This window comes from Dreissena polymorpha, chromosome 3, assembly GCF_020536995.1.
Source record: "Dreissena polymorpha isolate Duluth1 chromosome 3, UMN_Dpol_1.0, whole genome shotgun sequence".
Taxonomy (NCBI): Eukaryota; Metazoa; Mollusca; class Bivalvia; order Myida; family Dreissenidae; genus Dreissena; species Dreissena polymorpha.
This window is the reverse complement of record NC_068357.1, coordinates 42,452,975-42,581,565: the sequence shown is the minus strand read 5'-3', so window position 1 is coordinate 42,581,565 and position 128,591 is coordinate 42,452,975. Positions and strand designations below refer to the sequence as shown.

The 128,591-nt window shown below is 36.1% G+C and overlaps 2 protein-coding genes across 4 annotated transcripts; both read right to left on the bottom strand.

Annotated features, from left to right (window-relative positions):
- Window positions 1-7,278: 7,278 nt before the first annotated feature.
- On the bottom strand, window positions 7,279-15,628 carry LOC127873843 (NF-kappa-B inhibitor alpha-like). The gene is made up of 5 exons (XM_052417899.1): window positions 14,993-15,628; window positions 9,909-10,261; window positions 9,584-9,672; window positions 8,274-8,501; window positions 7,279-7,874 (listed from the first exon to the last, which is right to left on the bottom strand). Exons 1-5 carry the CDS (start codon window positions 15,442-15,444, stop codon window positions 7,830-7,832), a joined length of 1,167 nt encoding a protein of 388 aa, XP_052273859.1. The 5' UTR covers window positions 15,445-15,628; the 3' UTR covers window positions 7,279-7,829.
- Window positions 15,629-18,440: 2,812 nt separating this feature from the next.
- On the bottom strand, window positions 18,441-101,697 carry LOC127873842 (cysteine-rich motor neuron 1 protein-like). Of its 3 annotated transcripts, XM_052417897.1 has the most exons (9): window positions 101,068-101,220; window positions 86,764-86,821; window positions 76,658-76,906; window positions 56,459-56,626; window positions 31,209-31,331; window positions 30,215-30,469; window positions 29,183-29,374; window positions 28,903-28,956; window positions 18,441-27,158 (listed from the first exon to the last, which is right to left on the bottom strand). In XM_052417897.1, exons 1-9 carry the CDS (start codon window positions 101,086-101,088, stop codon window positions 26,710-26,712), a joined length of 1,569 nt encoding a protein of 522 aa, XP_052273857.1. In that variant the 5' UTR covers window positions 101,089-101,220; the 3' UTR covers window positions 18,441-26,709. The 3 variants fall into 3 exon arrangements, with proteins under 3 accessions (XP_052273857.1, XP_052273855.1, XP_052273858.1); XM_052417895.1 differs by lacking the exon at window positions 86,764-86,821 and having other exon boundaries at window positions 101,068-101,697; XM_052417898.1 differs by lacking the exons at window positions 86,764-86,821; window positions 101,068-101,220 and adding an exon at window positions 100,824-100,923.
- Window positions 101,698-128,591: the final 26,894 nt, after the last annotated feature.

The window sequence follows — 128,591 nt, the reverse complement described above, 5'->3', positions numbered from 1 at the left end:
TCTTGTTTTCATGATGTCGTTTGTGTATGGCCGTAACATTCAATCTTCAAACGGAATGACGTTGTTTTAATTAATCGGTACCCGCTAAATACGTTTAATGATTATATGTACATTTACCAATTATTAAATACGTTTTGTTATAAATTACCGGTAAACAGGCTAGTATCTTCACAGCGTACATTTTCTGTTAATATATACTGGACACATTACTTTATTTTTTTTTTCCAATATGTAGCATATCTAATTGAACAGTTGAACTTTGGCGGTATATTACTCAATCCAAATAACTGCTCAATACTACTAGAAAGAGAAGACATGGTGGTATCATCAATTGTGTTTAATGACCAGACTTTCATATACCACCTGCGGTCAGGGACCTATTGTTTGTATAGGTCCCTGCTGTAGTTTATGACACTTTGCTGTTAGTTAAGTAGGGACAATATCTGATCAAAACGAGATAATCGGCTTGTGCCGAACAAAGGGGGCAATTAAACACAGGAATACAAAGGCTAACACGATTTTAAGATTGGTGCAAAAAATCAAATCAAACCAATTAAATTAAATTAATTTATTTAATGTGTCAAAGTGTTAGTTTTCCTAGACAGACAGACAAGACTTTTTTTAGTAATTTCCTTTTTTATTCCCATCGTCAACATAATATATTTTGTATATAACATATTATGTTTAAAAATACACAAAAGTAGTATATATGTTGTCTTTTTTCCCGATATTAGTTAGGGTACATAGCATCTATAAAGACTATGGATGGTGTGAAAAATATGTTTAAAACAGTGTCAATTTCGATATATGTTATATTATATATATATATATATATATATATATATATATATATATATATATATATATATATATATAAATATATATATATATATATATTGATATGCATACAAGGGGAAAAGTGTATATATGTTGCTTTAAAGGGATCTTTTCACGCTTTGGTAAATTGACAAAATTGAAAAAAGTTGTTTCAGATTCGCAAATTTTCGTTTTAGTTATGATATTTGTGAGGAAACAGTAATACTGAACATTTACCATGGTCTAATAGAGCCATTATATGCATCTTTTGACGATTTTAAAACCTAAAAATTATAAAGCGTTGCAACGCGAAACGATTGAATAATTTGGAGAGTTCTGTTTTTGTCGTTAAATTTTGTGAAACTACGAAGATTGCTTATATAAGGTATAAAATACGTTCAGAATGTGTACTCGGCGGAATAGCTCAGTAGGTTAAAGCGTTTTTACTTCAGGACTCTGGCAGGACTCCAGGGGTCACGGGTTCGAAACCTGGTCCGGGCAATGTTCTTTTCCTATTTTTAATTTTATTCTTGATTTTTTACTGGAGCTTTTACGATCCAATGTTTACATTTATCGATATAAAGCATTTAATGAATAAGTTAAAAAATGCCAAAATCTGTGAAAAGGCCCCTTTAAGGTAGGTGAAACTATGTCACACAGTATATTTACATTTTTTTAGGGTAGGTGTACCCATTGAGCATAAAAGCGCACAACGAATATACAATATATGTAATTTATTTTGTGTAGTCGCGATTAATTCCTCTTGTTAAATTATATTATTAAAAGGACACAAGAAAATCTATTTATTATGGTGTTGTTTTTTTCCTGTTTGCATTAAAAAACAAAATATTTTGCCAATATTACAACCGAGTTTATAATGTGTGCATTGATGTAATCAGCTATGGTCAGATTGCAGAACGATATAATTGCAAAATTTAGTTCAATGTTTTGGAAGACTTTTTTTAGTTGACTTGCACAATGTACCTCGTCAACATCACAGTCATGTGGTTGATATTGATACGCGCCAGAAAACACATTTCAACAAACACGACTATAAATAAATCAAATGTATATTGGGGTACATATGATGAACAATGGGTAAATTACGTTATACGATTTAACAAATTTGATCTGATACTCAAAGATTCCTTAACACATAAACAAAGTGTTATTAGTTCAGACCCTGTTCTTTAGTTGCAGCAATTGTACATACTTAATAACAGATGGATTATGTATTATCATAGTGGTAAGTTAATATATGCTGTGTGCATGGAATCGATCTATTTATTGGTTGTTTTCATTCTTATTTGTTTGAGTACAGTACAACAACTTATGGGATGTTTAAATCTAAAAATGATTGTATACGTATCAAAATATATTAAATAATGTATTTAATATAGATATAGAGCGTGACAATAAACATCATGCTCGATATCTCCCCTTTGATCGTGTCTTTCTTTTGCCTACCAGAGTAGCACGGATCAAAACACGCAGGTGCGCGTGACGTCACGCGTGAATTGGTCTATAGGTTACGCATGCGCAATTAATTTCCTTCTATATTACATATAAAATAGTTGAAGTTCGAAATCAATTTTTACCATGATCAAGCATTGACCCACTATATCACCATACATCATTGGAAAGATAAATGCATAATCTTTCGAAAAAATGGATGTCATTAAATTCTATACATTGTAACTAAAAATATTCACCTTAGAATAGGCAAACCGGTTTTGACAGCTGTGCAGGCGACCAATTTTGGCTCAAATAGTATGACCTACTTTCAAAGCCGGGAACCATCAACAGAAAACAGGGCCGGTTCAGAGAGGACCCAGTTGGGGGGGGGGGGGCACAAGATTTGTTGCGCACATCTAGGGGGGTCCGGCATGCCCCCCCCCCGGAAAATTTTTGGTTCTTATATCGTCTGTGGTGCGTTTTTGGGCTATTTCCTGTGCAAAATAAAGACTATTTTTTATACTTTATAATGGTGCTTTCAACATAAAGAAGTAAAAGAAAATGCTGTGTATAGATAATGTTAATTTTTTATTTCCAATTGTGATTGGCATTCAATTGTTCAACAAGTAACAAATACAAACAAACAAACAAATCACAATTTTCAATCTGTCATCAGGAAAATGTACAAGCTATCACTCTCTTTAAGTTAAGACAAGTCATTGTCATCATTGCTTAAATCAGACTCCAAAATACAAGGCAGTTTCATTTTTCTTGGATTCTGTATTGCAAATTGCTTGACAATGTCTCTAACATTCACATGAATGTCCCTGTGCACTGACATCAGACCAGTGAGTCTTTCTTCCCCCATTGTTGAACGACAGCTTGTTTTCACATTCCCTAACATTGAAATGCTCCTGTCGCATTCACAGCTTGTCACTGGAAATGTTGCTGCAATTTTTAATATCGTATAAATGTTTGGGAAAATCTGTCTATTGCATGCTTTTAATGCAGCACTTAATGTTGAAGGGGGGTTGGGATCATTTACCCACTTACACCTCCAGCACTCAATGTCTGCCTGAAGTGTTCCTGGTAAAGGGATGTCATCAAAGTAGTACTCCAGACTGGTGTTGTCCAGGTCCTGTCTAACTGATGGAATAACCACTGTTTATATTAAGCGTGATAAAATATGTTTGTTATTATTTGAAAATTCAAATGCTGAAAAAAGTGCATAAAATATTCAATAAAGTTCAATTACTGTCATTAAATTAATTTCTACAATGCTTATATAGAGCAGAACATGCATATTTAATTGAATTGTCTTATTTATCATACTATCAGTATAAAGAAAGTTGTTAATAAATTTCAAATCAATCTTTTTGTTCTTTCATTGCAATATTTTAGAGTTAAAAATTTAACAAACTGAATAAACTTAACGAAATTAACGGATTATAATACCAAAATATTTATTAATAAATTCTCACCTTAGGCTCAATAACTTTGGCTCCAAGTCTGTCTCTGTGTTTTTTGGTGTTTTGGATGGACCAAAAAATCGATCCAGCGTTGTTGCCTTTCGCTTCATTGTGATGAAGAAAATGCTGTGAAACGCTGTATTATATACCGCAAGAAACGTCTCCATATATAACGTCCCCATGGTTATGACAATACACTGTTAATTGGTATACTTGCCTTCAAAACAACGTTTAAGATCAACCAGACGCTTATTGAATGTAAATGACAGACGCTCACTGTTATCTAGACGCTTTAAACCTACGGCCGCAAAGAGTTTTTGCTACGGTGATAATTGAGTGTTAACGTCTAAAAGGTGCCCTCTGTGGATAGTAGACGGTAAGGTTGTTAAGATAAAAAGCAGGGAGGGGAGGCACTTCCTTTGTCGGAAATCGGGGAAATCTGAACATCTGGCCAAGTTGGTTTCACAAACACACACAAATAAATTTTTTGTCTTCAGCCGCTGGGGGGGGGGGGGGGGGGCACGTGCCCCTCGTGCCCCCCCCGGTAAATCCGTGCCTGGAAAAAGTAGAGCACAAAAATGGCTTTTTTTATTGCTTACAAAAAAAAAAGGTATATTTGTAAGCAATAAGAAAATAAGCCATTTTTGTGCTCTACTTTTTGTGTTGATGGTTCCCGGCTTTGAAAGTAGGTCATACTATTTGAGCCCAAAATGGTTGTCTGCACAGCTGTCAAAACCGGTTTGCCTATTCTAAGGGAAATATTTTGAGTTTGCGCGTATAGAATTTAATGACATGCATTTTTTTTCAAAGATTATGCATTAATCTTTCCAATGATGTATGATGATATAGTGGGTATGCGCTTGATCATGGTAAAAATTGATATCGAACTTCAAGTATTTTATATGTAATATAGAAGGAAATTAATTGCGCATGCGTAACCTTTAAGCACATCCGACCAAGTTAGTCGTCTGCCAGAATTTTGACATTTGACCATCAAAAACTCTCTGTTTTGCAAAACGTAACTGCCAGATGTCATTTTGACCCAAATTAGGGCTGTTTGCAATTGGGCTGTTGCACTTGGGGTCATAAGGGGGGTAAATGCTGGAAAATCACACCGAAACCTGTTCCGGAGACATATTCTAAGACTACTTAAACACCCGGTATTGTTTTTCAGTGCCATTTTGACATTAATTTCCATCAATCTCAATAATGAACCTAATGCATGTCTTTATTTCATCTGTATTTATTATTATTTTTTACTGTTTGAGCCTTTTACTGTTAAAAATGCCCGCAAATTTTGGACCGACACTTATATCTGCCTTCGCCTTCAACCCATTCAGGCAGATCTACTCAGAATAACACTACTTTGCCTTATTTTACCTGTTTGGCTATCTTGCTGAGTTCAAGTAAAATCAAGTATTCAGCTGAAAACACAAAAATGATAATAATATTATGCTTTCTTTCCTGGAAGAATGTTGTTGCGATAGACCCTGCATGAAAAACACCAGGGAATCTGTATTTAAGTGACCTTAATATTATGCGTAAACCTAAGTGTGCATTTGTAGGCGGTGTCGAAATGGGTCTATAGCTCTGCCTGAACTGTCGTCCAGTTGGTTTACAAGTCCGGCTGAAGTGACAGGCCATCAAAAACTGTACAGCGTGACTGATTCGGAGACGGCCCTCAACACTCGCCCAGTCGTGTCGAGAGGATCGGTGTCTTTGCAGGTTAGTACGCCGTTATTTTCATTTAAATCTATTGTAAAATGATTTCTTTGATATTCTGGCACAATTTTGTCACCAAAATTAGGAAAATTGGGTGTTTTACATTGACTGCAGCTCTGAAACCAAATTTTGTGGCGATGACTTTGCCGGTGTGCCCGACAATGTGATGCCGGCGTGGTGAATTAACCATTTGCAGCAAATAAAGCAAGAAAGACTATTGAAAGCTTACTCTAATTGTATCTAACTAACATTAGTTGGCACCCTAATGGGTAAATGCGCACAAAAAACCTTTTTGTTTTCTCAGATTACACGGAATTGAGCACCCGGGCCAGACTGACACTTTCCGGAGCCTGCCCGAGACGGAACTCGAGCCGAGGAATCATAGGTCCAGGTGTGACAAAAGACTTAAAGCTCATGTCTGACGATGACTTTTTTTAGTCAGGAAGTCAAGTGTGTTGTTTTTCCATGCAAGCGAGCCCTTTTGTTGGGTCGAATGACATCAGAATTGCTGCTTCTACATGGATTTTACCTAAAATGTGCAAAAAAAATAAAAAAAGTTTGTTCGAATCCAGTTCAAAACCTGCTTTGATGCACAAATATTGCCATTGATGATTTTTTTCACTTATTAAGCCATATGTAAGATCAGCTTTGCCTATTAGAATCGAAAGACATGCATTGTATGGAGTCTAAGTGCTGCATGTATGATGTAACCAAGTTTGGCTTTTCTACCTTAATTCTTGACGCGAAACGCTGTTACGCATGGCGCTTTCAACGGCAACTTTTATGAATTAATCTGTGTGTCATTGTACCGGAACTTTGTGATCTTTCTCAAAACAGATTATACCTGTGGGAAAAGTGCCTTTAATTTAAATTTGAAGGGGTTGGGTTCTCTTGAAGGTCACATAACCCCAAACCGGAACTCCTGTTTTTAGGGTTACATGCAGTCAGTTTGATACTTAGCACACATTGTTGAGTGCATGCTGCCTAGGATTTGTAAAATACATTGCAAATGGTTGGTTTTGGTATCAACTTGAAGGTATATTTGTAAGCAATAAGAAAATAAGCCATTTTTGTGCTCTACTTTTTGTGTTGATGGTTCCCGGCTTTGAAAGTGGGTCATACTATTTGAGCCCAAAATGGTTGTCTGCACAGCTGTCAAAACCGGTTTGCCTATTCTAAGGGAAATATTTTGAGTTTGCGCGTATAGAATTTAATGACATGCATTTTTTTCAAAAGATTATGCATTAATCTTTCCAATGATGTATGATGATATAGTGGGTATGCGCTTGATCATGGTAAAAATTGATATCGAACTTCAAGTATTTTATATGTAATATAGAAGGAAATTTATTGCGCATGCGTAACCAGAAGCACGATTACCTGAGTGACCTACTTTCGCTTTCACTCGTAAAAGAAGTGCTACCCATAATTCCTTTCGCGTTAGTACACAGGTCAGTAAGACCGGTGTGTACACAATGGTCGAAGGGGAGAAGATACTGCGCTTATTCTATATTCAATAATAATAATAAAAATTGACTCGCATGTTACATAAACATTTTTGAGTAGTGTGATAACAAGTTTTTTCTTTAGACTAACTTTTGACCTATTTTTTGAACGCATGTGACCCAGATTCGCACTCGGCTGGATATTGTCAAGTTTAATTGAGATTGGATGGAAAAAGTAGCCCTTAGAGTGAAACCGAGCTCAAAGTTTACCACGCAACACACTCACCGCACAAAATAGGACAAAGGGTATCACAACTGCTCAACCTCAGCACTGCATGCTTAGGTGAGATCTAAAAAAAATGACAGAAAAGAACAGAGCAAAATTTTATTTTCACCCAAGTATATAAAATGTTAAGTACAATTTTGTGACTTCCGAGAATTTTTACAACAACACATATTATACAGTGAGAGTGGGGGTATTTGCTTTAGAATGCATATATACATATGAATGAATATAAAGTTAACATAAATATATGATTCAAACTGACGACGGAGGTCAAAAGTCAAAGAACATTTACGTAATATGAATGAGTAATTGATAATTATTAACATTGTCAATAATAATTATGGATCACATGTGAGGCAAACAACACCCTCTGACATTTGTTTATCACCGTCATACTTTAATATACTTTAAAATTGAAGTTAGGTGATCACATAGTAATCTTCATGCACTCTTCACTACATATAGATATAGACAAGTAGTTCAGTCGCCAATCACAGTTCCGTGTTCATTCCACCCCTGGGCCGGGACTTCATTCCCTCTCCCTGAGGGTGCCAGGAACAAGGGCGGGCCCTGGGACCATGTGGGTCACTGGCGGATGAGTTCCTTCATTGACGACGAGATGTAAGCAGCCGCACCTCATACTGGATTGCCGTTGAACTTATAGTCAACAGGTTCGTCATCCTGATAGAAAACAAGTTTTACCGGACAGTGAAACAAAGACCTGCATTCTGCTAATTTCAAATATGATTGTGGTCAAAACTAAACCAAACAACATACATTTTACACTAGTTGTGATACAGCTGAAATTTTTGGTTACGTTTAGATACGTAAAAATAACAAATAGTGTACACTATTTTAAGTCAAGGGCTTTTTGATTGATGGGATAACATGTTTGACAGTTGGAAATTATCTTATTAGATACGATTGATAACACATCAAAATTAAAAACACCATACACGTCTCACCCACTACTTATATGAATAAAATTCATAACCAGTCAATACTGAGAGCCACATATAAATACAAGTACACACAGATAACACGTGGTATATGTAAGGTGTATACAGCATCAGTTCTTACCATGGACTCCTCCTCGGATTCGCCTGACTCCTCATACAGGGCCCCAGCATCCCTCAAGATGCGCACAACGTCAGAGTGGCCCCGCCCCTTAGCGAGCATTACCGGTGTCTGGCGGCTGTAGGTAAGCGCGTTCACATCAATGCCCCGGCACGCAATCAGGAATGCAAGCAGGCTCATGTTGCCGGACTCCGCGGCGTAGTGCAGCACGGTGCGTCCACTCTTCCCGTCCTATAACAGGGTGACATGAGCGGACTACGAAACGCATGCGTACAGCAAAATGAGATTCAAGTATGTGTTGCAGAAGGGCTACATCTTCAAAATAATTGATATTTGATGACTTACATCTCCATAAACATTACTTGGGGGTATTTGTTCAAAAGTAACTTACGGCACATACTGTTCGTTTGAAACAACGTAGGTCCTCCACAAACCAAACAAATACACGGTTATCTACGACAACACATTTTAACATGTTTTCAAACATATGGCATGCTTTATTTTCTAAAAATTGTTTAGCCTCTTTACTTTACTGGTTACCCTACCTCTCCCCCCAAAAACACAACAACAAACAACAACAACAAACAACAACAACAAACAACATATATCATATTACAAGTACTGCCTGCGTTTCATTTAAAAACCAGCTCAAATACCAGTTTCACAGTATGTAATATTGTTAAGAACATGCCGAAACTTTAAAATGAAATTTTATACGGTCTTCATAAAATTGTGTGATAAACTATCTACGTACGTTCTTTAGTTCAAAATACGGACATAGGCGGGCTAACTCACCGAGTATAAACGACCAAGATGTTGATTGCAATAATAGTTAATATACATAAAAACTCGTGCTTCAGGAAATCGCAAGATTTCATAATAAATAACAAACACCAATTTACATATTAACAACACTTGTATTGTTGAAAAAATCGTCCTTTTATCAACAGTAGATTTTTAAAACTATATGGACATGTTTCAGCAAGAATGTCATATTATCAGTCACATGTCAATTACGGAAAATCAGGACAAATTTGTAATACAATTTTTTTTTCATAACTTTTTAAGGGCAAAACATTTCAAATTATACCACTCTGGTATGTTAACTTCACATGTGTACACAAAACATGCACATTTTACTATACAAATGTAGTTTACGCTCGAAATGCAACCAGTGTGAATCAAAATATTGTACGACCTACTGGAGATCATTAAAGGACTTCTGTGCTTGCTTATAAAGTTTGTGTACGACATATTGCAATAGGTTTTCAAATCGTTTATAGGCTGTGCCATTATTGCCTACAAGTACTGACCCTGGCGTTTATGTCCGCCTCGTTGCGCAACAGCAAGTCGAGCACGTGCACATGCCCTTCCTCCACTGCCACGTGTACGAACGTCTGACCTGAAACAACAGCGTCACGTATGAACATGGGGAAAAACAAAATGCAGGGTGACCAGATTTAATACCGGTGTACATATTGTAACACCAGTAACAGATCACATATTGGTAACTGTTAAAATGGTTACAAATAAGCATTAAATCGATTAACTTATATGATCATGTAAAAAAATATTAATGTTAACATTAATTAATAAGCGTCGAAAAAAGCTATACACGTATAAGAAGGTTAAGGTTACCATCGTAATTCCGCACATCCAAGTCTTGTGGGATTTTCTGGTAGGCGATGGGTTCTATGTTCCTTGCTATCTCTGAATGTTGGATAGGCTGCAGTAAATATGAGGCAATGTCATCGTAACCGAGCTTGCATGCGATATGGAGAGGCGTGTTACCCCGGCAGTCCCGGGGGTCCACCTGTGCCCCGGCCGTCATTAAGCGCCGTGCCACCGCCGCCTGCCGCGTAATCACCGCAAGGTGCAGGGCCGTCTGACCGTGGTCATTCTTGATGTTGAGAACGTGAGTATTCGGTGCCCAATCTATGATGTTTATCGACGGCTCACTGAGCAAGAAGATAATGAACTTGTGTAGTCGCCTGAAAGAGAAAGTTGGTATTGTAAACGTTGAAAAACTCTTTACTATGTTTTTTAAGACTTACAGTTACTTTGTTATATGCAACTTAATTTTAAGATGACAACATACATATTAAATACGCTTTATTTGTAATATCAGTTGGCTGTCTAGTTAGTGCAATAGTTGACACACGCGCTTTTTGTCCAGGCGACCCGGGTTCAATCCCCGCTCTCGGCGAATGTGAGCCTGGTTGGTGGTCACCATATCGGATAGGGTTTCCTCCGGTACTTTGGCTACCCCCACCCCCAAACACACACATAACAAGACCAAAATTGAATATTTTGAAGTACACACTTAATCAATTGAAATTGCAACAGTCGACAGTCTAGGCAACTAATTGAGCGAGAGTGCTGGGACACACAAAAATTTCGAAGTACTCATGCATCTAAATTCATCTAAATCACAGGAGGTAATCCCGTATTTTATTTTTATTTTTTATATATATGCTATAATATATTCTTTTATAGCATATATAAAACAAGAAACCGTCGGAGACGGGTGATGCTCCCCAAAGTTTTTTTTTGTCACAATATTGCACTATATATTCAGATAAAAGGAAACGTCTTGAGGGACATAACTTTGGACAAAATAATACGATGGATGGTTTAGCAACTTAAAATATCAAAGGGCCATAACTCTCTAAATAAATCATCTTACCAGAACCCACTTATAACATGCGCATCTCCTCAAGGTAGTTAAGCTTCCCATAAAGCTTCATTGAAGTCCAGTCAGTAGTTGGGGAGAAATAGCCCGGACAAGAATTGCACTATATGTACAGTTTATAGAAAATTTCAAAGGGCCATAACTCTGTGAAAAATCATCCGACCATAACCGGCTGATAATATGCCCATCTCCTGTTGGTAGTGAAGCTTCCCATAAAGTTTCATTGAATTCCCGTGATAAGTTGCTGAGAAATAGCTCAGACAAGAATTGCACTATATGTACTATGGAAAATTTCAAAGGGCCATAACTCTGTGAAAAATCATCCGACCATAACCGGCTGATTATATGCACATCTCCTGTTGGTAGTGAAGCTTCCCATAAAGTTTCATTGAATTCCCGTAATAAGTTGCTGAGAAATAGCTCGGACAAGAATTGCACTATATGTACAATGGAAAATTTCAAAGGGCCATAACTCTGTGAAAAATCATCCGACCAGAACCCGCTGATAATATGCACATCTCCTCTTGGTAGTGTAGCTTCCCATAAAGTTTCATTGAATTCCGGTCATTAGTTGCTGAGAAATAGCCCGGACAAGAATTGCACTATATGTACAGTTAATGGAAAATTTCAAAGGGCCATAACTCTGTGAAAAATCATCCGACCAGAACCGGCTAATAATATGCACATCTCCTCTTGGTAGTGAAGCTTCCCATAAAGTTTCATTGAATTCCGGAAATTAGTTGCTCAGAAATAGCCCGGACAAAAATTGTGCACGGACGGACGGACGGACACACGGACGGACAGACGAACGGCGACTATATCCCCCCCCATTTTTTTTTTGGGGGGGGGGGGGGGGGCATAAAAAAAATTAAAAAAAACAGGATTCCCTCCTGTGATCTAAAGAGCCACTTCTGTGCAAAAGTTTTGATTACAAATGCACCAGGACTTGCATCAGTATGTGCAACTGATAATATTGAAATAAAAACATATTAATTACAACGTCCTAATCAAATGCCTATACACAGATATTTTAGAAGTAAGAATACACAGTTCTCAAATTTCCATTATAATTTTTTTTATGAATTTTGTTCTTTAAGTTGTATGAGCTTACCGGTTCGGTCATCTGTTGCGTACTGAACAAAAACCAATATAAATCATTGACAAAGCTTATAATCGGGGAACATACATGATCATCGTGGACGGATTATTGATGTTCCCCGAACATAGACTTTGTCAATGTATGGGCTTAATTCCTGGTAATAGTGGTCATTCGGATCTCCGTGAAAACTGGTTTTACCTCTTATTAACATGCGTCTGGTTTGACCTCTTATTAACATGCGTTAAAAATGACCTTAATCAATGGGGTTTATATGTCACCAGTGCCTTTTAAGCCAAAATTGGGAAAACGCTCTTAATTTTCTATGTCTTGAAAAATTAGCGCCTCAAATATGAAATAAGGAAGAATATACGCGTAAAATATTGCAATTAGGTTATAGCTTTGTTTTTAAGTAAAACACATTGATAATGTAGTTTACGAAAGTTTGTATTGATTGACTTAATACATGTATACTTTTTTAAATTATCCAATAATTACAAAGGTTATATTTATTGATTTGGCAAATTGGCCATTCCTTTAGCATGTTTACTCATGTCACTCTACATAATTAAATGTGTGTCATAGCCTTTCAAAACATTAATGTTCATCTTATTTGAAAACCAATATTATATTAATGCTAACCTAGAAATTCTACTCCAAATATTTCATAAAATATGCATAGATTGCATTCTGCTTCGCGTCACCTCTTTACGCTCTTTTCGAAAAGGAGCGAAAATTCCTTACCATAATAAACGACTTCCTTGGACATAAGTAAAAACGTTGCAAGTCTTTATTTTAAATAACATTGCTGTAAAACTTTCTTGTAAAACTACATCGTTTATGTCGTTTGACTGTTTAAAAAAACTGTCGAAATGCATATTCTTAAAAAGTTGTCATTCTTGTATTTACCATCCTATGTATTGAAACATAGCCTACATATAGACAGTACTTGAAACCCCCCGTGAAACCCACTTCAAAATGCATTTGATCGGTGTTATTGAAAACACACTTTGTTTGATTTTGTTGGCACGTATTTCAATGATGGTAAAACACATATCTGTGTAATTTATAAACTGGATACTTAATTCTACATAACATGCTAAAAGATCACACCATGTCACTCGAGTCGTGTTCTACGAAGTTATGTACGAAAGTCAAAAATATCAAACCAGTTTGAACCGGCTCAAGGAAGTTTATGCATTTCAAAATGCAAATACTCACTAAACACAATTATTGTGGAGATGATAATGTTCACATACCAATGGTGTGCGGCATTATTTAAGAACATTCAATTGGGACAATAAAATGTGTCAGTAACGCTCGATTGGTCAATGTCGGCTTGGGTACTACTTACATGTACCCCGGGTACTCTTAAGTATACTTACATGTACCCCAGGCACAGTAAATATGCTTGAACGTATCCGGTCGAGATTAGACAGTACCCGAGTATTATTCCCGCCTAAAATCCGATGTCGAAAAACGCGCTACTGATTACCGTTAAACGATATTGTTTATCTTTAACAAACTTCTCTTAAAAAAAATGCATCAACATGCTTTTTGAGTATGAGTTTCGATTATATAGAGGCCATTTAACAGAAAATTGACATAAATGTGAACATAATAAATTAACAAAAATAGCCGACAACTACCGATTTAGCGTAAAAATACCCGGGTACGCTTTAGTATATTACCGTACCCGGGGTACATGTAAGTGTACTTAAGAGTACCCGGGGTACATGTAAGTGATACCCAAGCCGACAATGACCAATCGAGTACCCGGGATACATGTAAGTAGTACCCGAGACGACAATGACAAATCTTGATTGGTCATTGTCGGCTCACCCGGGTTACATGTAAGTAGTACCCGAGACAAAAATGACCAATGCTCGATTGGCCATTGTCGGCTCGGGTACTACTTACATGTACCCCGGGTACTCTTAATTATACTTACATATGTACCCGGGTAGGGTAAATATACATAAACGTACCCAGGACATTTAACGCTTAATCGGTCGTTGTCGGCTTTAAAAAAAATTAATTTACATTTCTGTTTTTCTGTAAAACGGCCTTTATGTTATTGAAACTCGTACCCAAAAAGAATTTTGATGCAGTTTTTTTAAACAGAAGTTTGTTTAAAATAATCGGTAGCGCTCTAACGACATCGGATTTTGTACGGAAATACAACTCGGGTACAGTCTAAAATCGATCGGATACGATTAAGTATATTTATCGTACTCGGGGTACATATATGTAGAACCCGAGCCGACAATGACCACTCGAGCGTCAGTAACCACTTAAAGATCAACGGAGCGGAACGAGTCGAACTGTTTTTTCTTCTTCTTAAATTCCGGTTACTCTTGCTTTTTCTGACATCAGCATATTGATACAAATATTACAATTACATATCTTTAAAGTCCCCTGTTCACCACGCAGTGATCTAATAAGCTATACACGTTATCAGTACGTGCGCAAGCACCGCGTTCATTGTCGGCAAGTAAACACTACCAGTTTTATCTGCGCCGCTATTGGATAAACACATGATTACAAAGCACATTGAAACCTGTTCGTCAACGGAATTCCCCTTATAAGCGTACCGACAAATGTACACGTAATTCTCACATAATAACTAATATTAAACAGTTCGACATCACAGCGAAACAAGAGCCCATCGATTCTTAAACTAATAATGCTCCGTACTTTATATATATATATGGGGCTAAATTCGCTGGGTAAAGAATAGGCCTATTGTCCGTTCAAAAAGCGGCTCAAAATTGTCGACCAGAGCTCTAGCTACTATACAGTTAAAGGCACAGAAAAATACTCTAAATACTATAAATATATATTTATAGTATGTAGACTATGTTTCCTACAGGTCCCTGTCATATGTCTAAATATCAGTATTGTACAGGAGAAATGTCACAAATTGTTTCCTACGTGTCGCCATCTTCATCCTGATTAAAAGTATCCTCCACAAACGCTAAGTACTGCTGTATGCTCTCGGACTCAGCCTTGTCTGCTTCCGGGTCCCGTGGGGGGTCGGGGGACTTCGATAACCGCAGCGACCCTATGCCGTCATCAACAGCCTCAAATTTTGGTTCATCTGACAGTGTCAATGACTTTAGAGACTTCAGTGTTTCTGCACTGTGAACTTCGTCTGAAGACTGCGAAGGGATAAAATCACTGTGTATTCCAGAGTCATATATTTCGTTTTGGTTACTATATGCATGTTCTGTCGTAACTTTCAAGCCACGATTTTGCCTAGATTTGTCCAACACATCACTCTGATCTTTGAATGGCACGCAGTCATTTCTCTTTCTAGCTGTTACATGCAAATTGCGGGTCGGTAACTCCCCGTCCACTTCTACGTCGTCCGAATCTAAGTTCATGTTTATTGTTCAAAATCCTTAACTGAAAGAAATTCAAACACTGTAAATTATTTCCTTTATAATTTGGTGCACATATGTTATCAATAATTTAACTTTTAGTAATTGTAAAGCTTTCTAGAATGTCGTGTTGGAAATAACAACGGAATTTCCTATGCGCTTACTGCGCATGACATGGGGATTTCCAATTTTATCGTGACCACCGCCAGCAATCGTGATACACCGGCTATCTCGGATTCCTCCGTAAGATAAGATTGTTTTATGAAATAACAATCGGGACACCTCGGACAATTCCGCCATATCGGCGATCGGTGTGGTGTAGCCCACAATCGGGACTCCTCGGACAATTCCGCCATATCGGCGATCGTGTAGCCCACTGTCCGATGCGTTCAGATTGGTGTAGCCCACTGTCCGATGCCAATCGTGATACATCGGCTATCTCGGATTCCTCCGTATGAAATAAATCGTCTGCTGATCCAGAGTGTGTCCGATGCATTCAGATTGATGAAATAAATCGAGTGCACCGCCAGTTGTCCTTCGTTATACATCGACTCTCACCGGATTCTTCCGTAATATAGATTGAGAAGAGTTGTTGTTTCTTTGCTTTAAAAATACAATGAGGAAACCGTTGTCCAAAAGAGATTGTAGTTTGAGATCAATCTGATGCAACGTTTACCGGAATTTAGACGAAAATTGCACTTTCAAAGTTTATTTGCTGTGAAATTTTCATATATTTTACAAATAGCTTACTTGTCCAATAGTATTTCACAATAACATTGAGCACGTTTGAAAATGAATTAACGGCGGTTACAAAATTATCCAAAACGAAAGTGAAAGTAGATCCATAACATTTCGCGATGTTAAACAGTGGATATGTGTTCAGCTTGAGGGAGAGAATCGAACAATGTCAATGGAATATTTATAAAATACACAAAATCAATACCGATGGCAGTACTGGCTTAAAAGACCTTAGTTGACAGGAAAACAAATAAAATGTTTTACTCAAATAAATGATTTGGTTGATAATTAATTTATTTTTATGTTAAAAATTCGGTGTATTTATATCTAAATATCACGAACATTTTCCATCTTAAAAGTTTGTCATAAATTAACATTTTGTGTATTATACTCATCAATTACTATAACTAGTCTATAATTATTATAAGTATTATAATTTATTTATAAGTATTTTTTATATTAATGATTTTCCTTTCAATGCTGAAGCATTATATAATATTTTGTTGCTTCAACAATGAAGATTTGTCAAATGATTCTAGTGCAGTTCTTGTTAAGTCTTAATAAAAAAAAGCATTTATCAAAAGTACTTGCACAAAAGTAGGACCTATTGTTAATTTGATCTTGCTAGGTTCTGACCTTTTGAATAAGTACTACTGTAAAATTAATTTTTGACTGCCATTGTCGTGACTCACCTGAAAGCATAGATCTATAAATCTTACTTACATTGATTGGTCAAAATATATAATGAGATAACAAGGGCTGTTTGTAAAACATGCATGCCCCCCATATGGGCTGTCAATTGTAGTGAATACGTTTTTTGTCACTGTGACCTTGACCTTTGGCCTAGTGACCTGAAAATATAGAGGTCATCTGCCAGTCATGATCAATGTACTTATGAAGTTTCATGATCCTAAGCCTAATTATTATTGGGTTATCATCAGGGAACCATTTTACTGTTTCGAGTCACTGTGACCTTGACCTAGTGACATGAAAATCAATAGGGGTCAACTGCCAGTCATGATCAATGTACTTATGAAGTTTCATGATCCTAGGCTTAAGCATTCTTGAGTTATCACCTGGAAACCATTTTACTATTTCGAGTCACTGTGACCTTGACCTTTGACCTAGTGACCTGCAAATCAATAGGGGTCATCTGCCAGTCATGATCAATGTACCTATGAAGTTTCATGATCCTAGGCCTAATCGTTCTTGAGTTTAATATAATCCGGAAACCATCTGGTGGACGGACCGACGGACTGATCGACATGTGCAAAACAATAATGTGCCTTCAAAGGGGGCATAATAATAATGTGTATCTTTGTACTGCATCATTTATGATTTTAATATAAGCCACAGAAGACTTATAAGCTAAAAATAGTGTGAAATAATCACAGTCCATATAGTGAAGATTCACCTTTATTGTATATGTTAAGTCTGTGAATTTAAATCTTTATTTTAGCTTGATTGAAATGAAAGCTTAAGGCTTATTGAAACGCTCTCCAGTCCATTTCCTGGTTGAACCATTACTTGATGTCTTTGTGAATAATCTAAAGAATGTTTGCATAGTGGGGATCAAATCCATGACCTTCAGGTGGCTTGGCGGACAACATATCCAATTGGCAATGGCAACCGTAATTCCAAATGTCAGAAATTAGCAAGATAGTACAATTACAATTCTGTTGCACAAGTCCTTAAGAAATCAGGGATTTCAGCCTAAATGATAATTTTATTAATGTGAAAACAATCATGTTACATGTTCATAATTCTATTTAAGATGAACCAAGATTTTCATCATAAATGTATACATTAATAAAGAGTCAATAACAATGAAAAACTTTGTAACTAATTTTAGATTTGCATGAGGTGATTTAAAGTGTCCTTTGTGTTTTATATTTTCATAGATCATGTGATCCATAATTGTGTAATTATATAGTCAAATGTAATAGTGTCCCTCTCCCTACCTCCCTCCTTCACTCTCTCTCCCTCCCGCCCACCACTCCTCTCCCTTTATCTCTACCTCAATCCCTCCTCATCTCTCTTATCCCTTCCTCTCTATCTCGTCTTACTCCAGTCCCTCCCTATCCCCCCCTAAATCACCTTTCCCTGTATTTATCTCTATGTATCTCTCCCTCTCAGCCTCACTCACATTCTCCTCTCTCTCTCTCTCCCTCACTCTTTCTCACTCCCTCCCTGTTCCTAATTCTGACAATCTCTCCCTCCCTCTGTCTCTCATTTTTGTTAAAAATAACTCCAGTCATGAGTAACAACAACAACATTTATTTACTTTGATATTATGATTGATATATACAATGTTTGTCCAGTGTACATTAATTATTAATCAGTTTAAAGTATAATTACAAAAAGCATGACAAACAAAGTGTTTTTGATTTATAGTATGTTTGATTTCGTAAAATTATGTCCCAAAATTTGCAAACTTGTATAACTTGAAAATATTCCATGTGCCTAAAAAACAACAAGAAACCGTGAGAGACAGGTGATGCTCCCCAAATTTTTTTTGTCACAATATTGCACTATTTATTCAGATAAAACGAAACATCTTGATGGGCATAACTTTGGACAAAAATACGATGGATGGTTTAGCAACTTAAAAATTTCAAAGGGCCATAACTCTCTTAATAAATCATCTAATCAGAACCCACAAATAACATGCGCATCTCCTCAAGGTAGTTAAGCTTCCCATAAAGCTTCATTGAATTCCAGTCAGTAGTTTGGGGAACAAGAGTTGCACTATATGTACAGTTTATAGAAAATTTCAAAGGGCCATTACTCTGTGAAAAATCATCCGACCATAACTGGCTTATAATATGCACATCTCCTGTTGGTAGTGAAGCTTCCCATAAAGTTTCATTGAATTCCCGTCATTAATTGCTGAAATATGTCCCGAAAAAAAAATTTGCACGGACGGACGGACACACGGACAGACAAAGCGGCGACTATATGCTCCCCCCCAAAAATTTGGGGCAGCATAAAAATCAAGTACTACATTAGAACATCAGCAATCAACATCATTTACCAGGGTATATTGTAAATCAGAACAACATCATTCATATTGTGAATCAGAGGCACATCAGTGTACATGACAGTAATAGTAACTAGAATTTTATAGTATCTGACCTAGTAACATGTTTTTTTTTGAAACCAAATTGACCCAGATTCAAACCTGGCCTAGATATTGTCAAGATGAACATTCTTACCAATTTGTGTTTAATATTAAGCCAAAACTGAGGTCTCTACTGTGGTAATGAGCTCAGGAAAGTTATGCTTATAGTATAAAGAACCTAAATCTTAATACAGCTCTAACAAATTAAATGATGATTTCCTTAAAATTAAGCCACCTAAGGACACACTTACAGGTCATATTTTCACATTTTTGTATTTAATCTTTCAATAACACATTTCCATAGACTAATTTCAGACCTTTTCAAATATTCTGACTGATAGAAGAAAACAACACCCATCAAGACATAAGAAATAATCATCAGGTGTTCAATTATTTGCCATTCACTTTGTACTGTCCATGTATTCAATTCTCCATTCAAGTATTAAGTTTGGTGTTTTATTCTTTAGCTAATGCTGCATTACCTCGAGAATCATTAATGTGTAAACAAATAAAGTATTATAATTCTCTTTGAACTCAACAAATGGAGAAAATTCATAATAATTACATGCTTGTTAGTCATTCTAACCTAACTACTTGCATGCAGTTTAAAGCTTCTTGTTATTTTTATATATCTGTAATCAGTTTTCAGTTTTGCAGTACGGAGAAAAGTTTTACATTCAACTTGTCGTATTAAGATGGATTGTATATGTGCCAAGTTATTATAACAAGAAACCGTCGGAGACTGGTGATGCTCCCCAAAGGTTTTTTGTCACAATATTGCACTATATATTCAGATAAAAGGTAACATCTTGAGGGCACAGTAGTTTGGGGGGACAAGAACTTTTTTTATAGAAAATTTCAAAGGGCAGTAACTCTGTGAACAATCATCCGACCAGAACCCGCTGATAATATGCACATCTCCTTTTGGTAGTGAAGCTTCCCATAAAATTTCATTGAATTCCAGTCCTTAGTTGCTGAGAAATAGCCCGTACATGAATTGCACTATATGTACAGTTAATGGAAAATTTCAAAAATTTCAAAGGGCCATAACTCTGTGAAAAATCAAACGACCAGAAACTGCTGATAATATGCATATCTCCTCTTGGTAGTGAAGCTTCCCATAAAGTTTCATTTAATGTCTGTCATTAGTTGCTGAGAAATAGCCCGGACAAAAATTGTGCATGGACGGACAGACGCACACATGGACAGACGAAGCGGCGACTATATGCTCCTTTATTTTTGGGGGAGCATAAAACCATCAAGATATGGCAAAGTGATGACGGAGACAGGAATTTTAAATCTGTTTTATATGACTTTTGACCTCTTCAGGTTACCTTAACCTTTGAGGAAGGGAGACAGTTGTTGCTTGAGACTAGTAATCTTATAATGATTTCCTTTTGTGCAAAGTTATTTAAAATTCCCTAAATATATATGAAAGTTATGGCTGAGACAGGGTTCCAAGCTGTTGACCGTAGAGCCAAATGATGGTGAACATTTGTGCAAAGTTATCTAAAAATCCATCAATATATATCTGGCAAAGTTATGGTTGAGACAGGAAACTTTGCACAGACATACAGACTTACACTTAATGCCATCTTCTTTGAAAGATGGCACAACAATAACCTAACCTTGAACAAATATAGCACACAGATGAAACGCAGGGAGTTTTAAATTCAAATAAGGCTTGCCTCATATGCTACATCAGCTTTTTGTATGACTCGTGTTTTAACAAGCTCTTTCAAAGGGTTGACTTATTTATCTAGTTTTTGAACGAACGTGACCCAGATTCAAATTCTGCCTAAGTATTTTGACAAAATTTCATTAAAATTGAGACATAACTATGTCTTAAGGTTTTTCTAAGAATCGACTTGATGACCTAGGATAACTTCAATGTGCCTGGTGATATTTGGGTAGTTAATGAAGTTTGTCTTTACTTTATGCTAATAAACATTTTCCTTTCAGTTTGGTGATGACATGATAAAAACTGGTTGGGTTATCATTAAAAAGGAACAATTAAGTGCTGACGCACAGACCCCGTGACGGAATTACAGACAGTTTATGAAACTTTAGCCGCATAAAAATAATTCCAGTTACAAGAGGGCCTAAAGTCCCTAGGTCGCTTACCTGAGACACGAAAAAAATAACCTTTTATGTGTAAATTTTGTTATGTTGCTGTATCAACTGTGTTTTTGTATTTTTATCCCCATAAACATTTAAAATCAATGAATACTTTGAACAAGAGCTGTCACCATAGGATGACTTATGCGACCTATAAACGCTTGATAGAAGTTATGAGCTTTTTTAAAAACCTAAACGCAGATTTCGAAACCTAAACGCGGACCCTAAGTTCAAAGTCAAGGTCACAGGGGTCAAAGTTTGTGTGCGTATGGAAAGGCCTTGTCCGAATACACATGCATACCAAATATGAAGGTTATATCTCAAGGGATATAGAAGTTGTGAGCATTTTTCGAAACCTAAATGCAGATTTCCAAACCTAAACGCGGAACCTAAGTTCAAGGTCAAGGTCACAGGGCTAAAATTGTTTGTGTGTATGGGAAGGCCTTGTCCATATACACATGCATACCAAATATGAAGGTTATATCTCAAGGGACATAGAAGTAATGAGCTTTTTTCGAAACAAAGCAGATTTCGAAACCTAAACATGGACCCTAAGTTAAAGGTCAAGGTCACAGGGGTAAAAAAATTTGTGCGTATGGAAAGGCCTTGTCCATATACACATGCATACCAAATATGAAGGTTATATCTCAAGGGACATAGAAGTTAGTCATTTTTCAAACCTAAACGCAAAGTGTGACGGAAAGACAGACGGACAGTCCGATCACTATATGCAATCTTTTCTTCGAAAAGGGGGCATAAAAATCATAAAAAATCAGTGTTCCTTATGGTAATAGCCTATAAGCTAGATGTGGTATGGTAACAGATTTAACAATACAAAATGCCTGTTTTTATTTTTTCTGTGACAATATATTCCATGTGAATTTTCAGCGTTGAGATACTAACATTTTCGATCAAGCCAACACTACATTGACTTAGGGCAGTGTCCGAAGCACAACGTAATTCTCATCATGCTTCTGACCCTGCTGGAAGCCAACTTTGTTTATCTTGAGTGTCTTGAGTATCTTGTATTAAACATTTAACCATTGCTGTTTAATTGAAGAATATTTTTGAAGCTCATAAGCAATGGCAAACAACATACAACACCGTATCATAAAAGCTACCCACTAGCACCAAGTGCCCAGATGAGCTGCAACAAATAACAATGACATATTTTATCAAAAACAAGATATGTGTTAAAAACAAATTTATAAAAGCCAAATAAACGAGAGGGAATTATTTTCATGATTTGGCTTATATAAAAATAAAATATGACAAAAAATATTGAATTTGTACGGGCATTTTTGTTTTTGAATTCGGCTGAAATACCATTATAACAAATGAACTGACCAAGTTTCATGAAGATTTGACCAGAAACATTCCTTCAAGAGTGATATCAAGCTTTTTCTTCAATTTGACCCTAAGTTAATACTTCACATGACAAAGTTTCAATTTGCAGACCAAGTTTATTGAAGAATGGACTTATAATGTGACTTCTAGAGTATTTAGTATTTTAAAAGTCTTCACTACAGCCATCAAAGGAAAACATTCCCACCCTCTGGCTGTCATATTTCTTTTTAAAAGGCCAGAACCATTTTCAAACTTGGCTGAGATATCATTAGAACAAATGTTATAACCAAGTATCAAAAAGATTGGACAAAAAAGGGACTTGTAGAATGTTTAGAAGCCTTTTTTTTATTTGAACTTCGGAATAAACTTTTTACAGTATGCAGCCCAGTTTTAAATTCAGTACAGATTTTGGTTGGGAAATATGTTTTAAACAAGCTTAATTAAGAATGTGGCCAATACAGACATGTTTTTGAACGAAATAGAACCATCTTTAAACTCTGCCAAGATATTATTTGAACAAATGTTCTGAACAAGTTTAATAAAAATTGGACTTACAATGTGGCTTCTAGAGTGTTTACAGTGTTTTGCTCTAATTATATATGGAAATCTGCCCCGACTAATGGCAACAATGTTTTCAATGAACCACAACCATTTTTTTAACTTTGCCTAGCTATCATTAGAACAAATGTTTTGACAAAGTTTCATGAAAATTGGTCTTTCCTTTTCACTTCTTAAGTATTGACAAGTTTTCACTAAGGTCAAAGAAGGAAAACTATGCCGCCCCCTGGCAGCCATGTTTTTTCAAAGAACAAACATTTTTCAAAATAATCCAAGCTATTATTGGAACATTATGTTCTGAACAAGTTTTATGTAGATTGGACTCGAAATGTTACTTCTAGCGATGAACATTTTTAACAATAGCTATAGATAAAAATCTGTCCTGTCCCCTGTTGGCAATGTCTTTTAAAGAAAAAAAAACATTTTCAAACACAGCTCATACATCATTTTACAAAATGTTCTGACCAAATTTCATGAAGATTCTACTATAAATTTGACTTAAGAAGTAACACTAGCTTTTTCTTTAATTAGTGACCTTATTTTTTGTATCTCGCATGACCCAGTTTCACTATGAAACTTTATTTTCTGACCAAGTTTTTATGAAAATTTGACAATAAATGTGTCCTCTAGAGTGTTAACAAGGTACATGTTTAAGAAGCACAAAAGGACAGAAAAAGGTGATCCCAAAAACTCATCATGAGCATGTTGTTCTCAGGTGAGCTAAAAATGTCATTGATTTAAGCCAACATCGCACCATAAAAGCAGTTTTATACACTTAGAAGTCATGAATAGATTTGGTATTGTTTGAAGAAAATTTTAAAATGTGTAACACACCCATTTATGAAATAAAAAATGTATCCATCCATTCTTTGAGATACCAGGATTAGAAAAAAATGTATTTGTCCAGAACACTCCTGGGACTTGTTGTGCTGTATTACTCAATGTCACCGATGGACATAAATATGGTCCACTGGCTGGGACTTATTGTGAAGTAGTACCCACTGTCATTGAGGACATAAATATGGTCCACTGGCTGGGGCTTGATGTGATGTAGTATTCACTGTTACTGAGGACATAACTATGGTCCACTTTCTGGGATTTGATGTGATATAGTACTCAATGTCACTGAGGACATAAATATGGTCCACTGGCAGGGACTTGATGTGATGTAGTATTCAATGTCACCGAGGACATAAATATGGTCCACTGGCAGGGACTTGATGTGATGTAGTATTCAATGTCGCAGAGGACATAAATATGGTCCACTGGCTGGGACTTGATGTGATGTATTTCTCACTGTTACCAAGGACATAACTATGGTCCACTGGCTGGGATTTGATGTGATTTAAAACTCATTGTTACTGAGGGCATAAGTATGGTCCACTGGCTGGGATTTGATGTGATTTAGAACTCACTGTAACTGAGGACATACATATGGGCCACTGGCTGGGACTTGTGATGTATTTCTCACAGTTACTGAGGACATAAATATGGTCAATTTTCTAGGACTTGTTGTATTCTAGTACTCACTATCACTCAGGACATAAAAATGGTCCACTTTTTGGGACTTGGTGTGATGAAGTCCTCACTGTCATTGAGCACATTAATATGGTCCACTGGCTAAGACTTGTGATGTAGTACTCACTGTTACTGAGGGCATAAATATGGTCCACTGGCTGGGACTTGTTGTGAAGTAGTACTCACTGTTACTGAGGACATACATATGGTCCACTAGCTGGGACTTGATGTGATGTAGTTCTCACTGTTACTGTGGACATAAATATGGTCCACTGGCTTAGACTTGTTGTGATGTAATACCCACTGTCATTGAAGACATAAATATGGTCCACTGGCTGGGACTTGATGTGATGTAGTACCCACTGTCATTGAAGACATAAATATGGTCCACTGGCTGGGACTTGTTGTGAAGTTGTACCAACTCTCATTGAGGACATGAATATGGCCCTCTGACTGGGACTTGATGTGATGTAGTACTAACTGTTACTGAGGGCATAAATATGGTCCACTGGCTGGGACTTGATGTGATATAGTACTCACTGTTACTGAGGGCATAAATATGGTCCACTGGCTGGGACTTGTTGTGAAGTAGTACTCACTGTTACTGAGGACATCTATATGGTCCACTGGCTGGGACTTGATGTGATGTAGTACTCACTGTTACTGAGGACAAATATATGGTCCACTGGCTGGGACTTGATGTGATGTATTACTCAATGTCATTTAGGACATAAATATGGTCAACTGGCTGGGACTTGATGTGATGTAGTACCCACTGTCATTTAGCACATAAATATGGTCCACTGGCTGGGACTTGATGTGATGTAGTACCCACTGTCATTTAGGACATAAATATGGTCCACTGGCTGGGACTTGTTGTGTTCTAGTACTCACTGTCATTGAGTACATAAATATGGTCCACTGGCTGGGGCTTGTTGTGATGTAGTACTCACTGTTACTGAGGACATAAATATGGTCCACTGGCTGGGACTTGATGTGATGTAGTACCCACTGTCATTGAGGACATACCTATGGTCCACTTTCTTTTCAAGTGACATATTTACACAATCAAGATTCTATACAACAATTTATAAGCAAAAGTCATGGAAATCATAAATACAGTTGAAAGCAATATGTACACAAAACTGACATTCAATCATTGAAAAAAAATATTTATAAGAGAACACTATTTGCTAAAGTATTATGCATGTCAGTAAATTGAACATTTGCTAGGAATGTTGTTATTTAAGTAGATTTATTTGAGCTTGATTGGTCATTGTAGGATCGGGTACTTCTTAAATGTACCCCAGATACTGTTAAGTAAACTAAAATGTACCCTGGGTACACAAAATATACTAAAACCTACCCGACCAATTTATACTGTACCCAAGTTTTATTCCTGCCCAAAATCCGATGTCGTAAAACGCTCTAAGCAATATGAAACGCAATTCACTTTGAATAAAACCTTCCTCAACATTCTTTTTTGACTAAGAGTTTCAATAATATAAAAGCCACTTTACAAAATATTGACATAAATTTGAATATAATTAATTTGAAAAAAAGCTAACAACAACCAATTTAGCGTTATTATGTCCACAAACGTTTTAGTATATTTTTCCGTACCGGGGGTACATTTAAGTAGTACCTGAGCCAACAATGACCAGTCAAGCTTTATTTGATTAAAAATAGGTTTTAACATATGGAAAATAACAAGGTGAAATAAAATAAATGTTTGTTCATAAAGTTTTATTTTAAAACGCTCATTGCTTTTAAAGCTAAGTTTTATAGCTACCAGTAAATACTTCAGTCAACACTACTTGAGATTGCTAGCACAATGTTTTACTTTGCTTGTAAATATTGTTGCATGTTTAAGCACTCTGCCATACTTTGAATTTACAGTTTGACTCTATTTCTGTCTGATTAGTTTCATTTAAGAGATCTTTTAATGTATCATCCTCGTTCTCTTTGTCAATGAAGATCTTGCGCTCGTCAGAGTCTGATTTAGGAGAAGCTTCCAGGAAATGCGGTTGATATTTCTGCACAAGTATTGGCCCATACGCCAGTTTATCTGGTAGATCAGGTTTGATGGTGTAGGTATGTTGCATGGATGACTGGCCCATGAAAGTGGGACACCTGCAGAAGGGCTCGTGTGTGTGGGCCAGGCTCCAGCTGGCACGATGCTTCAGCTTGCAGTAGAGCAGCAAGAATACAAGCAAGAGCAGCACTATGAGCATAGAGCCCACGACCGCCAGCGAGACGACATACTTTCTCTCCAGCTCTACCAGCTCTGACTTTCTCACCATAACACCAACTGTACCTGAAAACAACAGAAAGTGTGTACCAGAGACTGAACTTCAAACTGCATCCCCACCCTTCACCTTAAAGGATTGTTTAGCAAATTTACACAATGACCTTGAACATACAAGAAGTTTCCATTGAATAACTATAGAAGAAACAGTGAAAGAGCGATGTTGCATGTTTACTTGAACCAAAGAATTACGCAAAAGCTGACATAGAAATTTGGCAAGTAAAACGTAGTAGCATAGTTCGGATTAAACAGTGAATAATTCAGCAAAAAAGGTATCAGTTCAAAGGCACATAACTCTCCACTTCATAATGACAATACATTTCAATTTTCAAGTAAATAAAGAAAGCAATCTTGAAGCAGCTCACTCCACAAACTTAGAACACCAATTGCATAAAAACTGCTATGTTCAAGGTCAAATATTACTCAGGTACCCTTGGATTACTGCTATGTTCAAGGTCATATATTACTCAGGAACCTGTGGATTACTGCTATGTTCAAGGTGAGATAAATCATAACCTGTGGATTACTGCTATGTTCAAGGTCACATAGCTCATAACCTGTGGATAACTATTATGTTCAAGGTCACATGACTCGGGGAACCTGTGGATTACTGCTATGTTTAAGGTCAGATAACTCATAACCTTTGGATAACTGTTATGTTTAAGGTCAGATTACTCGTAATCCGGTGGATTACTGCTATGTTCAAGGTCACATCACTAAAGAACCTGTGGATTACTGCTATGTTCAAGGTCACAGCACTAAAGAACCTGTGGATTACTGCTGTGTTCAAGGTCATATAACTCATAACCCTTTGATTACTGCTATGTTCAAGGTCACATAACTCAGGAACCTGTGGATTACTGCTGTGTTCAAGGTCACATAACTCAGGAACCTGTGGATTACTGCTGTGTTCAAGGTCATATAACTCATGAACCCTTGGACTACTGCTATGCTCAAGGTAACTGAGGAACCTTTGATATCTGCTGTTTTCAAGGTCACATAACTCAGGAACCTGTGGATTACTGCTGTGTTCAAGGTCATATAACTCAGGAACCTGTGGATTACTGCTATGTTCAAGGTCACATAACTCATGAACCCTTGGATTACTGCTGTGTTCAAGGTAACATAACTAAGGAACCCTTTGATTACTGCAGTGTTCAAGGCCATATAACTCAGAAACCCTTGGATTACTGCTGTGTTCAAGGTCACATAACTCAGAAACCCTTGGATAACTGGCCATTAAAGAGGAGTCTTACATGTCTACTCTTCATGATATGAAATATTTCAAGTTTCAATTCATTTTGAAGGACCTAGAATTAGCTTGTTCCAAAAACTAAGAATGTTTTATGCAAACAAATGCTTACTTTATGTATCAATTCAATTGCTTGACAAATGTACAAGAAGTTCACTGCACAAACTTATAACATTATATTCTTTCTGAAAACCAACAGACGTAGAAAAGTACTTACCAACAGTGTGACTTCTATATACCGCTGTGAAACTTTGTTAGCAGGTGATATTTTGTAAGACTTTCTAAGATTACTTAACATAAATAGTTAAAATGTTGCTTTGTTACATTTGATTTGTACCAGGGGAGGTAAATTTCTTCTTTAAACTTTTGAATGTGTTGAATTATGTCCCTTGGATTACCAGTCATATACTTAGTAGTATTTGTTCTTACAAATATACAAACCAAGTCAACTTTGCAAAAATAGAAATGAAACAAATTTTTAAGCAAAGGTTGCTGACTTACTGGTTTCTGTAACATCGATTTTTAATGCACCATCCTTTGGGATTAAAGACATATCTGTAATGTGTAAAGAGAGCATTTCAGATACATGGTGGGTGTTCTATATAAATGTGAATATTGGCTAACAGTAATGGAGAAAAATTATCATTTACAGAACACATTTTTTTGCAAGAAATCATTCAAAGTAATAAATTAAGTATAATTTGAAAAGCAACTTTGCTCAAAATTTAACAAAGTGATACAATGCTTCTTATACTTCGGCAGACCGGTATGAGGAACATACTGAGGCAGACAGGGCAGCACTCCCCAGGTTTGTTGACAAGTACCAGACAATGTTGCACGGGGCAGTTGATGGCATGACACGCCACTGATCCATCAGTCTGACACACACACATCCGACAATCAGCAGTGGTCCACGACTGGCCAGGATGGAACTCAGACATGTTCACAGTACAGTTTTTCTCCCAAAGTATATCTACAAATTATCTAGCAATCATGAACATCATAGCTATATTATCAATTTTCTGCTAGCTAATTATCAACCCTTTACCGCATAGATACGTATTTTGACAAATTTGTAGTTCCTCAGAAAGTTAATTTTAATTGAAGGCCTTTCTTACTAGATTCAAGTTTTAAAGGCTTCAATTCCAACCCTTAGTTACTGATGAGCAGCAAACAGCACAAAACCTGAACAGACTGCGAGCTACTCGCAGGCTGTTCTGGTTTTATGCTGTTTGCACAAAGCAATTTTCAACTTGCTTCTGATTGGAAAAGGGTTATTATGCAATCTGGTGAGCAATTACCAAGCAATATTTTGGGAGTCTGGCATTGTCAAGAGCTTTAGTTTGCAAAGTAAAGCCATAAAAAGACAAAAAAAATTGTGACATCATCTGTAGGAATTTTTCAGACTTTTGGTTTCTCCACAATATATTAAAAGCAAATGATTAATTACTGCATTCACATCTCAATCTGGCTTATTATTTCAGCCATTCTTGGCAGATGTTTGGCCTTTCCTGAATATTCTGACATTCTTGTTAATGTTTGGCACTTCTTGAATACTTAAAGAAATTAGGACATTTATAGTTAGTATAGTGTGTATGTTTTAACAATTCCAATGTTGTCCTACTGTTTTTACTTAAAGAAGGTTCTTTTGTATGGTAACTCGTATCCTCTCGCCAATAAATACCAGGAACCACAGCAACATAACGATATGATCAAGTGGTCCATACAATTTATGGTGCACTGGTGTAGGCCATCATAGCCAAATTGTAACAGTTTGAATTCTATATGCAGAAAAAAACAATCATAAAATTACCTTGACATTCACAGACTTGACAGCCCAACCTGTCTGTGTGGTAACCAAGGTGACAACCCTTCTCACAGGTCAACACAGGGCACTTGTTGCAGCGACACTTGGGGCAGCCACCCTTGCTAATCCGATAACCATGACTACAGTGTTTAGGGCAGTTGTTGAGGGTGGGGCAGTGGTCTGGCGGTATATTACACTCACAGACCTCCTGTCCTAGCTCATCATACATGTACCCATACGGACAGTCCGTGACACAGGTACCTGAAGGTTGGAAGTGGGAAATGTCAGCTATTCAGAGGGTACATTTTGGGTAAAAATAGTTGATTTAAGATGGTTGTTTTTGAAAGGTGTTATTAAAATGCTAATCTGAATATTTTTCTGTCATTTGTGTATGCATATTAATTGCAAACATTTCATTATGCTGATAGTCTTGAACATGCAATTTGGAGTAAGTTGTGCAATAGTTGGATATTCTATCAACATTATTATAGTATTTAATAAAACACACTAAGTTGTTTAAAGTGATATTGTGATATTGGAAGCAAAACCTATGTGTCATACACCAGTTTGTACAGTAGAATTATTTGGAAGTAAACTGACCAGTTTACTTGAACCATTTCACATATATCAAGGAACAATGCCTGTAAACAGTTTCACACAGTATAAACTACAGTTTCCAAACCAGTAAAATACAATAAAACCTCATACCATTAATTAGACTGTGTTAAATACATCAAACTGCAATTGCAGTGCCTTAGAACGTTAAATTTAATTAAAGACCTTTCTTACTTTATTCAAGTTTTAAATGCTTCATTTTCAACCCTTAGATATGGATGAGCAGCAAACAGCATAAAACCTGAACAGACTGTGAGTTACTCACAGGCTGTTCTGGTTTTATGCTCTTTGAACATTGAGCCATTTTCTTTTTGCATCTGAGTGGGAAAGGGTTAAATATAGCATGTGTGATATACATCAAACTGCAATATAGTCTGATACGTACTCGGCTTGCATTTGCAGACACGGCATCCATCAGGTGTCTTCCTTAGCCCAGTCTGACATGACACTTTGCATCCTGCGAGGCTTGGGCACTGGCTGCTGGACTGATCTGGGTACACGCTTGGCGCTGAAATGGGTACCAAGTTTGTAATTAATTAAGCCTTGTTTCTAACATATTTCAACATTCAAACATGTTTTTAGAACATTAATTACAAAATTATTTTTTTACACCTTAAGAAACAACTGCATTTATGTTTTTTACAATTCTGTAATCAGTAACTGTAAAACATCTTATTTAACTTTTTTTTTCAAATGAATTTACCAGGTCATAATTGTTAAAATATGTATGGCTTTAAAATAATTTCTACTTCTCAGAGGAATATGTGCATCTTAGTGTCTGAAGTTCCAAATCTATCATATTTATGTTGAATGTATGCGGGATGTTTGTCGTCATGTAGATACATGTTCAGACTTATAATAATTGAGAATGTTGGACATGGTGGAATTCAACCTTAAGATCAAACTCAAGAGAGAGTATTTGTGTCAATGCCGTGAACACTCATGTAGCGCTCCTTCACAAGCCAGCTACCAATTGTTTCATGCCATGATCATGTCTTGGGACAGACCCTAATTTTCAAAGTCAGATAATATGCCCTTGGTGCAAAAAGGTACCATGTGACATTGAAATTAGAAGGCACATGGTACCTTTTTGCATCAATGGGGCAATATATAACAATTTCTGGTAGAGTGTGCTGTTTATTCAACATGGGTACCATCATATGACTGCAGTTGGGAAACAGACAAATACTGCTGTCTTAACATTGCTTGAGATGCCTTACATTTGCTGGCACACCCCCAGTTCACAGGTGCAGCAGCCACTAGGAAATAGCTCTGTCAGTGAAGAATGCAGAACAACACTTGCAATATTGTTAAGTGCACATTTATCAAGCTTAGAAGAACAAAAACATAGTGATAGTATAATTGGCTGACTATTGAGTTACACGCACAATTAACAATGTTAACATAAAATTTACAAATTAAAGCATTCTTCTCATAAACCAAAAGCTTAAAAATACAAACTGCTTAAGGTGAATGACAGACAAATATAAATGAGCCATTCTCTATGAAAAAGGGGTTTAATGCATGTGCGTAGAGTGGGATACTAGATTAGCCTGTGCAGTCTGCACAGACTAATCAGGGACGACACTTTCTGCCTTAACTGAATTTTTGCTTAGAAGAGACCTTCTTTAAACAAAAGATATCATAAAATCGGAAAGTGTCATCCCTGATAAGCCTGTGTGTACTTCAGAGGCTAATCTGGGACGGCACTTTTACGTACATGCATTATACCCCTTTTCAGCACAGCCCACATAGATCAGGCACAATTTTCACAATCTGTCAAACCATGTTAAAGCTGCATGTAAGGAATATCCTGCTTTCAATCAGCTCATTATTGCCTGATAAATGTAACCACCTCCTGAACCAGTGCTTTTTTTTGCTTCATATTTACAGCCTGTGCCTTTTGGATTGGGAAAATATAGCCATAAAACCATGCCGTTGGGAAAAATACAACATTATTAATATGATTATAAATAACAGTTTTCCAATGGTTTATAAGTGAATGTTTAACTGCATTTTAAAATTTATGTTATAAAGTGTTACAGAATTATATCACTGTATAACAAACTCAAAAAACCAATTATTAAGTTTTTTGGAAAAGTTGAGACTGCATCTTTATGGGGAAATGTTAGTCAGATTTCTTAGTAAAAGATGTAACTTTTTGCAATTGGGAAGGAGCCCGTAAGAGGCTATAATTTTGGGCAAACAAAATCACTGAGGACACATTCATCAGAGGGTGAATAGTAAGTGTTCAACACTTATGTTTTTCTGATGGACATTGGCAACAACATTTTAAACAATTAATGTCTTAAAAGATATTCGGTGTAAATCCTTAGTTTGAAATAAAGATAGAACATTTACGTTTCTAAAAAATTAAATTGAAAACAAAGGTTAAATTAATGTTGTTGTTTTTTTCGCTTGGTAGTTGTATATCCACTACATGAAATGTTTGTTCTCCAGTGCAGCTATATTCAAACTACACAAAAGTGTTTGAAAATTTTAAAAAAGTGTACTTTGTGAGATCACATCATACTTTTCCTCACATGTTTTTTATCAATAATTTATTTCTTTGCCATCAAAATATATGGTATGTTAATATTTGATTAATATTTGACCCAGTTTACTTGCCAAACATTCAAAACACAGCTTTCAAGCCACGTCATGCAAAAACGGGTCTACTGCATATGCGGCCAGCTTAGCTCAAGGCCAGCATGTGCAAGTGCATAGTCTGGCCAGGCGCTACTCTGTCCACTATAAAATTCCACAAGGTCGTGTGGTCTCATTCGTTATCTCCTCACCAGATTGTGCAAATGTGCAGGCTAGGCTGAAGCTACGGCATAAGACCCACTTTTCCATGAAGCAAGTTTTTCCCTCTTTGCATGACACTATACTATATAGGTATTTTTTTCTTACAATTCAAAAATGGCATTTTACCATGAGGTTTTTTAATATGTTTCTTTTAAACCTAAAAGTCTTGTTATTATGTCTTGACAGCAGTACTTCGTTATCAACATATGCAGCAAATATTATGATGGAGGTTCAATAGTGGATTAATTTGTACATGCCAGTGAAACTTATTGAACTTTGTTAACGATCACATCTTAATTTAGATCCATTTTCTTTGAGAAGACAACTGAGAGCCATGGTATTGATGGGCCACTGCTGTATATAAGTTCCTATTGATGGGCCACTGCTGTATATAAATTCCTATTGATGGGCCACTGCTGTATATAAGATGGTATTGATGGGCCACTGCTGTATATAAGTTCCTATTGATGGGCCACTGCTGTATATAAATTCCTATTGATGGGCCACTGCTGTATATAAGTTCCTATTGATGGGCCACTGCTGTATATAAGTTCCTATTGATGGGCCACTGCTGTATATAAATTCCTATTGATGGGCCACTGCTGTATATAAGATGGTATTGATGGGCCACTGCTGTATATAAGTTCCTATTGATGGGCCACTGCTGTATATAAATTCCTATTGATGGGCCACTGCTGTATATAAATTCCTATTGATGGGCCACTGCTGTATATAAATTCCTATTGATGGGCCACTGCTGTATATAAGTTCCTATTGATGGGCCACTGCTGTATATAAGATGGTATTGATGGGCCACTGCTGTATATAAGTTCCTATTGATGGGCCACTGCTGTATATAAGTTCCTATTGATGGGCCACTGCTGTATATAAATTCCTATTGATGGGCCACTGCTGTATATAAATTCCTATTGATGGGCCACTGCTGTATATAAGTTCCTATTGATGGGCCACTGCTGTATATAAGTTCCTATTGATGGGCCACTGCTGTATATAAGTTCCTATTGATGGGCCACTGCTGTATATAAGTTCCTATTGATGGGCCACTGCTGTATATAAGTTCCTATTGATGGGCCACTGCTGTATATAAGTTCCTATTGATGGGCCACTGCTGTATATAAATTCCTATTGATGGGCCACTGCTGTATATAAGTTCCTATTGATGGGCCACTGCTGTATATAAGTTCCTATTGATGGGCCACTGCTGTATATAAGTTCCTATTGATGGGCCACTGCTGTATATAAGTTCCTATTGATGGGCCACTGCTGTATATAAATTCCTATTGATGGGCCACTGCTGTATATAAGTTCCTATTGATGGGCCACTGCTGTATATAAGTTCCTATTGATGGGCCACTGCTGTATATAAATTCCTATTAATGGGCCACTGCTGTATATAAGTTCCTATTGATGGGCCACTGCTGTATATAAGTTCCTATTGATGGGCCACTGCTGTATATAAGTTCCTATTGATGGGCCACTGCTGTATATAAATTCCTATTGATGGGCCACTGCTGTATATAAGTTCCTATTGATGGGCCACTGCTGTATATAAATTCCTATTGATGGGCCACTGCTGTATATAAGTTCCTATTAATGGGCCACTGCTGTATATAAGTTCCTATTGATGGGCCACTGCTGTATATAAGTTCCTATTCTTACAGACACTGTGAGGCACGTACAAGATGATCAATAACGAAATGTTGATTCACACAGCCAGTGAGCCGGCGTTTTTTTATGATGAGTGGACGTTTTTAGGGTGCTATTTGACTGTCAAATTCTGTATATACAGATCAAGTGCGGAGTGATTTTGTGAAAATTGTGTCGATTAGATAGACCGATGGGGTGATGGGAATGTTCATTTTGGGCTGAAAATAAAACAAACACACAATAGAAAACAGAGCGAGTAGTTCTAGGTGGCAATGTTATAGCTCAATCCTACATTATATAAACATGTTGCAGCCCGTGTGTGTCCCATTTTCAAGGCATCAATTCCCACGTGAAAGTGGGACTTCTCAGCAAGACAATTCACTTGCTCATCAATCTCCCCAGAGGAGAACAGTTCTCCCAGCAAGCAATATACAAACAAATTGAAACAATGGAATGGCCATGTTGAGCATTGAATTGACATCAAGTAAGTGCACATTCATTCAGGTCTCACGCTAGGCCCTTAACCCTTTACTACTTAGATACATTTTTAACCATTAATCACTTTTATAGTTAGTAACGTATTTAACCCTGCACATAGCCATTTCCACTTATCTTCTGAGCGGGAAAGGGTTAAGGGAGAAAGCAACAGAATGCCACAACAATATATTTCCAACATAGGGCATCTAGGAGGCACAGATACACCAAATTTACACAAATGATGTGTATATATGATTGCTATTGTATAAAAAGTTGTGTTAAATTATTTTATTAAAACCCTTAGGTGTAAAAACAAAAACCAAATGTTAAAAAAAATCTAAGGAGAAAAAGGAAATAACTTTTTTATTTTTTAACCAAATTATTTTATCAAAATCCTTAGGTGTTACAAAAACAAAAATAAATTTTCAGAAAATCTAAGGGGAAAAGGACAAAACTTGTGTAATTTTAAACACAGGGCGATAAAAATAGCACATGCACAACCTCAAATCCTAAGGAGCAATCACATCAAGTATTAATGTTGTATGATGAAAAGTGTCTATAGACAGACAGAAAGACATACAAATAGACAGACTGACATCCATGGTGACTCTATTTTATCCCCTTTATGTTTTATTGGGGGTTATAACAAGAGATGTGATTGTCAGAAACACTTTGCCCCCTTCTGCGCCACTTTGATTTATTTCATATTTCTTTTATCATTTGACAGGTTCAGATAATTATTACAAGGGAAGTAATATTTTTTTAAGGGATATATTAAAAACATTACTTCCCTTGTACAAATTATCTGTACCTGCCTAATGATTGATACAAATTATCTCCCTTTAAAGCTTGTTATTCCATTGGCTTTGTTTTTTTTACCTTTGACATTTAAGGATGACCTTGACCTTTCACCACTAAAAAAGTGCAGCCCCATGAGATACACATGCATGCCAAATATCAAGTTGTTATCTTCAATATTGCAAAAGTTATGGCCTATGTTAAAGTTTTCAGACAGATGGACAGACAGACAGACGGACGGACTGACAGACAGTTCAACTGCTATATGCCACCCTACCGGGCACATAAAAACTGATATAAGGTGCATATTATTGCATAATACAGATTTTAACAGCCAGAAAGATGGCTAGACCAATATTTTGGGTTTACAAGTCTTCAGACAGAACAGACTGACATGCAAACAGACAGATCACTGCTAAACCTTTAGTCCACTCTGGTGAAACAAGTAGGGGACTAATATGCCGAGATCGCCGTGGCTAATAGATATGGTGTCCGCCTAGCAACAGAGAGGTCACAGGTTTGATTGCCACTGTGAGAGCGTTTTTTAGATCTTCCCTATTGACACCAAGTATTTTCAGTCCAAGGAAAACGGACAAGAGAGAGTTTCAAAGAAGCCTTAGGCTTTCTATGCAATCAAGCTAAAATATAAAATAGGTTTAAACTAATATGCATGTGTGGACTTTACCCAGTTCTTCTTAGGTATCAGTCTGTTTCAGGAAAACTTATCATCGTTGTGAGGGTAATTTTTGATAGACATGAAGACTGAAATGTGTTATTCACTAAAACATATAAATTTGCCAGTCTGAGAATATTGTTTCATAGTTATTTTTCAGTGGTTTCAGACAGCCATTAACATTCAAACAGGTTGGATCCAACCACACATTTAAATATTTTGGTGCTATGAATTTATCTATAAAGCAAACTTAGCTACATTCATCAGGCAAAAGTGGTTAGTGTGGAATGTTATAGTTGGCATTTCCTGTGCAATATTTATTCCATAGCCAATTAATCTTCATCAATCTATTTCCCTCAGCAATACATCAGAGACACACGCCTGTTAGATCAATGATGGTACAGCGGTATGCAGACAGTAAGATGCATTGGCTGTAAAGATGAACTCAGTATAGCACTGATGTTGCATCATACCAAAATGCAAATAACATTATTCTGAGAAGTCAAAACATAATTGATGAATTGCATTATTTGTTTGATAACCACACCAGCTTAATAATTTATGACACTTATAACATATTAAGTGTTATAATATCATACATAATATTTATTTCATACAATAAAATTTACTTGTGAGTGATTGATTTTTCAAGAACTGTTCACAGTGTTAAAAACATAAATACATGTCAGTGCATTTTTCTTTATGTTCACACATTATTGAAGCTAAGTCTTCAACATATGTTTATGCATTTGTTTAAGATATTGTTGAACACTAAATAACCCCCTCTGAATTTTATCTTTACTCTCTTGACATGAACATTGAGTCAAACAAGTATATTATTGAATTGCTATGATTGTGAGATTAAAAATGCTCTAGATAATGTGTTAAAACTATTATCATGTAACATGTGCCCTTCACCTTTGACTTGTTGTCCTCAAATCCGAAAAGCTTCCTCATCTCATGAAGAAGAACCAGCATATAAATAAATAAATAAATATATGTATATATATAAAATTATATATATAAAATTAGTTACTAAGATCTTAGATGGAAACAAACAATTTATTGGATTTTTGGGGCTATAAACAAAAGGGCAAAAACTACCTGAATAATCATTTGCATTGACAATGTCCAGTGAAAAAAAGAATTGATTCAAAATTGACACATTCATGATCAAAGGGCAATAACTCTCTAAAACAAGAAACCGTGGAAGACGGGTGATGCTCCCCAAAGGTTTTTTTGGCACTATATATTCAGATAAAAGGAAACGTCTTGAGGGGCATAACTTTGGACAAAATAATACGATGGATGGTTTAGCAACTTAAAAATTTCAAAGGGCCATAACTCTCTAAATAAATCCTCTAACCAGAACCCACAAATAACATGTGCATCTCCTCAAGGTAGTTAAGCTTCCCATAAAGCTTCATTGAATTCCAGTCAATAGTTGGGGAGAAATAGCCCGGACAAGAATTGCACTATATGTACAGTTTATAGAAAATGTCAAAGGGCCATAACTCTGTGAAAAATCATCTGACTAGAACCCGCTGATAATATGCACATGTCCTCTTGGTAGTGAAGCTTCCCATAAAGTTTCATTGAATTCCGGTCATTAGTTGCTGAGAAATAGCCTGGACAAGAATTGCACTATATGTACAGCTAATTAAAAATATTTCAAAGGGCCATAACTCTGTGAAAAATCATTCGACCAGAACCTGCTGATCATATGCACATCTCCTCTTGGTAGTGAAGCTTCCCATAAAGTTTAATTGAATTCCGGTCATTAATTGCTGTGAAATAGCCCGGACAAAAATTGTGCACGGACGGACGGACACACGCACAGACAGAGGAAGTGGCGACTATATGCTCCCCCCAAAATTTTGGGGGAGCATCAAAACACTGGCCCTTAAAGCCACATAAATAATAAAAACCAACAAATATTTTTTGTAAAATAAAGTAAACCAATACAAATTCAGTGTTTCTTATAGCAATAGATTAAATTTAAACGCTAGATGTGGTATGGTAACATGCTCAGATTTAACGAGATACAAAATGCTAGTTGTTTTTTTTTGTGCCACAATATATTCCATGTGAATTTCCCTCGATGATATCCAAACATTTACTAGAAAATGTTTGGATATCCCCGCGGGAAATCCCATGGAATATATAGTGTCACATCTAACAACATTGTGCATGTCCATCCTCAACAGTGATTGCAAATCAAGTTTCATCTGATGCAGATCATTAGTGTTTGAGATATCATGCAGACACAAAATATGTAACGGACAGAAGAATTGAAGGACCAATTTGCAACAAACAAGACAGAAATGTTTATAAAGAAATTTTCCAGGACAGATATGTTTATCAGGAAATATTCCAGGACAGAAATGTTTATCAGGAAATATTCCAAGACAGAAATGTTTATCAGGAAATATTCCAGTCTCAATTCCATCAAAATTAGAATTTGTATGGATGGACTGGCAAAGTGGGGACTATATGCTCCCTCGTTTCAAAAAAACCCATAAGAAGTCCAAAACATGGCAACAAGTTCCTTAGAATTGCAGAGGAACAATAAGAGAATGAGTGACAGTTAATGATATTCTAGTAAACACCTGTCTTCATATAGCAATCAACACCAGGTGTGTCCAATAAATGGTTATTAAAGCATGCCATTGTTATCAGACGAACTACCTCAGGTGCAAGGGAAATGTGAGCTGGGAATGCATAGGTACCTTACAAACTACATTCAAGGCTATTTCTGTTTTGATGTTCTTTATAATTCAATTACCTGTTAGTGCTATCTTTTCTGGAGAACAAACAAATTTGCTAATGGTGTCTGAGGAATGTTTAAATTAAGCGAGAAATGCATTTACATGTTCAGGTGATGCTTAAAAGATTTAAATGAATTCAGGTTACTGAAAAATATTGGCAATACATATGACTAGATTGTTAACAATTAGTTTACAACAAGAACATGTAAACTTGAATAACCATGTAAGGTTTATACATGAAGGTATGCTGATTTAAAAAAATAAATAGTTAAAACGTACAATAATTATGATGTAACAAGAGTTCCAAACTGTCACAAGATACGCCCGTTTGATGTTTTTGGACAACTTGATAACTTTACCATTAGAGTGGCAAAATGATATATTTTTGAAAATTAAGCAGCACATATTTGAACTTGACCTAGATATCATTTAGACACAACTTCTGACCAAATTTGGTGAAGATCAGATGAAAACTACTTCAATTAGAGAGCGGACACCATGCTAAATGCTTGAAATACACTAGGTGACCTCGTGACCTAGTTTTTGACCTGGCATGACCCATATTTGAACTTGACCTAGATATCATTTAGACACAACTTCTGTCCAAATTTGGTGAAGATCCGATGAAAAGTACTTCAATTAGAGAGAAGACACCATGCTAAATCCTTGAAATGCACTAAGTGACCCCCTGACCTTGTTTTTGACCCGGCATTACCCATATTATAACTTGACCAAGATATTGTCTAGTTAAAACTTCTGACCAAATTTGGTGAAGATCAGATGAAACTACTTCAATTAGAGAGCAGACACCATGCTAAATGCTTGAAATGCACTAAAGTGACCATGTTTTTTACCCACCATGACCCATATTTGAACTTGACCTAGATATCATTTAGACACAACTTCTGACCGAATTTGGTGAAGAGCGGATTAAAACTACTTCAATTAGACAGTGAACACCATGCTAAATGCTTGAAATGCACTAAGTGACCTCGTGACCTAGTTTTTGACCCGGTATGACCCATATTTCAAGTTGACTTAGATATCATTTAGACACAACTTCTGACCAAATTTGGTGAAGATCCGATGACAAGTACTTCAATTAGAGAACAGAGCCACCATGCTAACTCCTTGAAATGCACTAAGTGACCTTGTGACCTAGTTTTTGATCTGGCATTACCCATATTATAACTTGACCAAGATATTGTCTAGTTAAAACTTCTGACCAAATTTGGTGAAGATCAGATGAAACTACTTCAATTAGAGAGCAGACACCATGCTAAATGCTTGAAATGCACTAAAGTGACCATGTTTTTTACCCACCATGACCCATATTTGAACTTGACCTAGATATCATTTAGATACAACTTCTGACCGAATTTGGTGAAGAGCGGATTAAAACTACTTCAATTAGACAGTGAACACCATGCTAAATGCTTGAAATGCACTAAGTGACCTCGTGACCTAGTTTTTGACCTGGTATGACCCATATTTCAAGTTGACTTAGATATCATTTAGACACAACTTCTGACCAAATTTGGTGAAGATCCGATGACAAGTACTTCAATTAGAGAACAGAGCCACCATGCTAACTCCTTGAAATGCACTAAGTGACCTTGTGACCTAGTTTTTGATCTGGCATTACCCATATTAGAACTTGACCTAGATATTGTCTAGATACAACTTCTGACCAAGTTTGGTGAAGATGGGATGAAATCTACTTCAATTAGAGAGCAGACACCATGCTTAATGCTTGAAATGCACTAAGTGACCTTGTTTTTGACCTGGCATGACCAATATTTGAACTTGACCTAGATATAATTTAAACACAACTTCTGACCAAATTTGGTGAAGATCGGATGAAAACTACTTCACTTAGAGAGCGGACACCATGCTAAAAACTTGAAAAGCACTAAGTGACCCCGTGACCTAGTTTTTGACCCGTCATGACCCATATTCAAACTTGACCTAGATATTGTCTAGATACACGTTCTGACCAAGTTTGGTGAAGATTGAATGAAAACTACATCAAACAGAGAGTGGACTCCATACTAAATCCTTGAAATGCACTAAGTGACCCCGTGACCTAGTTTATGACCCAGCATGACCCATATTTGAACCTGACCTAGATATTGTCTAGATACAACTTCTGACGAAGTTTGGTGAAGACTGGATGAAACTATTTGAATTAGAGAGCTGACACTGCTGTGGACGCGACCACCCACCGTCCGCCCACCCGCAAAGGGTGAAACTATAATACATCCCGTTTTGAAAAACGGGCGTACAAAAATGCTTTTAGTCAATTAGTGCCACTTAGTTTCAGTCGAAAGAATCATTTATTTAACAAATCAAACAGTTTTTAACTTAAAGGGACGGTCTACCAGATTGCTATAGTTTGCGTCTCGACTCCCTTGGTGTGGCATGCAGTCAGTTGGCCAAAGGCTCATGATTTACTGGCACTTAATTAGAGTACCAGCATACTGTGTTAAATGAAAAATAAAGCACACATGAACCATATTGTTTCAGAATGTACATTTTAAAATACACGCATATCTTTGTGACGAAATTGCAAAACACTCAAATGCTGTTAGTAACAAACAGTTGATCATTACTATTTTATAACCAATTGTCAATCATACTCTATCTTTACAGAGTTATCAATCAGTGACTCAAAAACCCTTACAATTATCAATATCTGGTTAACAAAAAGTCTTATTAGAATGAATCTTCTGTGTTCTATTCATCAGCCCATATCAGACTAGAAGTTAGGATTCAATTTTGGGTATGGGTACATGACTTTTTCATCATTTAATCCTTCAACTCAATGCAACAGCTGTGAAGGACCTAGTCATTAATCTTTTAACACTGAAAATTGTGAATGGAATTTAATACTTGCTATTCCATTCCGGTGTCACATTCCAACTTAACAGTTATATAAATCTTTGTCAGTTTAAACACAAAATGCAATTGTATCATTATAACGTAACAATTACATAACAAACAACAACTGTTACAAATCAAGACTGTTAAAAAATCCAGAAACAAAATATCATTGCATTATTTTAAAACTTATTAGTAAATGAAAATAAATAATAGATGTTTATAAAAACATTCCCCCATTTCTTGATTTGTAAATAATAACGGGTGATCATTCATCAAGAATAATGAGAATATTAATTTATAAATACCAATTCTCTAGATATCCAGTAAAAACCAATGCATGATACAAACCCTCTGCTGTGCCATTGATCTTAATGACCTGATGAAATCATCAGTTACTAACTTTTCACCCAAGCAACCATTATACAATTTTGCAATATTACAGGTCAAAGCATTCACAAGGTATAGTCCAACTTGTTGACGCTCTCAAATATTAAGTTTCTTTTTATATTGGTAATATTTGGAGCGTTCAACCGGGCTGGCATTTAAAATGTGTTGGACTTTTTTCCTTCTTTGTCTTTATTGTTGCGCACGGATTTGTGCGCAACATTCAAGCCCCGATATAAGACACTTAATATCAACGGATTGCAATAATATTTACATACCTGTGTAGATAATTCATTTCTCGATAATGTTCCGTAAAAATTATGTAATGACACTTTGAATTTTGCACGCCTGAGCAATATAAATCCAACCACTATTCAATTTTTCAATATCTCTCGATTCGCTCGCTGTTTAGATATAAATCGTTAACACGACCTCGATGTAAAGCATCTGGTTTAAAGTGGAAGAATAAACAGCGTAAAATACAGTTTGTGTTCGTCTCTTGTGGTGCAGAGCGTTACATAGTAAACCGATGTTATACTTTTCTGGATTAATTTAGCATTGTTTTTTTTCTAAATTGACAATAAAAAAGTTCTGAAATGAATTACATCTTTTATTTTTATACTGCACATAAATAATATTGATACAGATCGTACAGTATACCGTCCTATGTAACGTAGAATGTAAGTACATAAAACAACACAGACAGAGGTGCGAAAAAGACATGCATAAAAACTTGCTGAAACTTCCCTTGTCAAAAAATAACCCACTTTCATACCAAAACACACTTAAACCAACATAAAACTGTGTTTTTTCTGAGTTTCTCTAAGTGGAAGTTGGTTTTTGCTAATAAAAGTGAGTTTTATGTGCGCTAAACTGTGCTTAACTGAGTTTAAGGTTGGTTATTTTAAGAAGATGTGTGTTTAAGCGAGTTTTTATCTGTAAGAAGTCGGTTTTTTGTGTGTCAAAAGTGAGCCTTTTTATTTATGAGTTGGTTTATGTTTGTTTAAGTGTGTCTTTTTGTTTTATAATCGAGTCTTTTACAACAGAAGTTGGTCTTTTTTTAAACAGAAGTGGGTTAAAGCGAGTTTAAATTGGTCTTTTTGTTAATAAGTTGAGAGCTGCAACGAGGCTTAAAGACTCACTTTAACACACTTTTCAACAAGTTGGTCTTTTGTTTATTAATATAACTCATCAATGAAACAATAATTATTCAACTGGGTCTTTGTTTGATGTTTATAGCCATAAATAATACAAGTTAATTGTAAAGGGGCTTTTTTTACAGCTTGTTTGCCATTGTCCCTATTGTACATTTGTGTGCTCCCCATAATTTTTAGGGAATATTGGATGAAAATGGGTCTTTCAGAACATCACAGGTTCACAGATGGACAACAAGTATCACTGACAAAAACTATAATAATGGTCAAGCTTAGTTTTATACATGAAAATGAAAGAGTTTGTGTTTCACTTTGATTTTTTCTTTATGTTTGTTTTTATTATAAACAATATCTTATGATTGTTTTATGTCTTAATTTTTTTTTTAAACAATCTTATATGATTGTTAATATTTGTTTAAAACAGTATTTACTTATTAAATCTGCATATTTAAATAATTATGGTATTGAAAACATTATTTTGGAAATCATCTATTTATTTTTGTACATAAGTTATGCAAGATTTTGATATTTTCATATGATACCATCATATCCATTTTCTTAATTTGCAATAAAATAATAAAATGCCAAACATGACCTGTGTTACATAAACTGTCAACAAAATAACAAGACAATACCTAAAAACACCCTTATTTCACACCACTAACAATAAACAGATAACAATCTGTCAGGCATTCAGAGCTAAACAGGGTACTGATTATCCGTAGTGCGTTCAGCGAACGTTCGCCAATGATGGTTCGTTTGCGATTCGGTCTTATTGAACGATAAATTCGGCGCGAACGTTTCAAGATGGCGGCTCCCAGAAAATTGATTGCGATGTTGATGGCGGAAATCGCTAATAACACAGAAAGTACTTAACTAACAGATATTTCAAAAATAATAAAACCTATAATAATTTGATTATAATTATAAGTGGTGTGGATGCGATAGTGTTATTTTTCATTAGCGATCGAAATTTAGTGAAAGAGGTGCATTGAATCAGTTATAAAACAAAGCCCTAAAATAGCGCAATACATTACAATCTTCAAATGTAGTTGTAATTTTTTTTTACATTGAATGAATTTTCGTTTCGTTTACATTTAATGAAAATATGAATAAATTTTAGCATTCAAATGGAAAAAAACACCTGCACATTTTGCGAATTGAACTGTCTTTGAATGCACATCTATATTGAAAACTCTTTTGTAGTGATAATGAGGGATACAAATCTGGCATTTTATTATACCATAATCTATACATTTATTTTACCCAAGTATTTTATATCCGTATTATGATCAAACGCGATTGCTTGTTTTCACGATGATGTTTCGAACACTGCAAAAACGCACGATCTTTACACGTTATTACATCGGAGTTTACATTTGCAGGTACCCGTTAAATACGATAATTGTGTAGCAGTAAATTTCTACAATATTTTAAATGTATTTCATTATAAAACACTTAAGTGTTATGTTTAAAATGGTTCATATACATACTTAATAGTTCCTGTTAATCCATTTCGGACAAATGTACGCCTATTTTTTAAATATGTTGAAATGTTTTATTAAAGCAACTGTTAAGTGTTTGGCTTAATATGCCAAGAGATGACACGGAGGTATCATAAATTGTGTTTAATGACCACCCAGACACATGTGGTTAATGACCCCATACTGAGTCATACAAATATAGGTCCCTGGGTTTATGACACCCTGTTTTCTTAGTAATTGTCTGGACAGTATCCGATCATATCGAGATAATCGGTTTGTGATGAAGGGGCAATTAAACAATGGGTGGTTAAAAATGCTGAAATAAGGAGTGTCAAAATTGGTGTGACAATTAAATAAAAACATTTACATGTATCAAGAGGATTTAGTTAATGTGCAACAAGGTAAGTTTTTACGGACATATAGGTTCAAATAGTTTCTTTATGTTGATTACATAAAATCAATCAATTTGTTGTTTGTTTTCGTCCTTATTTGTGTTCATTCATTGGATTCTATTTAATCTGAAAGAATTTCAATTTCTGAGTATTTTGTTGTTCTTAAAAAGGGTCGCGAATATGATTGAAATCTTATCACGATGCGGATCATCAAACGCAAACAATAGCAGAATGACCGCAGTGTTGACGGCCAAAATTTGAGGATGCGCAAACGTGACGTTATTATCGGAATCCCCAAAATCTCCTATACACTTTGTTTATTGTTCAATTCATTTTTTTACTACAAAAAAAGGAAACAATATCGAAGTTACACTGAACAAATACAACATATTTATTTGTCCGCCATCTTGGTTTCGCTAGCGAACTATAGCGAACTACCTCCCAAGAGGGTTTGCTTCGGTTCGCGAACGTTCGCGGCGAACCGAGCGTTCAGTAGCGAACGTTCGCGACCGTTCGCGAACTATAGCGAACGTTCGCTGTAACTGAACGCACTACCGGGGTAGATAAGGCTACTGATTGGGGTTTGCCTAGAGATAGGACTGTGTGGAATGAGATATGAGGCTTTTGATTGGCTAGGAAGAAAACAACAACTTTTGAAAAACAAGCTGGTGTCAGCAATTTAATATTGAGCTAAATTTAATTCAACAACATTAATATAAAGAAGTGAAAGACTTATAATGGTGAAATTCTGTCAGCATGAAGTATTGTGTGATGAAAACAATGTGTTTTTTACTGCAATGTGGAAATCAACAATAAGTTGGTTGGAAAGGAGGTTGAACTGCCTGTTGTTGTTTTTTTGGAATACTGAAGAACAGTTTTAACAGGTTTGTATTGTCATTTCTTCATCCCTTTTTTATTTAGTTTATTGAATTAATTATGATCATTATCATATTTATGTATTGTCACTAGAAAATGTAAATGGATAAGTACTTGTATTGCAATTTAAAGGAAAAACAACACATTTTGAAGCAAAAATAGATAAACTTACACATGAAAAAGTGTAAATGTTGTGTACAGTGAATAATTATGGTTGTGTTTCATGGTTATTGTCATCTTAAATTTTATTTATAGCTATTTCTGGTTATTACTGAACGGATTTCTTTCCCTGATACTTAATTAGAACTTATATATTTTTATTTTGAAGGTTAAACTCTTGCCACAAGGCAAAATTGACATTGATGGGAAGATCCTTTGGAAAGAATGTGCATCATCGCCTGCCTGATGTATGGACTTTTATACCTGGTTTTTACCCTGCACGAGCTGGCAAACTTGAGGGGAACAAGAGTGGGAAAACCTCGCCCTGTCCTTGACCAAGAAAGATCGATTTGTTGAGAGGTAAACTATACAGGTTATTGCATTTACAATGCCACCAGACCACACAGCCAAATGAAACCACGCATCTTGGTACATTTTCAAACTGCATTTTCTACCAAACGCAATTTCTTTAATAATTGATGAAAAGTGCTAAGTCACATGTGATGACGGGATTAAAATTTCAAAAATAAACAAACAAAAACAACAGGCAAATAACTTAAATTAATTATTATTAAAGCAACAAGATTACCATAACAGCAATATTTCATAGTTAAGTGGAACGAAAACATAACCAATCAACATGTTTGAAGAATGCCTTGCCCTTTTGAAAGTGATATGGTATTAATCCTTTGCAGATCAACTGGCATAAGAGATGCTCAAGAGGAGAAGGACACAAGCAGCATCAATGGTACATGTCGCTCCAGCGCCTGCTTTCCATGTCTCTCTACTAGCTGCTTTCCAGGTCCCTCCACCCGCCAAGATCAGGTCTAGATCCCTGCACTGGCTGCTGTCCAGGTCCCCTAGCAGTCGAGGTCTCTCCAGTGGCTGCTGTGCAGGTCCTAACACCGTATGCCTTCAAGGTCCCTCCATACGCTGAAATCCAGGTTCCTCATTCCACTGCGGTTCAGGTACCTCCAACAGCTGAGATCCAGGTCTCTGCAGCAGCTGCGGTCTAAATACTCCACCCGCAGTGGTCCACTGCGGTCAACCTTTTCCTTTAAAATCTTCCATAAATGTCTATTATTGTATAATGTATTGTAAAAATAATCTGTTTGTATTAATTGGCGGTGTATTATTTTTGTCATATAAACATAAATTTTGTACATATTGTGTTTTTTTCCCTTTTAACCACATGGGGCTTATAATGAACTGTTGTAATTGCTTCACAAAAACCATTTTTTCTAGAACATATCAGTCCAAAATTATTTTTTTTTCACACTGCAAAATCCCACCTAAGGCTCACAAAAAACCTACTTTCTTAAAAAAAAACTCACTAAAACACTGTTAAAACTCACAAAAATAAACTTACCCAAACCCACAAATTGCTTTTGTTTTCTTCACAGATAAAATACTGTTAATAACTAGGTTTAAAGCATGTTTTCACTGTGAAAAAAACTAAGAAAGGCATGCTTTCAGCTCACTTTTCGCTCACTTAAAAACCGTGTTTAGCCTGCTTATAGCTCACATAAAAAACACACTTTTTACCCACTTAAAACCAACTCCACAGACAGAAGTTGGTCTAAGCATGTTTAAAAAACCTCAAAAAACCAACTTGTAGAAAATCATACTCACTTTAAACCCACTTAAGATGATTAAAAAACCCACTATGTTGGTTTAAAGCGAGTTAAACCAAGATTTAACTCAGAAAAAACCAAGTCGGTAAGCTAAAAAACCCAGTCGGTAAGCTAAAAGCGTGTCTGAAAAACCCGCTTTTAGCAGAGTGCAAATACCGCAGAGTTAAACACAGCTGCCTGAAGAAAACTCACTTTAAACCCACTTAAGACGGTTAAAAAACCCACTATGTTGGCTTTAAGCGAGTTAAACCAAGATTCAACTCAGATAAAACCAAGTTGGTAAGCAAAAAGTGTGTTTAAAAGACTCGCTTTTAGCTCGGTGCCAATACCGCAGGGTTAAACCCAGTTTTAAACTGGGTTACAACCGGATTTTGCTCACTTTTTTGACAAGGGTTAGAACAGTGAATAGAAACTGCACCATATCTGTTTGGAACATATGCTTATTAAATCAACAAAGATTAGCATACTAGATCTAGTTAGATAAAAGTCGGTGTTAAAAGCTTATGTTAAATAAAATTACGCGTACACGTTTCACCGTAATGCCTTCTTCTGATTGGTTCATATTTTAAATCAGTTTCATGACATGGCTACAGGTCAGTGATTGTTTTGCGATTTAAGCAGAAGTTTAACTGAAGAATGTATGCCTTTCTAACTTCGAATCGACAATATTTGAGGTAAAAATGGACTTCTGAATTAAAACTGAATGAGTTGGTAATGTTATTTTGCATTTTTACGCAAATTGATGAAAATTTAAACTTTCTAGTTCCAACACATAAAAGGTCCTTCAACGATGAGATGTTCCAAAGAATTTAGCCAATATAAAAAGTATCTCTACATTCTTTGCGCGTCTTATAAATGAGACTATCACAAGGTATTGCTTACAAGAAAAACACTTCATTTAATTTAAGCCAAAATGTTATTTTGACCTGTTGATTCAAAATTAATAGATGTCATTTCTTTCTCAACGTAAGCAGCATACCGTAGGTTTCCACGTATAGCGCGCAGTGTTTTACCACCAAAATTCAAATTAAAAAGCTGGTGCGCGCTATACATTGATACAACGCTATCCTGGCTGCTAAATTGGTAAAAAATATGTTGTGTAATCGTAAATAATCAAAATGGCCGCCATGTTTTTTTCCAGAAAACTACCACCCTATAATCGTACAGACTGAGAGGCCATTGTCGAAACAACAAGAAGTCGCTACTGGTAGATATGAATGCGGTAGAAGAAGTTTTGGTCAAAAATAAATATGTTTGAATGAACTTGCGGACATTTCTTTGTTTGTGTTTTTACACTTCTTTATTGATGAATTCCGATGGGGATTGTTGTCGACATTCCGGAGAGCAGGCAAGGGTAGGTGCGAATGAGGTCTTTTTTGCGGGTACTGGTAGGTGTGAAAGGGGGTCATTTTGCACTTCGTAATTGGCAAATGTTATCGAGTAATATGTGCCACGACTTGTTCAGACGCTAATTGACATTTGAGACACTAATTGACACTTGAGAACATGAAGATATGCAATTGCATTATGTGTGTATAAATATTGAACGTTCAACAGTGGTGTACCTCAACAACTGTATCCCTGTCTCACATGTGACATTCAAATTTACCGGTAATGCCCATGCTTTCCCCGAGGAAAAATCACACGATGTACACTAATTCTTATTTTCTCACGTTTTTCACGAAATGCACGTGGACTGTTAATCTTTTGCTAGAAAATTACAAAACGGTCAGAAAAGTATTGTGCTATGCAACCCATGCTCCTAATCATAATGACGCTTCCTATTTTGAAGCTTTCCAATGCCCCGGATTATTGGATTGTGCAATAGTAAAATGGCGGCCATGTTTGGTCTGATTTGATGGTTTTACTGTCTTTAAATATTTTTGTCTCCATTTTTGCATTTAAAAATCAGCCTGGGGAGCGCGCTATACGTGGAAACCTACGGTACATATTAGATGATTTTCAGTCAAAGTATTCTGTAGATATCATTATGAAACACATTTCTAAATACAATGTAATGTTGTCTTGACCTTGGACCTGGTGACCCCACAATCGAAATGTGTTTTTTTTCCTTCAATGTAACAACTACACAAATTGCATGATCTTAAGTAAAAGCATTCTAAAATATCATGCAGTATTGAATTTACGGTTGCAACCCTCTGTGACTTTGACCTTTTATATCTTTTGACCAGGTGTCTTTCTTTCTTCGAGGTTACCAACATACTAATTTGTATGGTTGTAAGTCAAAATGTTCTCTACATATTGAGTGAAAAACAAAAGGTTAACAGACCAACCAACCTACTGATCAATCTTAATGGCCATCATGGTCCTCTTGTTTTGCTCCATACCCCTGTTAAATTTACCATGTTTTTACAATCAGTACACAGCGATCATCTATCCCAAATATAAAGATTAAACATTTTTTTAAGCATAATATGGTGCCATAAGCACTGCATTATTGCATCATAGCTGCAGCGTTAAATCACTGATTTTTATATCAAATCGAACACTTACAAGACTGTACACATATAGAACATATATGAATTCTTATGCACAGAGCTCCAGATAAAATTTGGGTCTAATTCTTATTTACTCCCTATTTTAAAACTTAATTCTTATTTTACGTGTATTTATAAAATTAATTCTTAACAATATATTACAAAATAATTGTTTATTCATTGTTTTTGACACATCAAAAAATTGAGTCATTTACGCAAGAGCTTATAAATTCATCAATTATTGACGAAACCATGCTTTGGGTATTTGAATCTAATTGAAAGAATGCATGCAGCGTGGACTTTTGACACTGAAATGGCTTTTTTGCCTTCCACGCTTCGGTCGGCCATTTTGATTTCTATGTCAAACGGTCACTGACCATTGTGTACACACCGGTCTTACTGACCTGTGTACTAACGCGCAAGGAATTGTGGGTAGCACTTCCTTTACAAGTGAAAAGTAAAAGCGAAAGTAAGTCAAGTAATCGTGCTTCTGAAAATCGCTAGCAGTCTTAATTGAGATACAAAATCGCATTTAAACATACTAAATAACATTTCTTTAAACAAAATTCCATTTTAAACACATATTTAACACCGTTTTTCTTATTATAGAAAAATATTCATTCCTACGCAGAACTTTTTTGGCGTGAGCACAAATCCCCAAATCAGGGGAATGTGATGCGTCTTAGCATAGAGGTGACAATAACGAAGTGACGTCACCATCTATGTATAGAATGGGTCACTGACACTTCGGCTAAGGTCATAATGGCCTTTTAGTCGCCATTAAAGTCATGTCAAAAACTATATTTAACATTTAATTTTAATGACATTTTGGATAGGTATACAGTATATTACTTGTGTATAAAAATTACGATAAGGGAAATTAAAAAGGTACAATAAACAGTAATGACTCGCCTGCAATACTAGGAGAACAGAATCGAGACCGTTTGGCCTTTTGACCGTTCTTAGGTGTGGCTCTTCCTCAAAAGCTTGAGTGACGTTAACTTATAGTTGTAGTTTTAATTGAGCGCCTAGACGAGTCAGAACCGGGATGAAATGTTTACCGTATATAATTTGCTACTGGAAGTTTTACGCACGTTCTAAAATTTTGAATTCGTGTTTTATTTTTTCAATGCGTAATTTAACGCAAAGATTTTAAATCTAAATCATTATTTAAGAAATTTAATTCCTTTTTACGCCTTTACGCATGTTATCTGGAGCACTGCTTATGCACATGTAAAGACAGGGAGCATATTATGGCAGCTTTGTCTGTCAGATTTAACCCTTTCCCCATAAGAAGCAAAATGAAAATGGCTTTTGCAACCAGCATAAAACCAGTACAGCCGGCAAGGAACTCGCAGTCTGTTCAGGTTTTATGCTGTTTACTGCTTATCAGTATCTAATGGTTGGAAGTGAAGCCTTGAAAACTTGAAAAGTAGGAGAGGTCTTAAATTAAATTAATTTTCTAACCGACTACAAATGCATGCAAATATGTATCTAAGTGGTATAGAGTTAATGTTGTCACAAATAAATCAGTATTTTATATGTTTATTATGGCTGTCACACATTGCAATGTGTCATGGTTAATAGCTGCCACTTATATAAATAATTAAAAAATGACATTCACTTACTTAAATCTGACAAACAAATCACTCTGCATGCATTTAGCTTCTGTAAACAAACATAATGGCCGTGCTCTGTGAAAAGGGGTTTAATGCATGTGGGTGAAGTGTTGTCCCTGATTAGCCCGTGCAGTCCGCACAGGCTAATTAGGGACCACACTTTCCATCTAAACTGCTTTTTTTGTTAAGAAGAGACTTTCTTTAAACGAAAAATATCATAAAAACGGAGTGTTGTCCCTGATAAACCTGTGCGGACTGCACAGGCTAATCTGGGACAACCCTTTACACACATGCATTAAACCCCCTTTTCACAGAGCACAGCCCATATGAAATATAACATTATAAATTGGTATGTATTGGGCCAGCAAGAATCAAATGTTTATAGCTCAGAGGCAATAGCATTTGTATATACTTGCGTACAGACAAAAGGTGCAACTGCTATCTGCACCCTTTTGCAAAAAGGGGGAATACAATAAATTACATATTGAGTAACAATAACTCACAAATTAGACACACAAGTAAGCTTAACCCTTTCCCACTCAAAAGCAAAGTGAAAATGGTTATGTGCAAACAGCATAAAACCAGCTAGAACAGCCTGCGAGTAACTCGCAGTCTGTTCAGGTTTTATGCTGTTTGCTGTTCATCAGTATCTAAGAGTTCAAAATGAAGCCTTAAAAACTAAAATCTAGTAAGAAAGGCCTTTAATTAAATTGAACTTTCTAAGGGACCACAAATGCATCAAAATATGTATCTAAGTGGGAAAGGGGTAACTCATGAATAACATTGTAGTAATAGGTCAGTAATGGCACAAATCCTATATTCAATATTAACAAGAGTTGACTTTAACGAGGTTTCAAGGATTTTCTAAGATTAAACCGGCAATTCATTTTTGAACACACCTGACCCAGATTTGCAGTTTGCTTAAAAAATGTCAACACACACCATACACCACACAACCACGGATACTGGACATAGGGTGCTCACAATGGCTCACCTTAAGCACAACCTCGGATACTGGACGTAGGTGATCACAATCGCTCACCTTGAGCACAACCTCGGCTACTGGACGTAGGGTGATCACAATCGCTCACCTTGAGCACAACCACGGATACTGGACATAGGGTGATAACAATGGCTCACCTTGAGCACAACCTCGGATACTGGACGTAGGGTGATCACAATGGCTCATCTTGAGCACAACCTGGGATACTGGACATAGGGTGATCACAATGGCTCACCTTGAGCACAACCTCGGATACTGAGTGATCACAAGAGGTGGCCTTGACCTTTCATGCTCAGGTGAGCTAAACAGGAAAGAAACCAACTTTTTCTTATGCTAAAATTATTTTTGCGTGTTTTGCTGTCCGCACAGTATCTCATTGTAACTTCTGCTTGCACAAAATCTTCCCTTGAGCTACATTTTGTTTACAATGTTAGAAACTTGACAGGGTCAATTTTCTGTAATTTCCTTAGGTAAAAAAGAAACTATATATATATATAACATTCATATTTATACTAACAAATACTGTTAAATATGTCTACACATTAAAAATATTATATTTAGAATCTTTCGCTAGGTTTAAAACATTTGTTGGGAATTTGGCCCGACGTCATGTGACGTCGCTGCATAAGTTCATAACATGAAGGTAATTTTGCTATTATTGTTTATATATTTATAGGATCTGGCACGAGTTGTCATGAAATGACAACGAGTTTCATCTTTTTTATCACATGCTTGTAAATGAGCAAATTAAATAAATATTTACGCAAACATAATGATAAATCCCGAATGTTGTTTACATTTCGTGACGTCATTTGACGCTGCAACGTCATTTCAGCAAAATAACAAAATGCGATTGGTCAATAAATGAAAACTACTAGCCAATGAAAACGCTTAAAAATGTTGTATTACAAATGTGTTATAAAAAAATATGTAATGGTTGTATTACATGGGAAACAGGGTATAGAATGTGATAAATATTGTTATGCTTGGAGAAAGGACGCGTAAAAAACGTTAAATGCAATGCAAGCATTACTTATCAAGTAGACAACATGTACACATGCACAATTTCATTCAAACCTGTTCTTTTAATATGGCACAATAAACAGTAGTTATCTATTAAATACTAACCAAATAATTATACTGTACATTCTATTGCTTGGAAAATAATGGCACTAATAAATGTGTATTAACCGTTTCATCTTAAGGAACTTGTATCTGGCTTGTGGTTAAACAAGATGCGTTTGTGAAACACAATGTCCCCCTATATGACGTTTGACTTTGAAGGATGACCTTGACCTTGTGAAGGACGACCTTGATTGACCTTTCACCACTCAAAATGTGCAGCTCCATGAGATGCACATGCATGCCAAATATCAAGTTGCTATCTTCAATGTTGCAAAAGTATTTATAAAATAAGCGATTTGGGCCACATATATTTGACCTCTGACCTTGAAGGATGACCTTGACCTTTCACCACTCAAAATGTGCAGCTCCATGAGATACACATGCATGCAAAACATCAAGTTGCTATCTTCAATATTGCATAAGTATTCATAAAATGAGCGATTTTGGCCATATATATTTGACCTCTGACCTTGAAGGATGACCTTGACCTTGACCTTTCACCACTCAAAATGTGCAGCTTAATGAGATACACATGCATGCCAAATATGAAGTTGCTATCTTCAATATAGCAAAAGTTATTGCAAAATGTTAAATTTAGAGCAAACAGACCAACAGACCAACAGACAGACCAACAGACAGGGCAAAAACAATATGTCCCCCACTACTATAGTGGGGGACATAAAAAATGAGACCAACATGCAGAAGCTATGGAATACATTAAAGAGACTTTTTCACGTTTTGGGAAATAGACAAAATTGAACAAAAAATGTTTCAGATTCACACATTTTCGTTGAAGTTGTGATATTTGCACGGAAACAGCAATAATGAACATATTATCATGCTCTTAAATATCAGTTACATGTATCTTTTGATGATTAAAAAACCTGAAAATTATCGAGCATAACAAATGCGAAAAAATTGAATAATTTGGAGAGTTCTGTTGTTATCGTTATATTTTGTGGCACTACGAGGATTGCTTATATAAAGTATAAAATACATCACTCGTTGTATGTGCACAGATTGCCCAGTGATTAAAGTGTTATACTATTACTCCATGGGACAGTGGTTCTTGCCCAGTAGACTAGGGTTACTTTTTTTCTTTCTATTATTTTAATCTTGTTTTTCACTGTAGCTATTTAGGGCTAATGTATACATTTATCAATATAGCTTTGATGACAAACTACAATACATTCCAAAATCTGTGAAAACGTCTCTTTAAAGTATGCCTTTACCTTCACAGATGGGACAACATCTTCCTGGTACATATCTGGGGCTGTGGCATGTGGTGACACACATCTCTGCCTGACATTGCTTGCTGCCGTTGACACACTGGCACATGACACAGTCGCCCTCCCGCCACGTCTCACTGTTCTTGTACACCTGGCCCTCAGACAGGCAACCTGAAACAAAGAAAGACAGATAGGTACAATCTTCTGGCAACCTGAAACACAGGAACACAAATAGGTACAATCTTCTGGCAACCTGTAACACAGGAACACAAATAGGTACAATCTTCTGGCACCCTGTAACACAGGAACACAAATAGGTACAATCTTCTGGCAACCTGTAACACAGGAACACAAATAGGTAATATCTTCTGGCAACCTGTAACAAAGGAACACACATAGGTACATTCTTCTGGCAACCTGTAACACAGGAACACAAATAGGTAAATCTTCTGGCACCCTGTAACACAGGAACACACATAGGTACAATCTTCTGGCAACCTGTAACACAGGAACACAAATAGGTACAATCTTCTGGCAACCTGTAACACAGGAACACAAATAGGTACAATCTTCTGGCAACCTGTTACTTGTGAACATAAATTGAATGCATGTAAAATAATCAGCAGAAATAATGTGACATCATCAGCATGTGACATCTTCAGCAGAAATAATGTGACATCATCAGCATGTGACATCATCAGCAGAAATCATGTGACATCCTCAGCATGTGACATCATCAGCAGAAATCATGTGACATCCTCAGCATGTGACATCATCAGCAGAAATCATGTGACATCATCAGCATGTGACATCATCAGCAAAAATTATATGACATCATCGCAAAGTGAAATCATCAGCAGAAATCCATACAAATAAAGTAGACATTAGTACATGCTCAAGTTTGGTCCTGATTATTACCTTCCATAAAAAAGAGTTTCAACACAGATAAGCATCTTTGTGCTATTAAAAAAAACAAAAAAAAACATTTAATTGTTTCACTTTAACTTATGCATGTTGAATCTTTAAACAAATGTTGATGTGGAATCAATAACTGCAGTGTTACTGCATTCTTTTCTACATGTTGTGGACATAAAGCTAAACTGCTTGTCTGAGACAGAGATTGCCATTAATCTTTTTTTTTTACTGGAGAACATCTTGATTGAACATTTTTTCTAACAAAAGAAGTACAAACATAAATTATAAAGCGCTGAACAGTTTACCATGCACATGATTGTATTTCATATATGTGTTCAAAAACACATGCATGAATGAAATTTGTTCAATCAATCTGTTCATGAACAAGTCTATGAACAGTTATTGAACAAGTCTATGAACAGTTATTGAACAAGTCTATGAACAGTTATTGAACAAGTCTATGAACAGTTATTGAACAAGTCTATGAACAGTTATTGAACAAGTCTATGAACAGTTATTGAACAAGTCTATGAACAGTTATTGAACAAGTCTATGAACAGTTATTGAATAAGCTCATTAACAGTTATTGAACAAGTCTATGAACAGTTATTGAACAAGTCTATGAACAGTTATTGAACAAGTCTATGAACAGTTATTGAACAAGTCTATGAACAGTTATTGAATAAGTTCATGAACAGTTATTGAACAAGTCTATGAACAGTTATTGAATAAGCTCATTAACAGTTATTGAACAAGTCTATGAACAGTTATTGAATAAGTTCATGAACAGTTATTTAGCAAGTTCGTGAACAGTTATTTAACACGTAAATTGACAGTTATTGAACACGATCAAGAACTGCAATGTGTTAATGAACAGTCTTTTGTCATTCAAGGTTTTTCTTGAACTAAGTTCTTGAGCTTGTTCATGAAAAGTTCTTGTATTGTTTTGCAGAGAGTTAACTATCATGGAAACCATTGTTTAACACTATATTTGCAGGGGATTGGCTACCATGGCAACCAAGTTACCTAAATTTTACCACTACTTTGTTTATACATTTGGAACATTATATCAACTCAAACTAGAAATGGCGCGGCAGAGGTCGACGCGTTTCCCCACGCCGTATGTTTGACCCAGGGGCGACCCAGGGTTGGTAATGGGGCCATGCATAGTTGAGATTGACCGTATTGTCATAAGAGCAGTTCAGTATCAATTAGAAGTGAATCGGTGTAGACATGAAGAAATTATAGTAAAAGGCAATTTTGGGTGGGCGTGGCCTAAGTGGGCGGGCGCCCCAGGGTTGGTAATGGGGCCAAACATAGTTGAGATTGACCGTATTGTCATAAGAGAGGTTCAGTATCAATTTGAAGTAAATTGGTGTAGAAATGAAGAAATTATAGTAAAAGGCAATTTTGGGTGGTAGTGGCCTATGTGGGCGGGGCACCCCAGGGTTGGTAATGGGGCCATGCATAGTTGAAATTGACTGTACTGTCATAAGAGAGGTTCAGTATCAATTTGAAGTAAATCAGTGTAGAAATGAAGAAATTATAGTAAAAGGCAGTTTTGTGTGGGCGTGGCCTATGTGGGCGTGGCCTACGTGGGCGGGGCCTATGTGGGCGGGGCGCCCCAGGGTTGGTAATGGGGCCATGCATAGCTGAGATTGACCGTATTGTCATAAGAGAGGTTCAGTATCAATTTGAAGTGAATCGGTGTAGAAATTATAGTAAAAGGCAATTTTGGGTGGGCGTGGCCTATGTGGGCGGGGCGCATAGTTGAGATTCACCGTATTGTCATAAGGCAGGTTCAGTATCAATTTAAAGACAATCAGTGTAGAAATGAAGAAATTATAGTAAAATAACCTAAAAAAATGAGAAATCTCTGACCCGGCCCCGCCCCAACCCCATAACTTTTGACCAAGGGGTCAGATCAAAATTCCAAATAGTTCACCGTTGCACATATGCTCATAGCTACCATGTGTGTAAGTTTCAAGGTTCTAGTGCTAATAGTGTAGGAGCAGCAGGTGGCCAGGACGGACGGACAGACGGACATAACCACAATATCCCCACTTTTTCTCAAAAAGCGTGGGGATAAATATCCAAATGAATGTTTTTGTCAACAATGACACGAATTATAAAACAAAATAAATATTAATAAAGAGTTTGTTTACTTTATACTTAATTAAACTTTTTTGCAAAAAGTGTGGACATTGTGTTTATTCATCAATATATCAAAAATTGGTTTGGATTTGAAATTAAAAAAACTATGATAAACACTATTTTCATATATTCCTTTAAAATAATGCCAACTAGAAATGGCGCGGCAGAGGCCGACCCATATCCCCACGCTGCATGTTTGACCCAGAGGCGCCCCTAGGTTGGTAATGGGGCCATGCATAGTTGAGATTGACCGTATTGTCATAAGAGATGTTCAGTATCAATTTGAAGTAAATCTGTGTAGAAATGAAGAAATTATAGTAAAAGACAATTTTGGGTGGGTGTGGCCTATTATGGGCGGGGGGCCCCAGGGTTGGTAATGGGGCCATACATAGTTGAGATTGACTGTATTGTCATAAAAGAGGTTCAGTATCAATTTGAAGTGAATATGTGTAGAAATGAAGAAATTATAGTAAAAGGCAATTTTGGGTGGGCGTGGCCTATGTGGCCGGGGCGCCCCAGGGTTGGTAATGGGGCCATGCATAGTTGAGATTAACTGTATTGTCATAAGAGAGGTTCAGTATCAATTTGAAGTGAATCAGTGTAGAAATGAAGAAATTATAGTAAAAGGCAAATTTGGGTGGGCGTGTCCTATGTGGGCGGGGCGTCCCAGGGTTGATAATGGGGCCATGCATAGCTGAGATTGACCGTATTGTCATAAGAGAGGTTCAGTATCAATTCGAAGTGAATCGGTGTAGAAATGAAGAAATTATAGTAAAAGGCAATTTTGGGTGGGCGTGGCCTATGTGGCCGGGGCGCCCCAGGGTTGGTTATGGGGCCATGCATAGTTGAGATTAACTGTATTGTCATAAGAGAGGTTCAGTATCAATTTGAAGTGAATCAGTGTAGAAATGAAGAAATTATAGTAAAAGGCAATTTTGGGTGGGCGTGGCCTATGTGGGCGGGGTGCCCCAGGGTTGGTAATGGGGCCTTGCATAGTTGAGATTGACCGTATTGTCATAAGAGAGGCACAGTATCAATTTGAAGTAAATCGGTGCTGAAATGAAGAAGTTAAGGTAAAATAACATAAAAAAATGAGTGAAAATCTCTGATCCGGCCCCGCCTGCAACCCCCATAACTTTTGACCCAGGGGTCAGATCAAAATTCCGTCACTGTCACCGTCGCACATATGCTCATAGCTACCATGTATGTAAGTTTCAAGGTTCTAGTGCTAATAGTGTAGGAGGAGCAGGTGGCCAGGACGGACGGACAGACGCACATCACAACAATGAAAATGTGATTTTTGCACTGATTTCTCCGCTTCCCATGGATTTTTATAAGGAATATGGAACATCTCACTGGCTTCAGCCTTCCCACCAGGTGCATAGCAATATAGCATGTATAACTTGTCTGAAAAGGTGCATAATTAACTCTTTACCACTTAGATACGTTTTTTGACGCATTTGTGGTCCCTTAGAAAGTTAAATTTAATTAAAGAACTTTCTTACTAGATTTAAGTTTTAAAGGCTTCATTTTCCAACCCTTAGATACTGATGAGCAGCAAACAGCATATAACCTAAACAAACTACAAGTTATCCGCAGGCTGTTCTGGTTTTATGCTGTTTGCACGTAGAAATTTTCACTTTCTGAGTGGGAAAGGATTACACGTTTTAACATACACTCATCACATTCACTGTAATCATTTTGCATAATTTGGCACTATATCATAATGAAATAATTTACTTATTTATATATTTTTTAATTTACAAAAAACAAAACCAAATGACTGATCATTTTTGTCATGCCCACATAATTACTGAAAATAATACATTTATAAATCATCCAAATTTGAGGACATTTATCATCCTGACAAATCGCATTCAGGTGTCTTGCAACACTTAAAATTTATCATACTCATTTTTGCATTTATAATAAATTTCTAAATTCATGTCAGCAGTAATACATTATATAACTAGAAATGGCGCGGCAGAGGCCGACGCGTATCCCCACCCCGCATGTTTGACCCAGGGGCGCCCCGTGGTTGGTAATGGGTCCATGCATAGTTGAGATTGACCGTATTGTCATAATAAAAGTTCAGTATCAATAAGAAGTGAATCGGTGTAGAAATGAAGAAATTATAGTAAAAGACAATTTTGGGTGGGTGTGGCCTATTATGGGCTGGGCGCCCCAGGGTTGGTAAAGGGGCCATACATAGTTGAGATTGACCGCATTGTCATAAGAGATGTTCAGTATCAATTTGAAGTAAATCAGTGTAGAAATGAAGAAATTATAGTAAATGGCAATTTTGGATGGGCGTGGCCTGTGGGCATGGCCTATGTGGGCGGGGCGCCCTAGGGTTGGTAATGGCACCATGCATAGTTGAGATGGACTGTATTGTCATAATAGAGGTTCAGTATCAATTTGAAGTGAATCGGTGTACAAATGAAGAAATTATAGTAACAGGCAATTTTGGGTGAGCGTGGCCTATGTGGGTGTGCCCTATTATGGGCGGGGCACCCCAGGGTTGGTAATGGGGCCATACATAGTTGAGATTGACCGTATTGTCAGAAGAGAAGTTCAGTATCAATTAGAAGTGAATCGGTGTAGAAATGAAGAAATTATAGTAAAAGACAATTTTGGGTGGGTGTGGCCTATTATGGGCGGTGCCCCAGGGTTGGTAATGGGGCCTTACATAGATGAGATTGACCGCATTGTCATAAGAGATGTTCAGTATCAATTTGAAGTAAATCGGTGTAGAAATGAATAAATTATAGTGAAAGGCAATTTTGGGCGGGCGTGGCCTATGTGGGCGGGGCGCCCCAGGGTTGGTTATGGCGCCATGCATAGTTGAGATTGACTGTCTTGTCATAAAAGAGTGTCAGTATCAATTTGAAGTGAATCGGTGTAGAAATGAAGAAATTATGGTAAAAGGCAATTTTGGGTGGGCGTGGCCTATGTGGAAAGGGGGCCCCAGGGTTGGTAATGGGGCCATGCATAGTTGAGATTAACTGTATTGTCATAAGAGAGGTTCAGTATGAATTTGAAGTGAATCGGTGTAGAAATGAAGAAATTATAGTAAAAGGCAATTTTGGGTGGGCGTGGCCTATGTGGGCGGGGCGCCCCAGGGTTGGTAATGGGGCCATGCATAGCTGAGATTGACCATATTGTCATAAGAGAGGTTTAGTATCAATTTGAAGTGAATCGGTGTAGAAATGAAGAAATTATAGTAACTGACAATTTTGGGTGGGCGTGGCCTATGTGCGCGGGATGCCCTAGGGTTAGTAATGCGGCCATGCATAGCTGAGATTGACCGTATTGTCATAAGAGAGGTTCAGTATCAATTTGAAGTGAATTGGTGTAGAAATGAAGAAATTATAGTAAAAGGCAATTTTGGGTGGGCGTGGCCTATGTGGCCCAGGCGCCCCAGCGTTGGTAATTGGGCTATGCATAGTTGAGATTGACCGTATTGTCATAAGAGAGGCTCAGTATCAATTTGAAGTAAATCGGTGCAGAAATGAAAAAGTTAATGTAAAATAACATTAAACAAGAGCACCGCCTTGCGGGTGCAGACCGCTCATCTATTTTCTTTTTAAAGGTGAAGGGACTCTCATTTTCAATCACAAAGGAGGGAGGAGTGGAGTGAAGAAGGGTGTATAGTGTGGGGTTGTGGACATTTATTACATTATCTTCCAAAAAAGCGAAAAAAAAAAAAAAAAAAAATCGGGGGGGGGGGGGGGGGGGGGGTTTGGGTGCGATGGTTGGACGATATTTCAAACATAACCGTTTTAAAAAAAAAATGGGGGGGGGTATAGTGTGAGGGTGTGGTGATAATTTGTGAGATGATCTTAAAAAAAAAAAAAAAAAAAAAAAAAAAAAAATTGGGGTGGGGGGGGGTGGGGGGGGGTGGGGGGGGTATAGTGTGAGGGTGTGGTGGTCATTTGTGAGATGATCTTAAAAAAAAAAAAAAAAAAAAAATAGGGGGGGGGAGGGGGAGGGGGGGAGGGCACGGGGGATGGTTTGGGTGAAGTCTATTGTGGTATGTCAGGTAAGAGTAGTTTCATCAAAGTATCAATCAAATCTAATCATAAATAAAGAAGTTATGGCAATTTTAGCAAAATTTAATAATTTGACCTTGAGAGTCAAGGTCATTCAAAGGTCAAAGTAAAATTCAAGTTGCCAGGTACAGTAACCTCATGATAGCATGTAAGTATTTGAAGTTTGAAAGCAATAGCCTTGATACTTCGAGTGGATCGAAACACAAAATTTAACCATATATTAAAAGTTACTAAGTCAAAAAAGGGCCATAATTCCATAACAATGACAACCAGAGTTATGCAACTTGTCCTTTTACTGTACCCTTATGATAGTTTGTGAGTGTTCCAAGTATGAAAGCAATATCTATGATACTTTAGGGGTAAAGTGGACCAAAACATAAATCTTAACCAAATTTTAAATTTTCTAAGTATAAAGGGCCCATAATTCCGTCCAAATGCCAGTCAGAGCTACATAACTTTGCCTGCACCGTCCCCTTATGATAGTTCATAAATCTTGCAAGTATGAAAGCAATAGCTTTGATACTGTAGGAATAAAGTGGACCTAAACACAAAACTTAATCAAATTTTCAATTTTCTAAGTATAAAAAGGGCACATAATTCTGTCAAAATGCCAGTCAGAGTTACATTACTTTGCCTGCACAGTCCCCTTATGATAGTTAGTAAGTGTTGCAAGTATGAAAGCAATAGCTTTGATGCTTAAGGAATAAAATGGACCTAAACACAAAACTTAACCAAAATTGTCAATTTTCTAAGTATAAAAAGGGCACATAATTCTGTCAAAATGCATGCCAGAGTTATCTAACTTTGCCTGCCCAGTCCCCTCATGATAGTAAGTAAGTGTACCAAGTTTGAATGCAATAGCATTGATACTCACTGAGAAAAGTGGAACTAAACGCAAAACTTAACCAAAATTTTCAATTTTTTAAGTATAAAAAGGGCACATAATTGTGTCAAAATGCACGCCAGAGTTATCTAACTTTGCCTGCCCAGTCCCCTCATGATAGTAAGTAAGTGTACCAAGTTTGAATGCAATAGCATTGATACTTTCTGAGAAAAGTGGACCTAAACGCAAAACTTAACCGGACGCCGACGCCAACGCCAACGCCAACGCCGACGCCGACGCCAAGGTGATGACAATAGCTCATAATTTTTTTTCAAAAAATAGATGAGCTAAAAATGAGTGAAAATCTCTGACCCGGCCCGCCCCAACCCCCATAACTTTTGACCCAGGGGTCAGATAAAAATTCTGTTACTGTCACCGTCACACATATGCTCATAGCTACCATGTATGTTAGTTTCAAGGTTCTAGTGCTAACAGTGTAGGAGGAGCAGGGGGCCAGGACGGACAGACGCACATCAATACAATATCCCCACTTTTTCTAAGAAAAACGTGGGGATAAATATTACATGTCGGGCAGGGTGACAGTAAATTTGTCAACTTGAGGAAATACTGTCAACCAAGGAGAAGCCAAGATTGACAGTATTTTTCCGAAAGTTTACAAATTTACTGTCATCCTGTCAGACATGTAATATTTATTTTATTATACGGAACAAACTATTCAAACATGAACAATTTATATGAACCATGAGATTTTTGGGCCGAGCAAAATGAACTACGCTTTATTCGGAACCGACCTAGTAATCGATTTATCCCATCAATTTTCTTAGTCGTCAATTTAAAAAAAAATATAATACAGAACCAGCTTTCCGTATTTTATTTTCATCAATTGATCACGCAATTAATGACGAACTCATGTGACGTCATTGCGGTGACGAAACATTTTGGGACAACAATATGGAGGTGGTGGTTTTTTAACAGTAAAATATTTGTTTAAAGCATCGAACAAATCCAAAGCGTATTTTGGATTGCGTGTTTGTCATGCATAACACCTTAAGAACAGACACTGGAAGTGTATATCATTGTAACCTTATTGTTATTATCATTGGATTTAAGTTGCCATTGAGGTAAGCGGGTCGTTTATACTAATTTGATTTTTGTTTGACTCCTGTCAAAGTTTAAATAATGGCATTAATCTATTCTACAGCACAGTTTCAGCTGCAATCGATATTTTAATTATCCAAATACAACAGAAATGCAAAACTGCGTACAGCGCATGCGCGAATTGGACAGTATAATTTTTTACCATTCCGCACATGATTTCTAAGGTAACGGGCAACAGTATTTTTTAGACAGTAAATATTTTCCAGCTGGTGGCACGTGAATGCTAAGGTAGCGGGCGACAGTATTTTTTAGACAGTAAATTTTTTCCCGCTGGGTATGACAGTATTTCTATGACACGATGACCTATGGGAGTTTAGCATTGTGAATAAAAGTGTGGTATAATAAACAGGATTGTAAGTTGCAACAGTAAAATAACAAGGGAGACCACAAGCTATGCTTTTTGGGCATCGCAATCCCTCAAATAGTGAAATACAAAATATTTGAGCCCTGCTCTGTGATAAGGGGGTTTAATGCATGTGCGTAAAGTGTCATCCCAGATTAGCTTGTGCAGTCTGCACAGGCTTATCAGGGACAACTAACTTTCCGTCTAAACTGGATTTAAGCTAAGATGAGACTTTCTTTAAACAAAAAATATCATAAAAGCCGAAAGTGTCTTACCTACAGGCTAGCACAAGCTAATCTGGAAAGACACTTTACACACATGCATTGTTACATGACTTGTGATACTTGATCTTGGAATTTTACAATGATGCACCCAGATGAAACAGCAATGTAACATAAACCAGTCTGCCAGCTGTAAAATGCTCATTCACTCTGTACAAAATAGGATGTAAATTGTCCACAGTCTGAAACAAAATATGTGGGAAACATACTTGTTGACAACCGATTGGAATGTCATTTCAAAATAATACCCACCATTTAATCGGTTAAATTGACTTATGAATTCAAAAATACATTTCCAATGGCATATGAAGGAAATTGCAATTCAATACCGATACTATAAATAACAAGTCTTCCATACATTACTAAATCGCATTTCTACGGAATCCAGATAGTGCTATCTATAATCTCGCCCTTCTTTCATCAAGGGCGACACTAGACACACGAAGCGATACACAATATTTTGCGCAACAGTCGTGGCGCCGCACGATATTTTGCGCAACAGTCGTGACTTTGCACGATATATTTAACACTATATATCGCCCTGGTGTAGGTAGCCCAAAAGGCGATATATCGTGTTATATATATTGTGCGTGTCTTGCGTTCAAAAGGCGAAGCATGAAACAAGAAGCGATGCACAATATTTTGCCCGACAGTCGCGGTGACGCACGATATTTTATTATTCAAATATGGCCCTTATTATCTGAATCTTGTGTATCGCGATCTAATATCAGACCGCGATATCGCGGTCTAATTTCAGACCGCGACACACGACGCAAGAAGTGATACTCCATATTTTGCGCAACAGTCGCGGCGACACGCGATATTTGTACTGTTCAAATATCGCTGTAATAATATCACCTATACAAGGGCGACGGTCGCGTTCATAAAGGGCAACGGTCGCATTCGTAAAGTGCAATGGTTGTGTTCAAAGGTTCAGATATCGCATATGAAAGGAGGTTTGTCGCATTCTAATTTTTTGAAAACATGACAGGCGATATTATATCAGCAATATTTGAACACTAACCTTGAAGAAAGCCACATGACTGTTACTTGCAATACACAAGGGGGATTGTCGCATTCTAATTTTTTGAAAACATGACAGGCAATTTTATATCAGCAATATTTGAACACTAACCTTGAAGAAAGCCACATGACTGTTACTTGCAATACACTGTCCCATATTTGTTAATTTATTAAAACCAAAATATACTCTCTAATGTCTGCAATTCCTCAACAAAATAACACCTGGAAGGAATATGGTAATCAGATATAACAATTTTTAATAATTTGCAATAATTAATAATTGTGTTTCAATAAAATATCCAAAAATAGAGATAGGCACAGCATGGAAAAAAGACCTTTTATACATTGTTTCCTTCTCCTAACAAGAAGGTTTGTGAACCTCTCATAGGATTGCAATGAGACATTGTGCATGACTGCTGTCAACTGATGTCCCACTGTGCATGGTCCCAATGTAAACAATTTCAACTAAGCTCACTAATCAAATCATAAAACCCAATGAGCCCCTAATGACAGCTGTCAACATTAAGGATTGGTTTTAAAACAAATAATCAGCAATTTGTTTTTGCAAGTGATAAGTCAGCACAATGTGTCATGTTTTCAAAATTTTGTTGTTTACACAATGATTATGTCAATGACCCCACTGACTACAACTGACAATGCTGATTGACCACAAAGACTAAACTGGTTTCTGTTTGATATACATGTTAACTTAAGAGCGATTGCCAGTCAAGCTTATAATACTTAAGTAATTACCATAATATATCATGGCTATCATCAATTCATTTTACAAGAAAAGTTTTAATAATCTGAGGTCAAAAGCACTGGTAAAGCTATATACCAGGAAAATCACAGCCTGCACAAAGAATATTTACCAGGACATTTATAGCCATTACACATGCTATATACCAGAAGACTTACAGCAATTACAAATGCTTTTTACCACAAGATTTACAGCCACTACAAATGCTTTTTACAAGTAGATTCACAGACATCACAAATGCTATATACCAAGAGATTTACAGCAATTACAAATGCTTTTTACCGAAAAATTTACAGCCATTACAAATACTCTATACCAGGAAAGTCAAAGCCATCACAAATTCTATACACCAGTTCAAGATACACAGCCATCACAATGCAATATACCAGGAGATTAACAGCCATCACAAATGCTACATACCCACAGATTCATAGCCATCACAAATGCTATATACCAGTAGGTTCACAGCCATCACAAATGCTTTATACCAAAAGATTCACAGCCATCACAAATGCTTATAATACAGTCTAACCTTTCAATAAAGACCACTCAATGGATTTGGTCATTGTGGTCTTTGTTCACAGGTGGTCTATATTTGCAGGGTCGATTGAAACTTTTCAAAATATGCTAGTAGTTTTTTAACAGGGACTTTATGTATGTATGTGCTCTATTGTTTAAATGTTTACAGGTATAATGAAATAAAGGATTGAAAACACAGTTTTGTTTTTATATTTATTATTTCCATTCCCTTATGTTTTTATTATTTATATCATTAATCATATACATGAATAAATAACTATTGACATACATGTATATGTACATGTAATTTTACAAAGAACAAAGTACAAAATACACATAACATAGCAAACATTTATACATGAAATATATATAATCTATGCACGTCTTATCACGGAGAAATTTAAGAAGGGAATGAATATCAAAATGTTTGTGTTTACGGCAACTTTATTGATATGAAAGTGTTAATTTCCTTAATGAGTTGATGAAAGCCCCAAACTTGTCTTAGATATTTCCAGCAATAAGTACATTAATCAGGAGTCACTTAAATACAAAGGCATATTTTTACACTTTTGACAAACTGTCAAATGCATAAAAGAAGCAGGTGACTTCTAACAACTGCTATTGAGTGCGATAAACTGTCACTTGCCAATATCTCCATAGCCACTGACGAGTCCACTGGTAAGATGTGTATCACATGACTTAACAGCGTCATGGCTGACATTTCGGGAGGAAATCGGTGTGGTCGTTATTGACTGTAGGTCGCTATTAAAAGGTGGTCGAAGGTACAGGTTGGACTGTATACCAAAAGAATATACGACTTCACAAATGCTATATACCATAAGATTTACAACAATCACAAAAATGCTATTTACAAGCAGATTCAGCGCCATGACAAAAGCTATATATCATAAGTTTCACCACCATTACAAATGCTATATACCAGAAGATTTACAGCCATCAAAAATGCTATTAAGAAGCAGATTCACAGCAAATGCTTTATACCACGAGATTCACAGCCATCACAAATGCTATATACTGGGAGATTCACAGCCATCACAAATGCAATATACCAGGAAATTCACCACCATCACAAATGCTATTTACAAGGAGATTCACAGCCATTACAAATGCTATATACCAGGAGATTCACATCCTGTACAAATGCTATATACCAGGGGATTTACAGCCATTACAAATGCTATATACCGGAAGATTCACCAACATAACAAATGCTATATACCATAAAATGTACAGCCCTTAAAAACGCTATTTACAAGCAGATTCACAGCTATCACAAATGTTATATACCAGGAGATTCACAGCCATTTTAAAAGCTATTTACCAGTAGATTCACAGCCATGAAAATGCTTTATACCAGGAGATTTACAACCATCAAAAATGCTATTTACAAGCAGATTCAGCGCCATAACAAATGCTATACACCATGAGTTTCACCACCATCACAAATGCTATATACCAGAAGATTTACACCCGTCACAAATGCTATTTATAAGCAGATTCACAGCCAAAAGAAATGCTATATACCAGGAGATTCACAGCCATCACAAATGCTTCATACAGGGAGATTAACAGCCATCGCAAATGCTATATACACAGGAGATTTACAGCCATCACAAAAGCTCACTACCAGGAGTTCACAGCCATCGCAAATGCTATATACCAGGAGATTCACATCTTGTACAAATGCTATATACCACGGGATTTACAGCCATAACAAATGATATATACCAGGAAAGTCATCACAATTGCTATATACCAGAAGATTTACAGCCGTCTAAAATGCTATTAACAAGCAGATTCACAGCCATCACTAATGCTATATACCAGGAGATTCACAGCCATCACAAATGCTTCATACCGGGAGATTCACAGCCATCGCAAATGCTATATTCCAGGAGATTTACAGCCATCACAAAAGCTAACTACCAGGAGATTCTCAGCCATCGCAAATGCTATATACCAGGAGATTCACATCCTGTATAAATACTATATACCATGAGATTTACAGCCCTAACAAATGCTATATAACAAGAGATTCACAGTCATAACAAAAGCTTTATACCAGGAGATCACAGCCCTAACAAATGCTATATTCCAGGCGATTTACAAGCAACACAAAAACTATTTTCCAGGATATGTTCAGCCCTAGGAAATGCTTTATTCCTGGAGTTTCACAGCCATCACAAATACTACATACCAGAAGATTCACAACCATCACAAATGCTATATCCCAGGATATTTTCAGCCCTAACAAATGCTATATACCAGGTGATTAACAGCCATCACAAATGCTATATAACAGGAGATTTACAGCCATAACAAATGCTTTGTACAAGGAGATTTGTCACCATCACAAATGCTATTAACCAGGAGTTTCACAGCCAACACAAATACTTTATACCAGGAGATTCACCGCAATCACATATGATGTATACCAGGAGATTTACAGCCATCACAAATGCTATATACCAGGAGATTTACAGCCCTAACAAATGCTTTATACCAGAAGATTTACAGACCTAACAAATGCTTTATACCAGGAGATTTACCCCCATTACAAATGCTATATACCAGGAGATTTGCTGCCCTAATAAATGCTATGTACCAGGAGATTCAACGACATCACAAATGCTTTATACTAGGAGATTCAATGCCATCACAAATGCTATATACCAAGAGATTCTCAGTCATCACAAATGCTTTATATAAAGAGATTCACAGCTATCACTGATGCTATATACCAGGAGATTCACAGCCAACATAAATGCTATACACCAGGAGATTCACAGCCATCACAAATGCTATATACCAGGAGATTCACAGTCAACAAAAATGCTATACACCAGGAGGTTCACAGCCATCACAAATGCTTTATACCAGGAGATTCACAGGCATCACAAATGCAATATACCAAGAGATTTACATCCATCAAAAATGCAATATACCAAAAGATTCACAGCCATCACAAATGCTATACACCAGGAGATTCACAGCCAACACAAATACTATACACCAAGAGATTCACAGCCATCACAAATGCTATATACCAGGAGATTCACAGCTACCACAGATGCTATATACCAGGAGATTCACAGCCATCAAAAATACTATATACCAGATTTACAGCCCTTACAAATGCTTCATACCAGGAGATTCACAGCCAACACAAATTCCATGATTTTAACGTAAACTTGGACTTCAAAACAATATTAAATCCTTTCCTCCCAATTAACCACCATATGTATTGCTATGATTCTAGGTTGAAAGATTCTCTAGATATAGGGCAGAAACTAACTCAAAGGATCAAATGACCTACAGACGGACAGACTTACCAGAAGACCTTCACCTTATGACAGACAAAATGTATGCAGAGTGATATACCTCACCTCTCATATGAGGGAATAAATACACAGTATTTTGAAGATTTTTACAGGTAACCTAGTTTCTGACCCCACTTCAGACTAGGATATGCTTTAAGCAATGAAAACTTCTGCACAGAGTTTTGAAGAATAGTGGCATTCACTTGTCATTTTGTACAACAGAATGATGACAGACTGCAATTATTGCACTACCATTGTACAACAGAATGATGACAGACTGCAATTATTGCACTACCATTGTACAACAGAATGATGACAGACTGCAATTATTGCACTACCATTGTGCAACAGAATGATGACAGACTGCAATTATTGCACTACCATTGTACAACAGAATGATGACAGACTGCAATTATTGCACTACCATTGTATAACAGAATGATGACAGACTGCAATTATTGCACTACCATTGTACAACAGAATGATGACAGACTGCAATTATTGCACTACCATTGTACAACAGAATGATGACAGACTGCAATTATTGCACTACCATTCAGAAACATGAATCTATTCACTCACTTTTTGTGTTTTTATGCCTTTTGAATTTAACTTTTAGTCTACATACAGTGAAAAAACTTGCACGACCAATGATATTTTTTATCTAAATAACCTAAAACAATTGCCAAACTATTAATAGTAACCCTAAAGCTTTATATGTTTACTTTCAAATAAGGAAAACTGCAATTTTCTAACTTAATAAATATATTGTGACAGACAGACCGACAGATGGACTGACAGACCAACGAGCAGACGGATAGAAAACCTGATCCGGGGGATAAAAAGCAATTGATTTAAGCAAAACTAGCGAATCCCCTGCAAAAAAGTGGCATTTGGGGAAACTTTCAGGCACTGAAGTGGAACTTTATTATAGCATAATTCTTGTGAAATATGCTATATGGGTGAAAATATATTGCATTTTGATTAACTTTGTTATTGCATTTGGTGATGAGTTTAAATATGGACAACATAACAAAAACATGTGAATTCTTCTTATCATTTGTTAAAATCTGCAGTTTTATTATATGTACCTAATGTAATAAAGATAATGATTAATACTTATTGTTTATCTCGTCATAATGACACTATTAGTAAATGAAAATCACAACCACAATCATTTTGTAATCAGAATCTACAGTTATTACTTCATGTCAATATTAAACTGATATGTCAACATAAAACATTAGCTTATGTTTAGTTTGTTAACTGCAGTCTCAGCGCATATACCAAAATCTTAAAAGAAAAACATGTACAATCTGAAAATGTGAACTGTAGCCATAAGACTCAATTTAGCATTCCCTTGAAGTGCCACCATGAGTTTTTGCATGCATTTTAAAGCTGTCACTACCAAACATATACAAACATTATATGACTTTAACTTATAAAACTTGCATATAACAAAAGTTGAATTAACCCTTTCCTCCACTCAGAAGCAAAATGAAAATGGCTTTTGCAACAAGCATAACACCAGAACAGCCTGCAAGTAACTCGCAGTCTGTTCAGGTTTTATGCTGTTTGCTGCTTATCAGTAACTAAGGGTTTGAATTTAGTAAGAAAGGTGTTTAATTAAATGTTACTTTCTAACCAACTACAAATGCGTCAAAATACATATCTAAGTGTTAAAGGGTTAAAAAAACTATTGCAGAGAGGTGCTGGTGAAACTAGGAACAAATATAGATAAATTTCAGCATAGGTGACAGAATTGTTCACATCAAATAAGCCAATAAAGCGATCATATGTATTATTATTTTGAGCAGTTACAAACAAAAAAGCAAAACAAGATATCTTTTTGACTCCTTTAGTCTCTAAGATCATAATTTTTCAAAACATCAGCAAGACAAGGATCTTCAGGAAGTAAATTTAACTCATTTTTGGAAATGTTTGTTGCTTTATTCAAATTATACCATAAATTACTACACTATCTTAATTGGACCAATATCTTACAAAAAGCTTGTATCGTTACGGTGGATCAAACGAAAAGACAGTTATGAACAACATGTAAAAATGGAAGGTCATTTTAACATTCATTTAGTTTTATTTCTCTGTCTTATATCTTGACAACAGCCTTCCTTAGGGCTACCAGCATTTATAATGATTCTTCATGCAGTTCCTCTGTACGCTATGTTTCAGTGGTGGCTACGCTATGTTTCAGTGGTGGCTATGCTATGTTTCAGTGGTGACTACGCTATGTTTCAGTGGTGAGTACGCTATGTTTCAGTGGTGGCTACGCTATGTTTAAGTGGTGGCTATGCTGTTTCCATGGTGTCTACGCTATGTTTCAGTGGTGGCTACGCTGTTTCCATGGTGGCTATGCTATGTTTCAGTGGTGGCTCAGCTATGTTTCAGTGGTAGCTATGCTATGTTTTAGTGGTGGCTATGCTGTTTCAGTGGTGGCTATGCTATGTTTCAGTGGTGGCTACGCTATGTTTCAGTGGTGGCTATGCTGTTTCTGTGGTGGCTATGCTATGTTTCAGTGGTGGCTATGCTATGTTTCAGTGGTGGCTATGCTAGCCTATCTTTCAGTAATGGCTGTGCTTTGTTTCAGTGGTGGCTACGCTATGTTTCAGGGGTGGCTATGCTATGTTTCAGTGCTGGCTATGCTATGTTTCAACGGTGGCTACACTGTTTCCATGGTGGCTACACTATGTTTCAGTGGTGGCTACCCTATGTTTCAGTAGTGGCTTTGCCATGTTTCAGTGGTGGCTATGTTATGTTTCAGTGGTGGCTGCCCTATGTTTCAGTTGTGGCTATGCTATGTTTTAGTTGTGGCTATGCTATGTTTCAGTTGTTGCTATGCTATGTTTCAGTGGTGGCTGCCCTATGTTTCAGTTGTGGCTATGCTATGTTTCAGTAGTGGCTATGCAATGTTTCAGTGGTTGCTACACTTTGTTTCTGTGGTGGCTATGCTATGTTTCAGTAGTGGCTATGCTATGTTCCAGTGGTGGCTACCCTATGTTTCTGTGGTGGCTATGCTATGTTTCAGTAGTGGCTATGCTATGTTTCAGTGGTTGCTACACTATGTTTCTGAGGTGGCCATGCTATGTATCAGTGGTGGCTATGCCAGGGTTTTTTTTGGCCCGATTTTATAGCCGAAATTCGGCTATGTTCCCAATCCCAAAAAGTATACTTTTTTCCCAAAATGTGGCAAAAACTTCCCAATTTTTTTTTTTTTTTTTTTTTAGAAAGAAGTCTTATGCGTATTTTATCTCAATTTCAATTCAATTACATCTAACAAAGTATTATATGATTTTGTTCTTTTAATTTGAATGATTATAAAGAGTTATATCAAATTTGGTATTTCCCTAATCAGTGGACTTTTCATGTGGAAAAAAAGGCTAATGAATTTATTTTCCCAATTCATGAAAATGCCGATAAAATTCCCAATTCCAAAGCCATGGGCTATCTTCCCAAAAAGTGGGAAAAAAACCCTGTATGCTATGTTTTAGTGGTGGCTATGCTAGCCTATGTTTCAGTGGTGGCTATGCTATGTTTTAGTGGTGGCTATGCTATGTATCAGTGGTGGCTACTCTATGTTTTACGGTGGCTACACTATGTTTCAGCGGTGGCTATGCTATGTTTCCGTGGTGGCTACGGTGGACAATGTCCCTCCTCAGGTCACTAACAGTGGAGGCACAGTGGGCCATATCTCCTGCTAGCAAACAATTGAGACTATTGGCAGCAGATAGCCAATCTGAACTCTGGCACATGGTTTAATCATTTAAATGCAATTAATCGTGGTCAATAACATTTAGGAGTGTTGCACAAGAAGTGTCTGTTTTCAAATGTGGTTATAACTCAAATTAATCTAACCTGGTGTTGAAGTGTAAACACAGCTGTATTTAGGTACTATCTACCCCAAACACATTAGTAATTGTCTAAATGCAAGGATAGAAAGATAAAGTGGATCTATGGCCAAAGTCACACTTCTGAAGGACTTAAGGGTATATAAGCATAATGCCAGTATCAGGTTTTAAAGCTTTTGTACAAATATTTGTAAGCCATATCTGTTACTGTAAACACACAATAGTTAATAACTGTTAACTTCTAAAAAGAACATATCATTTATTTTTACAGTAAGGAATTCCAATGAATAATCGCACATTAATCAACAGCTTGTGACATTTGCTTCTTATTTTCTGCAATTCCTCTATAGTTACAGCACCTTAGTTAATGCTTCAGATTGTATAGCAACAGTGAGCATGGGAGGGTGGCAGTTACATATTTTTAATAATGTTTAACACTTTTCCAGAAACATATATCTTGATGTTAAAATCAAATATTTATTTTCAAAAGTGGTTGAAGTTTTGTTAATACCTGCATAACTTCAATTTTTCTAAATCAATACAAATTACTGATATCATATATTTTATTGTACATTCGTAAAAAAAACACATAGATTAAATGCATTAATTAAATGCATGAATCGTTTTCCATACTATAGCGCTATATGATGCATCAATGTTGTTTTGCTATAAAATACTTCAAAATTTAGAATGGAAGTGTTTTCAGTATTATATTTACTAAGGTTAAACTTATATAGCTGGATGAGAGATAAACAAAATGTTGAGATCTTAGAAACAACTTTTTTTTTAATCTGTTATTTGGAATATTTAGGTCCCATTTTGGAAAAATGTATATTTTTTTCCATTGGGAATGGGACTGCATACCAAACCCAATTTTTAACGAATAAAACACTGAGCATAATCATTGTTCTGGTTATTTCAGTATTATATAAATACAAAATGAACTTACCCCGCATTGTGCACTGGTAAAGGTCACAGCATGATCCTGGTCTATGGTTACTGTGGCGCAGTATTTGTGGGGTATGACCCGGGAAACACTTGGGTATTTTACAGGATGCCATGTTGCATCTGCATTCGTAAGTTATCTTGCAGCATGCATCATCTTCCTGAGTGCTGTTGTACACAAGAACAGAGTCCGAAGGGCAGTGATGTGTAACAATCGAGTCGCACTCAGAGGCATCACAGTCTGGTGATATCACTAAAATGGACAATCAAAACTGGTGATATCACTGAAATGGACAATCAAAACTGGTGATACCACTGAAATGGACAATCAAAACTGGGGATATCACTGAAATGGACAATCAAAACTGGGGATATCACTGAAATGGACAATCAAAACTGGGGATATCACTGAAATAGACAATCAAAACTGGTGATATCACTGAAATGGACAATCAAATCTGGTGATATCATTGAAATGGACATGATATCACTGAAATGGACAATCAAAACTGGTGAAATCACTGAAATGGAAAATCAAAACTGGTGATATCACTGAAATTGACATGATATCGCTGAAATGGACTATCAAAACTGGTGATATCACTGAAATGGACAATCAAAACTGTTGATATAATTAAAATGGACAATCAAAACTGATGACATCACTGAAATTGACAATACAAACTATCAGTTCACTGCATGGTGCAATATATAATCTCTATTTAGCAGTCAAGTCCAATTTGATTTTTTTTGTGGACATAAAAATTAAATTAAACTCCAAGGTCATGATGTTAAAATGCCCATTTCAACAATTAAGTAACCTCACAAATATGCAATAAATGACAAAATTGAGCAAAAAATGGGAGATTTTTTTGGAAACAACCTATAGCTATAAATACATTTATAACAATCATGTCAAAAACTGATATTTATTATTTGTCACCTTCCCAAACATCGAATTCATCCAAACTTCACCAAATTGGTAATATGTTATCAAACAAGAGATGTGTTTGTCAGAAACACAATGCCCCTTACTGCGCCGCTTTGATACATGTTTTTTTTACCTTTAACCTTGAAGGATGACCTTGACCTTTCACCACTCAAAATGTGCAGCTCCATGAGATACACATGCATGCCAAATATCAAGTTGCTATGTGAAGGGACATAGAACTCATATGAGCATTTTTCGAAACCTAAACACAAAATGTGACGGACAGACGGACGGTCCGATCACTATATGCCCTCCTTCGGGGGCATAAAAATAAGAAAATAAAGAGATAAAGCTAGTTCACCATACCCTTATGTTAGCATGATTACAGCTCACCTGCATAAAGTGGAATATAATACAACTCCCAGTCAAACAATCTCCATGCTAAACTTCATCTGAATAAATCACAAGTGAAAAGGTACTTAATAAATATTTGTTTCTCAGGTTGCACAATATTAGTGGGACATGGCTCTGTTGACTGTTACATGCATAGTTATACTGCTCTACAACCTGTACTATACCTGAGGGTGCAGGACCACATGACTATGTGGTGTTCCCAATTTAATGTTAATGGATGTAAACACGCCAGAAAGTGGTGCTTTTTTTTCAATGAGCTTTTTAAAACAATTTTTCTTAAAGGGAGATTTTACAATTTTGTCAAATATTTATGAATTTATATAAAATGTGTAAAAATTTTATTATACATATATGACAATATAAATTAAAATAAAAGTTAAGAAGAACATGTTTCGAAAAATGCGAAATTAGCCAGTTATTAAATTCTGAAATGGAAAATGTCCGTACAGTCGAATTCACAAGCATGTATATCATACATGTACGATGTGAATCTAAATTAAGTTGTATGGATCATTGTGATTTCCTGCAACGAATTCTATTCATTATATATAACGACACACAAACACTAACTCCGATCCTAATAAAAAGACAAATGCTTCGGTTATGGTAGGAAAATATGTACGAAATATCTTCATCACAATTGGCTTGGTGCGCTAATTTGTCTTTGCTGCATTTTATGAAATTGGTCTTCAATGTATAATTTTTCTTGCCTATTTTGTGTTATTTTAACATATTTTTATCAATATATTACAATTTAACACATAAACAAATTGTATAATCTCCCTTAAGAATTTCAACTAGTGCATAAAAGACAAATTTGTATGCTGCTCATGGCAATGTGAAATACTTTATTTAATAAGCCTGTGTTCGTGTTAAAACATTCCTTGTGTACTGCGTTGGTTATGCTTCACAAAATGTGATTTTTTTTCAGATGACCCAAATTCAATCCCAATCCAGATTTCATCAAGATAAACATTCTGACAAAATTTCATAAAGATCTGATAAAAACTGTCACCTCTATTGTCTACACAGAGTTTTTCTATGATTTGACCTAGTGACCTAGTTTTTGACCCCAGATGACTCAAATACAATCCCAACCCAGATTTCATCAAATTTGACATTCTGACCAAATTTCATAATGATTGGATGAGAACTGTAACCTCTACTGTGCACACAAACAAATTGTTGACGGACCCACGCATGCATGCACGCCGGACATCACACGATCACATAAGGTCACCGTGTCACTTCGTGACACTGGTGAGCTAAAAATTAAGAAAAAGGAAATAAAATATGTGAACAAATATCAATGGTATTGGCATTTATCTATTTGCAAATGAAGCAAGGTTATTAAGGTTAACACCCACACATTGTACAGAGCGTCGTGGATGAATTATTTTAATGCATCTATAGTTAATGATCTCACCAAAGACCAGATGAAAATTCTATTATTATTATAACTCTTTTTGGTGAAGCTATCTTACCCAGTTTTTTACTTTCAATGACATTTATCAACAGCTGATGAAATGCTGAAGAAATTTTCCACAAGTAGACCCGAATGAATAAATCTGAATATTTCATTGGCTCATTTGAAAGAAATATTTCATTGGCTGATTTGAAAGAAAGCCCCCAAAAACGTCACCACTGAGTCCTTTTGGAAATGAAGAAGTACAGCACATTTTATGTAACAGTGTAGTAAAAATCTGAACTATTCTCTACATGTTCATAAGACAGATTTTGGTCCAGTAACAATTATGCATTACATTCAATCTTACAAAATTTAACAGTCAGTTCTTGATTAGTAAATTGTCATGGGATGGGAGAACAGACTATCACTAAATGTCTTATAACTATTACACAGTATTGCTTTCAAAATATGAAATAACACAAATTCTAGGGAAAGAAACAACTGAAAACCCATCGGTTAATGACACTTATTTCCATTGTGAGAAAAAAAAGTATCAAAATAATATAGTGTCATGATAAATTGTCATGAAAATGGTTTAATTATCTACACACAGTACATATGTGAGATTTATTTTCAATTGCAGGAGTGCGTGAAGAATATTTTCTTTATTAAATAGACACAGCTGGGATGGTATGAATAAATTATATAAACTTAGATATACGTGAAAACATTGAGAGGTCCCCCGGCGAAATGTTGTTCATGATTTCATGAACACTTCAAGCCAATCAAGAACTGTTCATGAACGGTTCTGAAAAAGTTCCTGAGCTTGGTTCATGAACTTTTGGACATGAACTGTTCTTAAGACATGTTCATGAACTGTTTATGAATTATTGTTGAACATTTCAAAGTTCATGAACAGTTCTTCATCTAACCATAAATACTTAGTGATGAACATTTCATGCACAAGTATTTCTTATGACTTTTCTGAGACAGACTTTAAGGATCCATCATGAATAATTCATGAATTCCTTTGTGCTAGATGTTTCATACATATTTTTGAAAGTAATATTGAAATGTCTAGCATACAAATCTTGTAGATTTGTGAAACCTGTGAAGTTAGTATGAATATGCATAGTACTTTCACCACTGTAAGTTAGAGTTCTTGACCTGTTCTAGAGAATTTTAAGAACATTTGTACAAGAACTGTTCAAGAACTGCCTTCAGGAACACTTCAATAACTTTTTAAGGACCTTTCCTGTTCTGGAATTATTCTTAAACTATTCTTGAACACTTTAAGAACTTTTTTGAACAACATGTTTCCTTCTGATTTTCTTAAACAGGTCTACACAATGTTTTTGAACGTATGATGGACTTTTTAAGAATCCAATATGTTCTTAAAAGGATCTGTCATTGTTCTTGGAAGACTTAAAAGACAAGTTTAAGAACGTTTTAAGGACATCTTATTTCAAGAACAGTTTAAGATGATATCAAGAACTCAATGTACATTGCATTGCTGTTTTTACAAAGAAAGAATATTGTGTGCACAGGAAGTTGAAACGGAAGGCACATGGTTTTTGTTATATTTGAAAATGTAAGTCTTTAATAAATTACCGGCTGAACTGATCAGCCATTGGTTCCATTTCAAGTTCTTTGGCACTGTAAGTGTAACCATTTCAGGGAAACCATTGATTAGTAAATGATTCTTGAACTGAAAATGAGACTATTCATAATCTTTTCAATACATGAATTATTCATGAACATATAGTGCAAAGTTGTGTTATGAAATTTAAAGAGTATTATCAAACCACTTGTATCTCAGTTATTAGTGTTATATTTAAATTATTGTTATATGTTGCTATCAATATGTTAAGTGCTAATACAAGACTTGTTTCTTCTTACCCTGACCTGTTTGTTGAGCTTTAGTAACACTTATGATAACCTTTGCATAAATTGACAAATTCTTGTTCATGAATAGTTCATGAACACTTCATGCCACCTCAGTTCATGAACTCTTGAAGAACTACGGTTCATGAACTATTCACTTACAGTTCGTGAACAGAAAATGAGCCATTGAAAAATAGAAGGAAAATGTTCATGAACTGTTCGTGAACAGCAAAACCCTGAAGAATTTTTCAAGAATTGTGTTGTTCATGAACTGTTCAAGAACACTTCATGCCATTGATGTTCATGAATAGTTCATGAACATTTCATGCCATAATGGTTTAAGAATAGTTCATGAACACTTCATGCCACACGGGTTCAAGAATAGTTCATGAACACTTCTTGCCATAGGGTTCAAGAATAGTTCATGAACACTTCATGCCATTAGGTTTCAAGAATATTTCATGAACACTTCATGCCATTAGTGTTCATGTACAGTTCATGAACTAAAATTTCAAGAACTTTTCACAGACGTGGCTCATTTTCTGTTCACGAACTATTCGTGAACAGTTCATGAACTCAGTTCACGAACAGTTCATGAACTGTTCACAAATTATTCGTGAACTGCAGAACAACATTTCGCAGGGGGCGCATGTACCATATTTAATCCTATAAACTGTGTATGCAATAAACTTTTAAAGTTATAATAATTAAATAAATCGCCTATGACAGATAAAAGATAAATAAGTGATCTGTGTCAGTAAGCATCACTGTAAATCCAATATAACGCCCTCTGTTATAATTCTGAAACCGATATAATTAGGTGGGTCTTGCCATGGCTCCTGTTTTTTCCCCAACCTTCCATTTCAGTCTCGGGCGTTTTCTTGATATTCAAATAATGAGGCTCCCGATTTGCTGATTGAATAATTGCTCAATTATAATAAGTTAGAGAATAACAATTACTGGGACATTTGATAGTAAAAGTATGATTATTCATTGTTTGATGCACATAAAGGTGTGAAAAATAGCATGTGTTTATCCGTGTTTCATGATCTTATGCTGTAAGTATTTATGTGCCATCACTCTTTTAAATCATTGACAGCTTTGACAAGTTTAACAGGGCACTGTTTCCTATCATTGTTTTTTTGTAAGCAACATTATGTATAAAAATATTGTCTGTTAAAATGCAATTGAAAACATAGCAGGCAAATTTAATAGATAAGTAATCAAGACTATTTAGTTACATGCAGACAGAAATTGTTTTTCATGTTCACCTGGTTTTCACAAAGTCCCCCAGAAGCACTTTTTTTTGGCATGACTGGGTATGAGGCATTAAAAGATTGCTTTGCATCATAATGCATTCATTCTAAATTTAATTTAGTTATCCATTGGTTGTTATAATTAAATCTGAACAGTGCCCAATGAAACCTCTGTCTCACAATGCACTATACACTTTACTATTTGCACTTTTGAAAAATGGCGCATGTTTGTGTTTATGAAAATCTAAAACACACTTATTGTCATAAATAGCCAGTATTATAAAAAAAAATTGATGGGTATGTATTTTGGATTATCAGATTGATAAGCACATTAGAAGAAAGTAGTACGTATACAGTTATCGATAGGTAGAATGTATACGCATGTATTAGCGAATGACAACACAGCATTATATGGCAATCATTTTATTGAATAAATGAGCTCAGAATTTAAAATGCTAATCCACTTATAAGGCAGTCTTCTAGCTTTAAGGGGCCTTTTCACAGATTTTAGCATTTATTGAAGTTTGTCATTAAATGCTTTATATTGATAAATGTAAACATTGGATCTAAAAAGCTTTAGTAAAAAACAAGAATAAAATTAAAGAAAGAAAAAAAGTAACCCTCAACTGGATTCGAACCACTGACCCCTGGAGTAAGTCTATCGCCTAGACCACTCGGCTATCAGCGCTTAATTTGCGATGCATTTTATACTATCTATAAGCAATTTTTGTAGCATCCACATCCATTAACGACAACAACAAAACTCTCCAAATTATTCAATCGTTTCGCGTTGCAATGCTTTATAATTTTCAGGTTTTTTAATCGTCAAAACATGCATATAATGTATATTTTAGAGCATGGTAAATGTTCAATATTACTGTTTCCTCACAAATATCATAACTACAACGAAAATTTGCGAATCTGAAACAATTTTTTTCAATTTTGTCAATTTACCGAAACGTGAAAAGGCCCCTTTAATGGACCCAGTCATGACGGTTATATTGGATTTACTGTGTATTTAGTTTATAATTAAACTACATGCAATTATATAATATTGTCCATTTTGAACTCTTATGTTTTTAATTTATGCCGAATATGTTTTTAAAGATATTTCTTGTCAACCAACTCAAACATATATGAGACTGATAGAAAGAATTTCATCGGTTTTAGGGTTCATATAGAAATCATAAAAATGGGATTTCTTAACACTAATCTTATATAATGTAAGGCATTTTATTTGAACTATTTGTTTTAATTTAATATAAATTAGTTTACTAAACCTTAACAACTTAAAACAAAACATTGCCAGTTTCAACTTTCATCAGTGCACATATTGAGTTTCCACACAAATAGAAATTTTCAATGCAAAAGTGCATGTTGTTTTATTGCAAATAAAATCGAAACAAGGCATGTGATTCTATGTCTTCATTGCACTTTTCATATAGCATTTGTATGTATTGTCTTAAGATTTGTTTCTCTCAAAAATTTCCATTATTGGGGTAAAATCACGCAAACAGACCCTTTAATTCTGATGCTCAGATTTTCATCTTTACCAAACTCCAACAAGGTTATGTAAGTTACAAAAATGACAATAAAACTTGAATCAAACGTGCAATTACCTCAAAGTCAACCATTATTTTGACACATTAAATTTTTTAAACCTGAGAAAAATGCCGCATAAAGACATAAGCCATCATTAAATGACACCATTGCTGAATAGGTGACTTCAGCGGATCATTTTCACCTTTTATTTGCATTGTTACCAAAGGTTTTAAAATGTTAAAGAAGGAGGTAAACACATCTTAAATTTAACCAAACAAATAACCAACATCAGTAAAGAAGTATTTCTAAACATCCAGTGGCATGCACTTCTCCAACTTGTGGAGATAACATTACATAATTGAATTTTAATAGCTGACTGCTTACAGGACTGGACAAGAAAAGTTGCAATTTAATAGCCTGTTCATTAATTATCACACATTTCAACCAGCATTCCAATTTCATTAAGGAATTTTAAGTATATGTTGGTGGACAGAAGTTGTTAGCAAATCAATTCTTAACATGAAAACTCTTTATTACATTACAAAAGCATACACATGTCTCAAAATGAGCTAGTTTTATAAGACTCATTACAATTTCAAATTGTCAATAATATTTATGATTCAAAATGCCATGTTACCCATATCACAGCAACTTCATGAATATCTGTACAGCAATATATTATAATTATCACTTAAGTTTTTATTAACATATACAAATCGAAGCAGGGCTCCTACAGCCATTTGTAATTGTTGCAACTTTGCAAAAGTTTAAGACAAGAGGCAATACAATCTTTCATTGTGCATAAACAGACGGCAAAAACAGTGTTTTTATTTATTTATTTCTAAACAAATCGCATGAGTGACTTGTCCGGGAACATTAGTGCCTTTGATCCTGCATGTTGAATATGAATACTCTGAGAAATATTCCCAAGATCAACCAATAGCTCCTCCACTTGGTGAAGTCTACAAGGCAGAAATAAATGTATTATCCAATCAGAACACAGTATTTGACATGCATGAAAAGTGTGCCTGTAGAGCCCATGTGCTGCAATTCAAAGTGATGTCATAATTGAAGCAATTTTACAAAGCTAATAGGCTTGGTCTTATGTTAGCTTATGCATCAGTGCCTTCATATCAACACTTTGCCATATTTGATAATTATTTCAGAACTTACAAGTAAGGGTATAAAAGGGGCTCTCAGAAAAACTTAGTACATAACATATTTGTACGCATACATTAAACACAATATGACAAAGGACACTTAAAGGGACTGTCAACAACGACGACAAAGAAAAGAAAAGTTGTTAAATACCGTTTTTTTTACAATTATTAGTTTAAATTGATTAAAATATCATGACTGGTATATTACATTACTTGAAACAAGTTGTTATGTTTTCATATTTTCAGTATATTTGGTAATAAATTTTACCGGGTATGTCTACCAGGTAACTACCAGTTAACTATAAATAACGCCAGTAGATTGATCATCATCGTCACTTGGTAAACCCATGAATGCAAATTGTGCATGTGAAGTGAATTGTATATATCTAATATATAAAATGATCAATCTATGTGCGTTATGTATAGTGTATATCGTTATGTCACCTATTTTCGCGATATACTTTCGATTTCACATCGCGAAATTTCATCACCGAATATACTAAAAATATGAACTTTTTTCAAGTAATGTAATATACCAGTCGTGATATTTTAATCAACATAGACTAATAATTGTAAAAAATACGGTATTTTAGAACTTTTCTTTTTTCATCATTCGTGGTTGACAGTCCCTTTAAGAGGAACCGATTATGCATCCCTAGACCATGTTTTTTTGCTTTACAGTAGGATGAAATAAAAAATCGCTTTGTATCCAGTTGAATTCAATCTACTTTAATTCCAAAGGTCATTGATTGTTGTAATTGAATATGCACAGTGCCACATACGCGCGCATTGAGTTACCTCCTTAACGCACATTCAGTTGGAAAACCCCTGTCCAATAACTTGCAGTACACTTCCTTCCGTAAAAATGGCAGACTTTTGTGTTTATGAAATTCTTCAACACATGCATTGTCAATATTGGTCATATTTATTTATTCATGTTTTTATTTGCTAGGAAAGCAGTAAGAGTTTAACACTACTAAAATGCATTATAAGCGCATTGAAGATTAATATTTAAGAATAGCTACAAAATATCTTGTTTTTTTTTTTGTGGCAACATAATTTTTAAAACAGCAATAATCAAAAATAAGCAAGAGGGCTAGTGGCCCGAGATCGCTCATCTAATCCAGGTTTCTGAAGTGAGTGAGTTTAGAACAGCTTTCATAATGTTTGTGTAATAAGTGTGGCTTCTGACATTGCATTGTACCCAGAGGCATTTTTGAACCTGGTTAAGATGTCATTAGAACAATCATTCTGATCAAGGTTAACCCTTTCCCACTTAGTAAGCATATTGACACATTTGTTGTCCCTTAAAAAGTTAAATTTAATTGAAGACCTTTCTCACTAAATTCAAGTATTAAAGGCTTCATTTTCAACCCTTAGATACTAATGAGCTGCAAACAGCGTAAAACCTGAACAGTCTGCAAGTAACTCGCAGGCTATTCTGGTGGCTGTAAGGGTATCACATTAACAGATTTTTCTAAACGTTTAAACGAAATGAAATAAACAAAACGTTACCGTTTAAACCGTATCCCTGTGTCTGTTTTAAAAACATCGGTGCCATCGCATTTCCACACTGAAAGTAGTAATTATTTCAGGATTTTATGTTCAGTGCATATCCCATTCGCGCAATGACTTCATATAAAAACCAACTGTTCTTGTCGTTGTCAAACCATTGGGTAACACTTTGTCTACTTACATGCCGTAATATTTTGTAACAAAGACTAATTCATATCCAACCAAAATTTTCAATGTTGTACTAAACAAGATGTACATCAAAAGATGCATACTTCAATTTTAGTAAAAATGTTCGAATAGGGAGATTTTTTCGGCGACCTGTCTCGTTTTCATATCTCTAAAATGAATGCATAAGAAGAAATGTCGCGAAAATTTCTTCGTGCACTTCATGCCGACACGCATCGAATGTTCAAGACTATTCAGAGCATGCTCATTCAACAAATGGCGGGAAAATTTTCTCGAGCACTTCGTGCCGACGGGCGTTAAAAATTCAAGACATCTAGTTTGTAAATGAACTAATGTAATGAACTAAAATGGATTCTGTTTATATTGACTGTTGTTTAAACGTTTACTGTTTTTGTAAACATTTTTTAGCAAAACACGAAACGCGACCGTTTAAACGTGATACCCTTAGGTGGCTGTTCTGGTATTATGCTGTATGCACATAGTCATTTTAACTATGCTTCTGGGTGGGAAAGGGTTAATGCTGGCAGGGGAGACAACAGTGCCTGTAAGTATATTATGTCTGACTGTTCTCAGCCCCAAAATGCAAGCTGAGCAGATGACAAAGATTCTTGGATTGTTTAATTAAAGGCTTCCCCAATGTCTGAACACGCAGCCAAAATACATTCTTGCAAATAGTGTGTAACAGAAAAAAACACAGAGAATACCAGGATTGTAATTTGTCTGTGCTAATCATGTCTGAAATGAAAGACTTGTGAACATAAAGTGGTTACATTATTACAGGCTGGCACAGAATGATGTCAATTTAAATATACATGCAGTTTGTTTATTTTATATTTCTACTGGACGATATATCTTGATGGCTATTAAAGTGTTATGATGAGATTTGTAAGCCACAACACTGTAATACAAATCTGCTTTCTTACCAGATATCATTACAATAAGAAATCATTTTAGATAAGAACAAAAAATATTCGAGTTTACTGAAATAGCATTCAACTGAGGATGTCAAATGCAAGATATTGAAAGGTAAACAAATTAAACATATTAATTTAACTCTTAATTTTATTTAAATCTTTTTTATAATGTTTCATTTTCCCAATTACCAGGTTTATCAAGCTATTTTCTCCAATTTCATGGTTTATCGCGCTATTTTTCCCAATTTCATGGTTTATCGCGATAATTTTCCCATTCAAAACAGCACAGGCTGTAACAAATAAAAGGAAAAAAATCACTGCAACAACACGATAAAGATTAACAAAAGGGAAAATGAAAAAAAAACACTAAGTTCTTGATGCTGCCAAGCTAAAATTTAGTATTACTGAGTCATTTATGCATCTGCGTTTTGCTTAAACCATCAACACTAGGCCTATGTAAACAGCACCATAGCTACCCTAGCACTATGCTACTACCACCTTAGCTAAGTAGCAATATGTAGCTCGCATTATAGCTACTCTAGCACTATTTTACTAGCACTATAGCTACTCTAGCACTATGTTACTAGCACTATAGCTATCCTAGCACTATAGCTATCCTAGCACTGTGTTACTAGCACTATAGCTACCCTAGCACTATGTTACTAGCACACTACCTATCATAGCACTATGTTATTAGCACTATAGCTATTCTAGCACTATGTGACTTCCACTATAGCTACCCTAGCACTATGTTACTATATAGCATTACATGTACATCTACCCTAGAACTATGTAACTAACACTTTAGCTAACCTGGCACTATGTTACTACCATCAAAGCTATCAAAACACTATAGAACTACCACCAGAGCTACCACTATGTTACTTCCATCATAGCTACCCTGGCACTCTGTAACTACCGTCATAGCTACAATAGCACTATGTTTCTACCACTACAGCTACTCTAACACTATGTTGCTAGCATTTAAGCTATCCTAGCACTATGTTACTACCAGGGATCATATTTTCCCGCAACATCAATCGATCCGGATTTAAATGGGGAAAATGTGTTCGAAAATTTATATCCGAAATCATGACAAATTACGTTAAAATATATACCATTGATTTTGCTATTCATGAAGATGGTATAATAAAATGTACAAGTTAAATTCCCTAAGGCATTACTTTTAAACGGAACATACGAGTTTTCTCATTTTGTTTTATCATTTACTAAGGGATTAAATTATTTGAAACCACGCATCTAAATTTTCGGTTGTGGGTTATTCAACAACAAACAATAAAGAACACGAATTATTTCGATTCTTACACGACTTTTACTGAAGATTTATACAATGTATATTATTTTTCTTGTGTACTATTTTATGTGAAGTTCCGTCCATAAAAACTTTCGGCTGTTCTGTCGATCAGATCCGCGACTTTTATTTATTTATTGCCGAACGATTACGCTGGTGGAAAATGTATCAGCATATTTTGTCCAATTACAGCGCGTGCTTTCAGTGTATAAGGTCCGCCCACAATTATTGCAAAATATCCGATTTTCTTCTTTGTTTATATGACAGTTTACTGTATCATGCATGAAATGCACAATTTACACGAGGATAACATCGAGTTTTGTATCTCCGAAGTAACTGTCAACGATTTTATCCTGGACAAGTACACCTTACGGACCGATTGTGACATAAGCCAGTGAAATTATCGATTGATATTGACACGGGGTTATTCACGCATGACTAATACACAGCCGCGTGAATCTTCGATGCTTGGGGCCATACTCTGATACTAGTAGGCTGACGTGCAATAATCTGGTCCTGACCGATTTAGAGACTGCAGCGAATGGTTTATCACACCTAATCGAAATAAGAATGTAATAAGGGTGTGCACTGTGTAATCGATTTCATGACATGGGAATTTTAGCAAACAGAATCAGACCGACTGTTTGGGATTTTCAATCGGTCTTTCATGACCTCAATCGGTCAAGGACCAACAAAACCGACAACAATATGATCCCTGGTTACTACCACTATAGCTACCTTGGCACTATGTTACTAGCACCATAGCTACTCTAGCTCTATGTTACTTCCACCAAAGCTACCATAGTACTATGTTACTAGCTCTATAGCTACCCTAGCATTACGTTACTTCCACTATAGCTACCCTAGCACTATGTAACAAGCAATATAGATACCCTAAAACTATACATAACTAAGCACCATAGCTAGCCCAGAACTATGTTACTACCACCATAGCTACCCTTGCACAATGTAACTACCACTTTAGCTACCCTACCATTATGTTACTACCCTTACAGTTTTTCTAACACTATTACCATAGCTTCTCTAACAATGTGCACTAAATGTTCCCTATTACTAAGGTACCAGCACCATAGCTACCATTACACTATGTTACAAGCACCATAGCTACCCTAGCACTATGTTGCTACCACCATAGCTACCCTAGCTGTATGTTACTTACATTATTATAGCTATCATAGCACTATGTCACTACCACCATAGATACTCTAGCACTATTTTACTAGTAAAATTGCTACCATAGAACTATGTTACTACCACTAAACCTTCCATAGCAGTATGTTACTTATGGGTTAAAGGCAACGTACAGCTTTAATTATCCCCACGTTTTTCGGAGAAAAAGTGGGGATATTGTGGTGATGTGCGGCTGTCCGTCTGTCCCTCCGTCCTGGCCACCTTCTCCTCCTACTCTATTAGCACTAGAACCTTGAAACTTACATACATGGAAGCTATGAGCATATGTGCGACGGTGACAGTGACAGAATATTGATCTGACCCCTGGGTCAAAAGTGATGGGGGTTGGGGCGGGGCCGGGTCAGAGATTTTCACTCATTTTTTTATGTTATTTTACATTAACTTCTTCATTTCTGCACCGATTTACTTCGATTCGATACTAAGCCTCTCTTATTACAATACGATCAATTTCAAATATGCATGGCCCCATTACCAACCCTGGGGCGCCCCGGCCACATAGGCCAAGCCCACCCAAAATTGCCTTTTACTATAATTTCTTCATTTCTACACCGATTCAAATTGATACTGAACCTCTCTTATGACAATACGGTCAATCTCAGCTATGCATGGCCCCATAACCAACCCTAGGGCACCCCGCCCAAATAAGCCACGCCCACCCAAAATTGCCTTTTACTATAATTTCTTCATTTCTACATCGATTCACTTCAAATTGATACTGAACCTCTCTTATGACAATACGGTCAATCTCAGCTATGCATCGCTCCATTACCAACACTTGGACGCCCCGCCCACATAGGCTATGCCCACATAGGCCACGCCAACCCAAAATTGCCTTTTACTATAATTTCTTCATTTCTACACTGATTCACTTTAAATTGATACTGAACCTCTCTTATGACAATACAGTTAATCTCAACTATGCATGGCCCCATCACCAACCCTGGGGCGCCCCGCCCACATAGGCCAAGCCCACCCAAAATTGCCTTTTACTATAATTTCTTCATTTCTACACCGATTCACTTCAAATTGATACTGAACCTCATTTATGACAATACAGTCAATCTCAACTATGCATATCGCCATTACCAACCCTGGGGCGCCCCGCCCACATAGGCCACGCCCACCCAAAATTGCCTTTTACTATAATTTCTTCATTTCTACACCGGTTTACTTCAAATTGATACTGAACATCTCTTATGACAATACGGTCAATCTCAACTATGTATGGCCCCATTACCAACCCTGGGGCGCCCTGCCCATAATAGGCCACACCCACCCAAAATTGTCTTTTACTATAATTTCTTCATTTCTACACCGATTCACTTCTAATTGATACTGAACTTCTCTTATGACAATACGGTCAATCTCAACTTAATGCATGGCCCCATTACCAACCCTTGGGCGCCCCTGGGTCAAACATGCGGCATGGGGATACGCGTCGGCCTCTGCCTCGCCATTTCTAGTTTACAATATAAAATCATGCAAGAAAGGGGTTAAGTGTGCATAGACCAAGAAGACTTCAGTTGAAGAGAGAAGCACAACCAAACTCTTATATACATCTTACAAGTAATAAAGTATGTTTTAGAGGATTAACACAATAAAGAAAAGTAGCACAATAATATTTAAATTAGTTAATCGAACAAAGGAAATAAACTGCTGTTTTTTTACTATTTTATTTCCCTGTTAATGATCATCAATGGTAAATTTGTTGTAAACAACCCTGTTTTTAGTGTGTCTTCCAGTGTCACATCGTTAATTTATTTGAATATAAAGTCAAGTGTTTCTTTTTTTTCTGAAAATGTAAGAAATTGACATTGGCTTGACACCAGGGGCGTAGATAACCTCCCAACATTGGGGGGGCGGTCCAGTTTCTGTACTGGGAACATAAAGAGGTTCGTTTGAGAGGGTTGTCCTCTCCCGTGGTTCCGAAAAAAATTACAATTACAATTAAAATGGTGCGTTTTTGGGGAACTTTCATGTTGATATAAATGTTATTGTTTTCTTTCCAAAAACTCTAATTACAACATAAAATTAAGTAAATGTTTATGTATTTTAATGACGGAGTTTTACAAGTGATATGAAAAATAAAAACATTAACATTACATTCACAACGGATATATTTTATTACTGATGGACATATTTAACACCTGAAAATGGGAGAGTGTTATAAATAACCACATGAAAATACACAACAACCAATACAATATGACATGATTAGTAAAGAATGTATCCACATTTCGAGCACTATTAAAATACTGAACCAGGATGAATAAATATTATTAAATTAAGTTAAATAAACAAAAATTACGGATAATTTATTTTTAAGCCACAATTTATCATGCACTGTTCGCGTAATGTTAATGCCAAGTGTCACATTCTATGAAAACTTCCCGAAGATAGTTAACCGTGATTCATTCACACTGACGAACTCATTGGCAACATCTAACAAGTCCATTGCGTCGGTAGCACACCTGTGCACGTGGAGCGTCATGAGGTGGGTGAGTCTCTCCTGTGTCATAGACGTCCGGAGGTACGTCTTCAGGCGTCTCAGGCCGGAGAAGGACCTCTCGCTGGTGGCGTTGGTGGCGGGCATTACCAGGACGTGGCGGAGGACGCGCATCACCTCCGAGAAAAAGAGGCGAGACTCAGGAGACAAGTCGCGCAAGAACGTGACAATGTCCGTGATGGTCTTGACCTTCTTGTCCCGTACGGCGACCTGGTACGTCTCCAGCTGAGTGGTGAGCGCCTGCTCGTTGAAGTCGTCCCTGTAGAAGTCCATCACGCTCCGCAGATGAGTGGCGTAGTCACCACCACAGGCGCAGCACACCAGAAGGTCTTGGAGGGATCTGTAGGTTTTGTAGCCTGGCTGATCGAATCTGTCCTTGATACACGCGATCACCAAATCGAATGCTTCAAAGTAGACCTGGCGGTACCGATCACGTGCTGTGGCTGGATACTCGTGGGCCCCGGTTCCAACGTCATAGCGTTTCGGCATCTTGCGTCGCCTGGGAACCACTGGCTCTCCTACGTCGACGTCATCGAGCTGGCTGTTGACGTCAACCCAAAACTTGTCGAAGGCATCGTCGGAGCGCTTGCTGGTCAATGTTTCCACCGTCATTGAAGCAACTGCCTGACCCTCTGATGCGGACATGTCCTTCTGTTGTAGGGTGCGGCTCAAGTTGTCTGTATGTCGCAGGATGATGTAACCCAGATGGACACCAAAGAAGAGGTCGAAGCTCTCCATCTGGGACCGCACGCCTACTATCCTGGAACGGATCTCCGAGTCTTTGGTCTGCTCGTAGCAGGTGTCCCACAAGGTCTGTAACACAGTGTAGTTGTCTAAGACACTACACAGGCTTGCTGCACGCACTGTCCATCTCGTGGGGCACAGTACACGGAAACCAGGGGTATCGGGGCTCATCTCCTCCTTCAGGGTCTGTAAGGTACTGTCCCTCTTTGGTGAATACTTAATCAGTTTGGAGACTTCATGCACTGTATCCATGGTGTCGCGCAAGAGCTTGCACTGACGTACACAGTCCCCAACGGCCAGATTGAGTGCATGTCCGTAGCAGTGCGTGAACACAGCTCGCTCCTCCTTTGCTAAGATGTTGGTCGCCACACCACGCTTCGCTCCGGTCATGTTGCTGGCCCCGTCATAACACTGCCCTCTGCACTGGCTCAAGGATAGGTTCATTCTTAGAAGAGTGTCTTCTATGACCGACGTCAGTGTAGTGGCGTCAATGGAATTTACTTGGTGAAACCCAACAAAGTCCTCGTGCACATTTAAGTCCTCGTCCACGTGTCTGAAGACTACCACCACTTGTTCTCGGTTGGACTTGTCTGTTGTCTCGTCAGCCATGATTGTGTAGAACTCGTTTGTCTTGATGTCGCTGGCCACTTTACGGAGGATGCGCAGTGCCATGAGCTGGAGTATTTCATTCTGGATATCAGGGGCGACAAACTTGTCCCGCTTCCGTTCCAGCCACGCGAGAATAGAGCTGTCCGTCTCCCCGTGGTGTTGTAGCAGCTGCATGAAGTTCCCCTCATCGTCGTCGTGCCCACGTAGCGCGATGCCCTGGCGTGCGAGGAACCGTATGCTGCGTAGGATTTGCAGCAGCTGCTTCCGGTTGTCGGCCTTCTCCTTAGCGTGCCCCGCTGACAGCATCTCCCCCACGTCACGCGTCGTGGCGGGAAGCGTCACCAGTCGCTCGACCGCCTCCTTGTGGCACTCGCTTTTTTCGTGCTTCCGGAACTTCTCGGTACCCGCTTTCCATTTGGAGAAGCCATCACTGATGAAGCTGCCGTCCACCTTCGTGTTGCCGATCTTGCCCAACTTCTTGGCCGCCATGCAGAGGTGGCAGAACGCAAGGTCCCGGCTCTGAAAAGAATAACATTGTAATAAATTTTGTGTTAAATATTAATGATAATAATAAGAAACATTATTAAGCAACATTTTTTTTTACAATACGAGTATTTTTTGTATGTTGTGCCTTTTTTTCTAAATTTCGTTTGTATTTAGATCAACGTTAGGTTCAGAAAAGATAAGAACGATCGCAAATTAAAATTTAATACTAATATACATACCTCATCGTAGTGGAGCCATGTGAAGGAATCAAACCAACAAGATTGGAATGAACGCTGTTCTGGCTTTTTCTTCCCGAATGTACGCTTAGGAAACGCAAAATTTCGAGGCTGATTAGGAATACTCATTTTGAACATTAAACAATTACATATATGATATTGTTTCAATGATTTCTAATCAAATAATAACTGATGTACTTAGAGAACAAAAATATTTTCAAACTAATGAATGTTTTTCACGCGTATTTGATTGCAGAGACTGTTGACATGATACTAATGGTCATTACTGTCTAATTCCTGGAATGTTCTGCAGTCTGAGATAAACAGTGAAGACATTAGCACTGACAGTGTGTTTATGATTCAAGCAGTTTCGAAGAAGGGTTGTTTTGCCAGGCAATTTAAATAAACATTATAGTTTCTGAATAATGTTGCCATCAACATTAAGAGGTTCCAACCATCCCATTATTTTACCTAGGGGACACATGGCTTCTGCACTGACGGCGCGTGATTACAAAAATACTGGTTTTGGGGCGGCGATTTTTTTGGGATTTTACATTTATTTATATAACGATGACTAGCCGAAATATTGGGGGGGCGGCCGCCCCCCCTGCCCCCCCATTATCTACGCCCCTGCTTGACACTACAGCAGAAATTTATCACCTCAATGCATGTTGATGTTTTAACAAAGATGGACACCAAGGGATTAAGGATGTAACCAAAAGTGGCTGGACAGATTAAAAACACGCTTATATAGGTTACTTTATTTCTAGACCCCTATGTGCTATGATTCACATGTCAAGATTCCTACATAATACCATGCTCTGAACAATAACCGCAATTTCATACCAAAAAGCAATTATAGCACATCAAAAACTGCATAACAGCAATGAAATGTATCTTCCATATTTATCTACAAGGTCTTGCATTCTAGATCCATCAGATGCACAAGTACAATAGCTTAATATATGTGACCAGACCCTCTCTGACTACAAATATGTCATAGTTTGGCATCTGAAAGGCAATGAAGGTGAGATATCAAGATGCCAGTTTTTCCCATTAACATCCAAATGCGCTAGTTTTATAGGGACCTTTCTACAGATTTTGAAGTTTGTCATTTAATTAATGCCTTATATTGATAAATGTTAACATCGGATCTAAAAAGCTCCAGTAAAATACATGAATAAAATTAAAGAAAGAAAAACAAGTGTTTGTGAAACACTATGCCCCTCTATATATCTGACCTTTGACCTTGAAGGATGACCTTGACCTTTCACCACTCAAAATGTGCAGCTCCATTAGATACACATGCATGCAAAATATCAAGTTGCTATCTTCAATATTGAAAAATAAAGTTTTGGAACAGACACACACAATGACAGACAGACAGGCCAAAAACAATATACCCCCTCTTCTTCGAAGGCGGGCATAAAAAGTAACCCTTAACTAGGCTTGAACCACTGACCCCTGGAGTCCTGGAGTAAAAGTCTAACCCTTTGACCACTCGGCCATCTGTGCTCATACAATGAGTAATTTATTTTATACTTGATGAAAGCAATCCTCGTAGTGTCACAAAATTTAACGACAACAACAGAACTCTTCAAATTATTCAATCATTTCCCTTTACAACGCTTTGTAATTTTCAGGTTTTTAAATCGGCATGATTAATGTTTAGTATTACTGCTTCCTCACAAATATTTTAACTACAAGGAAAATTTGCGAATTTGAAACAATTTTAAATATTTTGTCAAATTACCAAAAGGGGAAAGGTCCCTAATAGAATTAAACGCCAATGTGTTTCCTCAGAGTGAGGGAATTTCTATTAATATTATATTCATGTGAATGACTTTTTTCTTGCATACAAATGACTTTAAATAACATTTGTATTCCAAATTACATAAACAGTACAAATTAATTTCATGGAACTTGACTATTATTTGCTAATATTTGATAACTTATCATTTTTTATTTCAATGAGTATGTATTTTAAACCATATGACAAGTGTTACATACTGATTTAATTAAATATATTTAAATGCTATTTCATTCAATCATTTAACATGGTTTTATAATTTTATATTAAGTTATTACACAACACTGATTAAATATTGAATAAAAGTCATGATTAAAAAAAATGTTTCTTATCATTAATCATTTCAAAGTTTTAAGCAAGAAATCCAGAGCATGTTCTAGCAGATCAACAAGTCTACAAGCACAACTAGAGCTTTGTCACAGATGTGACGTATACCCCCACGTGCCGCATTGACACAGACTATTTTGCATGCTGTCTTTACAAAACAAGAGAAGCTAATGTATGGCGATTTTTAAAAATTATTACCGTATGCCATTATCATTTATGGCTATTTTTGACCTTTGAACTCAATTTGTGACCTTGACCTTGGAGATGTAGACATAATTCTTTTGTGCAACACACCGTCCAATGATGGTGAACAAATGATTTTAAAATCTCACAATGAACGACATAGATATGGCCTGAACAAGCTCATTTATGACCTTTTTTGACCTTTGCACTGAAAAAGTGACCTTGACCTTGGAGATATCAACATAATTCTTTCGCGCGACACACCGTGCAATGATGGTGAACAAATGTGCCAAATGATTTTAAAATCTCACAATGAAGGACATAGTTATGGCCTGGACAAGCTCATTTATGGCCATTTTTGACATTTGAACTCAAAGTGTGACCTTGACCTTGGAGATATCAACCTAATTCTTTCGCGGGACACAATGTCCAATTATGGTGAACAAATTTGCCAAATGATTTTAAAATCTCACAACGAACGACATAGTTATTGCCTGGACAAGCTCATGTATGGCCATTTTTGACCTTTGAATTAAAAGTGTGACCTTGACCTTGGAGATATTGACGTAATGTTTTCGCGTAACACACCGTCCAATTATGGTGAACAAATGTGCCAAATGATTTTAAAATCTCACAATAAATGACAAAGTTATGGCCCAGACAAGCTCATTATGGCCATTTTTGACCTTTGAACTCAAATAGTGACCTTGACCTTTGAGATATCGACGTAATTCTTTCGCACGACACACCGCCCAATGATGGTGAACAAATGTGCCGAATCTCACGATTAACAACTTAGTTATGGCCCGGACAAGCTTTCTGGACAGACCGACAGACAGATCGACCAACAAAGTGACTCCTATATAGCCCCCATTACCTTTGGTAATTGGTATAATGAGTAATTCTCTGTAATCCCACATTATATGCAGACAAGTACAGTATGTTGAATATTTTAATGCAGATTGATAGTGAAGTGTGTTCACATGTAGATGTCTATATTTTGGATTGAATTAAATTGGGTTGAGGAAGTCATTAATAAGCCCCTATTACAGCATCCAGAATTTTTCAAAGGGCAAATTAATCAATCCTACCTATCTGCTTTCATACAATTATCAAAGGTTCTTTTTACGATTTTTACTGAGTTAGAGAACAAACCCTTATTATTCTGCTCTTAGATAACATTCATAGGGTGTATATATTAAATTTGGTTACCCCTTTTATTTTACTTCCATATACCCGGTAATCTTCAACCACTGCTTATTGGATGGAATTGAATTAAATAACTCAAAGACTATATCATAATCTCATCAGACAATTTTCACAAGGATTAATACAGTCTTAATTGATTTATAGACATAACAAATCCCAATAATTGGCAGAAGAAACCATCACAGGCTGCTTTTGCATTCACTTGCTTTTCAAAAATACATGAGGATTGTGAAATATATTTATTTAAAGTAATTATTTTTATTTCTTCTTAATTTCTTTAAATTTTGTATGGAGTAGATAATTGCATTTCATGTATGTAATTTTGTCCAATGCATCCGTTATCTATTTTACATATTCTGTCGATAATTGTTCTTTAACCCATTCCCACTCAGATTAACAAAGTGAAAACGGCTATGTGCAAACAGCATAATACCAGAACAGCCTGCAAGTAACTAGCAGTTTGAACAGGTTTTATGCCTGCTCACCAGTATCATCTAAGGGTTGGAAATAAAGCCTTTACAAATTGTATCAAATAAGAAGACTTTCATTAAATTTGACTTTCTGGCGAACTACAAATGCGTCAAAATACAAATCTAACTGGTAAAGGGTTAAAAGAAATATTAATCAGTATAAAATGATTGTCGTTGCTTTTTTAGCCAACCCCCCCCCCCCCCCCCCCCCCCTCTCTCCATTGGAAGAAAGTGGCATGTATAGCAGTCAAACAGTCGTCCAAAAATTCATGTCTTTGATATAACTTTTCCAAATATAAATGGAGTTTAAAATAACTTGGCATAAATATTAATCATCGAAAGACAACGTGTTGCAACTGCACCAGCCGTCACCAAACCCAAAAGGTCAAGGTCACATATAAAAGTAAAACGTCATATTTGATCATAAATCAGTATGAAAATTGCTCTCTCAATAATAAATTTGCCATATATTGATTGGTTGTGGAAAATGAGAGGGCACATGAAGGGTGGGTGATTTGTTATTTAAGCGGTCCCGTAAGCTTCATTTACTCTGTAGAGCACACACCTTCATAATTAGAGGTCCCGAGTTCATGTCCCTGACTCATTGCACACTGATTACTTCCTGGCAACACGTTCAGTGTTTAATATTACAATAATTGAGAAAAAAGCAATGCCTTTTACCAGCTATTCTCACACATGGGAAAAAAACATGCACATAAATACGCTAAAATTAATGTTTATGCTGTTGAGTATTCAATTCAAACTTTTAATAGTTACAGAGAAAACAACTGCCCAGCAGTGAATTATCAATGTCCAATGGTATATACACTGCCAGTTTAGTCTGCAGTTAACATACCAATGTTAAACAGAAAATAAATAAACATTTGGGCTGTGCTCTGTGAAAAGCGGGTTTAATGCATGTGCGTAGTGTCGTCCCAGATTAGCCTGTGCAGTCCACACAGTCTAATAAGGGACGACACTTTCTTCATTTTGAGTTTAAAGAAGACACTTCTTAGCAAAAACATGTTTAGGCGGTAAGTGTCGTCCCTGATAAGCCTGTGCGGCCTGCAGTCTATGTGGAAAGTGTTGTCCTTGCGGCCTGCACAGGCTAATCTTGGACAACACTTTACGCACATGCTTTATGTTTTAAATGTTGGTTCATTAATGGATACGCATCGCTGGAAACAGATAAAATTATAAAGTATAATTTATAATTGAGAAAGTTCATGGATAACTGATATAATTTTAGTTTATAATTTTCAACATTATATTTCAACATTTGTGGCGCAGTGCTATGCAAGCTTTTGATTCCCATTCAAATCATGATTATAGATTTATAAGCAAACATAAAAATCTGTGAACAAGTCAGTTTTACCAAATGATTAAATTCATGAAGGAATTCTAGCTGCAGAAATAAACTTGTCACCTGTCAGCAGGTGATTTAAAGTGTTGACTTTAAAGTAAGGAGTTGTAACAATCTTCATTGTACTAAACAGTTGTTTACATACAGCACATATGTCGGTATTTCGAATACAATTAAAATATATTGAAGAACATTCGAATAAGTTTTTAAACGTGCAAAAAGTGATTTTTTATAAAAAGCGCACTTATCACGTTCTGGCTCACGTTATCACGTACACCTCGATATATGGATACATAGGCATTTGCAAGAAACTCGAAATGGATTTGTCATTTGGAATACTGAATGAATATATGCGCTAGAACGTATTTATACGCAAAAATAGTCATTTACATAAATCTAATATAACTCTAAATCTCGTCCATATTGCACACAAATCAAATGACCTTCGATGTAAAGTAAAAGCCACAGTAAACACACGCTAATGAAGACCCACTTTATCTAGATAAGGACATCATTCTGCGTAGTTTTAAACACAACCGACCCAGTTCTGCAACTGTAAACATGCTCACGTTGCAAACAACATTATGATGCCCCGGAACATCATGCTACATGCACACAAAATAATAAAGTCTTCAGGTGTCAATACATATGTACGAAGTCGGGTACTCTCCAGCAAGCGCAGTCACGTACACTGACCTTATGCTAGTTATGTTTTCCAATCAACAAGCCTCTCTTACCTTGGCACGTGCCGCGCTCATTTCCGGTCACGAGGTCCCCCGGTTGAGCCCCAACCACGCACAGTAGTCCTTGTCCACAGACACCCGGTCCGTCTGGCCCTCCCCCACATGACTCGTGCACACCACGTGCACATGTCATGCAGCATCCGCACTGGTCCAGCACGAGGCCGTGCGCGCACGTGTCCGGTATTGTACACGTAAGAATGTTGCACGTGCAGAGATCGAATGCTGGTGAACTAGCAAACACACACGAAATAATCAAACTTAGCAACAGAGCACTCACACTACGATAGTGTAATCTGGAATAAGTTGCTACTTTCATTTCTGTGGAGTAACTTTAAATTAAGATCCACATAAAGTATAAAGAAAACTTGAGAGTTACATTATACAAATTTCTATATTTCACACACAACATTTAAAGAGCACATGTTGGTATATGAGCAGAAATGTAGCAAACATATTTTGATTTAAACAAGCGTTATTCAGAAATCCACTCCCCGAATTAATTGTAACACCGCTCTATTCCTCTTTTGTTAATACAATAAATTGACAACTGTCGTTCATGAAATTATACTATTTCTCGCTGAGAAAGAAAACAAACTGCTGGAGTTGACCAATAGGCAAGCTCTGGGGGCGGTATTTACATAGAAATCAGGTAGTGTATTCGTAAGGCTATACAGCGAATTAACTGCAATTTATTATCTTTATCAGCTGCAAATATACTTTCTTTACGTGAAAAGGTTTATGCGTGATTTATACTCGGTTAGGATACAAACTAGACGTACGATACATGCATACTATTCTATATTGAATTTGATGTAACTATCGCAGTTTCATTTACGAGCGATCGAATTCGATTTTTGTACTCCTGGTCTTTTAAATTGTGTTCACCTCTAATTATATTATATGCGTATTTTTTCGTAAATCAGTTACACGAACAACAATTAATTAAGGTAAACTAAAAATAGTGGTGTGTCACTTAAATAATGCGTTGGTCGATCATTAAGTTATGGATGTTGCACTCATATTAAAAACAAACGATATCCTCGCAAAATATAAGTAGACAAAATCATCCCATCATAAGAGGAAACAACATCCTCTCATCATGAAAATAAACAACATGATCCAGTTATAAAGTAAACATCCTCCTCCAATTATAAAGATAGATAACATTTTCCAATTATACAGATAAGCAACATTCTCCCATGATAAGATAGACAACATTCTCCCATGATTACGATTAATAACAATTTCCCATGATAAAAATATATAACATTCTCCCATTATAAAGATAGACAACATTATCCCATGATCAAGATAGACAATATTTTCCCAAGATAACGATTTATAACATTTTCCCATGATAAAGATATATAACATTCTCCCATTATAAAGATAGACAACATTATCCCATGATCAAGATAGACAACATTTTCCCATGATAAAGATTAATAACATTTTCCCTTGATTAAGATATATAACATCCTCCCATTGTAAAGATAGATAACATTCTCCCGTGATAAAGATAGACAACATTATCCCATGATAAAGATAGACAACATTATCCCAGGATAAAGATGGATAACATTATCCCATGATAAAGAAAGATACCATTCTCCCATGATAAAGATAGATAACATTTACCCATAATTGAGATAGGCAATATTCTCCCATGATAAGATAAACAAAATTCCTCATATCAGATATATAACATGTTCTCATGATAAAGATAGACGACATTTTCCCACGAAAAAGCTAGAAAACATTCTCCCATGGTAAAGATAGACAATATTTTCCCATGATAAAAACAAATAACATTCTCCCATGATAAGATAGACAACGTGTTCACATGAAAAGATAGATAAAATTCTCCCATGATAAAGACAGATAACATTCTCCCATTATAAAGATAGACACCATTCTCCCATGATAAAGATATATTATATTTTTCCATAATAAAGATAGATAACGTTCTCCAAAAATAAAGATAGACATCATTCTCCCATGATAAAATAGATAACATTCTTCCATTATAAAGATAGATAACATTCTACCATGATTAAGATATATAACATTCTACCATGATAAAGATAGACAACATTCTCACATGATACAGATTAACAACATACTCCCATGATAAAGATAGACAACCGTTTCCCGTGATAAAGATAGATAACATTCTCCCATGAAAAAGATAGACAGCATTTTCACATGATAAAGAAAGACAACATTATCTTATGATAATGATTGATAATATTATCATATTATTAAGATAGATAACATTCGCCAACAATAAAGCTTTTATTTTCCCATGATAAAGATAGATAGCATTCTCCAATTATAAAAATAGACAACATTCTCCCACGAGAAAGAAAGACAGAGAACAGTCTCCCACGATAAAGATATATAACAATTTTCCCACAATAAAAATATAATATTCTCCAATGATAAAGATAGATAACATTGTCCCATTAAAGAGATGCATATCATTCTCCCATGATAAGATAGACAACATCCTCACATGATAAACATTAACAACATTCTCCCATGATAAAGATAGACAACATTTTCCCATGATAAAGATAGATGACATTCTCCCATGAAAAAGATATACAACATTATCTCATGCTAAAGTTAGATAACATTCTCCCATTATAATAATAGATAACATTCTCACATGATAAAGATATATACTATTGTCCCATGATAAAGATAGAAAACATTCTCGAATGATAAAGATAGACACATTTCTCCCATGATAAAGATCGACAACATTCTCCCATGATAAAGATATATAACATTTTTCCACGATTCAGATTGAGAACATTCTCCCATCATAAGGATATATAACGTTCTCCCATGATAAGATAGACAACATTCTAACATGATAAAGATAAACAGAATCCTCCCATGATAAAGATATATAACATTTTCCCATGATAAAGATAGGCAACATATATTACATTCTTCCATTTTAACGATTGACAACATTCTCCTATGATTAAGATAGATAACATTGTCCCATTATAAATATATATAACATTCCCCTAGTATAAAGATAAATAATATTCTCCCTTGATACATATAGATAACATTCTCCCATGATAAAGATATATAACATTCTTCCATTTTAAAGGTAGACAAAATTCTCGCATGATTAGATAGACAAGATTATCCCATGATAAAAATATACACCATTTTCCCATGATAAAGAAATATAACATTTTCCCATGAAAAAGATAGAAAACATTCTCCCATGATAAAAATAAACAAAATTCTCCGATTATAAAGATAGACAACATTTTCCCATGATAAGAAAGTCAACATTCTCTCATGATAAAGATATATAACATGTTCATATGATAAGACAGACAACATTTTCATATGATAAAGATAAACAACACACTCCCGTAATAAAGATAGACAACATTATCCAATGATAAAGATAGATAACATTATCCAATGATAAAGATAGATAAATTTCTCCCATGATAAAGATATATATATATATATATATATATATATATATATATATATTATTTTCCCATGATAAAGATACATAACATTCTCTCATGACAAAGATAGACAACATTCTCCCATGATAAAGATATGACAACATTCTTCAATAGATACAATATGTGACATTTTCCCACAAAAAAGATAGATACTATTCTCCCATTATTAAGATAGACAACATTATCATATGATCAATACAGATAACATTCTCTCATTATAAAGATACATAACATTCTCCAATGAAAAAGACAGACAACATTCTCCCATTATAAAGATTTATAACATGTTCCTGCGATAGAGATAGATAACATTCTCCCATGAAAAAGATATATAACATTCTCCCATTATAAAGATTTATAACATTCTCCCATGATAAGATAGACAACATTCTCACATGATAAAGATAAACATTATTCTCTCGTGATGAAGAAAAAAACCATGTTAAAAATATGTAACATCCCCCCAATGATAAAGACAAACAACATTCTCCCATGGTAAAGATAGAAAACATTTTCCCATGATAAAGATAGATAACATATTATCCAATGATAAATATGGACAACATTCTCCCATGTTAAAGATTGACAACATTCTCCAATGATTAAGATATATAACATATTCCCATGATGAATATAGATAAAATTCTCCCATGATAAAGATAGACAACATTCTACCATAAAAAAGATAGATAACATTATTCCATTACAAAGATCGATAACATTCTCTGATGATAAAGCTAGACAACATTCTTACATGATTAAGATATATTACATTCTTCCACTTTAACGATTGACAACATTCTCCCATGATTAAGATAGATAACATTGTCCCATTAAACATATATATAACATTCCCCTATTATAAAGATAAATAATATTCTCCCTTGATACATATAGATAACATTCTGCCATGATAAAGATATATAACATTCTTCCATTTTAAAGGTAGACAACATTCTCGCATGATTCATATAGACAAGATTATCCCATGATAAAGATATACACCATTTTCCCATGATAAAGAAATATAACATTTTTCCATGAAAAAGATAGAAAACATTCTCCCATGATAAAGATATACAAAATTATCCGATTATATAGATAGACAACATTTTCCCATGATAAGAAAGTCAACATTCCCTCATGATAAAGATATATAACATGTTCATATGATAGGACAGACAACATTCTCACATGATAAAGATAAACAACATACGCCCATGATAAAGATAGACAGCATTTTCCCATGATAAAGATAGATAACTATATCCCATTTTAAAGTTAGATAACAATGATAAAGATATTTTATTTCCCCATGATAAAGATAGATAACATTCTCCAATTATAAAAATAGACAACATTCTCCCACGAAAAAGATATACAACATTCTCCCAAGATAAAGATATATACAATTTTCCCAAGATAAAAAAGATAATATTCTCCCATGATAAAGATAGATAACATTATCTTATGATAAAGATAGATAACATTCTTCCGTTATAATAATAGATAACATTCTCACATGATAAAGATATATATTATTTTCCCATTATAAAGATAGAAAACATTCTCGAATTATGAAGATAGACAACATTCTCCCGTGATAAAGATAGACAACATTCTCCCATGATAAAGATATGTAACATTTTCCCACCATTCAGATTGATGACATTCTCCCATGAAAAAGATAGATAACATTCTGACATCATAAAGACATATAATATTTTCCCATGATAAGATAGACAACATTCTCACATGATAAAGATAAACAGCATCATCGCATGATAAAGATATATACAATTTTCCCATGATAAAGATAGACAACATTATTCCATGATCAAGATAGACAAAATTATGCCATGATAAAGATAGATAAAATTCTGCAATAATAAAGAAAGATAACATTCTGCAATGATAAAGATAGACAACATTCTCCTATTATAAAGATAAACAACATTCTCCCTTGATAACGATAGACAACATTCTCCCATGATAAATATAGACAACATTATCCCATGATAAAGATAGCTAACATTCTCCAATGATAAAGATAGATAACATTTTCCGATGATAAAGATATATATTATTTTCCCATGATAAAGATAGATAACTTTATCGCATGATTAAGATAGACAACTTTCTCCCATTTTAAAGATAGATAACATTTTTCCATGATAAAGATAGACAACATTCTCCCATGATTAAGATAAATAACATTATCCCATTATAAAGATAGATAACATTCTCTCATGATAAAGATAGACAACATTCTCACATGATTAACATATATTACATTCTTCCATTTTAACGATAGACAACATTATCCCATGATTAAGATAGATAACAATGTCCCATTATAAAGATATATATAATTCCCCCATTATAAAAATAGATACCATTCTCCCATGATACATATAGACAACATTCTCGCATGATTTAGATAGAAACATTATACCATGATAAAGATAAACAACATTTTTCCATGATAAAGAAAAATAATATTTCCCCATGAAAAAGATAGAAAACATTCTCCCATCATAAAGATACACAACATTCGCTCTTGATAAAGATAGACATTATTCTCCCATTACAAAGATAATAACATTCTCCCATGATAAAGATAAACAAAATTCCCCCATGATAAAGATAGACAATATTCTCCCATGATACAGATAGACAGCATTTTCCCATGATAAAGATAAGACAACATTCTCTCTTGATAAAGATAGACAACATACTCCCATGATACAAATAGACAATTTTCTCCCATGATACAGATATAAAACATTATACCATGATTCAGATAGAAAAAAAACATGATAAAGGTAGACAACATTCTTCCATTATAAAAATATGCAACATTATCTCGCGATAAAGACCGACAACATTCTCCAGTCATAAGATAGACAAAATCCCCTCACCATAAAACTACACAAAATCATGTCGTCATTAAAGAAGAAATCATCCTCCCGTTTTAAAGCTTGCCAAGAAAATAAAGTTATAACACTGTACAGCATCCTTATATGTAAAATCTGAATATCACCACCCTCAATCATACAGCCATAAAATATTGTCCCATCATAAAGATGGACAATATGATCACATAATAAAACTGGACAACATCACCCCATCATAAAGCTGGACAATATTCTCACATCTTAAAACTGGACAACATCATCACATCATAAAGCTGGACATCACCATCCCTTCATAAAGCTGGACAACATCGTCCCTTCATAAAACTTAACAACATCATCCCATCATAAAGCTGGAAAACATCATCACATAATAAAGCTGGACATCATCATTCCATCATAAAGCTGGACAACATCGTCCCTTCATAAAACTTGACAACATCATCCCAACATAATGCTGGACAACTTCATATCATGAAACTTCAAAACATCATCCCATCATAAAGCTTGACAACATAATCCCATCATAAAGCTGGAAAACATCATCACATCATAAAGCTGGACAACATCATCCCATCATAAAGCTCGACAACATCATCCCATCATTAAGCTTAGCAATATCATACCACTATAAAGCTGGACAACATCATCCCATCATAAAGCCTGACAACATCATCCCATCATAAAGATGGACAACATCATCCCATCATAAAGATGGACAACCTCATCCAATCATAAAGCTTGACAACATTGTCCCTTAACAAAACTTGACAACATCATCCCAACATAACACTGGACAACTTCACATCGTGAAACTGCAAAACATCATCCCATGATAAAGCTGGACAACATCATCCCATCATAAAGCTGGACAACATCATCCCATCATAAAGCTGGACAATATTATCCCATCGTTAAGCTGGATAACATCATCCCATCATAAAGCTGGACAAAATCATCCCATCATAAAGCTCGACAACATCAACCCAGCATGTAATTAAGCCTAACAGCATCATCCCACCATAAAGCTGGACAACATCATCCAATCATAAAGCTGGACAACATCATCCCATCATTAAGTTGGACATCATCCCACTACGTGGAGGACAATGGCCATCCTATTTTAGCAGTAGTCAAAATGGGATGAATTTTAGTATAATTATACTTCACTTATAGCCCTGTTGGTGAAGGTTGTTATACAAATAGACATTTATCAGAAAAAACTATTCACCCGATCTTAACAATTCTTGCAAAGTTTGAAAATGACAATTATATCACTGTTAATGGGATTTGTTTACAGATTTTGGTATGTTTTAATGTGTGTCATTAAATGATTTAAATTGATATGTGTAAAAATTGGAACTAAAGAGTTCCAATATAAAACAAAAACAAAATTTTAAAAAGAAAAAAAGTAATCTACTCCTGGGCTCAAACCACTGACACTTCAAGTAAAATTTGGCACTTATACCACTCGACTTTATCAGTAATCCAGTTTGCTTATTTTTTACTATATATATATTTTATATATTATATATTTTATGTTTTACTTTACCAATGGTCGTTTGGTAAAAAAATATGGCGAATACAACAGAACTATCCAAATTATTTTATCGTTTCGCGTGTGCAAGGCTTTATAATGTTTAGGTTTTTTCAATCGTTAAAAGATGCATATAATGGATATTTTAGAGCGTGGTAAAGTTTAGGTATTACTGTTTCCTTGTCAAAAACATAACAAAAACGAAAATTTGCAAATCTGAAACAAACAATGTTTACAATTGTGTTAATTTATCCAAACGTGAAAATTTAAGTGCGGTTCCAAAATGCAATGATTGACTGATTGATTGTTGCTACCCAATGCAGTAAACAAAGAATCATCAACGTTAACATTTTTTAAAACGGTTTGACATCCATTTGAAATAACAAGAACAATGCGGTCAAAAAGACAGCTATATCCCACCCCAAGATTTCTTTGACCTTGAAGAGTTGACATTCATTTGAACCGGATACTAAAGTGTTAAGGAAAAACCGACGGGCGGATGGATGGAGGAAGAGCATTTCTGTTATCAACGGTCCGGTTAACGGCGGTGGAATAATAATGATCATTTGTCGAGGTATTAAAGGGCCTTGTCCACAGCTTTTCAAATTCATTAAATGTACTTAGTATCAAAACTTTGTTTAATTGATATAAAGTAATAATAAAAGCAATAAAATCAATTAATTTTGTGTAGCCATTTAGGAAATCAACCGATATATCATTAGAACAAAAACTCATGGCAAGTATTATAATGATTGGGAACAAATATATCTTCAAGAGTCAACATGTTTGTATTATACTTAAGGAAAACTGTCCAGCCTGAAATTTTAAGTTGAAACGTGATTGCAAACGTAAATCGGACGATAAAATGGCTGAAAAAAACACGCTCGGTTAAGGAAACAAATCTAAGATGGCAAGATCGCCGTGGCGTAGTGGAAATGGTGTCCGCCTAGCGATCGGGAGGTCACGGGTTCGATCTCCACTGTGGGAGCGTTCTTTAGATCTCCCCCATAGACACCAAGGAAACGGACTCAAGAGCATTTCAAATAAGCCTTAATTAGGCTGGTTATGCAATTGAGCTAAAATAAATAGGTTAAACAAATCTAAGGTTTTCATGTAATTATGTAAACCGATAGAAGTCCTTATTATGCGCACAGTATTCGCTTTGATAAGATGAAAAAACCTATCCGTTTTCTGATAATTATTATGCCCCCCTTCAAAGAAGAGGGGGTATATTGCTTTGCACGTCGGTCTGTCGGTCCGTCCACCAGGTGGTTTCCGGATGATAACTCAAGAACGCTTGGGCCTAGGATCATGAAACTTCATAGGTACATTGATTATGACTCGCAGATGACCCCTATTGATTATGAGGTCACTAGGTCAAAGGTCAAGGTCATGGTGACCCGAAATAGTAAAATGGTTTCCGGATGATAACTCAAGAACGCTTATGCCTAGGATCATGAAACTTGATAGGTAGATTGATCATGACTCGCAGATGACCCCTATTGATTTTCAGGTCACAAGGTCAAAGGTTAAGGTCACGGTGACCCGAAATAGTAAAATGGTTTATGGATGATAACTCAAGAACGCTTATGCCTAGGATCATGAAACTTGATAGGTAGATTGATCATGACTTGCAGATGACCCCTATTGATTTTCAGGTCACTAAATCAAAGGTCAAGGTCACGGTGACCCGAAATAGTAAAATGGTTTCCGGATGATAACTCAAGAACGCTTATGCCTAGGATCATGAAACTTCATAGGTACATTGATCATGACTTACAGATTACCCATATTGATTTTCAGGTCACTAGGTCAAAGGTCAAGGTGACCCGAAATAGTAAAATGGTTTCCGGATGATAACTCAAGAACGCTTATGGCTAGGATCATGAAACTTCATATGTACATTGATCATGACTGGCAGATGACCCCTATTGATTTTCAGGTCACTAGGTCAAAGGTCAAGGTGACCCGAAATAGTAAAATGGTTTCCGGATGATAACTGGAGAACGCTTATGCCTAGGATCATGAAACTTCATAGGTACATTGATCATTACTGGTAGATAACCCCTATTGATTTTCAGGTCACTAGGTCAAAGGTCAAGGTGACCCAAAATAGTAAAATGGTTTCCTGATGATAACTCAAGAACGTTTATGGCTAGGATCATGAAACTTCATAGGTACATTGATCATGACTCGAAGATGACCCCTATTGATTTTCAGGTCACTAAGTCAAAGGTCAAGGTCACTGTGACAAAAAACATACTCGCACAATGGCTGTCACTACAGCTGAGAGCCCATATAGGGGGCATGCATGTTTTACAAACAGCCCTTGTTTAGTTTGTTTCAACAATCACGATTTATCAACAACAAAATGTAATCGTCTTGACAAAATGTGCACCGTATAAAATTGTGTATAATGATATAGCTACTAAAGACGTTGAAATATTTTTGTGCCAATCGTCCACTGTCTGTTCGTTGTTTCTTTGTGTAGATCGTCGGAACAGTTTTGTTCTTAATGCGATGTTTTTGTTACGCACACAAAAAAGCGTCATGACTATTTTTATAATTGGTGTTGCTTTTAGAAGGTTTACAAACTATATGTTGATAACTTGATTTTGTTACTGCTGTGTTCACAGGCTCAGCTAAAATTTTTGGTTTGTTCGTCTTATTTTATGAATACTTATACTAAAGACTTAAGTTGTAGGAAAACCGGCAAGTAGCTTATTTTGTACATGTTTTTATCAAAGTATACACGCATTTAAATGCGTAAACACTATTTTTGTTATTATATTTCAAGCGTGTTCTATCATAAAGAAGTATTTGGATGTAGCGTTTAACGCGCTTTAATTGTTAACAGTAGACAATATTTCTGTTTTATTCAAATTTCCGGCATACAGTTAACAAAAGGCTTTAAATTGTCACAACTAAGTTCACCTTTTTGTGTTTGTTTTTAGAAATGTAACTAATGTAAATTAGTGTGAATGCAGTGTGCTTAAAAAATTACATATTGTATAACTTTTTTTCTGGCGATGCCGACAATTTTATTTGCCACTCTGCAAAACGGAGTTTAGGCAGGAATGAGTACCAGCAATAACAACCATGAGTGGTCCATATAGACTTTCGCTTTTAAGTGTTGAAAAAGCAACCAGTCATAATTAGTTTGTTACAAACTTGATTGTTCATATACACGACAGTCACATACTACGATAACGGAAGGCACTTCAATAAAAGAGAACAAATGCCACGCGTGAAAGGTGCTTTATTCAGCTTTTTTGAATTAATGTTCTGTTTTCAGACACAGAACATTGTTTGGCCGATAAATAGCATAAAAGGATGATAAACGTCAAAATGCGACGAAAACTAATTTTCAATAACGGAGTAATTGCCCTTTTTGACTAGAAAATACCCTTTTTATTGGATTTTCCTTGCTTGAGCTATCGCTATCTCTGTGCAGAGATTTGACTGGAACCAGCATACGTGTAGCTGGATCAAATCCCTGCATTCATAACCAACCACGTGATGGCCAAGCAATGTAGTGCAAAAATGGTCTTGTTGCTATTTTTACTTTTTATTTAGGTAATTTATTTCTTAATTATGAACTTTAACTTAAGCTCTTAACTCATACACTATTTTCAAAATATAAAAGATAATGACACTACTTTTCATAGTATTATACTTAAACAAAAAATCCTTCCGCATCTGGTAGGATTTTCTTGTGATGGCAGAGATTGCATGTGATGGCAAGGAACGACAACTCGCTATCTTACGGAGGATTCTGGAAATAGTCGAAGTATCACGATTGATATCAGTCGTATGGCATATGAGCCATAGCCATGCAACTTGCCACGTTGTGGACCTATTAAACTCTATGAAAAAGGACTGCACAGGCTAATCTGGGACAACACTTTCCACTTTTATATTTTTCGTTTAATGAAATTCTCTTCTAAGAAAAATTCTTGTTTAAAAAAAAAGTGTCATCCCTGACTAACATGTGCCGACTGCACAGGCTAATCTGGGAAACTACGCACATACATTAAACCCCTTTTTCACAGAGCACAGCTCTATCTGTCCTATAGCATGAGACACAGCCATGCAACTAACAACGTTGTTCTCAATCAATTAGGGCCAAGTAAAATACAAGACACATAACCATAGAAGCAAAGTCTATGTCACACATTGAGGTTAGGATATTAATTTTGATGAATTATTCAGTTTTAGCCATAACTTCTAAAGGGATTATGTTATAACTTTTAATAATTGTTCTCCTTTAACTGGCTGTCCTGAACAGAATAGACTCAAGTCTCTAGGGTCAAGGTCACACAATTAGGTCAAATGTTTCTTATTAGGAATACATATAACTATGGACGGACAGATGGACAACGGCAACACAATATCCCCCCGCCACAGGCAGAGGGATATTGTTTTGGCATTGTCCATTTGTCCGTCATAGGCGGAGGGATATTGTTTTGGCGTTGTCCATCCGTCAGTCCTTCCGTCAAGAGCCATATCTTGGAAGTGCTTTGGCGGATTTCATTGAAACTTGGTATGAGTATGTATATGGATAAGAAGATGATGCACTCCAAATGGCATTGTACACCATCTGTTAATAACGGAGTTTTGGCCCTTTGTATCTTGAAACAAAAGATGTGTTTGTGAAACACTATGTCCTCCTATATGATGTTTGACATTGTAGGATGACCTTGACCTTGTGAAGGATGACCTTGACCTTTCACCTCTCAAAATGTGCAGCTCCATGAGATACACATGCATGCCAAATATCAAGTTGCTATCTTCAATATTGCAAAAGTATTCATAAAATAAGCGATTTGGGCCACATATATTTGACCTCTGACCTTGAAGGATGACCTTGACCTTTCACCACTCAAAATGTGCAGCTCCATGAGATGCACATGCATGCCAAATATCAAGTTGCTATCTTCAATATTGCAAAAGTATTTATAAAATGAGCGATTTTGGCTACATATAATTGACCTCTGACCTTGATGGATGACCTTGACCTTGACCTTTCACCACTCAAAATGTGCAGCTCCATGAGATACACATGCATGCCAAATATCAAGTTGCTATCTTCAATATTGCAAAAGTATTCATAAATGAGCGATTTTGGCCACATATATTTGACCTCTGACCTTGAAGGATGACCGTGACCTTTCACCACTCAAAATGTGCAGCTTCATGAGATACACATGCATGCCAAATATGAAGTTGCTATCTTCAATATAGCAAAAGTTATTGCAAAATGTTAAAGTTGGTGCAAACAGACCAACAGACAGACCAACAGACAGACAGGGCAAAAACAATATGTCCCCCACTACTATAGTGGGGGACATAAAAATGCTTTTTTGAGTGTCAAATATTATACTTTTGTGTCCAGAAGCATATTGGCCGGGGATATCAATTCAACGAATTTTCTTCTTTTTTTGGATTCTGTCGCATATCAAGGTTCCCAATCATCTGGGGCTGAGTCACATGCAAGACCAACAAGCAAATTCGTTGAATTGATATCCCCCGCCATTATACTTCTGGACACAAGATATGGCTCCGGACACACAAAAAAAGCATTTTTTCAAAATACAAGGGGCCATAACTCTGTTATTATTCTATGGTGTACAATGCCATTTGGCATGCATCATCCTCTTATCCATACATATACTCATACCAAGTTTCAATGAAATCTGCCAAAGAACTTCCAAGATATGGCTCCGGACACAAAAGTGCCGGACGGCCGGACGGACAACGCCTATGGCGGGGGATAATAACCTTAAGACAAGGCCTAGGTCACACATATAGTTCAAAGATAACAAGTTTTCATAATCTGGCCATTACTTCACTAATTATCCTGGGATTCTGTAAAATCATTCCTCAAATTTTCTCTTTTATTGGGTAGTATGTCACATACAGAGACTCAGGTCTCTAGAGGAGATGTCAAATGTTTGTTTTTAAATTAAATATGCCTAATTTAATTAGGAGTCTACCAAAAAGCAAGGGATATGAACCCATCCATAAACAAAATGTAACTGGCAGGGGATATCAATTAAAATATTAGTTTTTTCTTATACAGCTTTATTATATACAATTGTATTTACTAGACATACAAAGCTGAAATTTGGCACATCTGCAATTTTTTATAAAAATCCAATTGTATGAAAATGCTGTACTTCTTGGTATTGCTTGCCATAAATTGTGTTGATGACTCAGCATGCAAAATAATCTACGTAATGCACTTAGATATCTTACAAACTAGTTGAATTTTTACAATTATGAGTGTATTTAAAAGTAAAATCTTCGAAATAAATTGTGTAAAGTCTATGTAAAATATTATTTATTGATAAATTGTCATTATTTTACACAACTTATGAATTCTCAGAACAAGAAACTGCATTTAACCTGTTCCCACTTGGAAGCAAAGTGAAAATGGCAATGTGCAAACAGCATAAAACCATAACAGCCTGCAAGTATCTTGCCGTCTGTTCAGGTTTTGTGCTGTTTGCTGCTCATCAGTATCTAAAGGTTGGAAATGAAGCCTTTAAAAGTTTAACATAGTAAGAAAAGTCTATAATTAAATTTAACTTTCTAAGTGACTATAAATACGTCAAAATACATATCTAAGTGGTAAAGGGTAAACACAGATGTGGCTATACCCCTAGTGGAAGCCCTGTCAGTATTGAGTCATTGGCTTATATGATTAAGTCCAAGACCAAAAACTTTTCATTGTCAAGGTCAAATGAAGTATCAAGCTTAGTATTTAGCATTACTGAGGTTATAAAAACATGTCGTTTTAGGGTAAACCCTTATTTTCTTACCAAGTTTTATTACTGTTAGACAATATGGTCCTATAGAAGAAGAGTTGTGTTGAGTAGTCCCTTTTTTCTTGAATATTACAGAGTTCCCTAGATTTTGACCCCTGATGATCTGAGCCAGATTCCAACTCAGCCGAAATATAATTTGGAAATATGTTCTTAGTAGTTTTTAATGAATATTGGCAATATATGTGGCCTCTAGAGTGCTCACCTACTTTTCCTTAATTTTAAGCTAGTTTTTGACCCCAAAACCCATTCTAAAATATAAAATATAATAAAACATATCTTTTGGACAAATATTCTGACGAAGTTTTATTAAGATTGGGCAGTACATGTGACCTCTATGCGTTAACATAAGCTTTTTCTTTTTAATTGATATAGTTTTTGACCCCACAGGACCTAGTTTGGGACTGTCCATTTATATTATTAGAGAAAACATGATTCAACCGAATTTGCTGAAGATTTGGGCGACATATGTAGCCAGTAGAAAGCACATTGTAACAAGCCTTTTTCTTAATTGACCTAATATTCTCAATCATAATTAGATAGATATGATTGGGGGAAAAGTTAAGACCATGTTTCAGCAAGATAAGGCAATTATAGTGGCCTCTAGAGTGTTCACAAGTTTTTCTACAATTTTATCAATTGATTTAGTTTAAACACCAAGTGACACAGCAGCGATACCATTGGGATAAATGTTCTAACCATATTTCAAGAAAATTGGGGAAAAACTGTGGCTGCTTGACTGGTCACAATTTTTAATATTAGTCTTCTTTTTTTCACCTTGAGACATTGATTATGACCTCACATGACCTCTTTCATTGGGAAAAATGTTCTGACAATAAATCATAAAGATATATGCAATAATAGGCATTGCCATTGGAGTAAGGACAACAAGACTATTGCCAAGAAATATACATGTATGTCCCCTACCGGCTCCACCATTGTCAGAAATTCCACCATTGTCAGATTTTTATATATATTTTTTTTATTTGCTGCCATAGCAACCATAATTTTTGACGTAGGAACACAATGAAATGACGTGCATAATGTCCATATTGCCATCTATCCATATTTCAAGTTTCATAAAAAAATATTAAGAACTTTTAAAGTTATCGCAGGATCCAGAAAAGTGTGACTGACAGACAGACGGAGCGCAAACCATAAGTCCTCTCCGGTGAAACCGGTAGGGGACAAAAAGCAATCATACAAGCTCAACAAGAGCAAGCTTAACTCAGGTGAGCTGGATATAAGGAAATTTTACAAAACATTATTTATAGACCGTGCTCTGTGAAAAGGGGTTTAATGAGTCCACACACGCTAATCAGGGACGATTTTTATGGTGTTTTTCGTTTAAAGAAAGTCTCTTCTTAGCAAAAATCCAGTTTAGGCGGAAAGTGTCGTCCCTGATTAGCCTGTGTGGACTGCACAAGCAAATTTGAGAAAACACTTATGCACATGCATTTAATCCCCTTTTCACAGAGCACAGCCCATTTTTTTATCTTCTCAATCAAAATTTGAAGTGTCATAGATATGTTTTTGATGATACTAATACATCTTCTTACATAATAACTTGTATGGAAAAAGTAATAATGAGATATGAATATGTCAAGTTCAGCAATTTGATTCACAGTCCACACATATTCACTACAAACACAGCAACATGCAAATCATCAAATAAAGGTTTCACTGAATCTGATTTTGTTATTAACAGTTACTGCCTTCCTTCTCTTTCTGATCACAAAGGACCCCTTATTGGAGGGCCTCACGAGAACATCACAGTCCATTATCAGTACAGTAGTAAGAACACTTCCAGGAAAACAGACCATTCTGAAATAAAAAGCAAACATACATTTAAGCCTGGCTATGAAAAAGTGGGAATTATTGTGTGTAAAGTGTTTTCCTAGATCAGAATGTGCAGGCTGCACAGGCTGATCATTGACGACACTTTCTGCCTAAACTGGATTTCAGTCACGAAGGGTATTCCTTTACATGAAAAATACAATCAAAACAGATAGTGTCGTCCCTGATTAGCCCGTGCAGACATCTTAATTTCTAACACAATCGTCAAAAGATTAAAAAAGTTTGTGATTATAATCACTGACATCAGCCTCTCTTGGACATTTTATTATGCATTGTGGTAGACACTGGGAATACAGACTCTTAACAAATACACGCACAATGAAAGCCAGATTAAGCCAGACTGAAAATGTATGTATGATGTTGCCATGATAAAATGTAGTCAGCCCTTTATTCACTCTAAAATTTAGTCTGAAGAGCAATTGAATAAATTTGATTGTTTTCCTCCATCATGCAGGTGCTTACATGCAAACTTTCGCCTGAATGAAAGCTTCACCACGATAAAACAAGGGCTGTTTGTAAAACATGCATGCCCCCCATATGGGCTCTCAGTTGTAGTGACAGCCATTGTGTGAATATGTTTTTTGTCACAGTGACCTTGACCTTTGACATAGTGACCTGAAAATCAATAGGGGTCATCTTCGAGTCATGATCAATGTACCTATGAAGTTTCATGATCCTAGCCATAAGCGTTCTTGAGTTATCATCGGGAAACCATTTTACTATTTCGGGTCACCGTGACCTTGACCTTTGACCTAGTGACCTGAAAATCAATAGGGGTTATCTACAAGTCATGATCAATGTACCTATGAAGTTTCATGATCATAGGCCTAAGCGTTCTTCAGTTACCATCCGGAAACCATTTTACTATTTCGGGTCACCGTGACCTTGACCTTTGACCTAGTGACCTGAAAATCAATAGGGGTCATCTGCCAGTCATGATCAATGTACCTATGAAGTTTCATGATCCTAGCCATAAGCGTTCTTGAGTTATCATCCGGAAACCATTTTTACTATTCAGGTCACCATGACCTTGACCTTTGACCTAGTGACCTGAAAATCGTTAAGGGTCATCTGCAAGTCATGATCAATTACCTATCAAGTTTCATGATCCTAGGCATAAGCGTTCTTGAGTTATCATTCGGAAACCATTTTACTATTTCGGGTAACCGTGACCTTGACCTTTGACCTTAAGACCTGAACATTAATAGGGGTCATCTGCAAGTCATGATCAATCTACCTATCAAGTTTCATGATCCTAGGCATAAGCGTTCTTGAGTTATCATCCGGAAACCATTTTACTATTTCGGGTCACCGTGACCTTGACCTTTGACCTAGTGACCTGAAAATCAATAGGGGTCATCTGCGAGTCATGATCAATCTACCTATCAAGTTTCATGATCCTAGGCCTAAGCGTTCTTGAGTTATCATCCGGAAACCATTTTACTATTTCGGGTCACCGTTACCTTGACCTTTGACCTAGTGACCTCATAATCAAAAGGGGTCATCTGCGAGTCATTATCAATGTACCTATGAAGTTTCATGATCCTAGGCCCAAGCGTTCTTGAGGTATTATCCGGAAACCACCTGGTGGACGGACCGACCGACCGACAGACCGACCGACATGTGCAAAGCAATATACCCCCTCTTCTTCTAAGGGGGGCAATCTATGAAGTTTCATGATCCTAGCCATAAGCGTTCTTGAGTTATCATCGGGAAACCATTTTACTATTTCGGGTCACCGTGGCCTTGACCTTTGACCTAGTGACCTGAAAATCAATAGGGGTTACCTGCAAGCCATGATCAATGTACCTATGAAGTTTCATGATCATAGGCATAAGCGTTCTCCAGTTATCATCCGGAAACCATTTTACTATTTCGGGTCACCGTGACCTTGACCTTTGACCTAGTGACCTGAAAATCAATAGGGGTCATCTGCCAGTCATGATCAATGTACCTATGAAGTTTCATGATCCTAGCCATAAGCGTTCTTGAGTTATCATCCGGAAACCATTTTAACTATTTAGGTCACCGTGACCTTGACCTTTGACCTAGTGACCTGAAAATCAATAGGGGTCATTTGCGAGTCATGATCAATGTACCTATGAAATTTCATGATCCTAGGCATAAGCGTTCTTGAGATATCATCCGGAAACCATTTTACTATTTTGGGTCACCGTGACCTTGACCTTTGACCTAGTGACCTGAAAATCGTTAAGGGTCATCTGCAAGTCATGATCAATCTACCTATCAAGTTTCATGATCCTAGGCATAAGCGTTCTTGAGTTATCATCCGGAAACCATTTTACTATTTCGGGTCACCGTGACCTTGACCTTTGACCTTGTGACCTGAAAATTAATAGGGGTCATCTGCGAGTCATGATCAATCTACCTATCAAGTTTCATGATCCTAGGCATAAGCGTTCTTGAGTTATCATCCGGAAACCATTTCACTTTTTCGGGTCACCGTGACCTTGACCTTTGATCTAGTGACCTGAAAATCAATAGGGGTCATCTGCGAGTCATGATCAATCTACCTATCAAGTTTTATGATCCTAGGCCTAAGCGTTCTTGAGTTATCATCTGGAAACCAATTTACTATTTCGGGTCACCGTGACCTTGACCTTTGACCTAGTGACCTCATAATCAATAGGGGTCATCTGCGAGTCATGATCAATGTACCTATGAAGTTTCATGCTCCTAGGCCCAAGCGTTCTTGAGTTATCATCCGGAAACCACCTGGTGGACGGACGGACCGACCGACATGTGCAAAGCAATATACCCCCTCTTCTTCCAAGGGGGGCATAATAATAATAATTTCCACAAACAAAATACGGAAAATAAGCAAATTGTTTTTGATCGAGACTCTTGTACTATAAATTTTAAGGCTTTGCATCCAAATCAAAATAGTCGAGAATTCCATACGCATTATATTCCATTTCTTTGAGTTTCACGCATGATATTTTATTTCTTTGCTTTCAGAAGATTGGGTGAAAAAACCACACAGATATGCAGCTTATCTGGGGAACTGGTGTTAGATGCACACATACACAACATGTTGGATTTCGGATCCAGATAATTTGAGTAAATTGCGCAATACAGCATGAACAATTCAATCCGTTTATTTTGCGATTCACTTTAAAGTCGGTAATAGATTGAAAATCGTCAAAAATGCGTATACCATGCGTCGAGTAAACACATTGAGAATACTCATATGTTGTTAATTACATCTGATATTGTTGGTCACTAATAAATTTCAAGACATATGTGTCCATAACAGTTTAATACTGACACGTTTTTTAATAGCCTTGATAAATTTGTGAACACATTTGAATCTGCACCGGGACAAACTATAACATTGAGCTTATACTTATATCCATATGGGTCAATCAGAAACAAAACACAATTTTATTGGTAAAAGCGCCTCACGAGGGCTGTTGTAACGAGTATAGATTAACTTATTGATCTCTGTTGCAATTTAACCAATTTCAAACCTGGGAAAAACCTTGTGAAGGTTGTTGGAAAGCTTGCAGATTCATAGAGCTTTTTTTCTTAGTTGCTGTTAAAACCATTTAGAACCAGTAAATTGCCATATGAAGGTTGTAAGATTATAGGCCTTAATTACTTCTCTGTCAACATTAAACCAGTATACATGTCTGAGAAATGCCACATTAAGGTTGTCAAAACTTCTGCAGATTTACAGGACTATTATTTCTGTGTCACATTTAAATCCATATAAAAACAAATAAGAGAGAAGCAATGTTTAGGTTGTCCTCAGCATTCAGATTCATTAGGCTTTATTATTTCTTACAATAGACCCATTACAAGAACCTGAGAAGTCTTGTGAAGGTTATCAGGAAACATGCAGATTGATAGAGCTTCAGTAGGCTAGCTATCTGTGGCACTTAAATCCATACTGGAATGTTTTGACACACATGATTAGGGTTTCACTACATATAAAATGCAATACAGACTAAATAAGCCCACTCTATTGACGCAGATTGACAAGGGTACATAACTCCTTTAGTGCATATAAAATCTGATAAGCACATGTTATTGTTATCTGTTTGCGGATTAATAGGGTTCCATCACATATAAGCCTGATATTAACCAACCATAACGTGTGCTGTATATAAGGGCATTTTTTGGTTACAATCTGATCATTTCATCCTTATACATATGATTCAGAAAAACTTTTTTGTTTTAATTGTAACAAATTGCATGTTGTAGAATTTCCCAGTGTAACCCATGCACAGTGACGCACTTTTTCCAAAATGGTCAGAGAAAAGCCTGCAGTAAAGCTCGACTGGTCATTGTGGGCTGGGGTACTACTTTAAATGTACCCCCAATACTCTTAAGTATAGTTCAATGTACCCTGTGTACTGTAATTATACCAACAAGTACCCGACCAATTTAGACTGTACCCAAGTTTATTCCCGCCAAAAATGTAAAACGTGCTACGGAATACATAACAGAATTCTAATCAAACAAGACTGCCTCAACATCTTATTTTAGTATGAGTTTCCATCATATAGAAGTCATTAAAAAAATACAGTGTTTTTTTTCACTTATAGGGGAATGGTGGCGGGGCCCGTCCGAAGGGGAAAAAATGCGGTGTTTTTTAGGAAAAGGAGAAAATTAAAAATTCACTTGTTTATATGTAATGATATTTATGATATTAATACACATGTTTGTATGAATATAATATTCACAGCCGAACGTCTTTGTCCTTTTTCTTAAAATTAAAATATATATCAATGATTATTTCAACATTAGTTTCAGACAGTTCAGCCTTCATGCACAGTCTCAGTTTTCTTAGCCATTTTGAGTCTAATTGGGATCTTTTAAATCGATAAAATGGCAAATTTGAGCATTTTTTATCAATAAAATGAACCAAATTGGAATGATTTTATCAACAAATATTGACACAATATAGATACATCAGGCTTTTTCCTGGCCATTTTGGGAGAAAAATGCAATTAATGTGAAAAGTCCACCGATTTGGGAAAAACTATTTAATATAACTCTTTATAATAATTCAAAATAATATAAATCAGAGTTATATACTTTGTTAGTTGTTTATGAAATAAATTTGAGATATATTTATCATGATTATGAGACAGTTCTTAAAAAAAATAAATAATTATTATTTTATTTTTTTTTAACTTTCGGAGGGGATTTTTTTTTACAAAATGGGGGGAAAATATATACTCTTTTTTTAGGGGAATGGGGCCGAATATCAACCCCAAAATTGCCATAAAAAAACACTGAAATATTGACATAAATATGACCATAATTATTTGGAAAAATTAGCTGACAACAACCAAGTTAGTGTTAGAATTCCCGGGTACGTTTTGGTAATTTACTGTACCCGGGGCACATTTAAGTATACGTAAGTGTACCTGGGGCAGATTTAAGTACATGTAGTACCCGAGCCAACAATTACAAATCCACAGGTACTTCAAAAAAAAATTTGGGCCCTTATATTATATATGTTTATATGAGTAAAGGTATCAAACGATGATTTCACAGGTGTATTGAATAACACAATCCAATAGCATGAAAGATCAAACAATGCACACATATGTCGTTGTGGTTGCAAGCAGGAAGCGTCCATATATGATTTAACACCTTTTATTTGATGAAAATCCACCAAGCATGTCCAAAACAGCTAAAAATTTCACAAATATGACCCCAAAACTGAAGCGTGTAATTCCGGACGTCCAGCTGTCAGTAATGAATGAAGGCGATTTTCAGTGGATTTTTCACAATAAACAAAAACTTTGCTATAAACTCCACGTACATTTTTCTTTTACTAAGTTAAATCCTTCGAACCACGTCGTTCTTTAGTCCTAGATGAACGGTAAAAAGTCGAAAATTCAGAAGAAACAACACATTTAGCGTACTTTCACTTTCACCACCACTATTGTGAGGCAGAAATCGGTGTTATGAAAAGAAGACGTTTCCATTGGTTGAAAATACAATTCGTAAACTTGTTCTATAATTTACGACTCATTCAACCAATCGACAACAAGATAAAATTGAGCGCGTTTCAACAATAACATGTATACTGTTTTGAACTCACATGCTATACTATTTGGTGTATTTTATACTTTTTCTGAGTATTTTTGTTCTGCAGTTACTAAAGAACGATGTATTTCGAAGGAAAACTTAGTAAATGAAAAACGTATGTGGAGTGTATAGCAAAGTTCTTGTTGTGTTGTGAAAAATTGACCGAAAATCGCCTTCATTCATTACTGACAGCTGGACGTCCGGAATAACACACGTTAATTTTGGGGTCATATTTGTGAAACTTTTAGCTGTTTCGGACATACTTGTTGGATTTTCATCAAATAAAAGGTGTTAAATCATAGATGGACGCTTCCTGCTAGCAACCACAATGACATATCAGGGTTCGCCAAAATCGTTGGTCCGCAGGTCCTGACGGGCAAATTTTTCTCAGATCCGACAAGTGATTTAAGATAATCGGTCCGACTGACCGACACAATCGGATGAAAAATGGTTTCAAAAAGATCACTCAAAGTGTATAATGTGCTATTGGATTAATAGAAGGTAAATGCGTTTTGTTCAGTTTCTGTCAAAATCCTTTTTTTGTTACCTTCATTTTGATGTTTTGATGTTTAAAGTTGGATTAGAATCGACTATCACATGCGAGTTCAAAATCAACGGTCTTTGTTTAAAAAGCAACCGGGTGCGTCCGCCATTTTGTTTGTTCCATTTAACTTCTCAACATCAAAAACCGCATGAAAACTTGTTTCAACAGGCATTTGCGAGCATTTCTGTTAAATAGTTTCATTATTATATTGTTCTGGGAAGGATATATTTTGATTGACATACCAACGATTTCTGAAATCAAACAAAGTTTTTTCCACCCAATGTTCTATATTTCAGATAATTTAAAATTCGGACATGTGTTAATTTGTTGTTGATAGATTGTAGCATTATGTTTTGTGTTATTTCAGACAACAAGAATGGATGGTGGTAATTATCATGGGCCTTTCTATCAAGTAATAGGTGTGAAAGACATTAATTTAAATGAACCTGGAAATCAACCACCTCAGCTAAGAGAAAATATTTTAACAACAGGTGTTGTTTTAGAACTTGGGAAATTGGCTAATAAACAGAAATTGAAGTCATCCAAAGTAGTGTGAATGGGTGTGTGCAATTAAGACAAACTTGATTGGATGTCACCCTTACTTTTCAAGAACACGGATTTGTAGAGCTGTGGAGGCTAAAAACAGTTTGACATGCCTTTGGTTTATATGTGGTTTATTATTAATATAATAATTGTTTCATTATATCGACTTTGGACATGTTTTTATTGTATTTTAATTTGATCAAAACCAATTAACACCTAAAAGGTACTCTCTTTTGTTGTGTTTTGCTGTTTTAGTTTAGTCGGACAGTGGGACTGACAGAAACTGATTCGGACTGACAAAAATTTCAAGTCTGTCAGTCCAAATGACTGACAGATTTTTCAAGTTTTGGCGAACCCTGACATATGTGTGGATTGTTCGATCTTTTATGCTGTTGGATTGTGTTATTCAATACACATGTGAAATCATCGTTGGATACCTTCACTCTTATTATATTATAAAGGACCAAACAATTTTTTTTTCAAGTAGCTGTGGACGAATTGAGCTGCAGTAAAGGCAATACAAAATATAATGGATTGAACCTATGCAATGCATACATGTTTAATCAACTGCGCCGTCCAAAAATAAGTAGCAATCTCGTCTCTCAAGAATATGGTCCAAATCTTTTCGCTGTAAAGTTTTCCGTTTGCTTTGCAGCATACAACCGGCTGCATCCTTGGCCATCATCTGGACAAACAGTTCCGTCGCTTTCGTGATTGCAATAACCGCATCAGAGCTTGCCAATGTGACATCAGGGTCAAGTTTTATGATATGTTTTATTCTAGTCAGTGGCAGCTGCACAAGTCTATCAGGCTGGAAACTGTCATCTTTTTCGGGCACGGCATTGTCTTTATTATTAGTTTTTTCGTCAAAAACTTGCTCTTCGTCGTTTTCTACTCCCGCCATTGTAATTTTAATTGATCTGCGTCATTGAAAGCTTGTATTTGCACAGTGCTCTCCCTTTGTTTGGTATGAACAAATACCGAAAGTAGTTGATACCCATGATACTGTTTAAAAGATTATTATCTTTTTCTTCTGTTGAAGAAGATATTTCAAGCGCAAACGAAATTTTTTAACATGAACATCGACTCCAAAATACGTGTCACTGTGGTTATGGGGTAAAGGGAGAAATACAGGTGACGCCCCGTTGCAGAAACGACCCTGGGTCTTGAAAGAGTCCGATATGAAATGCATAGTGCACGTGCTCTGCACCGTGGTTTAATGACATTGCCCCGGGGGGGGGGGGGGGGGTAACTTCCCAAATTTTAGGGTAGGGGTGTCCCGCTGAGACTTCCGAAATGTGACCCATTTTTATACCGGAACTCTGATAAATTAGACCCATTTTGATACAAGATTTTTGAAAAAGCATACCCATTTGTATACGATACCATCGAGAAAGTGGACCCATTTCAATACAAGAAGTTTGATAAACTGTGAACCCATTTAAATGCTAGAATTTGATAAAGTGGACACATTTCATACTAGAATTTTAACCTCTTTCATATCAATACAGTATACTTATTGAATTTGCTATTATATCTTTCCCGCTACTAAAATTTAATTTTTGATACCCATTTATATACAAGAATGACATTTATCATACCTATTTTGATACTGATACTTTTAGATCTATATGCATATATATATATATACAAGCAAATTTCAGATTTCAATACCCATATCTATACTTAGATGCTCAAAACCATACCCATATCTATAATTTTAGTCGAAAAACACCACATAAAATCGGCACACCCCTATATACCCGTATATAGGAAGTTCCCCCCCCCCCCCCCCGGGGTCATTATGGCCTACGACATGTTCTTAGAGGATTCAATATCTACATATGGCTGGTGCAAGTCATCCGAAAACTCTTCGAACAGGGTAGGAGCACAGTATTTCTCAATGGACAGAATGGTGACTCGTTTAGGACATCAGTGGGCGTCCAACTGCGATGTCTTATCTCCCCCGTCATGTTTAACTTTTTTATGCTCCCTCATTTTTTTTGGGAGCCTATAGTCGCCGCTTCGTCTGTCCGTGCGTGTGTCCGTCCGTCCGTGCACAATTTTTGTCCGGGCTATTTATCAGCAATTAATGACCGGAATTCAATTAAACTTAATGGGAAGCTTCACTACCAAGAGGAGATGTGCATATTATCAGCCGGTTCTGGTCGGATGATTTTTCACAGAGTTATGGCCCTTTGAAAATTTCCATTAACTGTACATATGGTGCAATTCTTGTCCGGGCTATTTCTCAGCAACTAATGACCGGAATTCAAAGAAACTTTATGGGAAGGTTCACTACCAAGAGGACATGTGCATATTATCAGCGGGTTCTAGTCAGATGATTTTTCACAGAGTTATGACCCTTTGAAATTTTCCATTAACTATACATATAGTGCAATTCTTGTCCGGGCTATTTCTCAGCAACTAATGACCGGAATTCAATGAAACTTTATGGGAAGCTTGACCACCAAAAGGAGATGTGCATATTATCAGCCAGTTCTGGTCGGATGATTTTTCACAGAGTTATGGCCCTTTAAAATTTTCCATTAACTGTACATATAGTGCAATTCTTGTCCGGGCTATTTCTCAGCAACTAATGACTGGAATTCAATGAAACTTTATGGGAAGCTTCACTTCCTACAGGAGATGTGCATATTATCAGCCGGTTATGGTCGGATGATTTTTCACAGAGTTATGGCCCTTTGAAATTTTCTATAAACTGTACATATAGTGCAATTCTTGTCCGGGCTATTTCTCCCCAACTTCTGACTGGAATTCAATGAAGATTTATGGGAAGCTTAACTACATTGAGGAGATGCGCATGTTATTTGTGGGTTCTGGTTAGATGATTTATTTAGAGAGGTATGGCCCTTTGAATTTTTTTTAGTTGCTAAACCATCCATCGTATTATTTTGTCCAAAGTTATGCCCCTCAAGACGTTTCCTTTTATCTGAATATATAGTGCAATATTGTGACAAAAAAACTTTGGGGAGCATCACCCGTCTCCGACGGTTTCTTGTCTTACATGTAAAGGTAAAAATAAGATAAGATATTGTTAGTTCGCATAGCATTGAATTGAAGTATCAATGCTTCCTATGAGCAATACTGTAAACGTCATTTGTGAACGGTCAAACTGGGCTGCCATTGACCCAATCTCCACACGTAATTGTCGTCTCATGCTCTCACATGCAATCTCTTCCATCACAAAAAATCCTTCAAGATCTGGATTAAGTGAAGTATTATAATTTTCTTTTATATTTCGAAAATAGTGTATACGTTAAGGTTCATAATAAAAGATAAATAATTTTATCCTGCCTCTGTTGCAAACATTGACCAAATAAAGAAGGGTCGGATAAACTAGTTGATATGCGGCAATACATCACGTGACCGTGATCTAACGTAAGTATGTATTCCTACGCGCCGATAAACATGTTCTATTATTTGACCTTTGAAATTTATTGGGACGCATCATGAATGTTATCTTTATATTATATATCATCCTTTTTTCTCTTCTTTAAAATATATTACCGAACCAGCTTTCCGTATTTATTATTTACTTGATTACGCAATTTATGACGTATCTAGAGTGACGTCCTTTCTCAGAATCGATTCTATCTAGTTTCTCTCAGGACAATTTTGACGTGGTGGTTTTAACAGTATTTTTAAAAAAATATTTTAAAGCATCGAACGAATAATAAATAGGAATTAAATAAT

Excerpts from the sequence above, each read along its gene's own strand:
- LOC127873843 (XM_052417899.1), bottom strand. The coding sequence starts at position 15,444 with ATGAACTTAGATTCGGACGACGTAGAAGTGGACGGGGAGTTACCGACC. Across the intron at positions 10,262-14,992 it reads CAGGATGAAGATGGCGACAC|GCGACTACACAAGTTCATTA; the intron begins GTAGGAAACAAT and ends TTTCTCTTTCAG. Across the intron at positions 7,875-8,273 it reads AATCCGAGGAGGAGTCCATG|GATGACGAACCTGTTGACTA; the intron begins GTAAGAACTGAT and ends GTTTTCTATCAG.
- LOC127873842 (XM_052417895.1), bottom strand. The coding sequence starts at position 101,389 with ATGAAAGTAGCAACTTATTCCAGATTACACTATCGTAGTGTGAGTGCT. Across the intron at positions 56,627-76,657 it reads TTACCAGTGCACAATGCGGG|GTTGCCTGTCTGAGGGCCAG; the intron begins GTAAGTTCATTT and ends TCTTTGTTTCAG. Across the intron at positions 31,332-56,458 it reads ATGTTGTCCCATCTGTGAAG|CGCCAAGCGTGTACCCAGAT; the intron begins GTAAAGGCATAC and ends TACCCATTTCAG.